This window comes from Bufo gargarizans, chromosome 2 (assembly GCF_014858855.1).
Source record: "Bufo gargarizans isolate SCDJY-AF-19 chromosome 2, ASM1485885v1, whole genome shotgun sequence".
Lineage (NCBI taxonomy): Eukaryota > Metazoa > Chordata > Amphibia > Anura > Bufonidae > Bufo > Bufo gargarizans.
In genome coordinates, this window is record NC_058081.1 from 408,383,877 (window position 1) to 408,528,055 (window position 144,179).

Genomic DNA, 144,179 nt, shown 5'->3' on the forward strand with positions numbered 1-144,179 from the left:
TGAATTCATGTATGGCGGCAATATTTATGGCACTAATAACAGGTAGTATAATAACATTCTATCTTATATATTTAAAGTGCAAAGTTGATGTGCATAAATACTATGATGATTAAGTGTTGACATCATAAAAAGGGAGGAGGAAGTGGGGGAAAAAAGGGGGGGGAGGGGGGGAGGGGGAGTGCCATTTTATGCATGATTAACATCATGGATAATCAATTATACATTAATAAATTACAATATAAAAGTCAATAAAGTGCTTTAGTGCTAATTAAATATAAATACAATTGCAGGCATTAACCAGCTGTTAACTGAAGTGACAGAACACAAGAACAATATTATTAGTGCAAAGATATAATATAAAAGAAAGGTATGAAAATCTTAATTATAAATACTATGTTATTTTTATCCTGTAGTCCACCTCCAATCATTAAGGGAGGTTTAATAGTGCAAATGATTCATTTCAGAAAGCCACCAACGTAACAGTCCATTATATCTGTCCGTTGTAGGACCAGACGTGATGTATCTCCTCCGGATGGATTCAGTCGCCAGAGTAATGCTTGTTACTTCTCCTAAGAGATCGCACATGTGTCTAGAAAAATGGAGCCTATACTAGTTTTGGACAGAAAAAAGCCAAGGCAAGTATATATGGTCATGATTGAATGAAACTATTAAAAAATGATAATATAATATAAGGATATTATATCCTAAAATAATTGAGAGACATTAAAATAACATTTATTTTCCCCATAAAATGAATTAAAAGACACAGTGCTTCAGAGGAAGGAGCTAAAGCCGAAATTTTCATTAAGTCCTACCGGTGTGAGGGAATTTAATCGAAAGATCGATTTGCTTTCTAGTTGTGCTAATTTTTTGCCCTTGTTTCCTCCTCTAGTCCCTAGATGGATTAGATCAATACCCCTAAACTTAAGTCCACTTGGATTGGCTTTGTGGAAGATCTTAAAGTGTTTGGGTATGGTTTTTAGGTTTGCTAGATCATCCTCTTCATTCGCCTTTTCTATGTCCCTGACATGTTCTCTGATCCTTTTACGCAATTCTCGTGTGGTCAGGCCTACATATATTTTATCACACGGGCAGGTAGCATAATATACTACTCCCGTGGAGGAGCAGGATATATACTCCCGAATCTCATAAGTTCTTTGTTTATTTCCGTCCGTGAAAACATTAGTCCTTTCCATATTTTTGCAGGCTTTGCATCTACCACAAGCATAGGAGCCACCTTTCATTTCCTCCTTCTTTCCCACTGCCTCAGGTATGTAATGGCTGTGAACCAGAATATCTTTTAAATTTTTGGACCTTCTTGCAGTGATTAGGGGTCTATTGATAACAATTTGTTTTAATTTAATATCAGTTAGAAGCACCTCCCAATGTTTATTTAGGACTTTATTGATTTGCCCCCACTGTCTATTGTAATTAGTTATAAATCTTGGTTCCTGGCTCTGATCTTTGTTTATTTTATCATTAGGGTACAGCAATTTTTCTCTTTGTTTTGCCACATTCATACTTTTTTTAATTTGCTGATTGCTGTAACCCCTATCTAGAAATCTGTCTTTCATTATTTTAGATTGTTTGTGGTATTGAGTTTTTTCTGAACAGATTCTTTTCAGCCTTAGAAACTGACCTGTGGGGATTCCGTTGATAGTTGTCCTGGGATGTGCTGACTCTGCATGTAGGATGGAATTCACTGCTGTCTTTTTTCTGTAGATATCTGTTTTAAGCATTCCATCCTCACCCACCGAAATATGAAGATCCAGAAAATCCAGCTCTCTTGCAGCCTGAAAGGTAAGTTTGATGTTAAGCTCATTTCTATTGAGCATACGCATGAAATCATTTAGATCCTCCAATGGTCCTTCCCAAATGAATAGGATATCGTCAATGTAGCGTATCCAATTGTGGACCTTATCTACATTGACGATTTGCCCATCCTGAAAGATGGACCGTTCCCATGCTCCAAGGAATAGGTTGGCATACGAGGGGGCACAAGTGGCCCCCATCGCAACCCCCTGCAGTTGCAAATAATATTTGTCCTTGAAGACGAAAAAGTTGTGTTCCAGTATAAATTGTAGAAGGTTCAAAATAAAACCATTGAAATGCTGGTCACAATTATTACCTTTCAGGAAATCCGCTGTTGCCTTCAGGCCATTATCATGTCTGATACTTGTGTATAATGATTCGACATCTGCCGTAACCAGCCACATGTCATCTTCCATTTGAATATTTTGTAGTCTTTTTAGCACTGCTGTAGTATCCTGTACGAATGATGGTAAATTGGCCACCTGCAATTGCAAATAGTGATCTACAAAGCGGAAGATATTCTCGCAAAGACCTTCATTGCCAGCCACAATTGGCCTTCCTGGCGGATCTTCTTTGTTTTTGTGGATTTTGGGGATGATATAAAAGGTTGGCGTCCTAGGATGAGTTACTTGTAGAGTTTCCAAAGTCTTTTTAGGGATGATATTATTTTCAAAAGCCTGCAGGAGCATTTCACATAAGTTCTCCTGAAAAATTAATATGGGATTATTAGGCATACATTTATAGCAGGTTTTGTCCTTTAATAACTTAAAGACTTGTTTTTCATACATTTCTGAGGGCCAGATTACAACATTGCCCCCTTTGTCTGCTTGTTTGATTACTATGCCTTTAAGTTTTTTTAAATCTTGTAAGGCATTGTTTTCAGCTCTTGTCAAATTGAATCTCCCTGTTTCTTTTTCTAGTTTTTTTAGGTCTTCGCAGACCAATTTGACAAAAATATCCAAAGCAGGGCAAATATTAAATGGCGGGAACGTTGTGGACTTTTTGCCCATTCCTCTAGGCAATAGGCTTACCTGTTCTTCACCCTCATTTTCTTTCTCTAAGTCTTCCAAAATTTGAAGAGCCTCCTTTTCTGCTGGTGTGTTAAACCATTGATGTTCTTCTCCATGGAAATGTAAACGTTTTAAAAGCAGTTTCCTGGCATACAAATGTACGTCTTTGGTCACTGTAAAAAGATCCATGTTAGCTGTGGGGCAAAAACTGAGTCCTTTAGATAACACTTTAAGTTGATTAGATGTCAATATGACCTTAGATAGGTTTATTACCTGTAATAGATCATCTTTTCCTTTTTTATTTTTGTTATCATTTTTAATATCCAGTTTTCTTTTACCTCCTTGATTACCACCCCTCCAGTTGGTTTTGGGTCTTCCTGATCTTAGGGTTACTTCATCATCTGTTCGTGAAGTCGTTTCAGATATAGATCCGGTAGATGAAAAGGAGGGTGCCCTTGCTCTTATATCCTGCCCTCCTCTCACCTGTTGCCATCTGTAAACTTTCTTATTCTTATAATCACTAAGATCCCTCTGAAATTTTTTTATTTTTTGCGCCGTGATGTCTTTCTCCCAGGTCTGAAAAGAATCATTAGTTTCCTCTTCCAATTTTATAAAGTTGTCTCTGCTCATATCTCTCTTTAGGACTGACTCTAAAGTTGTAATTTCCTCCTCTAAAATTTTTAATTTCCTATTATTTGCTTCTGTTAGGATATCCAGGAATTCCAAAGAGCATTTAGTAATTCCCTCTTCCCACCTATCTTTTAGAACTTGATCTTCTAGACCAAAGCTAGGGAAAATTTGTATCCTCAAACCCCTTGGGACAATTTGTTTAGTACTATAATTTTGTAGGGATGCCTTGTTCCACCACATCTTAATTTTTTTGTGGCACAGGGTCTTATACTTTTTTTGGAGCTCCCCCACCTGAAATGCTGTGTCATTTAAAATAGAATTAGAACCTCCACTAAAAAGGCTATCTGCCTGTAAGAGCCACGCCTGTTCTCTGGCTCCAATCTCCATGTCGTCGACCTTAATCTGCTGGAAAAACAGAAAATATATCGTAAATAATACCTAGTCGGTCAAAAGTAGTATCTGAGCTGTTACTGGGGTACTCAGAAATATCAATGAACACCTTAATTTAATGAGTACAAAGGATCCCATATGGTTTTAAAATATATATTGTCTTTATTAGAAAATCAAAATATGAACATGATTACATCACTTATAACAATTTGTTGTAAAAGTAGTATCAAGCCATTAAAGTGAAGCTAACTAATAGCTAAAGAGCCTTTTTATGTGGTATGACTATTCTCATGGAAAGGGATCATCTAGGTCTAAACACTGCACAATGGTGGACTCAGTAAAGATATGTATCTGGGGTGCACTAGGAACATTATACTAGGAGCAAACACCCATATTACTATATTAAAGATACTATCACCTAAGCAGTGAGCATTATGCTGATTTGTGGAGCTGAAGTCTAAAGCTACTAACCGTTTGATGAAATGTGGAACCAGTCTAGAGGGGTCAGGTAAAGGCTCTGGATCTCCCCGACGTACGTTTCGCCGTTCTGCGTCCTCAGGAGTAAATTAATGGGGCTAGATGACCAGTTTATATTAATGAATGTTGTCCAATGAATGGGGGCGTTTAGAGTCACGTGTGCGGACTATGACGAGATGGGCAGTGCTGGCGCATGACACGTCACTTCCGGCCGCTGCTGTAACTGCTTCCGCCCGTCTCCTGAGTCCGACGGCAGCAAGGGCAGCCACGTGTCGCGTGCGGCACGGGCTGACGTCACCGGCGCCGGATCTCCTTGGAGACGGAGGGAAGCCTGCTGGCCGCAGGACCGTCATGCGCACTGTGCCGCTCTCGTCAGATACAATGCGTGCCTGAATTGGCGATTGATACAATGGTATGAGACATATTAGGGAAGCACATTGGAAAAATTTTTTAACTATTATTTAATATCTAGTTTAAAATGAATTCATGTATGGCGGAAATATTTATGGCACTAATAACAGGTAGTATAATAACATTCTATCTTATATATTTAAAGTGCAAAGTTGATGTGCATAAATACTATGATGACTAAGTGTTGACATCATAAAAAGGGAGGAGGAAGTGGGGGGAAAAAAGGGGGGGGGAAAGGGGGGGAGGGGGAGTGCCATTTTATGCATGATTAACATCATGGATAATCAATTATACATTAATAAATTACAATATAAAAGTAAATAAAGTGCTTTAGTGCTAATTAAATATAAATACAATTGCAGGCATTAACCAGCTGTTAACTGAAGTGACAGAACACAAGAACAATATTATTAGTGCAAAGATATAATATAAAAGAAAGGTATGAAAATCTTAATTATAAATACTATGTTATTTTTATCCTGTAGTCCACCTCCAATCATTAAGGGAGGTTTAATAGTGCAAATGATTCATTTCAGAAAGCCACCAACGTAACAGTCCATTATATCTGTCCGTTGTAGGACCAGACGTGATGTATCTCCTCCGGATGGATTCAGTCGCCAGAGTAATGCTTGTTACTTCTCCTAAGAGATCGCACATGTGTCTAGAAAAATGGAGCCTATACTAGTTTTGGACAGAAAAAAGCCAAGGCAAGTATATATGGTCATGATTGAATGAAACTATTAAAAAATGATAATATAATATAAGGATATTATATCCTAAAATAATTGAGAGACATTAAAATAACATTTATTTTCCCCATAAAATGGATTAAAAGACACAGTGCTTCAGAGGAAGGAGCTAAAGCCGAAATTTTCATTAAGTCCTACCGGTGTGAGGGAATTTAATCGAAAGATCCATTTGCTTTCTAGTTGTGCTAATTTTTTGCCCTTGTTTCCTCCTCTAGTCCCTAGATGGATTAGATCAATACCCCTAAACTTAAGTCCACTTGGATTGGCTTTGTGGAAGATCTTAAAGTGTTTGGGTATGGTTTTTAGGTTTGCTAGATTATCCTCTTCATTCGCCTTTTCTATGTCCCTGACATGTTCTCTGATCCTTTTACGCAATTCTCGTGTGGTCAGGCCTACATATATTTTATCACACGGGCAGGTAGCATAATATACTACTCCCGTGGAGGAGCAGGATATATACTCCCGAATCTCATAAGTTCTTTGTTTATTTCCGTCCGTGAAAACATTAGTCCTTACACTAGTCCTTACATTAGTCCTTACACTAGTCTTAGTGATTATAAGAATAAGAAAGTTTACAGATGGCAACAGGTGAGAGGAGGGCAGGATATAAGAGCAAGGGCACCCTCCTTTTCATCTACCGGATCTATATCTGAAACGACTTCACGAACAGATGATGAAGTAACCCTAAGATCAGGAAGACCCAAAACCAACTGGAGGGGTGGTAATCAAGGAGGTAAAAGAAAACTGGATATTAAAAATGATAACAAAAATAAAAAAGGAAAAGATGATCTATTACAGGTAATAAACCTATCTAAGGTCATATTGACATCTAATCAACTTAAAGTGTTATCTAAAGGACTCCGTTTTTGCCCCACAGCTAACATGGATCTTTTTACAGTGACCAAAGACGTACATTTGTATGCCAGGAAACTGCTTTTAAAACGTTTAAATTTCCATGGAGAAGAACATCAATGGTTTAACACACCAGCAGAAAAGGAGGCTCTTCAAATTTTGGAAGACTTAGAGAAAGAAAATGAGGGTGAAGAACAGGTAAGCCTATTGCCTAGAGGAATGGGCAAAAAGTCCACAACGTTCCCGCCATTTAATATTTGCCCTGCTTTGGATATTTTTGTCAAATTGGTCTGCGAAGACCTAAAAAAACTAGAAAAAGAAACAGGGAGATTCAATTTGACTAGAGCTGAAAACAATGCCTTACAAGATTTAAAAAAACTTAAAGGCATAGTAATCAAACAAGCAGACAAAGGGGGCAATGTTGTAATCTGGCCCTCAGAAATGTATGAAAAACAAGTCTTTAAGTTATTAAAGGACAAAACCTGCTATAAATGTATGCCTAATAATCCCATATTAATTTTTCAGGAGAACTTATGTGAAATGCTCCTGCAGGCTTTTGAAAATAATATCATCCCTAAAAAGACTTTGGAAACTCTACAAGTAACTCATCCTAGGACGCCAACCTTTTATATCATCCCCAAAATCCACAAAAACAAAGAAGATCCGCCAGGAAGGCCAATTGTGGCTGGCAATGAAGGTCTTTGCGAGAATATCTTCCGCTTTGTAGATCACTATTTGCAATTGCAGGTGGCCAATTTACCATCATTCGTACAGGATACTACAGCAGTGCTAAAAAGACTACAAAATATTCAAATGGAAGATGACATGTGGCTGGTTACGGCAGATGTCGAATCATTATACACAAGTATCAGACATGATAATGGCCTGAAGGCAACAGCGGATTTCCTGAAAGGTAATAATTGTGACCAGCATTTCAATGGTTTTATTTTGAACCTTCTACAATTTATACTGGAACACAACTTTTTCGTCTTCAAGGACAAATATTATTTGCAACTGCAGGGGGTTGCGATGGGGGCCACTTGTGCCCCCTCGTATGCCAACCTATTCCTTGGAGCATGGGAACGGTCCATCTTTCAGGATGGGCAAATCGTCAATGTAGATAAGGTCCACAATTGGATACGCTACATTGACGATATCCTATTCATTTGGGAAGGACCATTGGAGGATCTAAATGATTTCATGCGTATGCTCAATAGAAATGAGCTTAACATCAAACTTACCTTTCAGGCTGCAAGAGAGCTGGATTTTCTGGATCTTCATATTTCGGTGGGTGAGGATGGAATGCTTAAAACAGATATCTACAGAAAAAAGACAGCAGTGAATTCCATCTTACATGCAGAGTCAGCACATCCCAGGACAACTATCAACGGAATCCCCACAGGTCAGTTTCTAAGGCTGAAAAGAATCTGTTCAGAAAAAACTCAATACCACAAACAATCTAAAATAATGAAAGACAGATTTCTAGATAGGGGTTACAGCAATCGGCAAATTAAAAAAAGTATGAATGTGGCAAAACAAAGAACAAGAGAAAAATTGCTGTACCCTAATGATAAAATAAACAAAGATCAGAGCCAGGAACCAAGATTTATAACTAATTACAATAGACAGTGGGGGCAAATCAATAAAGTCCTAAATAAACATTGGGAGGTGCTTCTAACTGATATTAAATTAAAACAAATTGTTATCAATAGACCCCTAATCACTGCAAGAAGGTCCAAAAATTTAAAAGATATTCTGGTTCACAGCCATTACATACCTGAGGCAGTGGGAAAGAAGGAGGAAATGAAAGGTGGCTCCTATGCTTGTGGTAGATGCAAAGCTTGCAAAAATATGGAAAGGACTAATGTTTTCACGGACGGAAATAAACAAAGAACTTATGAGATTCGGGAGTATATATCCTGCTCCTCCACGGGAGTAGTATATTATGCTACCTGCCCGTGTGATAAAATATATGTAGGCCTGACCACACGAGAATTGCGTAAAAGGATCAGAGAACATGTCAGGGACATAGAAAAGGCGAATGAAGAGGATGATCTAGCAAACCTAAAAACCATACCCAAACACTTTAAGATCTTCCACAAAGCCAATCCAAGTGGACTTAAGTTTAGGGGTATTGATCTAATCCATCTAGGGACTAGAGGAGGAAACAAGGGCAAAAAATTAGCACAACTAGAAAGCAAATCGATCTTTCGATTAAATTCCCTCGCATCGGTAGGACTTAATGAAAATTTCGGCTTTAGCTCCTTCCTCTGAAGCACTGTGTCTTTTAATTCATTTTATGGGGAAAATAAATGTTATTTTAATGTCTCTCAATTATTTTAGGATATAATATCCTTATATTATATTATCATTTTTTAATAGTTTCATTCAATCATGACCATATATACTTACCTTGGCTTTTTTCTGTCCAAAACTAGTATAGGCTCCATTTTTCTAGACACATGTGCGATCTCTTAGGAGAAGTAACAAGCATTACTCTGGCGACTGAATCCATCCGGAGGAGATACATCACGTCTGGTCCTACAACGGACAGATATAATGGACTGTTACGTTGGTGGCTTTCTGAAATGAATCATTTGCACTATTAAACCTCCCTTAATGATTGGAGGTGGACTACAGGATAAAAATAACATAGTATTTATAATTAAGATTTTCATACCTTTCTTTTATATTATATCTTTGCACTAATAATATTGTTCTTGTGTTCTGTCACTTCAGTTAACAGCTGGTTAATGCCTGCAATTGTATTTATATTTAATTAGCACTAAAGCACTTTATTGACTTTTATATTGTAATTTATTAATGTATAATTGATTATCCATGATGTTAATCATGCATAAAATGGCACTCCCCCTCCCCCCCCTCCCCCCCCTTTTTTCCCCCACTTCCTCCTCCCTTTTTATGATGTCAACACTTAATCATCATAGTATTTATGCACATCAACTTTGCACTTTAAATATATAAGATAGAATGTTATTATACTACCTGTTATTAGTGCCATAAATATTGCCGCCATACATGAATTCATTTTAAACTAGATATTAAATAATAGTTAAAATTAAATATTAATTTTAAAGAAATCTGCAATAGTAATAGTGGCTGCAGAATATTACTCATGATTATTCCAGCTTTTACCATTATGAATTGTCTATATCTCCAGGCCGTTATACTGTAGAGTCTCTAAATATGAATTGCGCCATTATAACAAAAATTTTTTTCCAATGTGCTTCCCTAATATGTCTCATACCATTGTATCAGTCGCCAATTCAGGCACGCATTGTATCTGACGAGAGCGGCACAGTGCGCATGACGGTCCTGCGGCCAGCAGGCTTCCCTCCGTCTCCAAGGAGATCCGGCGCCGGTGACGTCAGCCCGTGCCGCACGCGACACGTGGCTGCCCTTGCTGCCGTCGGACTCAGGAGACGGGCGGAAGCAGTTACAGCAGCGGCCGGAAGTGACGTGTCATGCGCCAGCGCTGCCCATCTCGTCATAGTCCGCACACGTGACTCTAAACGCCCCCATTCATTGGACAACATTCATTAATATAAACTGGTCATCTAGCCCCATTAATTTACTCCTCCTGAGGACGCAGAACGGCGAAACGTACGTCGGGGAGATCCAGAGCCTTTACCTGACCCCTCTAGACTGGTTCCACATTTCATCAAACGGTTAGTAGCTTCAGACTTCAGCTCCACAAATCAGCATAATGCTCACTGCTTAGGTGATAGTCTCTTTAATATAGTAATATGGGTGTTTGCTCCTAGTATAATGTTCCTAGTGCACCCCAGATACATATCTTTACTGAGTCCACCATTGTGCAGTGTTTAGACCTAGATGATCCCTTTCCATGAGAATAGTCATACCACATAAAAAGGCTCTTTAGCTATTAGTTAGCTTCACTTTAATGGCTTGATACTACTTTTACAACAAATTGTTATAAGTGATGTAATCATGTTCATATTTTGATTTTCTAATAAAGACAATATATATTTTAAAACCATATGGGATCCTTTGTACTCATTAAATTAAGGTGTTCATCGTGTTTATTCTTAGTTAATCTGTTATATTACTCATACAGTTACTGTAAATTATGGCCAAAAGACATTTGCCTAGGCCCTCCAAAGGAATGGGCAGTGGCAAAAATGTTGCTATAGCCAAGACAAGTAGCAGCAGAAGGATAGGTAGCAGTCTCAGCAACAAGCCAGAGCTGTCATCCATGTTGATTTGCTCTACAACATCATCTCAAGTGACAACAGATACACACAGCCAGGTATTGGTGGGTTCCTCTGAAACCACGCTTAGTTGGCATTGCCCAGGAACTGCCTCTGTGCCCTCAGCTGTCCTGAACCTGCCTCTTGCTTTAGCTGATCCTTCTGCTAGTGAAGTAATGATAGCCGCTGGCTCTGCTCCACTTTCCAGGATGAGCTTTGTGAGGACAGTCAGCAGTTACAGGCCAGCACAGTTTTGGAGAAGAGGTCTGCTGCAGACGCCTCTACGCATGCAACTACTGATGATTACAATAGATTGGGAGCACATGTTGTGAGAGGTCAGGGATGAGGGTGATGCAAGTGACAACCAAAAATATGTAGATGATGGTGTAGCCAATCGCATGTTGGAGCCAGGTGAAGAGGGGACATCGTCATCATCAGGGGGGCGAGGGTGGCAGCATGTCTGTGAGACAGCAGGGGGGAAGCAGTGGGATATCTGCAGCCAAACGTGGAAGGGGTACACCATCTGCTACTAAGGAAACTACCTGTGAGGAACTAGCAGCCCACAGGTTCATAAAACCAGCACCAAGCAGACATTCAGCAGTTTTGGAGGTGAAATGCCAAATTCGCCAGTGTGGGAATTTTTCACCAAGTTGCTGGGGGACATTAGCATGGAGGTATTCAGGATGTGTAGGCAGAAGTTGAGGCGTGACAAGGGTCCTAATGTTGGCACGACAGCCCTGCGTCAACACGTCTTCAATCTTATTGTCACCCATTTCCTCAAGTCTTTCACTGAACTGCAATCTGTTAAAAATGTCCAGGAAACTCTGCATACACTTCAGCCACTCTTACCATCTAAAACACGCCCTCTTTAGCTGCAAAGGCAAAAAGCTCTTCCCCCAACATTGCCTGATATACGACATTTCCAACTGTTGGAACTCCACGCTGTACGAGCAGAGGAAGGCGATCAACGATTTCTTAATGCTGCATATGGACAGGTTGACTCCCCGGTGTAACTTCCACGTTATCCAGTGGCATCTAATGTGTGACATGTGCCAATTGCTCCGGCCCTCTCAGGAGGCCATTTTATTTGTCAGTCGGCAGAACTACGGCATGATGTCATGGCTGAGGATGGGGGAAACCCCTCAGCCGTGCAATGTCAGAAGATGTCCGGTCGCTACTCGGCCAGGACGACAGAATTAGGGAGCAGGTCACCTCCTATTGCGTCCCTAACACTGACCCTGTCTCCTAGCCGTATGAGCCGTCCCCGATGGTAGGAGGGCTCATACTCTGGAACATAATAGTCCCTACAAGCCCTCAGGGTGGCCCTGAACTAGGAGCAGGGTAAGACAACCTATTCCTCCTAGGCACGGAGGAACAGGAGTATCACTGGCCAAGCAGCAAGGAGAAGGGGAACATGAACAGATCTATTAATATGACAGGTGAAATAAACAGTTCCACACTAACCTGCCACAGCCTTGCTGACTGGAACCCATGCTCAGATACACTGTCCACACAAGCATTAAGAAGACAACACACACATAAGAACACACAGGAACCAGGACATCCATAGTTAAAATTAAACCAAAAGCATAAGACATCAACTTAACATCAGGGATTTGATTTTATGACCGGAAGGGTGGCCCTTACTGGAAGGATGGTAACAGGATACCAGGAGAACCGCTCCAGCAACATGCCTGGAGTACCCCTCAAGCTTCTGCCATCCAGCAGGAAGCTAAATAGCCCAAGCGGCCACACCCACACACGCACTGGGAAAGGAGTTAACCCTTCCATCACCAAACCAGGTAAGTGTCACTAAAAGGGGAAGTGTACCATAAACAATTACACTGCAGCGGTTACCGCAGGCAATGACATGCATGGCAACCATGTCCTGGGAGTCAGCCAGAAGGCCGAGACACTGCCACCACATGTACACAAGACAACACGTTGCCACGGACAGCCACAAGTGAAGGGAAGTGTCACAGTGCTACATAAACCTTGTGCACACCTGACATACAAAGTGCATACATACAAGGAGAGATTGCCAGGAGTAACCGCATGCACTTGACAGCAAGCTGCGCAGCAACAGCTCAGGCTGCTATACTGCGAATTCCAAACATGTTGCCAGCGGCAACCACATGTGAGGCAACATTCCAGCTGCCCTCACCATGTGGTTGACAATAAACCAAACCGCAGGCAACTTCATGCGGATCCAGGAGTCACAACCATGACCATGGTCGTGACAGATGAAGGATGTCATTTCTCTCCTTCACATCTTGGAGAGGATGCTGACAAATCTGAATGGTGAGGTACATAAAACATGGCACCTCCATTTCACAGCCACTCAGCCCTGAGGAGGATGAACTGGCAGAGAAGGAGGAGGACATAATGCCCAGGAATTTTATACACAACTAGTTGGCTTATCTTCCCAAGCGACTGGAAAGGAGCAGGAGGAGCATGAGAAGCTGCAGGATGAAGACAATGCAGTTGAGCCTGACTGACCATGGCAGTATGCAGTGGCGATGGAGGTAGGGAGCCCCTCCAAGTCCCTTGTGCTGTCATGTTTGTTTAGTGACAGCTGTATTTATCAGGATTTGGCAGAGGGATGATTACTGGCTACCCACATTGTTAGGTAAAAAATGGGGGCATTTTTTAGACCGTTTGGAGAGGGATGCAAAAATGGACTACTATAGAGACATGCTGTGTAGTCAGTTATTCTCTGCCTACCAGCACCATCCCTCATCCTCAGGAAGGTCTGACCAGGGGTACCCTCTGCGCACACTCTATGATCCAAGATCCCCTGGCCGACTTAACTATGGGCATGCTTTCCTGCCCAGCCCGTAGTGTGGCATCAGAGCAGGTGTTCAGTGTGGCGGGGGACATAGTTACCCCTAATAGAACTCACCTTTCCTCCTTAAATGTTGTGAAACTAATCTTCATAAAGATGAATCGGGCGTGGATCAACCAGGATTTCCAGACACCGGTGCCTAATGCAACAGAATAGATCATTCTGCCACTAATGATCATACTGTAGTGTGCGTCCACACTGGAATATTCTGCAAAACAGGCCTTTACTTCTAACCATGTCCTGCTGCCACCATTCTAATGCTGCCAGCCGCCTGTTGCCACCCACCTGCTGCCTCTTTTGCTATTTCTACAATGGGGCTTCTTGGCCGACTCATATGCACGTTACATTTTTAAAAGAATATGCATGCCACTGGGCTTTCCTATAACACTGCTGATTTTGGGTTCTGCTACTACTGTGATCTGCCACGTTATTGTGCTGTATGCCACTGCTGCTGCCCCCTCTCCCCACTCCTATCTATTCCTGTCAACTACATATGCAGAAATCACCAACTTTATTATTTTGGACCCTGAGCCAATGCCATCACACATTCATTATCAGTACCTCAGTGGCATATAGTGAAATTGGATATTTGCTTTCAATCTGTCTGCCATAAAGTATTTTTATTCCTACACCATATTTGTTAACAAATTGGTCTCATTATGCTGAGATAACCTCATTTGGATGAGGTGGAAATGGATAGCACCTAAAGCAATGATGAAAGATCATATTATCTCTTATCTTTTACAGCAGCCATGCAGATTAGGGCCGGCAATGTCTCTCTTCTGCTGTTAGTGTCTGAGCAAGTATTCCCTCCAGCTCTTTAAGGGTCAGCACTCACACTCTCATCTTCACTAGCCTATGGTTCAGAATCCTAGGGTTCTTAAAGAAACTTCCCATATGAAAAGTTGTCTGAACAATAGGTTCCATGGCTTGCTAGTTGCTGCGAAGGTGTGTTATATTATTTTATCTTCCCATGTACTGACGTCTGCCTGTTTACTGGATTCTGAACATCCGCAGCCTCACTTGACCTCAGACCATTTATCTTTAAGCATATACTCTACCTGGCCTTACCTTGGCAGATTCATGACTATGTTTTTGTCTGATCCCCTCAGTGCCCAGCAACAGTGTTTCTGAGCCTAGTGGGTCAATGGTTAACCGCACAGAGCTTACACCAGAAAGTAACAGCTTAGTTATTCCCCAGCAGCAAAGTCTAGATCCCTGTACAGGGGTAAAAGGGTAAATACCAGAAAACTGCCAGAATAACACTGTTAGGATTAGCTCAATGTCAAATCTGTTGGCTCCACACCTATTGCCATAACATTATCTCAAATATAAGAATATGGAATATTTGAAATAATTACAGGACCTTAATGCTAACCTTAAGATAATACAGAACATTTTTGTGCAAAGGACAGGTGGCTAAAAAACAAATCTTTATTGGACACATACATATAGGGACAAGCTCAATGGGGGTAGATGCTGTAAGTGAATAGATGGGGTAAGTGAATATATTCCTTTATAATATTATTAAATTGCCCCACTGCACTACAGATGGTGATGTTTTTGATCCTCTGGAGGTCTGGGATATTTAATATTTTATTGATTTCTATCAAGCTTTTCCACGTGTCTCCATGAAAACTTGGTCTTTCCTGTGGGTTTAAGAACGCTCTTCTGCATACAAGGAATTGTTGGATAGGGACATTACGGACTTGGAGAACACTCAGGTCATTTCCCCTCTGCCCACTGGCAAGATACCAGGTCCTGATCATCTGTACTCAGAATATTATAAAATTCCTATGCAAACATGACAGATACGTTAACCCGAGTCTTGAATGGAATTTATCAGGGTAGGATTGATCCTCCTGCTTTCCATGACTCTAAAACAGTTATAATCGCAAACCCTGGCAGGGACCCCACCCTTATTCAGTCATAGCAGCCCACATCTCTATTCAACCAGGATTATGAAATACTCACAAAAATTCTTGCATATCACCTTCAGAATATATTAGATCATTTAATAACCTTTACACAATTGGTGATTATGAGACAGACATTCCACAAAAAGTACCCCCAAAGTCATAACAGTCACTATTCACGCAACCTTTCTGCCCTACTAACAATCATACTAGGTTTCAATGCAGAAAATAATTTCAACTGGGTGTCATGCCCATATCTGAATACAGATCTTCAGTATTGTGGGTTCAGTGACATTTTTGTTTTATTTCTTTAAAGTTCATAGTTCTAAACTACTATGTCTGTTGCAGTTAATGGGCTTAACATCTTTCATATTTTGGCATTACTAGCGGGAATCTGGAGCAGCAGATCCTTGATTCAGCACTGACCCTTTAACAAGCTTACTTTTCTTTTTCATTTATTTCATATGGGTGTCTTTCCGTATTAGGTAAATTAAGTGTCTTCCCTGTTCCATTGCCTCCCTTCCCCTCTTTTCTCTTTTTATTTCCTTTGTCACATGAAACCCTTTTGAGTTGAAAAGTGGTTGTCTGAGATTTTGATGGCCTTCAGGACAGGTCATCGAAATCAGATTTGGTGGGGTCTCCGGGCACCCCAGTCGATCAGCTATTTGAAGAGACTGCAGCCTCCTGAGGATGCCATCAATATTAAATACCCAGACAGCTTTAACTCTCAGAAACCAGCTGTTTTTGTCATGTATCTGGATGGACTCTGTGATACAGTAAGTCATGTATAACATCGCTTCACATCGGTTTCCATAGACTTTGTGATAAGTTATGTATACATACCATTGTATTCTACTTGTCTGGATGGACTCCTTGATCAGTTACATGCAAAATTGCCTAACAGTTTCTTTTTCTGGATTTTATATGTTTACCCTTTAAAACATTAATAAAAATGATTTTTGAAAAATAGAAAATGCATTATGTGTACATGTTGAATCATTTTATAAATTTTAATGCTACATGTTTCCTTAAAGAGGTTGTGCAAGAATGGGAGGAGAATGTTGGCAAATCTTCTCCCCCCCCCCCTCCCCACACACACACTTGGCCAAACATGGAAAGATTACTTGCTACAGTACCACAGTACCAGGCTCCTTTTCTTTCAGGCCAGATGGGCTCCCTTGATGTCCACATCTAATATGACTGTGCCGCAGCAGTGACTGGATCCCTGTATGTCATGACAAATGGTCACACGATACAAGCGCATCCACTGGGGCCAGTGATTGGCTGCGGCAATGTGAAACCGGATGTTGACATCGAGAGAGCCCAATGGAGTATTGCAGGCCTGGAGGAGCGGGCAGCTGGCACCCGTAAGCAGGTAAGTAATCTTTCCTTTACAGGTCCTGCCAAGTTCCTCTATTCTTTCAATGTATATAAAATTATTTTGAGACACCACTTAAAACTCTCATCTACTGTGTTTTAACAAATATGTCTGGCTGTGAAACTCAGCTAACTTAAATTATTTGTCCTGAACTGATAATGAGTCATGAAAAATATAATCGCTGCTGTTTTTATCATAATATGTAATTTTTTAAACAGTGTTCAGGCACCCAGAGTTGTCATTTTCAAGGTCATTGAATAATGCTTTATGGTGTTATTCTACAGAGAAAATGTCTTGCAGATGACGTGTTCGGTTATTTTTAGATTTACATTAAGAATGTTAGCATTGAGAATCCTTTACATTAACTCCAGAGTAACCTTGCAAGGGTACTTTCTTTATAAAGGAAGACTTTCCTATATGTCCCATTTTATCATAGAAATGTAAAGGCTTTGGATGTTTGACAGTGCTTCTCAAACTTTGAAGTGTCCCTCAGTTGGTGGTGAGGTGTAGCTGGGGAGGCAGTTTTACACCTATTTCTCGGGCTGCAGTAATCTCTGGTGTAGCAATATAGCTGATAGCCTTTCAGCCTATTTTATTGATTAGCTGGGTTCAAGACACATATTTAGTCACTTAGTCAAGTGTCAGGACATTATTATGCGATCCCAGTCATTTAACTACTCCATTAGAAGGATGGAGGCGACTTATACTCTGCTCTTATTGGACCCCTAAATGCATAATCATGGCATTATAGGAAGGCTACCAAGCCTGCCATAGTAAACTGTATAGTAAGCCCCTTCCTGTGGAGGGCTTAAAGGGGTCATCTCACTTCAGCAAATGGCACTTGTCATGTAGACAAACTTAATACAACCCGCTTTCTAATGTATTGTTATTGTCTATATTGCCTTCTTTGCTGGCTAGATTAATTTTTTTATGACATTATACACTGCTCGTTTCCATGATTATGCAGGTCTCTTTGGTGGTTGCGGCCACATAAGTGTGCATAGTCTAGCACTTTGTTCTAAAGTGTGCAAGCACAGCCACCACTGCTGGATAGCAGGGTGGTCGTAACCATGGAAACAATCAGTGGACAAACTAATCTAGCCAGAAAAGGAAGCAATATGGACAATCACAATACATTAGCAAGTGCCTGACTTTGGAAATTCACAGCTGCAGCCAGTGACTGGCCGAGTGGACAGTTCAGTCCATTTCAGGTAATAATTACTTGTTATTTGTAATCCATTTTTTTTTTTTTTTGAAAAGTATGCCTATGAAAAACACCATTAATTCCCTGGTAGCACCTGCACAGAAAAATGTAAGCATTACAGGCTGTCGGGTATTTATTTTATATATGATATGAAATCATAAAAATTATGATTTCATATTTTTATGAAAAATAAAAAAATAAAAATGGAAAATTTAATTGGCGGACATATAAACGCCAGTTCTTTTATTGATGAGATCTAAAGTTAATTTGTGCAGCTAATGAAACAGGGTGCAATTAATTATACAAAATAAAATTTATTATAAATACAAGCAGTACCAATTGCATACAAATGAATACAAAGATAATATCAAAATTGACCATAAGATGGTGCTCCACCGTTTACAGGCTGACTTAAGTACAATACAATACAACTTTTTTCCTTTTATCAAATTATTACCGATTAATATACTGGTAAGCAAAATATTATAATGCAACAACAACAAAAAAAACAATAAAAATGAATCTGTGGAAAATCCCTTATGCTCAATCAGAGAATATGGCAGTAAGAGACACCTTATAAATATGCCCGTTGACCTAACTACGGATAATAAAATCCGATCAGAGATTCCACTCTGATAGCAATATTACAGAAATTCTAATGATGTGCACGTTCATTAAAATTTCCCATAAAATTATTGTTTTAACACTATTGACCCACTAATAATGGGGTCTCAACTATATGCCAATTGGAGCGATTTATAATTACTGCAAGTAAAATAGATTATACATTACCCCTTTCTTTGGGATAAAGAGCTTTTAGAAGGGACCCAGCTTTCCAAGATTCAGATCTATCCCGTCCTGTGGTACGTTCCTGACGTGTGAAGTGATGCTGATGAATGAATTCCCAAGTGTTCTCCCTGAAGAAGTTCCAAGTGATGTTTGGCTCAAGTCCTCTTTGTCTCAAGTGACTTTTCTTTTTCCCCAAAACTGGATCAGATATCCTAATCCTTATCTATGCCCATCCCCTCTTGGATTAGGGATTTCCAATTAGATAAGGTGGGTGTTACGTATGGTAATCATGGGGATGATGTCATTTAATTGGCATTCCTCCTGCCCATCTACCACTTGATGGCACTGTTGTATCATATAGCAATTTTAAGATATTTTAGGAATTAACACATATATATGGTTTTATTACACCACTTAAACTTTCACCTCGTTCACCCTAAATCAATTAGGAGGGACTATTCTGTGACACTTTAGAATCACTTTCCCAGACATCATGGATCCATCTTGACAGTTAACAGACCATCTTATTTATGGTCAGATAAGAGAATAATGTTTTTTAGAAAGTTTTCTCCTGGCTTGTGTATCTTAGCCATCCAAACGACTGATTAATTGCCAACTAAGATAACAAAGTTCTTCTCTAAAACAATATCCTCTTAGTATAAAATCAGCTTATATGCTTATATAGAATATATTCTAATTGATATATATATACATTAATAATACTTGGTTATAATACATCAATATTGCATAGTATATATGAATCATTAACAAGTTCAAACACTAAATAAATGCACACAAGAATATATATATATATATATATATATATATATATATATATATATATATATATATGAATAGATATCTATTCCACACCAGATGTGTTTTATGGATGTCTCTTATCAGATCATGGTTTAGCCATGAAACATCCATTGTTCCTCAGACAGACATGTTTAGAGAAACCAGTGTTTTAAGCAATAACCTCTCTTGACACCAGTAGTTGAGACAATTTATGTGAGACCCATCACATTCTCTAAGATATCACATCTGTTGGCAATAACCTAAAAAACAACATACATTGTAGGTCAGCGGCCATCATGAATTCCTCTGGCTTATTCCAACAGAGAGTTTGGCCTCTTAAAGGTAATGTGAATCTCCATTTTGGTTCTAATATTGTCAGACCTTAATGTGCAGATATAAATATGCCCGACAAGGCTAACCCAAACAACCCTTTCTATATCATAGTGTATTATATTTTATGGTAAGTAATGCATGTTTACCTGTTAATGGTATGTAATGCACATCATTTTTACCCTACAATGACAGATTTAAAGGGGTTATCCCATGATTAATATAAAAAAATGAAAATCAGATATCATATAGTACATGACAACCTCTTTCTAACAAAGCTAGAACCAGTCCTGTACCTCACATTGATCCAGAGTTCTCCATATTCATTGCTCTGCTATATGAAGATGAAAGCTCAATGGGAGTGTCTGTTCTGCTAAGGGGGCGTGTATCAGCTCTCCCTATCACAACTCAGGAGGCAGTTAAAGGATGAAACTGATGAAAAAGAATTAAGAAAAAGCGCTTTACAGATACATTTTATTGAATAACTCAGCTATAATACATTTTTAGTTGCATGCAGTTACCAAAGTATTCAAATTCCGATGCTGGTTTGAAAACTGCATAATACTTTTTATGGTACAAACCCTTAAAGGGACTATAAAGGACTGCAATACAGTTTAAAATAATTTATTGTTAAATGTGTTTTTCATTTATTTCAAACACAACTAATAATATGAAAAGAACTACCACAACAAAATTTAAAACAGCAATTATCTAGATTTTATCATTTAGTTTTTTCAAAACTATAGGAATTGTCCTTGTGTAGAAATATTGATTGCCATCTTTGAATTAACTTTTTAGAAACTGAGAACAAGGGGGCGTGGCCAACAGCCGAACAGGGAGGAAGCATCTACCCAGAGCTCCTGCAAACTAAAGTCTATTGCATGTCATCCTGACATTTGCAAAGGTTATAGGACACCACAACCTGCCTTGCTAGACTACCACCGTCATCTGGATTATTTTAAGTCCTTTCTTGTACCTCTATGGTACAGACGACCGTTATTCCATCTGCGGCCTAAACAGAGTGTGGATCCTCGCGCTCAATTGCAGTCAACGGCCGCACGGCGCTCCGTGCTAAGCTTCCATCAAGGCCAACTGCAACGAGGTACACTCCGAAAAGAAGAGGAGAACGCTATACTGGTAAGGAAAACTTGCCCTCTCCTTGTCCCGCTAGCTCAGGCAATACGCTAACTCCTGGGTTGCACCGGACCCTAGAGATATTCATCCTACGTCAAGCCTGCAATCGGCTAGCCCCAATACCTCAGGGCTGAAACTGTTACTATCCCGCTGGAGACCGGGAAACACCCGATCGCCCAACCTCAACTAAACAGGCGAGGCAAGCACTTACTGCCAATCCCGTGCCCGGAGATAGGTGCGACACGGCAGTGGTCAGAGAAAACACGCCTCCTTATTTCTCACTAAGCGCTTCACCACAAAGAAATCTGAGTGAATCTGCACAAGTTCTAAGTTCATCATTCGGACTTTACAAGAATATTCTTCACCCTCCTTTGCCCCCCCCCCAACCTTCCTCTCCATACTACCCCCCTTCACACGCAATCCTTAACTTTAGACCTCCATTGTAGGTCATCTACAATTTTTAGGATTTTCAAACAAAGATCTATCTCATAACTGCTTTTAAAGGGCCAGCGACCCAATTTTTATATGTAGACAGCAACGCAATTACAACTCTTGTAAGTTAAAACAGCTACCTACTAAGCATAAACACTATTACACCCATAAGCGGATAATATCCTAGCTAGAGGGTACATGCCAGCTACCCACTGACTTTAAAATCCGCTAACCAGTGAAGATTCAACTATGCACTAAACCGTTACCCACCTCATGCTACAGGCACAGGTGACACAACTTTACAAACTGGTTTCAGACACAAAGCACTTATGGCAAAAGTAGGAAGATACAGAGGCACCAGCCAAGAATACCATAACCTCGCAAAACCTCCTCATCTGTCTCAATCAGGTCTGGATAAATTAATTATGAAGAAACCTCATGCTTCCACAGGTGCGCAGGTCTCTACTCCTAAAGGAGCTGTACCGAAAATAACAACACATCCACATGAGGGAGACAGCGACAATGAAGATGTCAGAGAACCTATGGTGGAACTCCCATTGTCCAGACCCTTCATTTCCAGTGCCTTGTCAGACGAACTGAACCCAGTACTGGAGGAACTGTCAGAGATTAAAAGAGAAATTAGACAGATCGGCAGCAGAGTTGACGCTCTTGAAACCACCCAAGCAGCCATTACTAATTATACTAAACAAGCATCTGATGTTTTCTCAAAATACCAACAACACATCAATCATCTTCATGACTACATAGAAGATCAAGATAACAGAGGCAGGAGGAACAATATTCTCTTCCGAGGAATTCCTGAGTCTGTTGCGAATGAAGCAGTACCAAAAGTGGTAGAGGAGATTTGCAAGTCTTTGTTAGAAGATAATACATCTGGCTCTATAACCATTGAAGGGGCTCACAGAGCACTATGTCCCAAACCAAAACCTGGTGAACCCCCAAGAGATGTAATATGTTAACTTCTCAACTTTGCACAGAAAGAAGCAATTTTGAAAAATGCTAGAGAAATGGAACGTATTGAATATGAAGACTCGACAATTCAACTGTTCCAGGACCTGGCGCCTGCTACATTAAATAAAAGACGCATGCCAAAGCCTCTAACAGATTACTTGACACACAAGAGAATTGCCTTCAGATGGCTGTTCCCCTTTGGTATGCTAATAACCTGGAGAGAGAAAATATGCATCTTAAAAACACCAAAAGACCTACCAGATGTCCTTGCGGCCCTGGAAATTGATGACATAGATATCCCAGACTGGTCCATTGCTACTGATGTTCTCATACCACCAGAGATTCCACCCCTTACCACCTGGGAAACCATCCTCTCCAGCAAAGCTCAGAAGAACAAGAGAAAGCAAGGGAAGATGACACCAAGACGTCTTATCGCAGATGATGACTGAAGATGTCTAGAATAGCAGTCTTGAACCTCTTTCGCCTCTCTTGAAGGGTATCATTATGAGAACTAGACCTCCCCTCCCTCCCCCACACTGGGGGAGGACCTTAGTTCTTCTTTGGGTCTTTTTTTGATCTTGATCTGCAGCACGAGATCTTGCTCATGGTAATAGACCCACCAAATTCATGCTGGCACTACTACGCCAACAAAAGCGCAAATCTAGGATCATGACCATTAGGACAAGTGGAGACCAACTCCATAAAGATGATACTTCCATCTCTCAGGCTTTCCACGACTTCTACTCAGAACTTTACAACATCAACGCAGTAGAGTCTGATGAGGCTAAACAGAAAAAGACTAAACTTAAGTCTGATTTACCAACTATTAGTGCAAATCAAGCCCTCCAATTATGTCCACCAATATCTGACCTGAAATCAGATATGGATAACCTGAAATCAATTGCCAAAGGGAAGTCTCCTGGCCCTGACGGCCTCCCAGCCACACAACTTTCAAAGATATACTTGTCCCTCATATGGTTAAGGTCTTTAATGCTGCATTGGAAGGAACCCCTTTTGCCCCCAAACACCGAGTGCTCATACCATCATACCATCCTGACCAATCAGGTTTTGTTCCAGGTAGAGAAGGGAAAGATGGAATGCACAAAATTATTAACGCTCACTCTAGCCAAATGTCGTTGTCACCACCAGACATCTGAGAAGCTCTGACAGACGTCCTTCAGAACCTCCTCCTTGAGGTTCCTTTTGTTTTGCTTTCATTTTCTCATCTCGCTAGCCTCTCTCAGCTGTCATGTAGTTGCACTGATTGACCGTATGCAGGGTCTTTCACTGGAGGTAGAAGATCTCCAGAAAACTGTCTCTCAGTTTGAGGTGACCGTTTCTGCTTGCGTTCATGGAATTTGTTCTGAGCCTAAAATCTCGCTTCCGGATAAGTTCTCCAAGGGTAGTGAGAATTTTGTTCGTTTTAGAGAGACTTGCAAACTCCATTTTTGCCTACTTCCCCATTCCTCTGGTGATGAGGAGCAGAGGGTGGGGATCATCATCTCGCTGCTCAGGGATAACGCTCAGTCTTGGGCCTTTTTGCTGCCGGTGGGGGCACGGCCCCTCCGTTCAGTGGATGAATTCTTTTTAGCCCTGGGTCAGAAATATGATGATCCAGATCGTATTGCTCTGGCTGAGTCTAGACTACGTCTTTTATGTCAGGGTAAACAATCCGCAGAGATTTACTGCTCAGAATTTCGGAGATGGGCAGCTGATACTGGTTGGAATGATGCTGCACTCCGAAGTCAATTTTGCCATGGTCTTTTAGAGGGATTGAAAGATGCATTTGCCTTTCATGAGAGACCTACCTCCTTGGACTCTGTCATGTCTCGGGACGTTCGTATTGACAGGCGTCTTAGAGAGAGAGGAGAGATCACTCCATACTCAGTCCAAGGACAGTGCGGCGGTGTCATTCAGTGCACAGGGGTCTCAGTCGCTCTCAATCCCTTCTGAGCAGCGGCCCATGCAGCTGGGTTTGCTTGCCTCTGACAATAGAGGATTCAGCTCTCATAGGAAGGTTTGTTTCTGTTGTGGAGGTATAAATCATTTTGCAAATGTTTGTCCCTCTAGGAGATTCAGGCAGTTTTTTGAGAGTAATAAAGAAACAAACAGAAGAAAATCCTCTAAAAGCATTCCATCTGTTACTATTGGCAAGGTTGATGCGGAAATTGAAAGTTTTCCATTTGCTTGTAGTTCCCTTTTTAGCGCTAGAGAGCAAGAACATTTTTTGTGAGATTTTTGTAGATAGTGGAGCAGCTGTCAATCTCATTGATAGTCAATTTGCTATAACTCATGGTTTCCAGGTATGCACTTTGGGAAAGAATATACCTGTTTTTGCTATTGATTCTGTTCCACTTTCTCAGAAATCGTTTAAAGGGCATAGTTCACAATATCCGTTTGACTGTGAGTGATATTCATGTTGAGGATATGTCATGTTTCGTCCTAAGCGGGTTGCCTACTCCTCTAGTGTTGGAGCTACCCTGGCTCACTAAACAAAACCCCACCATTGATTGGCAAGCGTGGCAAATAAATGGTTGGAGTGACTTTTGCTGAGAGAATTGCCTCACGACATCTGTTCCTGAGGTTTCTACTAAGACTGTAACATCTTTTCTCTCTGAATTTTCCGATGTGTTTTCTGAGAGTGGTGTTCAGGACTTGCCCACTCACAGGGAGTACGATTGCCCTATTAATCTCACCCCAGGCGCCAAGCTGCCTAAATCTCATTTATACAATCTCTCCCAACCTGAAAGGGTCGCTATGCATGCTTATATCTCTGAGAGTCTGAGAAAGGGACACATACGACCCTCGAAGTCACCTGTTGCCGCTGTTTTTTTCTTTGTTAAGAAAAAAGATGGTTCTTTAAGACCATGTCTGGATTTCAGGGAGCTGAACAGTATCACAATTCGTGAACCTTATCTGCTTCCTCTGATCCCGGGCCTGTTTAACCAGATTGTTGGGGCTAAAGTTTTTTCCAAGTTGGATCTAAGAGGGGCATACAACCTGGTTAGGGTCAGAGAAGGAGATGAATGGAAGACGGCTTTCAATACCCCTGAGGGCCATTTTGAGAATTTGGTTATGCCTTTTGGTTTGATGAATGCTCCAGCCGTCTTTCAGCATTTTGTGAACAGCATTTTTTATCATTTAATGGGGAAATTTGTATTAGTGTATCTAGATGACATTTAGATTTTTTCTCCTGATTTCAAAAGGAACACTTATGTCAGGTCTTGCTCATCCTGAGGGAGAAAAAATTGTACGCGAAACTGGAAAAATGTGTGTTTGCAGTTCCAGAAATTCAATTTCTGGGGTTTCTTCTCTCCGCTTCTGGTTTTCGCATGGACCCCAAGAAGGTCCGCACTGTGCTTGAGTGGGAGCTTTCTGAGAATCAGAAGGCGCTGATGCATTTTTTGGGTTTTGCCAATTATTACAGGAAGTTTATTTTGAATTATTCCTCTGTTGTTAAACCACTCACTGATATGACTAGAAAGGGGGTAGATTTTTCCTCCTGGTCGGTAGAGGCGTGTAAGACCTTTTCTAATATCAAGGAGAGTTTTGCTTCCGCTCCCATCTTGGTCCAACCTAATATTTCTCTAACCTTCATAGTTGAGGTTGATGCTTCTGAGGTGGGTGTGGGTGCGGTCTTGTCTCAGGGTCCCTCTCCTGGCAAATGGCGACCGTGTGCCTTTTTCTCAAAGAAACTCTCCTCCGCAGAGAGAAATTACGATGTGGGAGATAGGGAGTTGTTGGCCATCAAGTTAGCTTTTGAGGAATGGCGCCATTGGCTAGAGGGAGCCAGACACCCTATTACCGTGTTTACTGACCATAAGAATCTGGCCTACTTGGAGTCAGCCAAGCGTCTGAACCCGAGACAAGCCAGATGGTCTTTGTTCTTTTCAAGGTTTAATTTTGTTGTCACGTTCCGCCCTGGGGTTAAGAATGTGAAGGCGGATGCCCTGTCACGTTGTTTTCCGGGAGGAGGGAATTTTGAAGACCCGGGTCCCATTTTGGCTGAAGGTGTGGTGGTCTCTGCTCTTTATCCTGTATTGGAGGCAGAGGTTCAGGTAGCCCAGTCAGAGGCTCCTGATCTTTATCCTCCTGGGAGGTTGTTTGTGCCTCTCGCTTTAAGACTTAAGAAGATTTTTAAGGAGCACCACGATACTGTCCTTGCTGGGCACCCGGGGGCAAGAGCCACAGTGGATCTCATCGCTCGGAGATTCTGGTGGCCGGCGCTTCGTAAGTCGGTTGAGGGTTTTGTGGCAGCCTGCGAGACCTGCGCTCATGCCAAAGTCCCTCATTCACGGCCATCAGGTCCTCTCCTTCCGTTACCCATTCCTTCCCGTCCTTGGACACATCTGTCCATGGACTTCATTACGGACCTGCCTTGTTCCTCAGGGAAGACTGTGATTCTGGTGGTGGTGGACCGTTTTAGCAAAATGGTGCATTTCATTTCTTTTCCTGGCTTGCCCAATGCTAAGACGCTGGCGCGGGCATTTATTGATCACATTGTCAAATTGCATGGTATTCCTTCAGGCATAGTCTCTGATAAGGGCACACAGTTTGTTTCCAGATTCTGGAAGGCTTTCTGTTCTCGCTTGGGTGTTCGGTTGTCATTCTCTTCTGCTTTCCACCCGCATTCGAATAGTCAGACAGAGCGCGTCAATCAGAATCTTGAGACATATCTACGCGTTTTGTGGCGGAGAATCAGGAGGTTTGGTGTTCGCTTTTGTCCCTTGCTGAGTTTGCTTTACCCGCCTCCGGACCGCCTAACGCAGATCTGCGGTCCGGAGGCGGCAGCTCTGCGCAGAGTGACGCATATACGCGTCATCTCGCGAGAGCCAAGACTTCCTGTGAACGCGCGCACACAGGCGCGCACGTTCACAGGAACTGAAGGTAAGAGACAGGATCTCCAGCCTGCCAGCGGCGATCATTCGCTGGCAGGCTGGAGATGTGATTTTTTTTTAACCCCTAACAGGTATATTAGACGCTGTTTTGATAACAGCGTCTAATATACCTGCTACCTGGTTCTCTGGTGGTCCCTTTTGTTTGGATCGACCACCAGAGGACACAGGTAGCTGTGTAAAGTACCACAAAACACTACACTACACCCCCCCCCTGTCACTTATTAACTCCTTATGAACCCCTGATCACCCCATATAGACTCCCTGATCACCCCCCTGTCATTGATCACCCCCCTGTCAGGCTCCGTTCAGACGTCCGTATGATTTTTACGGATCCACGGATACATGGATCGGATCTGCAAAACACATACGGATGTCTGAATGGAGCCTTACAGGGGGGTGATCAATGACAGGCGGGTGATCACCCATATAGATTCCCTGATCACCCCCTGTCATTGATCACCCCCCGTAATTGATCACCCCCTGTAAGGCTCCATTCAGACGTCCGTATGATTTTTACGGATCCACGGATACATGGATTGGATCCGCAAAACGCATACGGACGTCTAAATGGAGCCTTACAGGGGGGTGATCAATGACAGGCGGGTGATCACCCATATAGATTCCCTGATCACCCCCCTGTCATTGATCACCCCCCTGTCATTGATCACCCCCCTGTAAGTCTCCATTCAGACGTCCGTATGCGTTTTGCGGATCCGATCCATGTATCCGTGGATCCGTAAAAATCATACAGACGTCTGAATGGAGCCTTACAGGGGGGTGATCAATGACAGGGGGGTGATCACCCCATATAGACTCCCTGATCACCCCCCTGTCATTGATCACCCCCCTGTAAGGCTCCATTTAGACATTTTTTTGGCACAAGTTAGCGGAAATTGATTTTTTATTTTTTTTAGTTTTTTCTTACAAAGTCTCATATTCCACTAACTTGTGTAAAAAAATAAAATCTCACATGAACTCACCATACCCCTCATGGAATCCAAATGTGTAAATTTTTTTTAGACATTTATATTCCAGACTTCTTCTCATGCTTTAGGGCCCCTAAAATGCCAGGTCAGTATAAATACCCCACATGTGACCCCATTTCGGAAAGAAGACACCCCAAGGTATTCCGTGAGGGGCATATTGAGTCCATGAAAGATTACAATTTTTGTCCCAAGTTAGCGGAAAGGGAGACTTTGTGAGAAAATACAAAAAAAAATTATATCCGCTAACTTGTGCCCAAAAAAAAAATTTCTATGAACTCGCCATGCCCCTCATTGAATACCTTGGGGTGTCTTCTTTCCAAAATGGGGTCACATGTGGGGTATTTATACTGCCCTGGCTTTTTAGGGGCCCGAAAGCGTGAGAAGAAGTCTGGGATCCAAATGTCTAAAAATGCCCTCCTAAAAGGAATTTGGGCCGCTTTGCGCATCTAGGCTGCAAAAAAGTGCCACACATCTGGTATCGCCGTACTCAGAAGAAGTTGAGCAATGTGTTTTGGGGTGTCATTTTACATATACCCATGCTGGGTGAGATAATATCTTGGTCAAATTCCAACTTTGTATAAAAAAATGGGAAAAGTTGTCTTTTGCCAAGATATTTCTCTCACCCAGCATGGGTATATGCAAAATGACACCCCAAAAACACATTCCCCAACTTCTCCTGAGTACGGCGATACCAGATGTGTGACACTTTTTTGTTGCCTAGGTGGGCAAAGGGGCACACATTCCAAAGAGCACCTTTAGGATTTCACAGGTCATTTTTTACACATTTTGATTTCAAACTACTTACCACACATTAGGGCCCCTAGAATGCCAGGGCAGTATAACAACCCCACAAGTGACCCCATTTTGGAAAGAAGACACCCCAAGGTATTCCGTGAGGGGCATGGCGAGTTCCTAGAATTTTTTATTTTCTGTCACAAGTTTCGGAAAATGATGATTTTTATTTTTTTCTTACAAAGTCTCATATTCCACTAACTTGTGACAAAAAATAAAAAATTCTAGGAACTCGCCATGCCCCTCATGGAATACCTTGGGGTGTCTTCTTATAGTTATACTGCCCTGGCAATTTAGGGGCCCATATGTGTGAGAAGTACTTTGCAATCAAAATGTGTAAAAAAATGGCCTGCGGAATCCAAATGGTGCACTTTGGAATATGGGCCCCTTTGCCCACCTTGGCTGGAAAAAAGTGTCACACATGTGGTATCGCTGTACTCAGGAGAAGTTAGGGAATGTGTTTTGGCGTGTCATTTTACATAAACCCATGCTGGGTGAGATAAATATCAAATGCCAACTTTGTATAAAAAAATTGGAAAAGTTGTCTTTTGCCAAGATATTTCTCTCACCCAGCATGGGTATATGTAAAATGACACCCCAAAACACATTCCCCAACTTCTCCTGAGTACGGCGATACCAGATGTGTCACACTTTTTTGCAGCCTAGGTGGGCAAAGGGACCCACATTCCAAAGTGCACCTTTCGGATTTCACCTCTCATTTTTTACAGATTTTGATTGCAAACTACTTCTCACACATATGGGCCCCTAAATTGCCAGGGCAGTAAAACTACGCCACAAGTGACCCCATTTTGGAAAGAAGACACCCCAAGGTATTTTGTGATGGGCATAGTGAGTTCATGGAAGTTTTTATTTTTTGTCACAAGTTAGTGGAATATGAGACTTTGTAAGAAAAAAAATATATAAAAAAAATCATCATTTTCCGCTAACTTGTGACAAAAAATAAAAAGTTCTATGAACTCACTATGCCCATCAGCAAATACCTTAGGGTGTCTACTTTCCGAAATGGGGTCATTTGTGGGGGTTTTCTACTGTCTGGGCATTATAGAACCTCAGGAAACATGACAGGTGCTCAGAATGTCAGAGCTGCTTCAAAAAGCGGAAATTCACATTTTTGTACCATAGTTTGTAAACGCTATAACTTTTACCCAAACCATTTTTTTTTTTTTGCCCAAACATTTTTTTTTATCAAAGACATGTAGAACAATAAATTTAGCAAAAAATGTATATATGGATGTCGTTTTTTTGCTAAATTTTACAGCTGAAAGTGAAAATGTCATTTTTTCGCAAAAAAATTAATTACATTTTGATTAATAACAAAAAATGTCAGCAGCAATGAAATACCACCAAATGAAAGCTCTATTAGTGAGAAGAAAAGGAGGTAAAATTCCTTTGGGTGGTAACTTGCATGACCGAGCAATAAACGGTGAAAGTAGTGTAGTGCAGAAGTGTAAAAAGTGGCCTGGTCATTAAGGGGGTTTCAGCTAGGGGGGTTGAAGTGGTTAAATAACCGTCGTCAGGAGTCCTCTGATAAGTCACCGTTTTTTGGTGCATATGGGTTTTATCCGCAGTTTGGGACATTCTCTGGAGAAGGGTCTTTTGGTTTACCTGATGAGGACAGATTCTCCTCGTCTTTGTCATCTATTTGGCAAAAGATTCAGGATAATCTAAAGAGCATGAGTGAGAGATATAAGCGTGTGGCGGATAAGAGACGTGTGCCTGGTCTGGAACTGAATGTTGGTGATCTGGTGTGGTTGTCTACTAAGAATATCAAATTGAAGGTTCCCTCCTGGAAGTTGGGTCCTAAGTTTATTGGGCCTTACAAAATCTTTTCCGTCATCAATCCTGTTGCCTACCGTCTTGATCTTCCTCAGACTTGGAAGATCCATAATGTTTTTCATAAGTCTTTATTAAAACCTTATGTCCAACCCATTGTACCCTCGTCTTTGCCTCCTCCTCCGATTGTGGTTGATGGTAATCTTGAATTTCAGGTCCCTAGGATTGTGGATTCTCGTGTAGTCCGCGGTTCTCTCCAGTACCTCGTTCATTGGGAGGGTTATGGTCCTGAGGAGAGGATGTGGGTCCCAGTGACGGACATTAAGGCCACTCGTCTCATCAGGGCTTTCCATAGGTCCCATCCTGAGAAGGTGGGCTCTGAGTGTCCGGAGCCCACTCATAGAAGGAGGGGTACTGTCACCACCAGAAGATCTGACAGACGTCCTTCAGAACCTCCTCCTTGAGGTTCCTTTTGTTTTGCTTTCATTTTCTCATCTTGTTAGCCTCTCTCAGCTGTCATGTAGTTGCACTGATTGCATCCCTTTAAATCCCTTCCCATACTGCATCCCTTTGCGGTTTATACAAGTGTGTGCATGTTGGATGCTACTACTGAGTTTTCTACAGATAAGTTTTGTTCATTCATTTGTATTTTCCTGTTTGCTGGATCCCAGGTGACCCTGACTCCCTCTGTATCAAGTGTAGGGAGCAGGTGGTCGTGTCCCCTCACTATTATAGGGTGTTCAGGTGTTATACAGTCGAGGAACGAGGATATGCGATTATCTACCATTGAGATTTTTGCATAGGCGGAGCAGTTAGGGAGAGAGCCAGGTCTGTTGCAGGGCCATCCCTTTGGTTCCTTAGTTTTAGATCCAGTCAGTCAGATCTTCATTTTGTGTCTTTTAGTTTTCTGTACACCTTCCGTGACAGTCGTAAGACACCTATTGTACTGCTCGGGACAGATGCTGACAAAACATTTGATAGAGTGGCTTTGCCCTTTATCACTAGTACCCTGCAAAAATTTGGATTCCCAGATCCATTCATTAAAGCAATCTTCTCAATGTACGCTTCTCCTTGCGCCTACATAAAGGTTAATGATACCCTGTCCCGAGCAGTACATATCAACAATGGAACTAGATAAGGCTGCCCACTATCCCCATTATTATTCATTCTGTCGCTGGAACCTCTGCTTCAATCTATTATTCAGAATTCTGAGATTAGTCGTCTAAGATGTTGTGACCTGGAGATAAAACAAGCCGCATATGCAGATGATCTTTTAGTGGTTGTCTCAAACTCTAAACAGGCTTTTCCCCTCATAATTGAAAGCTTTGACAAGTTCGGCAAAATGTCTAACTTTAAAATCAATATCTCCAAGTCAAAATTGATGGGCATACATTTCTCTCAGAAAGATCTCAAATGTCTAGAAAATGGCTCTTCCTTCCAGTGGACCAGAAGCTCACTGAAATTTCTGGGAGTTAATATACCTCCTGATCTCAACAAGTTATATAACTTAAACTTCACACTACTTCTAAATTCCCTTCCTGACATATTGAGTTCTTGGAAGTCCAACTTCATATCATGGTGGGGACGCAAAAACATGTTCAACACCCTAATCCTCCCTAAACTTACTTACCTCATACAGGTGCGCCCAATCAAACTTCCAAAACATTTCCAAAAAACTTTTGGGAAAATATGTTCCAATTATGTTTGGTGCAGTATAAAACCAAGGATCTCCCACAAAATCCTTCAACTACCTATTACTAAAGGAGGGATAGGTCTTCCTTCACTATCCATATATATCACAGCTGTCCACCTTAACAGGATTATTGATTGGGTGAGACACCCGAAACACAAACTTTGGATCCTATTAGAAGAAGAAATAACTAGATATACACTAAGAGGCCTAGTCTTTACAGACCCACAAACTGCTCCAGTTATAAATAAAGACATGTTAGTCCATGCCACACTGTCCTTCTGGAGGTTAAAATCCCTGAGAGACGCTAGTTCAAAATATCCCTCTCACTTACTAAATCTTAGTGACCGTCTTATCACAGCAGGCGAAGGCTATAGAACCTTACCAATACAAATACGTAATGCTCATTCAGCTCCCACAGACCTACTAGACCCAGATGGGAGCATATTAGACTTACAAACCATGAAAGAAAGGTTTGGGACCTTACAGCTTAACAGCCTTCACCACAACATAATATCAAAATCCCTAAAACAAGGTATGTCCCCAGATTACCAGACACGAGAACCCTCATGGTTTGAAAAACTAACGTCACAGTCACAGACTCCTAAAAAACTTATACACATCATATGTCAGAATTGACTCCAAAATGAAATTCCGAGCCCCTTATACTTTTTAAGAGAATGGGAGAGAGATTTAAACATCAAATTCACAAATGAGGACATCAAATCTATACTACTATCACCAAAACGGTCTTCAAGATGCTACAACATTCAGGAAAACACATATAAAGTAATCGCCAGGTGGTATCTTACACCTGTTAGATTAAGCCAGATGTACAGTACCACATCAGATATATGTTGAAGATGTCTCAAGGAGCGGGGCACCTTCCTGCATATCTGGTGGACATGTTCACTACTACAAACATTTTGGACCCAGATTTTTAACATTAACCTCATCCTAAAAAAAGAGTATATAAGGATCCCCAGTTGCCCTGAGGTTTCCTTTCTAAATATTATACCAAACTTTCTGAATATATCAGAAAAGAGTCTCTTAGGACCCCTTTTAGCAGCAGCTAGGCTCCTCATAGCCTCTAACTGGAAAACACTAGGTCCGCTATCTAGCATACAATGGCAAGACAAAGTTGCCTCTATTTCCAGATTAGAAGAATTATCCCATTGGGAAGTGAGGACACATTATAAATGTAACGGATCTCCTAGCACCCCGACCGGGTACCTCCGTTGATGGATGCTCCTAGTGCTTCCCGAGGGCTCCAAGCACTCAACTTGACACCATAACCACCACAGACCCCACAAACCGCCGCAGCTTGGTTGGGGTCTCACCGTCCTCCACCCACGCTGGACCCAAGACCGGGCTTCAGCTTCCAGTGGGTGAACCTCTCCTAAATCCAGAGAGCAGGAACCATGAACAAGCTCTTACAAGAGCTTATACTCAGGGGAGTATTGTGATATAGCAATCCCCAAGAGTATAGTTATCCCATTCCCCAAACATGAGCCAAAACTTCATGAAGGGGTAAAGCAGGAACTCTTTATTTGGACACACAAGCATTGATTTATACACATTTTCCAACAAGGTTACCACCCACAGGGTTTTGTAAAAACAGCCAATAACCACGTCCAATACACCCAGACACTCCCACACAAAATCCTCCCCTCTGCCTGTGATACAATTACCTCACACTGGGTTGATGCAATCATCACAGGCAGGAGAATACACAATAGTCTTCTGTCCTGGAGACAACCGAGACGTAATTCAATTATCTCTCAGGACAAAGGGACATCGCCAATACACACAGAGAGACAATGGAATAGACCTCACTACTCAACGTATACAATGTCCCACCCTTTACAATACACACAGACATTTAACATCCCAAAATAGCACAAATTAGACCAGGGGTTCAAGTTAGTACAAGTTTGTGAACAAAGGAGGGTTGGCTGATGAGAGGGTCCGTAATCCAGGGGCAGGAGGCGGGCAAACAGCCCACTCCAAAACACCAAGGCGAAGTGGCTTTCACCACAATAAATATAGCAAAATCTGGTCTCTATAGGTCAACTGAAGATCCTCAAAACTCAATATATAGGATGTCTTCCATAGATTACTCAAGAACCCTACACACCATCGCTTCCTATAGACTATAAGCAGGTTAATGTTCTGCTCTGGCACTCACATAATATATACATAGCACTTAACTCATCTCGATATCCGCACTATGGGTACTAACTACCTCTCCCCCCCTCCCCCCTCATCTTCTTTCCTGTTTTTCTTTAAGTTTTCTTTCTCTTTTATAAAGCATACATATAGGCATGGGCCTATAGATTTCTAGCGAGGGCAAGTGGAGGTCTCCCCCTCCCACCCCTCCTGACCCTCCTTCCGAGACCTTATGTCCATAGCTACCCTTATAGGGCTACACCGAGTTTAAAACTCAGGAGGAATTGGTCATCAGGGACTTCGGTTAGGGGGTAGACTGCCCACACGTACCAATATGATATATTACTTTAATTGTAACACCTGCACACCCCCACTTAGGATCCAGATAAGCTTGTGACATTATAGCCCCTTGATCCGATTTTTCCGTTTTCTTAGGTATCTATTTGGAGGGCGTAAAATTCCCACTTCATGGCTATGGTTAATGTTCACCTTATCAAATCTCTGTACCATTGTACATTCGCCTTTAAACTGTAACTTTGATCTGCTATTATGAGTTGTATCCCCCCCCCATTCTCTTGAAAATCAATAAAAAGAATTTGAAAAGAAAGAAACTGAGAACAAAATTGACATTCTGTCAGCATTCTATCAACAGAAAATTTAACTTTAATAAAAGGGAGGTATTGATCTTTCCCCTTATGCATTTTTTTGGCATATAAAACTTGTAGATAAACTGTATTTGTGTCTTTATTAATGCATTTGCAACTTTCCTAGAGGTCTCATAGTGTGAGGTTGTTGCAAGGGCAGGGACCTTGGCCCCTGCTGAGTCATTATTATTTATGTCAGAAACTATTTCATTCCAACGCACAAATAACCATAGGAGGCCGGTAATTTATCACAAGGCCTGCATCTCATCGTAAATTACATGCCTCCTTGGTAGTGATGAGCAGCAGGGGCATATTCAAATTTGCGATATTTCACAAATATTTTATTGAATATTCGTCATATATTTGTGAATTCGAGATTATTGTATTGAATGCAATAAATCAGCAATGTAAAAATTGCGTGATGCGAATTTGTAAAGTGAAATATAGGCGTGGGTCACTTTGGCTACATTTTTCAAGCTGGCATAAGTTTCCTGAGACTGAAGAAAATGGTTGGCATGGCAGAACATTAGAAAAGCTTTATATGCAGATAGAGTCAAGTGCTCCAATATATTCGCAATTGCGCTAATCGGCAGTGATTAGAATATTTTTCGGACTACGTGCAACTTCACATTTTAGCAGGTCTGACTACAGATTACTGATTGGTGACTAAGTATTGTTGTGAACTTGACATTGCTTCCTTCTTATTGGAACACAAGCAAGAAGCAGAGAGGAATCATGTGTTCAGATGGAAAACAAATGCTGAATATTCAATATAACGAATATATAGCACTATATTCTAAATATTTGCGAATCCTCAAAGTGGCGATATTCGCGATACAAATTTGCTATTTGGATATTCGTGCTCAACACTACTCCTTGGACAGTACGGAAGCTATCAAAGCCGGCATAGCACACATCGGCCTTGATAAGTAAAGTCCAAAGTGCCTTTTTCAACTGTGCTATTCATCTATGTAATAGCTTTACCATCGGCTTATTCAAAGGTGACAACCCATATGGGGGCATTTCCTGTTGTCTGTGAGACAAAAAATGACCACCAACAAAATAGAAGAAAATCTCTATAAATTGAGCAACCATAACATAAAACAAGGCTGTTGCTTATCAAGGCTACAGCTATATGATGGCCTAACGCAGCAACATCGCATAGAAAGCATGCAGTGGCAGTTGTGCATTTGGATGGTGCCACAAAGACCTATAGCAGTCAAAATATCAGTCGTTTCTGGATGCAACAGATTCTATTTCTTTTTGCACATATTCTATTTACTTTTGTAGAACTTACAACCAGCTTTTTCTGTCCTTTTATTAACATCACTTTTTTCACTGCTTTTACCTCAATACCCAACCAGAGTGGATTATAAGAGAGGCAGATGGAACATTTCCCCCATCTCCACTATGTGTAGCCAACCAAGCAGCCATTTATTATTTGGGGCGCAAGAGTCTAGGAGAAAAGCTGATTCATTAGATTTAGAGCAATTCCAGTATTGTTTCTGTACTGCACTAACATATGGAATTATTTGGTACTATAAAGTACTATTTGGGCACAGCATGGCAGGGCTATATGGACAGGGAAGGGCACTATTATGCTGATTTTTTTTTTTCTTCAAAGAAGAGGGAAGTGGCGCTTTTATATATTTTGCCCTGTGCCCTCTGCAGTTAGCATTTCCGCCATGTACACAAGAATCTGATCATTACTCCCATCCTCTCCTATACAACATTATCAGTGTTACTTGCTTTAGTATAAAATGTGAAATAAAGAATTATTGTAATATTTAGGCTTCATGCACACAACCGTTTCCGTACTTTGGCCTGCAAAGCACGGATCTGCAAAATACAGACCCTTTCCATGTACAATCCACCTTTTTCCTCACACCCATTACTAGAAATTGCTATTCTTATCCACAGTATGGACAAATTTAGGACATGTTCTATAATATACGGAAAGGACATATGGACGGGGACAGCACTAAGAAGACATTGATGTGCTGTCTGTTTTTTGTGGACCCATAGAAATGAATGGGTTACTGTGCAATTCACAAAAAATGTGGATTGTACACAGATACAAAATATGGTTGTGTGCATGAGGCCTAAATTTGTGGATATCCTTCTGTGGACTATTATGAGTTGTGGATCAATATTACAGTTAGAGATGAGCAAAGTATTCAAAAATGTGATTCAGCTGCTTTGCCAAATTGTACAAATCAATTGTACAAATCAATTCATCACAAAGTGCATTTCTTTGTAAATAGTAGGTGCAATAACAGGGAGAGGCGATTGTGCCGCTCCCCGTCATTGTACTCCTCAGATGCTCCGTTCATAGTTGATCGTGCCATCTGACAGTAATCAGACAGTATGATCACGGTTATCGGTGAATCAGGGTTCCACGCCGGAGAGGGAGCGTGAAAAAAAGAGACCAAATTTAAGGGAGGTAAATTTTCAAGAGGAAATATGGGAAAAGTTATTGAGGCGCAAATGTGGGACAAATTACAGAAGCCCAAATGTGGGCCAAAAGAGTAAAGCGGAAATATGGGAAAAGTTATTGAGGCGCAAATGTGGGACAAATTACAGAAGCCCAAATGTTGGCCAAAAGAGTAAAGCGGAAATGTGGGACAAAGTATTGAAGCGCAAATGCAGTACAATTTGTTAAAGTTTAAGCATTGAATCAAAGGAGGTGGCGCGCATTAATTAAAGAAGAATTTCAAAAATGTTATTCCCTGTCACCTATGCAGAGCAGGAGTTTATTCAGGTCTAAAATTGTATAATATCAACCCAAGAATGTAACAGAAAAATTACAGAAATTTATTAACCTGTCTACTTAGTAGAGCAGGGGTCTATGACAGAAAAAAAAAATGTTTATTGTCACCATAAAAATGTAAAAGAAAAATTATTGAAATTTATTAAGCTGTCAACTAGGTAGAGAAGGGGTATATTAGACCCAAAAATTTGTGAATTTCACCCGAGAATGTAACAGACAATTATTATTTTTTTGCCAGTCTACTCGGTATAGCAGTGGTACATCACACCCAAAAATTGGTGAATTTCACCAGAAAATGTAACTGACAAATTTTATATATTTTTTTTATCGGTCTAAAAGGTATAGCAGTGGTACATCACACCCAAAATATTGGTGAATTTCACCCGAAAATGTAACTGACAATTATTAATTTTTTTACGGTCTAATAGGTATAGCAGTGGTACATCACACCCAAAAATTTGTGAATTTCACCAGAAAATGTAACTGACATTCTATATTTTTTTTAACCTGTCTACTAGGTATAGCAGTGGTATATCACGCCCACAAATTGTTGAATTTCACCCGAAAAATGTAACAGACAATTATGTTTTTTTTTTGTTTTTTTTAACGGTATAATAGGTATAGCAGTGATACATTACACCCAAAAATTGCTGACTTTCACCAGAAAATTTAACTGACAAATTATTTATTTTTTAACCTGTCTACTAGGTATAGCAGTGGTACATCACATACAAAAATTGAATTTCACCAGAAAATGTAATTGAAAATTTTTTTAACCTATCTACTAGGTATAGCAGTTGTACATCACACCCAAAAATTGGTAAATTTCACCCGAAAACGTAACTGACAAATTAATATATTTTTTTAACCTGTCTACTAGGTATAGCAGTGGTACATCACACCCAAAAAATGGAGAATTTCACCAGAAAATGTAACTGACAATTTTTTTTACTGGTCTAATAGGTATAGCAGTGGTACATCACACCCAAAAATTGCAGAATTTCACCAGAAAATGTAACTGACAAAGTGTTGAAATGACATAAAATAAAATATGTACAAATAAAAAAATAAAAATTTGATTTATGAGGTTGAGTTTCATATGCAGTAAGAGTTTGAGGAGGCGGTGGACTTAGCGGTGTAGGTGGAAGTGGCGGTGGAGGAGGACGAGGTAACCAACACAGTTTTTTTGTTTAAATTATTTTTTTTCTTTTTTATTATGGTACACTCCAAAAGAGTGTAAAATATCCAAAATACAAGAATGAGCAATTGCGCTGCAGTATAACAATGTCTGACTTAAGTCCAGTATGCATGTCTATTCTGCACAAGATACGGACAAGTCCTGTAGGATCCATGCCTGGTTAATTTTAATCAGCGTGAGCTTGTGCACATTGGCTGTGGACAGGCGGCTGCGCTTGTCTGTGATGACGCCCCCTGCCGTGCTAAACACACATTGAGATAATACACTGGCCGCAGGCAGGCCAGCACCTCCAAGGCGTAAAGGGCAAGATCAGGCCATGAGACCAATTTGGAGACCCAGAAGTTGAAGGGGGCAGACCCCTCATTCAGTTTGTGTAGGCGTGTGCACGCATACTGCTCCACCATGTTGGTGAAATGCTGACTCCTGCTAAGATGTTCCATTATCAGCTGGTGGTGCTGGATGTTGGGGCGTGCTGACAGAGCTTTTCCACATTTCGGCCATGCTAACCCTGCCTTCTGAAGTTCTGGCAGTGCCCCAGCTGCGTTGGCGACCTCTTCCTCATCCTCTTACTTTGCCTTGTGCTTCCACTGTGCCCCCGCTGTCAGGTGGGAATGCTACAAGCAGATCGTCTACCAGCGTGAGCTTGTACTCGCGCATCTTACGATCACGCTCCACTGACGGAATTAAGGACGGTACGTTGTCCTTGTAACGGGGATCCAGCAGCGTGGCCACCTCGTAATCAGCACAAATTAGAATGTGGGCAACTCTGCGGTCATTGCGGAGATACTGCAGCATGTAACCGCTCATGTGTGCCAGGCTGCCTAGAGGCAATGAAAAACTGTCCTCTTTGGGAGGTATTGTCTGTGTCCTCTGTATCCCCCCAGCCACGCACCAGTGGTGGCCATGAGCTGGTCTGGGTGCCACCCTGCTGTGAACATGGTTCCTCCTCCTCTATCTCCTCATCCTCTACCTCGTCATCCTCCAGAACTGTACCCTGGCTGGACAATTGTGAACCTGGCGTTTGTGGGTGCAGGAACCCACCCTCGGAGCCACTTGTAAATGACTGGCTGGAAACCCTACAAAATCATCCCTCTTCCTCCTCCTACTCCTGTGCCACATCCTCTTCCATCATCGCCAGCAGCGTTTTTTCAAGGAGGCATAGAAGTGGAATAGTTACGCTGAGAACGGCGTTATCAGCACTGGCCATGTTGGTGGCGTACTCGAAACAGCACAACAAGGAACACAGGTCTCGCATGGAGGCCCAGTCATTGGTGGTGAAGTGGTGCTGTTCCGCCGAGCGACTCACCCGTGCGTGCTGAAGCTGAAACTCCACTATCGCCTGCTGCTGCTGCTCGCACAGTCTGGCCAGCATGTGCAAGGTGGAGTTCCACCTTGTGGGGGCACGTCACAAATGAGGTGGTGAGCGGTAAGGCCGAAGTTACGCTGCAGCGCTGACAGGCGAGCAGCAGCAGGGTGAGAACGCCAAAAGCGCGCACAGACGTCCAGCACTTTATGCAGCAGCTTTGACATATCGGGGTAATTTTTAAGGAATCTCTGCACCACCAAATTCAGCACATGTGCCAGGAAAGGGATGTACATCAAACCTGCTAGTCCCAGAGCTGCTACGAGGTTTCGCCCATTATCGCACACTACCAGGCAGGGCTTGAGGCTGACTGGCACAAACCACTCATCGGTCTGTTGTTTAAGGCCTGTCCACAGCTCCTGCGCAGTGCGGGCTTTAAAACTGCCTGCTGTCGTTTACCCCGGCTGTGCAGAAGTTGGTGGTGAAGGTGTTACGCTGACCGGATGAGGAGCTGGTAGACGACGAGGAAGCAAAGTAGGTGGAGGAAGCAACAGGAGGAAAACTGAAGCACCCTGCAATCCTCGGTGGTGGAAGGACATGCGCCAAACTGCTATCCGCTTTAGGCCCAGCCGCCACTGCATTTACCCAGTATGCTGTTATGGAGATATAACGTCCCTGACCGTGCTTACTGGTCCACGTATCCATAGTGAGGTTCACCTTGCCACAGATGGTGTTCTGCAGTGCACACCTGATTTTGTCCCCTACTTGGTTGTGCAGGGAAGGGATGGCTCGTCTGGAAAAGTAGTGGCGGCTGGGCACGACATACTGTGGGACAACCACCGCCATAAGGCCTTTAAAATGATTTGTCTCAATCAGATGGAATGATAGCATTTCAAAGGACAGTAATTTAGAAATGCTGTCATTCAGGGCTAGGGATCGCGGGTGGGTAGGGGGATGGAGAGCTGAACGCTTCCATGGGATATTATGGAGATGCTTGGTGACCCAGGTGGTGGTGTTGCTGGAAGATCCTCTGATTGCAGGGTGGCAGGTGGCACTGTCACTCCAGAGGTGGATGAAGAGGCCGAGACTGCAGCAGAAGAGGAAGCAGGAGGAGCCAGAGACCTTTCTTGGTTTGTGAGGTGTCTACTCCACTGCAGCTCGTGCTTAGCACTTAAATGCCAGGTCATGCAGGTTGTGCTCAGGTTGAGAACGTTCATGCCTCGCTTCAGGTTCTGATTGCACAGCGTGCAAACTACTCGTGTCTTGTCGTCAGTACTTTGTCTGAAGAACTGCCACGCCATGGAACTCCTTGGAGCTGGCTTTGGTGTGCTCGGTCCCTTACTGCGGTGGGCAGTAGCAGGTGTACTATCTAGAGGAGGGCCACTCCACTTTTGCACTCGCATGACCTTGATTCCATGTGGGGTCGAGGACCTCATCGTCCTCCTGTCACGGCCATGGCTATGACCGTGACTCCTTTTCCGCAGCGGTTGCCTGCGGTTTATTTTGGGTTTCAACCACAGGTGTGGGTCGCTGGTTGTGGCCTCACTTGTGGTTGCCGCGGGCAACTAGTTGTGTATGTGTGTGTGCAGCAGAGCAGCCTGAGAGTCGCTAGGCAGCTTGCTGCCCTGGCATGCGGTCTCACCTGACTTCCTTTATGTTAGGTGTGTGTGTGTTTGTATGTCTGGTGTGCACTTTGTGTTGTCTGGTGTGCACTTTGACACTTTCCCTTTAAGGTGTGTTTCCCTTCTGTGGTGCTATAAGGGTTAACTCCCTTCCCAGTGTGTGTGTGTCACTGGGTGTGTCTGACTGTGGGGTGTGGCTTCTTGGTCTATATAGCCTTGGTGTTTGGCATGGCTCAGTAGGTTGCTTCAGTCATGCTTGGCTGGAGCAGCCTCCTGTGCATATTACCTGCCAGTGTGAGCCACCCCTGTGGTCATAAAGATATTGTCCTTTTGAATGTCTCTTTATGTTTTATGTGATGTCTATGTTATGTTCTGTTGGGACCTTCCTATGTGTTTGGTGCTGCTTACGGTTCTAGATTCCTGTTTGCACAGAGATCCAGTCAGCAAGGCTGTGGCAGGTTAGTGGAACTTCTAGTAAAGCTGTTTGTGTTTTCCTGCGCATGGGTCCTCCTACCTTAAAGGTCGGCCCATGCAGGTTAGGAGTTAGGGTCAGGGTAGGGACGCTGTAGGAGGTGACCTGCTCCCTATCCTGTTCTCCTGGCCGAGTAGCCACAACATCATCGGGCATCGCACGGCTGAGGGTTGTCCCCATCCTCAGCCGTGACACCTCCACATCATATTCCACCCAGTCTTCACCCCTGACCTCCTTGTCAGTCTGCACACTTTGAAAGCCCCAGCAGTTGGCACCTGTGTTTTGTCATCATCCAAGACATGCTGCGATGGTCCTCCCATGTACTCATCTTGAAAGATAAGTGGTTGGGCATCGGTACACTCAATCTCTTCCACTTCTGAGGCAGGGCTAAATGGATGGCCCTGGGAAACCCTGCTAACAGAGTCATCAAAAAGCAGAACAGACTGCTGCATGACTTGGGGCTCAGACTGCTTGGCTGATTTGCAAGGGGGTGAGGTGTAAGACTAATAGACATGGGCTTCAGGTGCCAACTCTGATCTTTCAGAAGGAGACTGGGTGGGAGACAATGTGAAGGAACTGGAGGCACTGTCAGCAACCCAATCTACTATCGCCTGTACTTGTTCAGGCCTCACCATTTATAGAGCCGCATTAGGCCCAAACAAATAACGCTGCAGGTTCTGTCGTTTACTCGCACCTGAGGAAGGGGTTTCACTTGTGCGTGTAGCTGGCACAGATCGACCACGTCCTCTCCCTGCAACAGATGCTCCACCATCAGCACCATGACTTGGGCCACGTCCCTTATTTGATGCTCTCCTCATATTTCTCGAATTTAGGATCTTGCCCTAAATGGGTGTTTAATTAATAGTAGAATAGAACAACAGTATGTACAGGGTGTACTAGGCCTCAATTAAATTTGTTTTCCCAAAATGGCTGTATTTTAAATACCGGAATAGAACCCCTGTATATAAAGGGTGTATCTCACAATGACATCTGCAGCAAAGGCTGCCAATATTTTTTATTTTATTTTTTTGCCCAAACGGGTGTTTGTTTAACTGAATATGACAGCAGCATATAACCCTGGAATTTCAAACGTCTTGATGCTGCAAGGGAGCAACAATTGTGTATTTTGCCCAAAAAAGGGCGTTTTATTATTAGAAGAATATACAGTTGCAAGAAAAAGTATGTGAACCCTTTGGAATTATATGGATTTCTGCACAAATTGGTTATAAATTTTGATCTGATCTTCATCTAAGTCACCACAATAGACAATCACAGTCTGCTTAAACTAATAACACACAAAGAATTAAATGTTACCATGTTTTTATTGAACATACCGTGTAAACATTCACAGTGCCGGTGGAAAAAGTATGTGAACCCTTGGATTTAATAACTGGTTGAACCTCCTTTGGCAGCAATAACTTCAACCAAACGTTTCATTTAGTTGCAGATCAGACGTGCACAACGGTCAGGAGTAATTCTTGACCATTCCTCTTTACAGAACTGTTTCAGGTCAGCAATATTCTTGGGATGTCTGGTGTGAATCGCTTTCTTGAGGTCTTGCCACAGGACTCTGACTGGGCCACTCCAGAAGGCGTATTTTCTTCTGTTTAAGCCATTTTATTGTTGATTCACTTCTATGCTTTGGGTTGTTGTCCTGTTGCAATACTCATCTTCTGTTGAGCTTCAGCTGGTGGACGGATGGCCTTAAGTTCTCCTGCAAAATGTCTTGCTAAACTTGGGAATTGATTTTTCCTTCGATGATAGCAATCCGTCCAGGCCCTGACGCAACAAAGCAGCCCCAAATCATGATGCCCCCACCACCATACTTCACAGTTGGGATGAGGTTTTGATGTTGGTGTGCTTTGCCTCTTTTTCTCCACACATAGTGTTGTGTGTTTCTTCCAAACAACTCAACTTTGGTTTCATCTGTCCACAGAATATTTTGCCAGTACTGCTGTGGAACATCCAGGTGCTCTTGTGCAAACTGTAAATGAACAGCAATGTTTTTTTTTTTTGGACAGCACTGGCATCCTCTGTGGTATCCTCCCATGAAATCCATTCTTGTTTAGTGTTTTACGTATCGTAGATTCGCTAACAGGGATGTAAGCATATGCCAGAGACTTTTGTTAAGTCTTTAGCTGACACTCTAGGATTCTTCTTCACCTCATTGAGCAGTCTGCGCTGTGCTCTTGTAGTCATCTTTACAGGATGGCCACTCCTAGGGAGAGTAGCAGCAGTGCTGAACTTTCTCAATTTATAGACAATTTGTCTTACCGTGGACTGATAAACAGCAAGGATTTTGGAGATACTTTTATAACCCTTTCCAGCTTTATGCAAGTCAACAATTCTTAATCGTAGGTCTTCTGAGAGCTCTTTTGTGCGAAGCATCATTCACATCAGGCAATGCTTCTTGTGAAAAGCAAACCCATAACTGGTGTGTGTTTTTTATAGGGCAGGGCAGCTGTAACCAACACCTCCAATCTCATCTCATTGATTGGACTCCAGTTGACTGACACCTCACTCCAATTAGCTCTTGGAAATGTCATTAGTCTAGGGGTTCACATACTTTTTCCACGTGCACTGTGAATAATTACATGGTGTGTTCAATAAAAACATGGTAACATTTAATTATTTGTGTGTTATTAGTTTAAGCAGACTGTGATTGTCTATTGTCTTAGATGAAGATCAGATGACATTTTATGACCAATTTGTTCAGAAATCCATATCATTCCAAAGGGTTCACATACTTTTTCTTGCAACTGTAAGCCCTGTATATACAGGGTGTATCTCAAATGCCCTGACCCACACTAGGCCGCAATTAAAGATTTGTGCCCAAAATGGCTGTATTTCATATACCTGAATAGAACCCCTGTATTTAAATGGGGTGTATCTCACAGGCCCTGACCCACACTAGGCCACAATTAAAGATTTGTGCCCAAAATGGCTGTATTTCATATACCTGAATAGAACCCCTGTATATAAAGGGTGTATCTCACAATATCATCTGCAGCTAAGGCTGCCAAATATATATTATTTGTGTGTTATTAGTTTAAGCAGACTGTGATTGTCTATTGTCTTAGATGAAGATCAGATGACATTTTATGACCAATTTGTTCAGAAATCCATATCATTCCAAAGGGTTCACATACTTTTTCTTGCAACTGTAAGCCCTGTATATACAGGGTGTATCTCACAGGCCCTGACCCACACTAGGCCGCAATTAAAGATTTGTGCCCAAAATGGCTGTATTTCATATACCTGAATAGAACCCCTGTATTTAAATGGGGTGTATCTCACAGGCCCTGACCCACACTAGGCCGCAATTAAAGATTTGTGCACAAAATGGCTGTATTTCAAATACCGGAACAGAACCCCTGTATATAAAGGGTGTATCTCACAATATCATCTGCAGCTAAGGCTGCCAAATATATATTTTTTTGCCCAAACGGGTGTTTGTTTAATAACTGAATATTACAGCAATATATAACCCTGGAATTTCAAACGTCCTGATGCTGAAAGGGTGCAACAATTGTGTATTTTGCCCAAAAAAGGGTGTTTTATTAATAAAAGAATAAAACCCCTGTATATAAAGGGTATATCTCACACGCCCTGACCCACACTAAGCCACAATTAAAGATTTGTGCCCAAAATGGCTGTATTTTAAATGCCTGAATAAAACCCCTGTATTTAAAGATAGTATCTCACACACCCGGACCCTCACTAGTCCACAATTAAAGATTTGTGCACAAAATGGCTGTATTTCAAATATCTTAATATAACCCAAATATATAAAGGGTGCATCTTGAATTTTTTATTCATTTTTTTGCCCAAACGTGTGTTTGTTTAATAACTGAATATGACAGCAGTATATAACCCTGGAATTTCAAACTTCTTGATGCTGCAAGGGAGCAACAATTGTGGATTTTGCCCCAAAAAGGGTGTTTTATTAATAGCCATATTATATCAATATAACCCCTGTATTTAGAGAGTGTATCTCACACGCCCTGACCCACACTAGGCCGCAATTGAAGATTTGTGCACAAAATGGCTGTATTTCAAATATCTGAATATAAACGGGTGTTTGTTTAATAACTGAATATGACAGCAGTATATAACCCTTGAATTTCAAACGTCTTAATGCTGCAAGGGCGCGACAATTGTGTATTTTGCCCAAAAAAGGTGTTTTATTAATAGAACAATATAACCCCAGTATATAAAGGGTGTATCTCACACGCCCTGATCCACACTAGGCTGCAATTAAAGATTTGTATCAAAAATGGGTATTTGATTAATAAATACCAAAATTAAACCAGGCACTCAAATATGGAGTAATTGATCAAATTTAATAAAATATACCGATATAGTAAAATATACAATACCATAAAATATATAATAACATAAAATCATATAAATTCACATGAGAAGAAACATTAATCAGTAGCAGCAATATAGGTCATAAAGTTTGAGGCAACGGTCTAAGCAGCTTGAATTTAAAAGACCGCAGCCCTTGTTTCAATCTAGTAGAAATCGATCTAAGCAGAGATCTAGGCAGAGATCTAGGCGGCTATTTAAAAAGCCACAGCCCTTATTTCAGTTTAGAAGAAATCGCAACTTAAAAGAGTCTGGGCGGTTTAGATTTAGAAAACCGCAGCCCTTATTTCAGTCTTGAAGAAATCGCAATTCCAAGTAATCTTATAGACAATTGCCTTTCTTGAATCGGTAACCTACTTTAGCAACTATGTTGCTTTACCTGGCCGGTGTATCCTTGTCCTATGTCCGGACCTAGAAAAGATGCGCTGTGGGCACGAAGTCACCCGGATGTCTGCTCACAGAACGATGTTTGTGGCTATTTCTCCAGTGCTCGTCGCTCTCAGTCACAGCTGTTCGATTTCAAAGTCCAGGGGAGCTACTGTCCCAGCATGCCGGTACGAGGTATTAGACCATACGCGTTTCGGGGTTATCTGAATGACCCCTTCCTCAGTGGCCACCTTCCATATACAACTCAAGTCAGAAATAATAGAGATTTAATATAAATTACAAGTTTTACAATACTTTTTCCCACAAAACTATATTTCAATCTGCTCAGCTACTCCAGCTCTATGGCCTACTGCCTTAAATTTGCACTGTATTTCATGGTGACAGGTTCTCTTTAACTCTATTTATGCTCCTGATCATAAGGACATCAAATAAATAAGCTATTTGAATATTCAAAGCATAAGCTCTAAATAACCAAAAATATACTTCCATGTATTCTTGTTTCAATCATGATATACAAATGTAACATAAATGATTCTTCACACCATTTAAATATTTACATTGTGAAGAGATGCCTGGGGACAAAACTATAAGTTGTTATCAGATAAAAAAGCATTCCGTCACATGAACCAGATCTTATAGTAATACCACAAACGGCTTTGAAACCCAAGCCATTTACAGTAGTTAATATGTGATTATTAGTCATTTCACACTCTTTTCACACAGTAAATTGAATTGCCTGAAACTTGTAATGTCAACAGATCTGGTTTCAACAATGTAGGTGATTGTATCTAAGTGAAAAAGAAGAACTCAATTTAACCTCTTAAGGGACAACAATAGGTGTTTGTATTGAGCTTACTTTTCGCACCCAACATAGTGTTTAAAAAAATAGCGTTGGTGGGTTGTGGGATTTGAACCCCTTTAGATTTGTTTTCAACTAAGAGTTCACACTTCAGTTATTTGATCAGTTATTTCCATCAGTTATTGTGCACCAAAACCAGTAGTGAAGCCAACTCAGAGATCAGGTACAATGGAAAGATCTGCACCTGTTCTGTGTTTTTGACCCAAATCTGGTTTTGGTTCACAATAACTGATGTAAATAACTGATCAAATAACTGAAGTGTGAACTCAGCCTAATTACAATATGTAATATATATTGCCTGTATATTTTAAATTGAATTGTTAAAGAGCTCATCCTTTCCCTTTGCCAAGTGGACAGTGTGCTCTGGGTGGCATTATCACCACCACAATGACCCAGAAGGCAAGGAGACTGCATCTATCTCTAGATTCTTGCAAAGCACAGGATTAAAATGTGCATACAAAAAGACATAATTAGAAGTAAGCAGATTAATTCATTGGTCCCCAAGTGACACGTGACCCAGCAGCGAAGTAATGGTAAGGGGCACGTGATTGTATTCATACCTCATCCAGAAATTTATAAACTGGGGACATAAATATTTTCAAAATATAATGTAAACCAATTAATGTGTCAATCTGCCTTTCTCTTGTAGAAGAGGTATGCAAGGTATTATGACATTGGAGCAAAAGGCCCTTGGAGCCCCAGTCAGATGTGCTTGAAGCAGCACCTATAGAAATGGAGCTCTCTATCTACAGCAAGACTAAAATAGATTCCTTCCTAGCTTTTCTCATGATCTTTAATAAATATCAATTTCTCAGAAAATATTCTTAACTAATTCTTGTAGGGCACACAGCTCTATCCTTCACTGCTTTTGCTGTCATCCTGTCCCCATACTCACAAACAACCAGTCCTGATGATACTGTTAATTTGTAGTTACTTATTGTAGTTTCTGATAGGATATGCCCCTCACGCCCCTCACATGCAATTATCCTTGCTTTCCTATTAACAATACTTTCCTTTTAATTGCATACACATTATAGCCCAGATCTGACTTGTGTCTACTTTGTCTAGACTTATTGTTTCCTAGTAACCACAGAGCATTTTTATGACAAGAGCACTATATACTGTAGATACCCAACAAAGAAAAAGAGGAGCCCTCAACTTAAATTAGAGTTCATGCTGTATTCCATGGTAAGTGTGCACCTGAACAGGGTCAATAGCGGGGGTATAACCCCTTTGCTAGGGACAGTATATACAGTATATCAGAAGGGAGTACAATTTTGACTGTCATATTGAACCACTTTTATGTACAATGTTTCCTTAGGATATTCTTGGACTTGGGTACATGTGTGTAACTGGCTCAGTGACAGAGGAGAGTCTGTACATTCTTACTAGTAAATAGTTACTGTAACAGGTCACTGTTGCAAATGGGGTATTACAGGGTCAGTATTGTGCCCTAATATAATTATTAATGATCTTGTAGACAGAAGGCACAGTGAAATATCAGTTTTTGCAGATAATACTAAACTGTTAATCACCGATTGGACAATTGTGTAACAATAATTGTCACTGGGATGCTCAAAAATCAGATTTAAACCACACTAGAAAGAGTAAATACATATCCCATGAATTTTTAAAAACTATTTATATAATCTTTATTTGACATAATCACAATTTTAAACATGATTTAATTAATAATAATACAAATAATAACAAACAAACATATAGAGGATATATCCAATTAATAACCTCACCTATACTGAACATATAAATATATAACTCTATCGTAGGGATGGGCTGCACCTCAATGGGGAAGGGGCAGCTGTGCTGGGGAGAAAGATGGCTAGAAGGTTGGAGGAGTGTTTAAACTGGGGACTGGGGGGGAGGAAAATTACATTATAGGAGGGAAAGATAGGGCGGATAGAGACCGGGGGCATGGTAGTGGGACTGGGGGAGGAATGGAAGGAGGGACTAGAACAGTTCAGAAGGAAAGGTGTAGGGTAAAAAATATACATAAACCTCTCAAATGTATGTATACTAATGCCAGAAGTCTGACTAATAAAACTGGAGAGCTGGAATTACTGATGCGTGAGGAGAACTATGACATAGTGGGAATAACTGAGACATGGCTGGATGATAGCTATGACTGGGCAGTTAATGTACAAGGTTACAGTCTGTTTAAAAAGGATCGTCAAAACCGGAGAGGGGGAGGGGTCTGCTTTTATGTAAAGTCTTGTCTAAAGCCCACACTCCGTGAAGATATAAGTGAGGGACATGAACATGTGGAGTCACTGTGGGTAGAGATACATGGAGCTAAAAACAACAATAAATTACTAATAGGGGTTCACTATAAACCACCTAATATACCAGAGTCCACAGAAAATCTACTTCTAAACGAGATAGACGAGGCGGCAAATCATAATGAGGTGGTTATTATGGGGGACTTCAACTACCCAGATATAGACTGGGAAACTGAAACTTGCATATCTCATAAGGGAAACAGGTTCTTGGCAATAACCAAAGACAATTACCTCTCCCAACTGGTTTAGGACCCGACTAGAGGGACGGCCATACTGGACAGTCTTAACCAATAGGCCTGACAGAACAACAGACGTGCAGGTTGGGGGACACCTGGGAAATAGTGACCATAAAGTAATAACCTTCCAATTATCATTCAAAAGAGCATTTTTACAGGGAGGAACAAAAATACAAAACTTCAAAAAAGCTAAATTTAGCCAACTAAGAGAGGCCATAGGCCAAACTAACTGGGACAAAGTCTTCAAAAATAAAAATACAGCCACAAAATTGGATATCTTTAAAAACATCCTAAAATCTCATTGTACATACCGTATGGGAATAAAAGGTTAAGGAACAAAAAGAAACCAATGTGGATAAACAGAACTGTAAAGAAAGCAATAAATGACAAAAAGAAAGCATATAATTCACTGAAACAGGAGGGTAGCACGGAAGCACTGAAAAACTAAGGAAAAAAATAGAACATGTAAAAAACAAATAAAAGCGGCCAAACTAGAGACCGAGAGATTAATTGCCAAAGAGAACAAAACTAACCCTAAAATGTTCTTCAATTATATAAATGTTAAAAACTTATAAATCTGAAGGTGTCGGCCCTTTAAAGAGTAATGAGGGGGGAGTCGCAGAGAGCGATGAGGAGAAAGCAAAGCTGTTAAATATTTTTCTCTCCAATGTATTCACTGGGGAAAATAAACTGTCAGATGACATGCAGAATTAAAAATAAATTCCCCATTAAAAAGTGTCCTGTCTGACCCAGGAAGAAGTACATCAGCAACTTAAAAAGATTAAAATAGACAAATCGCCAGGATAGGATGACATACACCCCCGTTTCCTAAAGGAATTAGGTAATGTCATAGCCAGACCCTTATTTCTGATATTTGCAGACTGTATACTGACAGGGAATGTCCCACAGGATTGGCGCATAGCAAATGTGGTGCCAATATTCAAAAAGGGTCCAAAAACAGAGCCTGGAAACTATAGGCCGGTAAGTTTAACATCTGTTGTGGGTAAACTGTTTGAAGGTTTTCTGAGAGATGCTATCTTAGAGCATCTCAACGGAAATAAGCAAATAACGCCATATCAGCATGGCTTCGTGAGGGATCGGTCATGCCAAACTAATTTAATCAGTTTCTATGAGGAGGTAAGTTCTAGACTTGACAGCGGCGAATCAATGGATGTCGTATATCTGGACTTCTCCAAAGCATTTGACACTGTACCACATAAAAGGTTAGTATATAAAATGAGAATGCTCGGACTGGGAGAAAACGTCTGTATGTGGGTAAGTAACTGGCTCAATGATGGAAAACAGAGGGTGGTTATTAACGGTACACACTCCGATTGGGTCACTGTTACTAGTGGGGTACCTCAGGGGTCAGTATTGGGCCCTATTCTCTTCAATATATTTATTAATGATCTTGTAGAAGGCTTGCATAGTAAAGTATCAATTTACGCAGATGACACAAAACTGTGTAAAGTAATTTACACTGATGAGGACAGTATACTACTACAGAGGGATCTGGATAGATTGGAGGCTTGGGCAGATAAGTGGCAGAAGAGGTTTAACACTGACAAATGTAAAGTTATGCACATGGGAAGGAATAATGCAAGTCACCCGTACTTATTAAATGGTAAAACACTCTGTAACACTGACATGGAAAAGGATCTAGGAATTTTAATAAACAGAAAACTAATAACTGGAATGGGGCAACAGCAGTACCCTGAAAGATTATCAAAATTAGGGCTATTCACTTTAGAAAAAAGACGACTGAGGGGAGATCTAATTAATATGTATAAATATATCAGGGGTCAGTACAGAGATCTATCCCATCATCTATTTGTCCCCAGGACTGTGACTGTGACAAGGGGACATCCTCTGCGTCTGGAGGAAAGAAGGTTTGTACACAAACATAAAAAATGATTCATTACGGTAAGAGCAGTGAGACTATGGAACTCTCTGCCTGAGGAGGTGGTGATGGTGAGTACGATAAAGGAATTCAAGAGGGGCCTGGATGTATTTCTGGAGCGTAATAATATTACAGGCTATAGCTACTAGAGAGGGGTCTTCGTTAAAAATATTTTTTTTCTTTTCATCACGATATTCTGACCATCATAACTTATTTATAGTTATGTCCACAGAGATGAGTGGAACATTTTTGCAGGACGATCTGTCGTTTTTGACAGTACCATTTGGGTTGTGTATGACTTGAACACTTTGTATTCAAATTTCTTGGGAGATAAAGTGATGAAAAAAACTCAAAACTGCCTTTTTAAATTTTTTACGCCATTCACCATATGGGCTAACTTTTTAAAATATTTTTATAGTATGGGTGGTTTCGCATGTGGTGATGCCCATAATTCTTATTTTTTTTCTTTTTTGGGGGGGAAATGGGGGTGATTTAAATTTTTATGTTTTTTTTTATATTTTCTAAACTTTCTTTTTACATTTTTTTTTCTATTTATTAAGTCCCCCAAGTGGACCCCAACTTACAATTGTCAGATGTAAATTGCTCCATTATTCTGTATAGACATGACTTTATCACAAATCAGTGCTGTGATCTAGTGGCCTGAACTGGGATATACTAACAATGAGCCTGGAAGCCTAGTAAAGGCTGCGACTGCAATTTTTAGAACAGGGTGTATTCCCTGATGGGTAAGCTCACATGCAGGCCCTCACATAGAATTTTTTAAAGGTTCATCTCAGCTGCAGGCCATAACATTAAAATGTTTTACAGGGTCAGCTCACCCGCAAGCACTAGCATATAATTTTTTACAGGGTAACCACACAAGGTATTGAAGCGCAGATCACACAATTCACAGATTACACCGTTTACACCGTTCACAGCAAAAATGTGGCTAGATTATGGGAGAAAAATAGTTTTCTGTATTTTAAGTTTTTTCTGTATTTTGTATTTGGCATACTCCTCCCCAACAACCGTCCCTGTCACCATGGGAACGCCTGTGGGCTAGAATATACCATCGGATCTGAGTTTTCACGATCTCAGGGAAAACTCAGATCCAGTGGTATTTTCTAACCCACAGGCGTTCCCATGGTGACGGGAATGCTTGTCAGTGGAGGAGTATGAGAAAAAATGTACAGATTGGAAAAAAAAACACTAAAGGTATTGAAGCGCAGATCACACAATTCACGGATTACAGCGTTCACAGAAAAAATGTGGATTATGGGAAAAAAATTATTGTTTTCACTAATATTATTCCTATTTCTGCCCCTGACACACAGAAGGTATTGCTGCACAGATATCACAAGTCACTGCACCTTTTATATAGCAAAATAATCGCTATTTCGCCAATTGAGTACAAATTTGCACAATTAAATTGCTGTCATCACACACAATAGTCCTTTGTGTCTTTGAAACATTTTAAAATTGAATAAATTGCGATCAGAAACTCCCTACACTATCTGTCCCATCCTAACCTCAGCTCTCCCAGACTCGGGAGCACGCATTCCAGCCAATCACTGTAATGCCAGCAGCCAACATGGCATTACAGTGATGGCAGTACTTACCTGAACGTTTATTGGCTGCTTAGCAGCTGCGAAACATGCAGGAAGAAGACTTGAGCATTGCGCTCAGGTACATGCGGTACTCGGCTGAGTACCGCCATGTGCCGAGCATAGCGATCCTCGATCCGAACAGGTATTCAGCCGAGCATGCTCGCTCATCACTAATTATTAGGCAATTTTGCTTCAGGAATTATTTTGTATTTGCTGGCAGTTAATGCTAGTTTTTCATGACAATTTGGACATTGGAAGCATAAAGGATTATTATTGATGATTGAGCGCTCCGTCGAGTACCACATGTGCTCAAGCACCATGCTCCTCCCCGCACGTTTGGTGCCTTCTAAGCAGCCAATAAACATGCTGGTAAGTTTTGCCATCACTGTAATGCCATTAGACATGTTTTCTACTGGCATTACAGTAGACAGAACACGTCATCGGGTATATAGCACCCGGTCACGCGGGTTCGGCTCATTGCGAGTCAGGGAGAGCTGCTGTTAGGAAGGGACAGAGAGAGTGTAGAGCGAATTTGATCTCAAACCTTTCAGAGACCCAAAAGTCCTTTTAAGGACTGTTTGAGGTGGCAGCTAATTATTTTTTGGAGGAATTATATTTTTGTGTCAGGGCGACCGTTAGTAATATTCATTTTCTGCATTCTACAAACACTGCTTGCTGTGACCAGTGAGAAGCAAATCAGCACTGATATCTAGGCCGTGTGTGACGCCTATATTTAATCCAAATTGCAGTTACAGTCAGTTTCTGTATTATAAAACTCTGCTTGCTGTGACCAGTGAGAAGCAAATCAGCACTGATAGCTAGGCTTTGTGTGGCGCCTATATTAAATCCAAATTGCAGTAACAGTCAGTTTCTATATTATACAAACTCTGCTTGCTGTGACCAGTGAGAAGCAAATCAGCACTGATATCTAGGCCGTGTGTGACACCTATATTTAATCCAAATTGCAGTTACAGTGAGTTTCTGTATTATACAAACTCTGCTTGCTGTGACCAGTGAGAAGCAAATCAGCACTGATATCTAGGCCGTTTGTGACGCCTATATTTAATCCAAATTGCAGTTACAGTCAGTTTCTGTATTATACAAACTCTGCTTGCTGTGACCAGTGAGAAGCAAATCAGCACTGAAATCTAGGCCGTGTGTAACGCCTATATTTAATCCAAATAGCAGTTACAGTCAGTTTCTGTATTGTTCAAACTCTGCTTGCTATGACCAGTGAGAAGCAAATCTACACCTATTTCTAGACAGTGTGTGAGGCCTATATTTAATCCAAATAGCAGGTACGGTCAGTTTCTGTATTGTTAAAACTCTGCTTGCTGTGACCAGTGAGAAGCAAATCAGCACTGATATCTAGGCCGTGTGTGACGCCTATATTTAATCCAAATTGCAGTTACAGTCAGTTTCTGTATTATAAAACTCTGCTTGCTGTGACCAGTGAGAAGCAAATCAGCACTGATAGCTAGGCTTTGTGTGGCGCCTATATTAAATCCAAATTGCAGTAACAGTCAGTTTCTATATTATACAAACTCTGCTTGCTGTGACCAGTGAGAAGCAAATCAGCACTGATATCTAGGCCGTGTGTGACACCTATATTTAATCCAAATTGCAGTTACAGTGAGTTTCTGTATTATACAAACTCTGCTTGCTGTGACCAGTGAGAAGCAAATCAGCACTGATATCTAGGCCGTTTGTGACGCCTATATTTAATCCAAATTGCAGTTACAGTCAGTTTCTGTATTATACAAACTCTGCTTGCTGTGACCAGTGAGAAGCAAATCAGCACTGAAATCTAGGCCGTGTGTAACGCCTATATTTAATCCAAATAGCAGTTACAGTCAGTTTCTGTATTGTTCAAACTCTGCTTGCTATGACCAGTGAGAAGCAAATCTACACCTATTTCTAGACAGTGTGTGAGGCCTATATTTAATCCAAATAGCAGGTACGGTCAGTTTCTGTATTGTTAAAACTCTGCTTGCTGTGACCAGTGAGAAGCAAATATACACTTATTTCTAGACGGTGTGTGAGGCCTATATTTAATCCAAATTGCAGTGACATCCAGTGTCAATATAAAGAAGGCGAGTATTAAGGGACGGGGAAGTGGACGTGATTCTGATGTTTCACGCAGAGGCCGTGGCTCAAGGCGCGTTGCAACTGTGCCTGCTGCCATAGCACAAGGAAAACAGTCATCCACTAATATGTAGCTTCATGTCCCAGTTTGCAGACAACACTCTTAAAGTCAGACCAGTGCGACCAGGTGGTCGGTTGGATTTCAGCAGATAATGCTTCCACTGGGTTAAGCACCACCCTGTCTTCCACCAAGTCCAGTCTCAGTAGCCAACAGTCTGGTCAACAACACAATCCACCCTGATCATCCTTCCTCCCACCATGTAGAGTCTGGCCAAACAAGCGATCCTGTACTCGGATGTTCCAAGGAGCTATTTTCACCCCATCACTTAATTTGGCCCTCTCCCCAAGCACTCTTGAAGAGGGACATGAGATCTTGTGCCCTGATTCTCAACCTCTAGAACCTTCACACTCACAAGATGATGTGTTTAAGGAGGTGGATGATGACGAGACACAGTTGCCATCAAGTCAACCACAATTACTGTCTGCAGAGGTTGATGAAGAGGATGATATACCGTTGTCAATCACTGAAGTTGTGTTAGGGTCAGCAAATGAGGAGCATGATCAGAGTGGGGAAGTTGAAGAGGACTTGGTGGACGATGAGGTCACTCACCCAACATGGGAAGGCGGAAACACGAGCGAGGACAGCAGTCCCGAGGGGGAGCGATCTGCATCACCGCAACAGGCTGAAAGAGGCAGTGGGGTGGCAACAGGGAGATGGTGGGCCACGCCAAACAGGCCTGCAAGTGTTTCACGGAGCACCCCCTTGCGGAAATCTCCCTTGCCAAGGGGTATGTTTTCCACGGTATGGCGCTTTTTTACAGAAAGTGCGGACGACAAAAGAATAGTAGTTTGCAACCTGTGCCACACCAAAATGAGCCAAGGTGTGAACAGTAGCAACCTCACCACCACCAGCATGATCCGCCACATGGCAGCCAAGCACCGCAATAAGTGGGAGGAACGCCTGGGTCCACAATCTGTGTCCGCGTGTCATACCACTGCCTCCTCTTCCCCTATGTTGGGTGATGACCCGCATGCCTCCCGCGCTGCACCTGTACCGTTGCAAGCACCATCAGCGACCACATCCACTTCCCTGTCCCAGCGCAGTGTCCAAATGTCTTTGCCCCAGACATTTGAATGCAAGCGCAAATAAACAGCCACCCACCCACAGGCCATGGCACTAACCGCCCAACTTTCTAAGTTACTGGCGGTTGAAATGTTGCCATTTAGGCTTGTGGACACCGAGGCCTTTTGCGCCTGATGTCGGCGGCCGTCCCTCGGTACTCAGTCCCCAGCTGCCACTATTTTTCCCAGTGTACTGTCCCCGCCTTACATCAGCATGTGTCTGGTAATATAACCTGTGCCCTGACCAACGCAGTTTCTGCTAAGGTCCAGCTAACGACTGACACATGGACAAGTGCTTGTGGCCAGGGACGCTACATTTCCCCGACGGGACACTGGGTGAACGTAGTGGAGGCTGGGAGCAACTTGTACCCTGGGATGGCACAGGTGCTACCGACGCCCAGGATTGCAGGCCCTACTTCCATCAGGGTTACCGTCAGCACCTATATAAGTGGCTCCTCCTCCTCCACTTCCACCTCCGCGTGCAGCACCAGTCAGCCATCAGCTGGTAGCTGGAAGCAGTGTAGCACTGCTGTGGGAATGCGTCAACAGGCTGTGCTGAAGATTATATGCTTAGGGGATAAACAGAACACCGCCGCAGAGCTGTTGCAGGGGATAATGTAGTATCCCACTAGGTAAATGTGGGCACTACACAAGGGTCAATATGGCCACGTTATTCTCTACCTCTTGTGGAACATGGTCACTGTATGTTATATGATGTTTTTATGTGTTTTTCCTGTTATCTCCTGTATCAGGCCTGTTAGGGGTAGTTCCTCCTCCTAGACAGTAGAGGGAGCTAGGGAACCCCTAGTATATATAGTTAGGCCCATACAGGAAAGAGTTAGTGCAGTATAGTCCAGGAGGCTAGTGAGTGCAGTCTAGCCTGCCTGAGTTTCCTGAGCAAAAGAAGCTCAGAAGTTGTCATCCAGGGGAAGAGTTTGCCTCCTGAGAAACCAAGTTCCTTTGAAAAGTACAGTGCAGAAACAAGGTTTATTCCAGCCAAACAGAGAGCTGAAGGGCAGAAGGATATTCTATAGCAAGGAGACATATACCAGAGGAAGGTTTTCCCTACCCAAGGATAAAGCCAGCAACAGGGAATATGGGCCTTGGAGTAAGCCAGACAGGACCTGAGGAAAAGTGCGCCTGATCTGTAAGTGTTTATGCCCTCTGAGTATCTTGCTTTGTCTTTGCCTGCCGTTTTGTATAAAGCCTGCCTGCCTGCCTGTATTCAACCTTTTGACATATGGAACCAACTAAAGACTGTAAATAGTTGAACTGTTTCAGTAAAAGGAAGTTCTGGTTTACTGCAACTTGTGTTCCTCAATTATTACCACAGTAAATCGGTGTGCCACCGTTACCAGCACTGGCGTCACAAACTTAAAGGGATCTTGCCACCGGCACATTAAAGACCTGCAACACCCAGGGAACCTCACCTACCACCCGGCCTGGTCCCTATACACAGAGAGTGCCCCAGAGGACCAATGTGCCAGCCTCTCCATCACTGCTGTACGCCTGCCTAGGGTATATGAAAAACTGTGAGTACCAGAAACACCCTCGTTAGTAACTACCCCTATGACCTCACCATCGCTCACCCTTCAGGGCTGCGTACTGCAATAAGAGACTAGACTGAGCTGTGGCTCTCGCCACTCAACCTCAACCAGGCATGGTTGTGTGTGATAATGGGCGTAACTTCGTGGCGGCTTTGGAGCTCGGCAAGCTCACACACATCCCATGCCTAGCCCTTGTCTTTAACTTAGTGGATCAGCGGTTTCAGAAAACCTACCCTAATTCGCCCGAGCTACTGGTGAAGGTGTGCCGCGTTTGTGCACATTTGCTCTTCGTGGGGAAGAGTTGGAAATAGGGGAAGAAGACATGACCCTGGGTGATAGCCAGAACACCCTCAGTTTGTCTTCTCAGCGCATATTAGAGGAGGAGCAGGGGACGGTTGCCTCCGCTACACAGGGTAGTAGCCATGGAACTTTAATTCCATCTGTTCAGCGTGGGTGGACAGAAGAGGAGGAAGAGGATGAGGAGATGTACAGTCATCCTCCTGATGACGACAGCGAAGTCTTGCCCACTGGTACTCTGGCACACATGGCTGACTTCATGTTAGGCTGCCTTTCCCGTGACCCCCGTGTTATGCGCATTTTAGATAACCGGGATTATTGGGTGTTCATCCTTCTGGACCCCTGCTACAAAGAGAACTTCACATCTCTCATTCCTCCGGTGGAGAGGATGAGCAAAATGGTGCTATACCATTGACAGATTGCTGCAAAAATTTCCATCTGACAGCCATGGCAGCAGAGTCTGTACTTCCTTGGACAACCGAGGTGGGAAGACAAGGGGAAAACACAGCACTTCCAGCAAAGGCCGAGCAACACTCTCCAAGGCTTGGGACAGTTTTATGACACCCCGCCAGCACCCTCAACATGATGCACGTCCTGGTGTCACAAGGAGGGAAAAGTTTTGGAAGATGGTAAAGGAGTACGTAGCAGACCGTGTCAGCGTCCTCAGTGATCCCTCAGTGCCTTACAACTACTGGGTGTCCAAGCTGGACACGTGGAACGAACTGGTGCTCTACGCCTTGGAGGTGCTGGCCTGCCCTGCCGCCAGCATTTTGTCTGAGCGGGTATTTACTGCTGCTGGTGGCATTATAACAGATAAGCGTATCCGGCTGTCAACTGAAAATGCTGACAGGTTGACTCTTATAAAAATGAACAAGGCCTGGATTGCCCCTGACTTCTCCACTCCACCAGAGGAAAGCTACAACTGCACTTTAAATGTGTTGTTTAGAATGTACTGAATACTCTGTATTCCCATGCACCCCTTCCGCCACAAAAAAGGGTATATGGTTGAATCTTCCTTTTCTCATCATCCTCCTCCTCGTCCATCACGTATATGCCTAATTAGCACGGAGGAGTGTCTTTGGTTATCGGAATAAACTACACAAATCGACTCGATCCACACGCTCAAAACGGTCATGCACCACCACCGACAGAATCGCGAAATAGGTATCAATCTGTCAATCCTTTCTGTGTCCGGGCCGGGTGAGGCTTCCCGTGCGAAGTCAAATTAAGCCACACACTCCACTCCTGGGGGTGCCCTTCCATCAATTAGTTTAAGTTTCAGCTTTGCAACCATACTCCCCCCGGAACCCAAAGACTTTAGTTTCCCAGAAAATGCTTGGTGGGAAATGGGAATAACGCTGCCGGGGATCGTCTTCGAACCTCTAACTTAAGTTGTTGATTAATGAAAACGTTCATGGCAACAAAGGTTTCGGCTGTGGTTCGGCTTGCGCCGGTACAAGAATTTCACCTCTACAGGTACAATACGGATGCCACCAGACGTTCCTCTTCAAATGAGTTCAGTTTGATCGTCCAAGAGTCCGGTCAACACAATCAAAACCACCGGCCGTCCCTCTTAGTCATGGCCCCAGTTCCGAAAATCACGAAAATTTTTGTCTGAACTTGCTCTTTATATAAAAGTTTATATACAGGAAAGAATGTTTCCTAACAATTTTTCATCTAAAATCGCTTTTATATTCGGTTTTGTGAGTTTTATGGTAAGTCTGTAAAAGTACCGTACAACTCGGGCAAGATCATTACCAGCAGCGACATTGTAGTCCAAGATGCATCCAGACATCCTCCCCATGCTGTCTCCGACCCATTTCGGTGGTGTTTCCATCAATTTTTGACCTTTTCCTATGAACCAGGCACCCGCCCCTCTTCAGAGCAGGGGGTGCCTGGTTTAATGCTCGGGTCCTCCCACTGACTTCTATAGGGCTCGAGTGCTCGGGAAAGCACCCGAGAATCTGGGTGCTCGATCATCACTAAGGATTATGGAAAATGACTTTGCTTGATCACTTTTCCACTTCACTCATTGTCCTTGGGGCTATTCTTGGCTGTCGAACGGAGTGGCAGTATGGACCACTGTTTGATTCAAAATTCTCCTAACTCCTAATTTACGTGTCAGTGGATTAGTCAATGATTTCTAGCAAAAATCAGAGGTATAGCATACAAAGATACAATGTAGAAAGGAGAGAATTGCCCCTGTTCTGTGTTTGTAGACCACACTTGGTTTTGGCCAGGAAAAACTGATGGAAATCACTGAAGTTCACTGTGATCGTACAGTAAGAAGGAATGGGGGCTTGGGGACTTCCATCATAGTACACAGAATTATTCATACAAGACTATATATCAATCTATTCAGCTCCTGTTCTACAATATGCTGCCTGCATATCTGACTGTATATGGGTGGATTACAGGACTCAGAGATTATGAAATTATTAAATGATGTCTGAGGGATGACCTAATAATTATGTATAAATATATAAAATGTCAAGACCTCCCTCTGTTTTTGTTATAGCCATAAATGTAACTATAACAAGGGGACATCATCTATCTCTACCAGAAAGTTTTTACATATAATGGAAGGAGGTTCAGTAATGCAAGAGCATTGAGACCTTGGAACTCTCTGACTGAGGAAGTTGTGATGGCAACCTCAAGAAAAAAAAACATGAAATGGTCTTCCAAAAGTCTTGAAGGAGTTCCCAGAGATGCTTAGCACTTGTTGGCCATTTTGCCTTCACTCTGCGGTCCAGCTCATCCCAAACCATCTCGATTGGGTTCAGGTCCGGTGACTGTGGAGGCCAGGTGTAACGGAGTGCTGAAGGCGCACTCGGTCTCCCATCAGCCGCAGACCTGCTGCTTAGCTTCGGGAGCGAGGATCTGTGTTTAACTTCGTTCCCAGGGCGGCTTTGCTAGCTGGGAGTCTCCCTGCTCCTAGGTCTGCCTTGAGCGCCGACCTGATCACTCGGTGCTCTACTGGTCGGTCTGTCGGTCATGTGACACTGGCCATGTCACATGACCCTCACTCCCCACTATAAATACAGGCAGCCTGCTGGCCACAGGTTGCCTGTTAATTTCTAGGTTCCTGGCTATTTGTTGGACTACTGAATACTCACCTGATCCTGTTCCCTGACGATCCTTTGCCTGCTCCTCCTGTACTGCGCATCCGTCCTGGTATTGTGACCTTGGCTCCCACCTGACTACTCTTTGTGGACTCCTCTGGTACTTCTCTACTCTCCTGGTATTTGACCCCAGCTTCTCCTGACCATTCTTTGTTTAACCCTTTGTACTGCATAGCTCTCTTGGTTCTGACCCAGTCCGTTCACGTTCCGCATTTTTTCTTGTCTGTCTTCCCTGCACAGATCCTAAGTAAGGGACTGTCGTCCAGTTGTACCCTGTCATTAGGACTCATGAGGCACGTAGGCAGGGCCAGGGGTGAGGGTGGAGCGCAGTGGTCACTATCCTTCCCCCTGTGTGTGTGTGTGGACATGACCATTACACCAGGTCATCTGGCGCAGCACCCCTTAACTCTCCTTCATGGTCAAATAGCCCTTATACAGCCTTGAGGTGTGTTTGGGGTCATTGTCCTGTTGAAAAATAAATGATGGTTCAACTAAACTCAAACCGGATGTAATAGCATGCCGCTGCAAGATGCTGTGGTAGCCATGCTGGTTCAGTATGCCTTCAATTTTGAATAAATCCACAACAGTGTCACCAGCAAAGCACCCCCACACCATCACACCTCCTCCTCCATGCTTCATGGTGGGAACCAGGCATGTAGAGTCCATCCGTTCACCTTTTCTGCATCACACAAAGACACGGTGGTTGGAACCAAAGATCTCAAATTTGGACTCATTAGACCAAAGCACAGATTTCCACTGGTCTAATGCCCATTCCTTGTGTTCTTTAGCCCAAACAAGTCTTTTCTGCTTGTTGCCTGTCCTTAGCAGTGGTTTTCTAGCAGATATTCTACCATGAAGGCCTGATTCACACAGTCTCCTCTTAACAGTTGTTCTAGAGATGTGTCTGCTGCTAGAACTCTGTGTGGCATTGACCTGGTCTCTAATCTGGGCTGCTGTTAACCTGCGATTTCTGAGGCTGGTGACTCAGATGAACTTATCCTCCGCAGCAGAGGTGACTTTTGGTCTTCCTTTCCTGGGGCGCTCCGCATGTGAGCCAGTTTCTTTGTAGCGCTTGATGGTTTTTGTGACTGCACTTGGGGGCCCTTTCAAAATTTTCCCAATTTTTCAGACTGACTGACCTTCATTTCTTAAAGTAATTGTCGGAATATTTATGCTGTCTCCGATTGACAGTCTATATTATTTATGTGAATAAATTAAAATCTGCAATGAAGGAGATTCTAATTTATTATCATAAATATGAAGCTAAAACAAGCTCGTGATCTGCGTTGAATTGAAGACAAAACCCAGTTACAGACAAAATATATATGTAATTTATTAATAAAATTTATAGTGCAAAATAATATATAATAAAATTGGTGATAATAAAATTCAATCAATGATATGCAAAATAGTGAGAAAGACAAAAATAATTGAGAATATATATATATATATATATATATATATATATATATATACACAATTATGCCTTCTTATAATGATACCCCTCAATTATATTTAAAATCAATTTAATACTTGATTTTTCTCAGCCGACAAATGTCTAATTAAACCCAAATCTGGTTGATCTTTTATCTATATATATATATATATATATATATATATAATCAACTATATCGGTCTAGAACTGAATTCAATTCCTTGGAGATAATACCGTGTTTTCACCAGTATATTATCAATCTCCCTGTATTGGATTAATTTTCAGGATGATGCTGCAGGTACACCCCAATCTTATTCCAAAACAGATACTATACACAAGGTATGGTTAATTGAATATATATATAGATATGCATTATATTAATTAATTATCCTATAAAATATAGGTAAGGTTATACTATACCAAAATGTCAGCTAGCAGAAATCAGTTTCAATGGTACTAAGATGGCTGCCTCAAATGACTGAAAAGGTGGTCAGGGCTGGATCTGGTCTTTTCCCTTGATGATCGTCCCTTGAGGATGGTCTTTCTGAAGATGGTCTTTTGCTCAAGATGGTTTTAGAGAGAGAGCTAGAGAGAGCTAGAGATCCTATCTGTCAGCCCATACCATCTTTTTATCCTATCTTAGAAAGGGCTTGGCCAAGTTTTATCATTAACTAGTGACCTCACTTTATAATTAATAGAACCTCCCTCTAGTATTTTCCCTCTAGGGAAAATACACCCTAGATCTTTATGTTACCCTAACACTAGATGGCACTAGTACTCCCTACAAAAGTCGAAGCACTCACTTATTTCTCTTATTTATTCACTAGTAATAATTTTTAACTAAGGTTTCAGACAAAACCTTGAGAGGATCTTGAATAGACAATGACTTTTATATTTAGTCAAACACCTTGTTTATCCTTAAATCTTTTGACCAGACCTAATTAAATCAAGATACACATGACCATACTTAAGTCATTGTTCTGGGGAAAAGATAGGGTTTGTTTATGATCACCTGTGTCCACATTTCTCCATTCAAGAAAACCTCAAGGAAAGAAATAATTAACTTGTGTGTTACACTGAGAGAGATTCTAAAAATGACAGAGGAATTTGTACCTCATTTCTAACCTTAAAACTGAATATACAAAACGGATTCCCAAAAAGTTGGGACACTAAACAAATTGTGAATAAAAACTGAATGCAATGATGTGGAGATGGCAAATGTCAATATTTTATTTGTAATAGAACTTAGATGACAGATCAAATGTTTAATCCGAGTAAATGTATCATTTTAAAGGAAATATACGTTGATTCAAATTTTCACGGTGTCAACAAATCCCCAAAAAGTTGGGACAAGTAGCAATAAGAGGCTGGAAAAAGTAAATTTGAGCATAACGAAGAGCTGGAAGACCAATTAACGCTAATTAGGACAATTGGCAACATGATTGGGTATAAAAAGAGCTTCTCAGAGTGGCAGTGTCTCTCAGAAGCCAAGATGGGTAGAGGATCACCAATTCCCACAATGTTGCTCAGAAAGATAGTGGAGCAATATCAGAAAGGTGTTACCCAGCGAAAAATTGCAAAGACTGTTCATCTATTATCATCAACTGTGCATAACATCATCCGAAGATTCAGAGAATCTGGAACAATCTCTGTGCATAAGGGTCAAGGCCGTAAAACCATACTGGATGCCCGTGATCTCCGGGCCCTTAAACTACACTGCACCACAAACAGGAATGCTACTGTAAAGGAAATCACAGAATGGTCTCAGGAATACCTCCAGAAACCATTGTCAGTGAACACAATCCACCGTGCCATCAGCCGTTGCCAGCTGAAACTCTACAGTGCAAAGAAGAAGCCATTTCTAAGCAAGATCCACAAGCTCAGGCGTTTTCACTGGGCCAGGGATCATTTAAAATGGAGTGTGGCTAAATGGAAGACTGTTCTGTGGTCAGACGAGTCACGATTCAAAGTTCTTTTTGGAAATCTGGGACGCCATGTCATCCGGACCAAAGAGGACAAGGACAACCCAAGTTGTTATCAACGCTCAGTTCAGAAGCCTGCATCTCTGATGGTATGGGGTTGCATGAGTGTGTGTGGCTTGGGCAGCTTGCATGTCTGGAAAGGCACCATCAATGCAGAAAAATATATTCAGGTTCTAGAACAACATATGCTCCCATCCAGACGTCATCTCTTTCAGGGAAGACCCTGCATTTTTCAACAAGATAATGTCAGACCACATTCTGCATCAATCACAACATCATGGCTGCGTAGGAGAAGGATCCGGGTACTGAAATGGCCAGTCTGCAGTCCAGATCTTTCACCTATAGAGAACATTTGGCGCATCATAAAGAGGAAGGTGCAACAAAGAAGGCCCAAGACGATTGAACAGTTAGAGGCCTGTATTAGACAAGAATGGGAAAGCATTCCTATTTCTAAACTTGAGAAACTGGTCTCCTCAGTCCCCAGACGTCTGTTGAGTGTTGTAAAAAGAAGGGGAGATGCCACACAGTGGTGAAGATGGCCTTGTCCCAACTTTTTGGGGATTTGTTGACACCATGAAATTCTGATTCAACATATTTTTCCCTTAAAATGGTACATTTTCTCAGTTTAAACTTTTGTTCCGTGATTTATGTTCTATTCTGAACAAAATATTAGAAGTTGGCACCTCCACATCATTGCATTCAGATTTTATTCACGATTTGTATAGTGTCCCAACTTTTTGGGAATCCGGTTTGTAGCTATAAGGACCATACTCTTATATATACAGCACACGTATTTAAATTGATGATATAAAAATCAATCTACTCATACATTGATTAATATAAAAACCCCAAAGAAAGATTAGAGTCTTTCTATTCACTGAAAATCATCAAAACTCAGCACATTTCTAATACATTGTCTTATCCAAGCAATCAGGCAATTACTTTTTATTAGACCTTGGGAGATCTCCTTCTCACAAAAACAGACTTGGGTAAACACTTTGGTACATATCGTAAATCTTAGGTTAGTAATTCAGAGTTAAAATCCTGAACTCACCCTGCACTTTTAAAATAAGACAAAATGGTTGTCCTTTAGGCTCATGTCCATACATCTTATATAGGCCTTATACTTATGGACTTTATTTATGCCCAATAGTTCTGACATAATGATGGCCACTCGTTTTTATTTACTTAGCTGCTTTTTTTCTTGCCATAATACAAATTCTAACAGTCTATTCAGTAGGCCTATCAGCTGTGTATCCACCTGACTTCTCCACAACGCAACTGATGGTCCCAACCCCATTTATAAGGCAAGAAATCCCACTTATTAAACCTGACAGGGCACACCTGTGAAGTGAAAACCATTTCAGGTGACTACCTCTTGAAGCTCCTCAAGAGAATGGCAAGAGTGTGCAAAGCAGTAAACAAAGCAAAAGGTGGCTACTTTGAAGAACCTAGAATATGACATATTTTCAGTTGTTTCACACTTTTATGTTATGTATATAATCCCACATGTGTTAATTCATGGTTTTGATGCCTTCAGTGTGAATCTACAATTTTCATAGTCATGAAAATAAAGAAAACTCTTTGAATGAGGTGGTGTGTCCAAACTTTTGGTCTGTACTGTATATTGTAAGAAGGTACAAGGAATCATCGTGGATGATAGATACATGTCAAATAAGGTTCCTGGCCTCAGTGGAATAAGAGACAGTTTTTATGTGGAGTAGTCAAAGTGCTTGGCGTGTGACTACTCCCCATGATCCAGGCCGGGTTTGATGAGGCCTATAAAACAGAAAGTACTGCCAGGTGAAGGGGATTACCCCAGTCTGACAGTGGAGTTCAGGAGGTGCGTGCGCTGGGATCTGAGGCTTGTGCCGTGTTGGAGGGCTGAGACCCATCTGTAAGGGAAACCGGACCCACATAGATTTCTTTGCTATGTGGACTTTCCTTTGTGTGTGAACTAACACCAAGACTGCAAAGTGACATTTTGTTTTTGCTTTATGTGTGAATAAACATGGAGGTTTGATTTAAGAACTGGTAATTTGCCTCTGTACTGCGTCTGCACACCCTGTCTACCAGAGCAAATCCCCACAATATACAAACCGGATTCCAAAAAAGTTGGGACACTATACAAATCGTAAATAAAAGCTAATTGCAATGATGTGAATGTGCCAACTTCTAATATTTTATTCAGAATAGAACATAAATCACAGAACAAAAGTTTAAACTGAGAAAATGTACCAATTTAAGGGAAAAATATGTTGAATCAGAATTTCATGGTGTCAACAAATCCCCAAAAAGTTGGGACAAGGCCATTTTCACCACTGTGTGGCATCTCCCCTTCTTCTTACAACACTCAACAGACGTCTGGGGACTGAGGAGACCAGTTTCTCAAGTTTAGAAATAGGAATGCTCTCCCATTCTTGTCTAATACAGGCCTCTAAATGTTCAATTGTCTTGGGCCTTCTTTGTTGCACCTTCCTCTTTATGATGCGCCAAATGTTCTCTATAGGTGAAAGATCCGGACTGCAGACTGGCCATTTCAGTACCCGGATCCTTCTCCTACGCAGCCATGATGTTGTGATTGATGCAGAATGTGGTCTGGCATTATCTTGTTGAAAAATGCAGGGTCTTCCCTGAAAGAGATGACGTCTGGATGAGAGCATATGTTGTTCTAGAACCTGAATATATTTTTCTGCATTGATGGTGCCTTTCCAGACATGCAAGCTGCCCATGCCACACACACTCATGCAACCCCATACCATCAGAGATGCAGGCTTCTGAACTGAGCGTTGATAACAACTTGGGTTGTCCTTGTCCTCTTTGGTCCGGATGACATGGCGTCCCAGATTTCCAAAAAGAACTTCGAATCGTGACTCGTCTGACCACAGAACAGTCTTCCATTTAGCCACACTCCATTTCAAATGATCCCTGGCCCAGTGAAAACGCCTGAGCTTGTGGATCTTGCTTAGAAATGGCTTCTTCTTTGCACTGAGTTTCAGCTGGCAACAGCGGATGGCACGGTGGATTGTGTTCACTGACAATGGTTTCTGGAAGTATTCCTGAGCCCATTCTGTGATTTCCTTTACAGTAGCATTCCTGTTTGTGGTGCAGTGTTGTTTAAGGGCCCGGAGATCACGGGCATCCAGTATGGTTTTACGGCCTTGACCCTTACGCACAGAGATTGTTCCAGATACTCGGAATCTTCGGATAATGTTATGCACAGTTGATGATGATAGATGCAAAGTCTTTGCAATTTTTCGCTGGGTAACACCTTTCTGATATTGCTCCACTATCTTTCTGAGCAACATTGTGGGAATTGGTGATCCTCTACCCATCTTGGCTTCTGAGAGACACTGCCACTCTGAGAAGCTCTTTTTATACCCAATCATGTTGCCAATTGACCAAATTAGTGTTAATTGGTCTTCCAGCTTTTCGTTATGCTCAAATTTACTTTTTCCAGCCTCTTATTGCTACTTGTCCCAACTTTTTGGGGATTTGTTGACACCGTGAAAATTTGAATCAACGTATTTTTCCTTTAAAATGATATGTTTACTTGGATTAAATGTTTCATCTGTCATCTACCTTCTATTACAAATAAAATATTGACATTTGCCATCTCCACATCATTGCATTCAGTTTTTATTCACAATTTGTTCAGTGTCCCAACTTTTTTGGAATCCGGTTTGTGTGTATATATATATATATATATATATATATATATAAACACATGCCACAGCTCAGCCTCCAGAAAATGTGTGTTTATGCAAACAAAAGCGATGTTTAGGTCTACACAATGGGACTTTTCTCAAGCAGTGACAAAAGTGAATGGTGCCAAGTACAAATACAAACTCAGGTGATTATTCAATGAAAACTATTAATAAGTGAATTACAATTACTGTATTTTTTGCCCCATAAGACGCACTTCTTCCCCCACCAAAAGTGTGTCGTCCACAGATCCCCCATACTAGTGTCATGCACAGACCACCATTAGTTCAAACCCCACCAAAAGCACACCTTTTGGTTAAAAATATATATTTTTAAATTTTCCTCTTAGGTGCGTCTTATGGGCCGGTGGGTCTTATAGGGCGAACAATACGGTAATGTGTTTGATTAGTATTGTGTCTAAAAATAAAAAAATACTGTTTAAAAAAATAACAATATAAAAGTATCCATACTGTGAAGAGATTAATAACTTCAATTAAACTACGTGAATTCATAATATGTGCTTAATTCATCATAATTACATATTTAAAAAAATATGTCCAAAACCTATTGTGTCATTAAAATATCAGGTGTACCGATTAAAAACATAATGGAGGGGGCCAAGAATTAATCAGCATGTTGGTGCATAGCTTCCGCATTACATAAAGAAACATGTGATGCAATCACGTGATCGCATCGAAGGACGAACACACACAGACCGCAAACGTCTTTAGACAGGGTGGTCACATGATAGCAGATCACTAGTGTTGATCACAAATATTTGATTTGCAAATTTTTATCGCGAATATCTGCAATTCGAGATTTGAGAATATTTAGAATATAGTGATATATACTGTATTAGTAATTTTGAATATTCAAGATTTTTTTTAAATCAGTACACATGATCCCTCCCTGCTTCTAGCTTGTGGGCCAATGATAAAGCTGCAATATCTTTAATTTCAGGAGTAGTGTTGGTTGCAAACTTTCGCAATGCGAATTTTCGTAATGCAAATTTTTATTGTGAATTTTTCAATTGCCAATTTCCGCAATCAAGAAATTGTAGATAACAAATTCTCAAATTCGCGAATATATGGTGTATATTCGCCCAAATATTCGCAAAATATCACAAATTCGAATATTGCCCCTGCAGCTCATGACTACAGATCACGCGTTCGCACCTGAAATGGAATGTACGCTGAGCCGCAAGCGCCTCACGTCTATGCGGTCATATGATCGAAACCACGGAAATGAATAGACCAACTTGCAAACTAGTAACCTTGCTTCAAGAACATTCAAAAGTTTATATTGCAAAGGGAAAAGATCTGATTATATATAAAAAATAGCATGTGCAACTTATCATTACATAGTTGTCAAGAAGTAACATAAAATATAAATGTATATATAGAGATATACATGTGGTAATTATGCTACATTCCCAAAAACGGATTGCCAAATGGATCACTATAATGTCATTCACATCCAACCATGTAGAGAGGTCAACATGGAAGTCAGGCATCCTGTTCAGGACGACAGACAACACCATGTTCAAACCTTAATACTGAAAAAAAAACTTAAAAAAATAATAAAATGTAATTAGGTTCCTCAATCAGACCTGTACAATGCTAACTGCACAAGACCTTTTAACAAGGGAAGCCCACAAGCGGCCCCCACCTAACTTTAGTAAGTGTAACATTGCATGATTTGACAATATATGATGAACAGAGCACATGCGCAAAAAAAAGCATGCGCACCAGTTTAAGAGAATTCTAATACTTAATAGTTGGCAAGGTCCTAGGGCAAATAAGTGGTCCATGCTGATTGTCCTCAGCAGAATTGGGACATACAGCAGCAGGTAAATGGTTACACTGGAGTATAAGGCCTACACATAGCTTGACCAAACTCAGCAGGATCAGGATATACAGCAGCAGGTAAATGGCAATGCTGGAGTATAAGGCCTACACATAGCTCGACCAAACTCAGCAGGCAGGACATACAGCAGCAGGTAAATGGTAACAGTGGAGTATGAGGCCTACACATAGCTCGACCTAACTCAGCAGGATCAGGACATACAGCAGCAGGTAAATGGTAACGCTGTATTATAAGGCCGATACATAACTGAGCAGTATCAGGAAAGAAAGCATCAGCAGGTAAAGGTAACGGTGGAGTATAAGGTCTACACATAACTCAACATGATCAGTAGTGTTGAGCCACGAATATTTGAATAGCAAATTTTTATTGCGAATATCGCCACTTTGAGAATTTGCTAATATTTAGAATATAGTGCTATATCTTTCGTTATATTGAATATTCAGAATTTTTTTCGATCTGAACACATAAGTCCTCTCTGCTTCTTGCTTGTGGGCCAATAAGAAGGAAGCAATGTCAAGTTCACAACAATACTTAGTGCACCAATCAGTAATCTGTAGTAAGACCTGCTAAAATGTGAAGTTGCATGTAGTGCGAAAAAATATTCTAATCACTGCCTATTAGCACAATCGCGAATATATTGGCGCACTTGACTCTATCTGCATAAAAAGCTATTCTAATGTTCTGCCATGCCAATTATTTTCTCTAGTCTCAGGAAACCTATACCAGCTTGAAAAATGTAGCCAAAGTGACCCACGCCTGTATTTTGCGTTACAAATTTGCATTCCGCGATTTTTACATTGCCGTATTTTCCCATTCAATAAAATTATCTTGAATTCTCGAAATTCGCAAATATATGATGAATATTCTACCAAATATTCATGAAATATCGTAAATTCGAATATAGCCCCTGCTGCTTATCACTACTGATCAGGACAGACAGCAGTAGCAGCAGCAGGTACATGGCAAGGGTCGAGTATAAGGCCTATACATAGCTTGGCCTAACTTAGCAGGAGCAAACAGCAGCAGGTTCTTTGTTTGCAGCAGGAATGTGTTCCCAGGAATGGGCCCCCGCCAGATAAGGGGCAACACCAAAAATAAACTTAGACACCTGACAGCAGCAGGTTCTTTGTTTGCAGCAAGAATGCATTCCCAAGAATGGGCCCACACCAGATCGGTCAAAAATAAAAATAAACTTAGACACCTCTGACAGCAGCAGGTTCTTTGTTTGCAGCAGGAATGCGTTCCCAGGAAGGGGCCCCCACCAGAGCGGTGCAACACCAAAAATAAACTGACATCAGCAGGCTCTTCGTCTAGAGCAGGAATGTGCTCCCATGCATACACAATGCAAAATTTAACTTTTACAAGGCATTTTAAGTTTGTAAAGCCCACAATAAATTAGTACAAAATTTCTTCCACATGATGCCTGCACGGGTCTGCTCTCAGTTTCCATATCTGGCACATTGAGTCTGGAGAAGAATACTGCGGTAACGCAGCCTGCCGCTCCGTGTGCTGATTCCTCCAAGCTAGAGGGCAGCAGGACTGGCAGGGTTTAGCAGCGGCTCTCTCATCCTCCTTTGGTCTGTGAGTAGGCATGGGTACCGCTGCTCGCCCCACCCAAACATGATCAGTGCCGCACGCATGCTGGGCAGCACCCAGCCATCCTCTGCCCATCTGAGCACAGAAGCCAGTGAGGAGCCAGCTTGCCTCGGCCCGCGTCTAGAAGTGTCCCCAACTCTGCCGCTGGGATCAGTTTCCCTCCCCTCAGTGATGACTCAGTCATGAGTTCTCGAGTTACATAGAACTGCAGGTAAGCTTACCCCACAAAACGAATGTAGCTCTGCTTCATCTTTGTGGACTTGACATAGAAAAACATATCCTTTAGGTTCATGAAAAAAGTAATCCGGTCCTATACAATGCAGATGTCTGGAGGGGGAGAATAATGCAGGGCATTCAGGGACAGATGGGGTAGATAGATATACTGTATACATGTGGTCCATCCTACTAGAATCTATCTACCCCATCTCTCCCAGGAAGCCCTGAAATCTTCTCACCCTCCAGACATCTGCATTGTATAGGACCGGATTACTGTACTTTTTTCATGAACCTACAGGATCTGATTTTCTATGTCAAGTCCACATAGATGAAGCAGAGCTACATTCGTTTTGTGGAGTAAGTTTAACTGCAGTTCTATGTAACTCGAGAACACATGGTGGCTTCAGAACAGACTACAAACTCTGCTCTGCTGGATGACAGTGTCGGTGCTCCCCGATGCCTGTCAGCCCCTTCCTGGTGATATCTGGCCCGGGCTGTGTGACACTACCCCCCGTGTGTAGCCAAGCATCGCAGGTAAAGGCTTATTCGGCAGCCTGACCTGCAATCGATGATCCAGGCTGCGGACTGGAGGCAGCCTCCGAGCACCCCGCCAGCAGCCAAGGACCGTGACTGAGTCATCACCTACCCTCTGGTAGGCGTCTTAGAGCCCTACATGCCCACACCACTAGGCTGAAGAACAGTTTTTACCCCAAAGCAATCAGTCTCCCAAATGCTCGGAGATTATTGCCCCTTCCTAGGATAGAAACTACCACAGACTGAAAGTGACTTCTGCATTCATGACCCCATGATGACCTCTTGTCTGCAGTGGTGTTTGAATCAGTGTATATATACTCACAAGCACTTCCTACTTTGCTCTTGCTATATATATGCTGTGAACTGTGAATAGTAATGCCTTCTAGTGCAATGTTTTTTTTTTTTTTCTAGTGTAAAGCTTTAGTTTAAATGTCAGTTCTTGTTTCTCTGTCCATGGCATCTAGGATTGCTCCAAACAACATTTCATTGTATTGTACATTGTATTACATTGCATTGTACAGTGACAATAAAGGCCAACAGAGCCAGGGACACTTCCAGACGCGGGCAGAGGCAAGCTGGCTCCTCACTGGCTTCTGTGCTCAGACGGGCAGAGGCCCCAAATCTAGTATAAGACACTAGATTTGGGGCCTTTGCTGCATTTGTGACAGTCAAATAAAAGCGTTAAATACTGCAGTTATATTTTGGGTTTTAAAAAAACACCTATTTTGTGCAAGATACTACATTTTGGGCATTTTCTGCATTTGTGACAGTCAAATACAAGCGTTAAATACTGCTGTTATAGTCTGGTTAAAAAAAAACACCCATTTTGTGCAAGATAATACATTTTGGGCATTTGCTACATTTGTGACAGTCAAATACAAGCGTTAAATACTGCAGTTATATTCTGGGTTTAAAAAAAAAAACACCCATTTTGTACAAGATAATACATTTTCAGCATTTGCTGCTTTTGTGACAGTCAAATACAAGTTTTAAATACTGCAGTTATATTCTGGGTTTAAAAAAACACCCATTTTGTGCAAGGTAATACATTTTGGGCCTTTGCTGCATTTGTGACTAATGATGGACGAACATCTGCCGGGACAGTTCGCGAAAGCAATCAAATGTTCGCGGTGGGTCCCATTCATTTTAATGGCAGGCGAACCTGAAAAACCTTCAGCTCATATTTGCAGCCATGAAATAATTACTAGAAGTGCACAAATAGTCCCACAACATGGACAGTGACATACCAGATGTATTATTCGAATTTGCAATCTCCATTCATTATTTTTTTCAATCCGAAATATAGGCAATATAATTTTTGCGTACGCACAGGCACACACCAGTTAATTTTTTTTTCCAATACCATATGTCACTGTGTGTAGTAGAGGGAATGCAGCAAAACAGCAAACAAATGCTGCAGTACCCAAATGCACTATATAGAAAGTATATTATTGGTATATAACACCCCTGCTTCAATCAGTTTTTTGGGAGGGCGACTGGCATATCACACCAGTAGAAATTATTTTTTCCAATACCGTTTATCACTGTGTGTAGCAGAGGGAACGCAGCAAAACCGCAAACAAATGTTGCTGTACACAAATGCACTATATAGAAAGTATATTATTGGTATATAACACCCCGCTTCTATCAATTTTTTTGGGGGGAGACTGGTATATCACACCAGCTATAATTATTTTTTTCTAATTGAGTTTGTCACTCTGCGTAGATGCAGTATCGCTGCAGAACCGCTCACCACTGCTGCACAATACAAATCCACTATAATATGCTTTCTATGTTAAAAAGTATATTATAAGTGTATTACACCCCTCTGTACTGCACACCTATCAATAGTACACCTATTCTAGTCCTTAAAAGGACTTTTGTGGACCTATTTGATGGTGTTTTTGTCCCTAACAGTCTGTCCCTGCTCCACAAAGCAACCTTTCCCGACACTGACAAAAGACTGAATGTAAAATGGCGGCCAGATCGGGTCTATACATAAGGTAGGGGGTATGTCCATGTGCTGAAACTTTTCAATTGGCTGTCCTGTACCACCTGATAGAAATGTCATGGGTCAAAGTTCTTCACAATATAAAAGAATATGGCGGGCGCGAATATCGCCATATGTTTGCATGTTCGTCGAATACCGAACGAGCAAAGTTCGTCGCTAATCGACCGCCGGGCGAACCGCAAGGATATCACTATTTGCGCGCTTTCAGCGTTCTCACCCTGCTGATGCTCGCCTGATTTGCCGCTACCCGTGATCAACATGGTAGGCACATAAAAGAACATAGAAAGTTGATAGAAAAGATATCTAATTGGATCGTGGAAGTCACGGGAACGTGTGATCAGGCAGAAGTTATCTAGAGTCAACAAAGTGGCAGCAGGGCCTCTCCTGTCTAACGTTTCCAAATCCAAAATAACCCAGTGACATTCCCAGTAATTTTTTATTAATCATTCCAATAACAGGGCATCTTAAGAGTACTGTATTGTTATTTATCGTCACTACCTCTCCAAATCAGGAGTGGGCAATTGCTGCGTTCCTCCTCCTTTACTTGGAAGGTTCTGCTTCAATAATTTGTCCCACATTTCCGCTTGATCAAATTTAATTTCAGCCATTGACCTCCCTTGGATGTGGTATCCACTTCTCACGCTCCCTCTCCGTTATTCCCCATTAACCGTGATCACCACGGTAGGCGCATAAAAGAACATCGAAGGTTGATAGAGAAGATATTCAATTGGATCGTGGACATCATGTGCAACATGGTGGAGCAGTATGTATGCACATGCCTACACGTACTGACTGATGGTTCTGCCCCATTCAACTTCTGAGTCTCCAAACTGGGCACATGGCCTGAGCTTGCTCTTTACGCCTTGGAGGTCCTGGCCTGCCCTGCAGCCAGTGGATTGTCTGAATGTTTTTTTAGCACGGCAGGAGGGGGGGTTATCACAGACAAGCACAGACGCCTGTCCACAGCCAATTAAATGAACCAGGAAGGGATCTCACAGGACTTGTCTGTACCTTGTGCAGAATAGACAAGTGGGAGGACTTGAAACGGTGCATGAAAAAGATGCTATCACAATACACATTGTTAAAACAGACAAAATGGAGTCACATACACTCACCTAAAGAATTATTAGGAACACCATACTAATACAGTGTTGGACCCCCTTTTGCCTTCAGAACTGCCTTAATTGATAGGATAGCATCTTGCAGTTGATGGAGATTTGAGGGATGCACATCCAGGGCACGAAGCTCCCGTTACACCACATCCCAAAGATGCTCTATTGGGTTGAGATCTGGTGACTGCGGGGGCCATTTTAGTACAGTGAACTCATTGTCATGTTCAAGAAACCAATTTGAAATGATTCGAGCTTTGTGATATGGTGCATTTTCCTGCTGGAACTAGCCGACAGAGGATGGGTACATGGTGGTCATGAAGGGATGGACATGGTCAGAAACAATGCTCAGGTAGCCTGTGGCATTTAAACGATGGCCAATTGGCACTAAGGGGCCTAAAGTGTGCCCAGAAAGCATCCTCCACACCATTACACCACCACCACCAGCCTGCACAGTGGTAACAAGGCATGATGGATACATGTTCTCATTCTATTTACGCCAAATTCGGACTCTACCATTTGAATGTCTCAACAGAAATCGAGACTCATCAGACCAGGCAACATTTTTCTAGTCTTCAACAGTCCAATTTTGGTGAGCTTGTGCAAATTGTAGCCTCTTTTTCCTATTTGTAGTGGAGATGAGTGGTACCCTGTGGGGTCTTCTGCTGTTGTAGCCCATCCCCCTCAAGGTTGTGCGTGTTGTGGCTTCACAAATGCTTTGCTGCATACCTCGTTTGCAATGAGTGGTTATTTCAGTCAACGTTGCTCTTCTATCAGCTTGAAACAGTCGGCCCATTCTCCTCTGACCTCTAGCACCAACAAGGCATTTTCGCCCACAGGACTGCCGCATACTGGATGTTTTTACCTTTTCACACCATTCTTTGTAAACCCTATGTAACGGATTTCCTAGCACCCCGACCGGGTACCTCCGTCGATAGATGCTCCTAGTGCTTTCCGAGGACTCCAAGCACTCCACTTGACACCATACGCCCTGCAGACCCCAAGAACCGCCGCAGCTTGGTTGGGGTCTCACCGTCCTCCACCCACGCTGGACCTACTACAAGGCTCCAGGCTCCAGTGGGTGAACCTCTCCTACAGCCAGAGAGCAGGAACAGCTCTTACAAGAGCTCGTAGTTATGCCAGGGGAGTATAGCAAATCTTCAGCGTATAGCAATCCCCCAGTTTGATCAGTTATCCAAACACCAGTCTCAGCATGATGAAGGATAAAACAGGAACACTTTATTGAGGGCTACCCGCCCGTATTTATGCAGGTCCCCATCTGGTGGCCACGCCCTTAGGGGACCAGAATGGAGACTGCGACACAGTACAGATATGCAGAAATTCAGGATACACAGACACAACACATCCCCACAATGCATCATGGTTTCCTCTTCTCTGCCTGGCGACACCCGAGGAGCAATCCAATTATGTCTCAGGACAAAGGGGAGATCGCCAATACACATGTGGGAACAACAGGACAGGAATCACCACCCAAATACACAATGGCACACCCCCACAGCAACCACAGACATTTAACATATCCCCAGATAGCTCAAGTCTGAGTGCATATCATTAGGTGAATGGCACTCAGAATACACGAATACAATAATATTAGCTATCTGGGTGCCCTCACATAACATACAATTTAACTGAACGCATAATAAAATAAAAACACAATTCCAAAGACAGATTTAGGCTGTGCGGCCGGCCTGTTTTCTTTAAAGTTAGTATGGGCCATAATCCTGAGGCAAGAGGCTAGCAACCAGCCCCCTCCAAAACACCGTGGCGAGGTTGGTTTCGTCACACATCTCCCCCTTCCAGGGAAGACTAACCAGATACCTGACCTCACGGTCAGTACCTGAGTTAGTCTGGCAGTCCAACCACAACCCCATACTGGACCTGTTGAATTTTGGGGCCTGGCTCTGTTCCGTATGTCCCCAGCTGTTGAGCGGGCATCTGCGACTCCTTGCTGCCTTGTGGTTCTCCAGCTTGGAGCTGTAGGTACTTGGTGGGCAGAGGCCGACTAAGCTCTGCCCAGATGCCAGCTCTTCCGCTGGGGTCGCTTGTGGGGAGTCCGGCTCTGAAGAAGAGGATAGGGGAGGGCAGAGGCCGACTGCGCTCTGCCCAGAGGCCAGCTCTTCCGCTGGGGTAGCCTGTGGGAAGTCCGGCTCTGGAGAAGAGGATAGAGGAGGGCAGAGGCCGACGGCGCTCTGCCCTGATGCCAGCTCTTCCGCTGGGAAGAAATCGGTGGGTAGCACAGGCTCATCCCCTGCCCCCAGAACTCTGTTGGGAAGTAGCTGGGAAGGGGAGGGCTCGCTTACCTCCTCCTCCTGGTATCCCTGCGGAGATGGATGGGGATCTGGACCGACTGTCCAGCATCCCTGTAGGACTGGCACCGAGCCCGCGGTCTCATCTGCGCCCATGCAGAGGGGCTTGTGTTCCCCTTTTCCCGGTATCTCCGGCTGCTGGTGGAAGGTGAGGCCGGTTGCCTCTCCTCCCCAGGACTCTGGTTGCTGTAAGGCAGAGGGACCCCGCATCTCCTCCCCCTGGAACTCAGGTTGCCGCTGGGGAGAGAGACCGGTTGTCTCCTCTCCCTGTGATATGTACTGCCGCTGGAGATCTGGGCAGGCGGCCCAGCATCCCTGTAGGGCCAGTAGAGAGACCTCGGTCCCATCTCCACCTGCCATCTGTGGGTCCTCCCAGGACCAGTCTGTGAGGTCCCTCAACATTTGCGAGTCAGGATCACCTGCGTCCACACCTGGCAACTCCGGCTGCCGCTGAGGGTCTGGGCCAGCATCCCGGTGGAGAGCCCTCGGTCCCTTCTCCACCTGCCTGTTGTGGTTCCTCACAGGACCAGTCTATGAGGACCCCTACCTCTGTAGCTGGTACTGAAGCAGGGGATACTTCAGTCGGGTCTTCCCAGCTGTAGGGTTGTAGGTCTGGGACTGCCACCCAGCTCTCTGGCAGTGTATATTGGGACCGAATTGAGCTGAAGAAGTATTGGTAGTCCTGCTCCAGCTCCCACTCCTTTGTGACTAGAGATGCCAGGTCTTGTCTCACCTCTCTCGCTGTAGCCCAATCATGCATAGCCTCTCTGTAGTCATAGATATCCCAGAACCGGGACCCTCCAGCATCTCCGAACTCCGGTTCTGCGAAGGCCTCAAACAACAGGCCAGGGCCATCATAATCCTCACCCTCGGGTCTGTCGTGCTCAGCCATCCAGGGAGAGTGCCGAATCACATACCACCAGAGTGCCTGGTAGGCGTCATCTAGCCAAAGCTCCTTCCATACCAGGCTCTCCAGTTCTGTCACCCACTCATCCAGGGGCTGCTCTCCTAGAAGGGGCATTCGCAGGGCCACTCTCATCCGCAACTGCTGCTCCTCACTGGGGAGACACTCGCCCCGCCGACGCTGTACATCTTCCAGGGCCTCGTGCCAGACGCCTTTCCGGACTGCATCCCTCCAGTCCGGGTCATCATCCTCCTCGTAGTGTAACGCTGTTCGAAGACTAGCCGATTCCATCCTGCTGTAGCCAGGGGCGCTGTACGGATACTAGCGTTGCCCTCAATATACTCCACGAACGGTGTCTCCGAGCTGCTTCTCCTCACACTAGGACGCCATCCCACTGCTTGCCACCAATGTAACGGATTTCCTAGCACCCCGACCGGGTACCTCCGTCGATAGATGCTTCTAGTGCTTTCCGAGGACTCCAAGCACTCCACTTGACACCGTACGCCCTGCAGACCCCACGAACCGCCGCAGCTTGGTTGGGGTCTCACCGTCCTCCACCCACGCTGGACCTACGACAAGGCTCCAGGCTCCAGTGGGTGAACCTCTCCTACAGCCAGAGAGCAGGAACAGCTCTTACAAGAGCTCGTAGTTATGCCAGGGGAGTATAGCAAATCTTCAGCGTATAGCAATACCCCAGTTTGATCAGTTATCCAAACACCAGTCTCAGCATGATGAAGGATAAAACAGGAACACTTTATTGAGGGCTACCCGCCCGTATTTATGCAGGTCCCCATCTGGTGGCCACGCCCTTAGGGGACCAGAATGGAGACTGCGACACAGTACAGATATGCAGAAATTCAGGATACACAGACGCAACACATCCCCACAATGCATCATGGTTTCCTCTTCTCTGCCTGGCGACACCCGAGGAGCAATCCAATTATGTCTCAGGACAAAGGGGAGATCGCCAATACACATGTGGGAACAACAGGACAGGAATCACCACCCAAATACACAATGGCACACCCCCACAGCAACCACAGACATTTAACATATCCCCAGATAGCTCAAGTCTGAGTGCATATCATTAGGTGAATGGCACTCAGAATACACGAATACAATAATATTAGCTATCTGGGTGCCCTCACATAACATACAATTTAACTGAACGCATAATAACATAAAACACAATTCCAAAGACAGATTTAGGCTGTGCGACCGGCCTGTTTTCTTTAAAGTTAGTATGGGCCATAATCCTGAGGCAAGAGGCTAGCAACCAGCCCCCTCCAAAACACCGTGGCGAGGTTGGTTTCGTCACACCCTAGAAATGGTTGTGCATGAAAATCCCAGTAACTGAGCAGATTGTGAAATACTCAGACCGGCCCGTCTGGCACAAACAACCATGCCACACTCAAAATTGCTTAAATCATCTTTCTTTCCCATTCTGACATTCAGTTTGGAGTTCAGGAAATTGTCTTGACCAGGACCACAACCCTACATGCATTGAAGCAACTGCCATGTGATTGGTTGACTAGATAATCACATTAATGAGAAATAGAACAGGTGTTCCTAATAATTCTTTAGGTGAGTGTATATCCCTTCAATCCCCTCTTAGAACCTTATATATTTTATACTATATGGTTCTTTTTTCTTTCTTTCTTCTTTCTATATATCTTCAGATGTTTCATGTATCCACTGGGTGTGTTATCCCTATTATTGGAAAACACCTATATCTGCTAATATCATATCTAAAACCATTCTGTTCTGGAATGTCATTATGGAGTCAGCTTGAAGCTGCTCTGCAATCCCTTGCGTAATTTACAAACCTTTGTTGGTTGTAGTAGATGTAATTGATCCAGTCTACATTTTTGTTACGGTGATTATAGGAATGATAGATTCAAAACCTGCAGCTACTTGATCTCTGGCCTTGAACTAATCAGGGACTCCTCTTGGGACCCCTAGTGCATCTATGTACACATGTGGATCGAAACTACCTTTAGGTATTGATCTCTTTAACCTATTTGTAGCAAAGTTTACGTGTTCCTCCACTTCAGTTAATATATGTGAATGTTCATAATAACTTTAGCTAGGGCACATTCTCCTTTCCATTTTCCCTCCAACCTGGACCTTATTTTACCATTGCCACAGATCCAGTAGATGTCTCCTATTGAAAATACCTGGTTTTGAACGAGACCCATATTTATAAAACTATAATTAGCACAATACCCCTCTGTAAAAAAAAAAATCGATTCACACCTTCATTTCCTCCCTTATAACAGGTGTAGTTGCCTTATGGGAGTATTTCCCACTACTTAGACCATAGATCCTACATGGCATAAAATCACACAGACAAAAGGTATATATGGCAACGTGGATGTTTGATGAGTTATACCAGAGTGTAGTAACGTCAGTCTTAATTATGTCCACCTCTGCTTGGCTATCTGTCAAAAAAGTCAATTAGATTATTGTCAGCGTGATCAGAGGTGTCATCCTTGTCAATCAACTGCCAAAACTCAGGGAGAACTTCGCCCAGTTGGAGGTCGGGGCTGTCCGCCCCCGTTTGTAGCCCTTCTGTGTCCTCTTCGAGGTCAAGGCTTTCTGCCTCCATTAGTACCTCTCTTTTGCTTAATCCTTGTGGCGTGGATCCACGTGGGTGACTGTTCAGTGAGGACTGCTGTTCTGGTGATCGCGACTACCTCACTGGATTGGTCCATAGGTGAAGCTTCCTGGTTCCTTTCCCTTCTTTAAGATCTTGACCGTCACCTGGTCGCCTACCCGGAATGGATGGGTTGGTTCCTGTGAAAGAGAAGGAGACTTACAAGCAACTTTTCCTTCAGTGTTACTGAGGACCTTGATCAGATTAGTAACATACTCATCTCTGATCAGGTCCAAGTCCCCTTCCTGCACTACCAGGGGGTGTTTTGCCACGGTGTGGGGAAAGGCCTACCCATTAGTATCTCAATGCTGTTATGTCCTACTCTGTGGAAATGTGCTATTAAGATGGAAGCACTGTGTTGGGGGATGCATGGCTACCCCTCTTTGCAGACTAATCCTGTCTTAGGATTTTTCTGTAATACCGGATAACACCAGTCTTGCTGTTCCTGTTCAGTGGCATACCTTTGAAGATCAGTAAGCATTTGCGACATCTCAGAGGTTGGAGGTGTCAGACATGGCATCTCCTAATGGTTACACGGACCTGTGGGGTTGCATTTGGCCACTCGTTTTGCCACCTTATCTGCCAGCGCATTTCCCTGTGAGACATGATCCTTACCATCTGCTGCCGTGAATCCTCTCCTCTGCCAAATCATACCATGGTCCCACATTACCCCATGTGCGTACCTACTCTCAGTATAGATGGTGACAGGTCTGAATACATGCTCTAGTGAGTGTAATGAGCTCAGCTGCCTGTTGTGTTGAGTGTGAATGCCCTTGAGTAGGCCTACAACATCATGAGTGGTCACATTGTGACTTGTGTCACATTGTGAAAGAAGTTGCCAATTCTACCATCATAGCACAGGCTGCAAGAGAACACAGACATGCCGGCATCCCTTGAACAGGGGTGGGTGTGACGAACTGCGACCGCCGCGTCCACAATACGTCACGAAACCGTCACAGCGCCCCTAGTGGTCAATCCGCAAACAGGCCTCCCGGCCACTTTCAGCACACCGACAGTCTAACTTGAGTCCGTACAGTCGATTGGCTGAAAGCCCAGGGAGTGGATCGCCAACCAACCGCAAGTAAGCGTGTGACGAACTGCGACTGGAACCACACACAGGGTAGTTTAACTGCCACCACCTTGCAATTTATGGGGGCAAGGAACCCACTATCTAGATAACAGAACCGAGTAGCTTTCTCTTCGGAGAGGCTAGGGTAAGTTGTTGCAGTGTTTAAAAACAGGCATATGGCTAGAGAAATGACTTGGAGGTCATTTATTATATATCTATATACAATACAAATTATCACGATGCACAGTAATTATTAACACAATAATAAAGGATAGTATAGTCCAATAAGCAAAAAGAGAGAAAAGAAAGAAATTACTTAGTTTCCGCAGAAAAGATGTCCGTTGGTGAAATAGTCCGTTGCAGGGATAAAGTCCAAGAAGCCTTTGTCCAGTGTAATATGCCTACAGCCCACGGGTTCTCTGGCTGAGGCCCTCTTCAGGTGTTGTTAAAAGTGGAGAACTCCTTTAGCAGATTCTAGGTCTTTGTTATAAAGGGTCCCAGAATCAAGGCGGGGAATTGAGAGTCCGCCTGCTGGGCAGGCTGTATTCCTGAGGTGAATGTCAGTTCTGAAATATGGCATGTGCCATATCGCGGGATGTCTCCGCTGTACACAAGTAACAAGCACATATTCACATTCCCCACAAAATATGGAGTTCAGGGATACCAAATATTACTATTATAACTGGTTCTATGATGGGGTAACACCATAACTTTACCTGGGCACATCTTAGAGTTATGTTTGTCCTATGAAAACGTCCAGTGAATTCTGAGTGACAGGATGATGTAATTTTTACGTCCGTAAGATGCATGGTCTCTCTTAAAAAGGTAAAAATCATATCTCAGATTCATGTTGCAATCTGGGAAACCTTGGTGCCGGCCTGTCTGCAGCAAGCTATCTTACAAACCCCTTATGGCAGCAACACCAAATGGCTCCCCCCAGGTGCAGTCTTCACACCTAGCTGTGATATCTCTGCAGAAAGGGAAGTTCTTTTGTCAACCTGAGGAAGCCAGCTGTAATTGTGTTATCTGCTGGGCATCTATTGACTGACTTGAACAAAAGGGCTATTTTGTTCTCTGGGTACACAGAAGGAGACGCTCTGAGTAATAAAATTGTAGGTTCTGGGGCCTAGGGAAATAATTACTGTTTAATAGACCTACTGCTCAATAAGGGAGAGTAATATTGATAATATTGGGAGGACAGTTCAATATTCTCGCGGATTATCCGTGACAGTGGGCATTACCTTTGAGAAAAATACACAAGGACGCAACTTGCCTCGTGTTCTTGTGTCAGTACACCCGCCATGGTTTTACAATTTTGGCGTGCAAACATGTGGAAGGGCATATTATAGTCAGGGAGTAGGGATGAGCGAACTCGAACTGTATAGTTCGGGTTCGTACCGAATTTTGGGGTGTCCGTGACACGGACCCGAACCCGGACATTTTCGTAAAAGTCCGGGTTCGGGTTCGGTGTTCGTCGCTTTCTTGGCGCTTTTGTGACGCTTTCTTGGCGCTTTTTGAAAGGCTGCAAAGCAGCCAATCAACAAGCGTCATACTACTTGCCCCAAGAGGCCGTCACAGCCATGCCTACTATTGGCATGGCTGTGATTGGCCAGAGCACCATGTGACCCAGCCTCTATTTAAGCTGGAGTCACATAGCGCCGCCCGTCACTCTGCTCTGATTAGCGTAGGGAGAGGTTGCGGATGCGACAGTAGGGCGAGATTAGGCAGATTAACTCCTCCAAAGGACTTCACTTGATTAATCGATCGATCTGCAGCTGTGCATCATTGAGCTGCTGATACTCAAATGCTCACTCACTGTTTTTAGGCTGCCCAGACCGTTTGTCAGTCACTTTTTTATGGGGTGATCGGCGGCCATTTTGTGTCTTGTGCGGTGCTGCGACCAAGTGCATCCAAGCTGCGACCAAGTGCATTTAACCCTCAATGGTGTGGTTGTTTTTTGGCTAAAGCCTACATCAGGGTGAAGCTGTCACACCAAGTGCATTTAACCAGCAATAGTCTGTTCATTTTTTGGCCATATACTAAATCAGGGGCAAGCTGCGCCTGTCACCAAGTGCATTTAACCCTCAATGGTGTGGTTGTTTTTTGGCTAAAGCCTACATCAGGGTGAAGCTGTCACACCAAGTGCATTTAACCAGCAATAGTCTGTTCATTTTTTGGCCATATACTAAATCAGGGGCAAGCTGCGCCTGTCACCAAGTGCATTTAACCCTCAATGGTGTGGTTGTTTTTTGGCTAAAGCCTACATCAGGGTGAAGCTGTCACACCAAGTGCATTTAACCAGCAATAGTCTGTTTATTTTTTGGCCATATACTACATCAGGGGCAAGCTGCGCCCGTCACCAAGTGCATTTAACCCTCAGTAGTGTGGTTGGTCAAGCTGTCACACCAAGTGCATTTAACCAGCAATAGTCTGTTCATTTTTTGGCCATATACTACATCAGGGGCAAGCTGCGCCCGTCACCAAGTGCATTTAACCCTCAGTAGTGTGGTTGGTCAAGCTGTGACACCAAGTGCATTTAACCAGCAATAGTCTGTTCATTTTTTGGCCATATACTACATCAGGGGCAAGCTGCGCCCGTCACCAAGTGCATTTAACCAGCAATAGTGTGGTTATTTTTTGGCCATATCCCAGTCTAATTCTGTCACTAAATCCATACCGGTCACCCAGCGCCTAAATACTAGGCCTCAAATTTATATCCCGCTAAATCTCTCGTTACCGCTGTCCTGTTGTGGCTGGGAAAGTTATTTAGTGTCCGTCAAAGCACATTTTTTGTTCTGGGTTGAAGTACAATTCCCAATTTAGCAATTTCATAATTTAGTGGTTCCTGCTATATCAGAGCTATTTGAAATCTATCCCAAAAAGGGTATATAATATTCAAGGTGCACATAGGGTCATTCAGAATAACTTCACACACACGCTTCTGTGCATTTCCAAGTCTAATTCTGTCACTAAATCCATACCGGTCACCCAGCGCCTAAATACTAGGCCTCAAATTTATATCCCGCTAAATCTCTCGTTACCGCTGTCCTGTTGTAGCTGGGAAAGTTATTTAGTGTCCGTCAAAGCACATTTTTTGTTCTGGGTTGAAGTACAATTCCCAATTTAGCAATTTCATAATTTAGTGGTTCCTGCTATATCAGAGCTATTTGAAATCTATCCCTAAAAGGGTATATAATATTCAAGGTGCACATAGGGTCATTCAGAATAACTTCACACACACGCTACTGTGCATTTCCAAGTCTAATTCTGTCACTAAATCCATACCGGTCACCCAGCGCCTAAATACTAGGCCTCAAATTTATATCCCGCTAAATCTCTCGTTACCGCTGTCCTGTTGTAGCTGGGAAAGTTATTTAGTGTCCGTCAAAGCACATTTTTTGTTCTGGGTTGAAGTACAATTCCCAATTTAGCAATTTCATAATTTAGTGGTTCCTGCTATATCAGAGCTATTTGAAATCTATCCCTAAAAGGGTATATAATATTCAAGGTGCACATAGGGTCATTCAGAATAACTTCACACACACGCTACTGTGCATTTCCAAGTCTAATTCTGTCACTAAATCCATACCGGTCACCCAGCGCCTAAATACTAGGCCTCAAATTTATATCCCGCTAAATCTCTCGTTACCGCTGTCCTGTTGTAGCTGGGAAAGTTATTTAGTGTCCGTCAAAGCACATTTTTTGTTCTGGGTTGAAGTACAATTCCCAATTTAGCAATTTCATAATTTAGTGGTTCCTGCTATATCAGAGCTATTTGAAATCTATCCCTAAAAGGGTATATAATATTCAAGGTGCACATAGGGTCATTCAGAATAACTTCACACACACGCTACTGTGCATTTCCAAGTCTAATTCTGTCACTAAATCCATACCGGTCACCCAGCGCCTAAATACTAGGCCTCAAATTTATATCCCGCTAAATCTCTCGTTACCGCTGTCCTGTTGTAGCTGGGAAAGTTATTTAGTGTCCGTCAAAGCACATTTTTTGTTCTGGGTTGAAGTACAATTCCCAATTTAGCAATTTCATAATTTAGTGGTTCCTGCTATATCAGAGCTATTTGAAATCTATCCCAAAAAGGGTATATAATATTCAAGGTGCACATAGGGTCATTCAGAATAACTTCACACACACGCTTCTGTGCATTTCCAAGTCTAATTCTGTCACTAAATCCATACCGGTCACCCAGCGCCTAAATACTAGGCCTCAAATTTATATCCCGCTGAATTTGAATACAATACATTGGGCCAAATAATATATTTGTTGTTGTGGTGAACCATAACAATGAGAAAAACATCTAGTAAGGGACGCGGACGTGGACATGGTCGTGGTGGTGTTAGTGGACCCTCTGGTGCTGGGAGAGGACGTGGCCGTTCTGCCACATCCACACGTCCTAGTGTACCAACTACCTCAGGTCCCAGTAGCCGCCAGAATTTACAGCGATATATGGTGGGGCCCAATGCCGTTCTAAGGATGGTAAGGCCTGAGCAGGTACAGGCATTAGTCAATTGGGTGGCCGACAGTGGATCCAGCACGTTCACATTATCTCCCACCCAGTCTTCTGCAGAAAGCGCACAGATGGCGCCTGAAAACCAACCCCATCAGTCTGTCACATCACCCCCATGCATACCAGGGAAACTGTCTCAGCCTCAAGTTATGCAGCAGTCTCTTATGCTGTTTGAAGACTCCGCTGGCAGGGTTTCCCAAGGGCATCCACCTAGCCCTTCCCCAGCGGTGAAAGACATAGAATGCACTGACGCACAACCACTTATGTTTCCTGATGATGAGGACATGGGAATACCACCTCAGCATGTCTCTGATGATGACGAAACACAGGTGCCAACTGCTGCGTCTTTCTGCAGTGTGCAGACTGAACAGGAGGTCAGGGATCAAGACTGGGTGGAAGACGATGCAGGGGACGATGAGGTCCTAGACCCCACATGGAATGAAGGTCGTGCCACTGACTTTCACAGTTCGGAGGAAGAGGCAGTGGTGAGACCGAGCCAACAGCGTAGCAAAAGAGGGAGCAGTGGGCAAAAGCAGAACACCCGCCGCCAAGAGACTCCGCCTGCTACTGACCGCCGCCATCTGGGACCGAGCACCCCAAAGGCAGCTTCAAGGAGTTCCCTGGCATGGCACTTCTTCAAACAATGTGCTGACGACAAGACCCGAGTGGTTTGCACGCTGTGCCATCAGAGCCTGAAGCGAGGCATTAACGTTCTGAACCTGAGCACAACCTGCATGACCAGGCACCTGCATGCAAAGCATGAACTGCAGTGGAGTAAACACCTTAAAACCAAGGAAGTCACTCAGGCTCCCCCTGCTACCTCTTCTGCTGCTGCCGCCTCGGCCTATTCTGCTGCTGCCGCCTCGGCCTCTTCCTCCGCCTCTGGAGGAACGTTGGCACCTGCCGCCCAGCAAACAGGGGATGTACCACCAACACCACCACCACCACCTCCGTCACCAAGCGTCTCAACCATGTCACACGCCAGCGTTCAGCTCTCCATCTCACAAACATTTGATAGAAAGCGTAAATTCCCACCTAGCCACCCTCGATCCCTGGCCCTGAATGCCAGCATTTCTAAACTACTGGCCTATGAAATGCTGTCATTTAGGCTGGTGGACACAGACAGCTTCAAACAGCTCATGTCGCTTGCTGTCCCACAGTATGTTGTTCCCAGCCGGCACTACTTCTCCAAGAGAGCCGTGCCTTCCCTGCACAACCAAGTATCCGATAAAATCAAGTGTGCACTGCGCAACGCCATCTGTAGCAAGGTCCACCTAACCACAGATACGTGGACCAGTAAGCACGGCCAGGGACGCTATATCTCCCTAACTGCACACTGGGTAAATGTAGTGGCAGCTGGGCCCCAGGCGGAGAGCTGTTTGGCGCACGTCCTTCCGCCGCCAAGGATCGCAGGGCAACATTCTTTGCCTCCTGTTGCCACCTCCTCCTTCTCGGCTTCCTCCTCCTCTTCTTCCACCTGCTCATCCAGTCAGCCACACACCTTCACCACCAACTTCAGCACAGCCCGGGGTAAACATCAGCAGGCCATTCTGAAACTCATATGTTTGGGGGACAGGCCCCACACCGCACAGGAGTTGTGGCGGGGTATTGAACAACAGACCGACGAGTGGTTGCTGCCGGTGAGCCTCAAGCCCGGCCTGGTGGTGTGTGATAATGGGCGAAATCTCGTTGCAGCTCTGGGACTAGCCAATTTGACGCACATCCCTTGCTTGGCGCATGTGCTGAATTTGGTGGTGCAGAAGTTCATTCACAACTACCCCGACATGTCAGAGCTGCTGCATAAAGTGCGGGCCGTCTGTTCGCGCTTCCGGCGTTCACATCCTGCTGCTGCTCGCCTGTCTGCGCTACAGCGTAACTTCGGCCTTCCCGCTCACCGCCTCATATGCGACGTGCCCACCAGGTGGAACTCCACCTTGCACATGCTGGACAGACTGTGCGAGCAGCAGCAGGCCATAGAGGAGTTTCAGCTGCAGCACGCACGGGTCAGTCGCACTACAGAACAGCACCACTTCACCACCAATGACTGGGCCTCCATGCGAGACCTGTGTGCCCTGTTGCGCTGTTTCGAGTACTCCACCAACATGGCCAGTGGCGATGACACCGTTATCAGCGTTACAATACCACTTCTATGTCTCCTTGAGAAAACACTTAGGGCGATGATGGAAGAGGAGGTGGCCCAGGAGGAGGAGGAGGAGGAAGAGGGGTCATTTTTAGCACTTTCAGGCCAGTCTCTTCGAAGTGACTCAGAGGGAGGTTTTTGGCAACAGCAGAGGCCAGGTACAAATGTGGCCAGCCAGGGCCCACTACTGGAGGACGAGGAGGACGAGGATGAGGAGGAGGTGGAGGAGGATGAGGATGAAGCATGGTCACAGCGGGGTGGCACCCAACGCAGCTCGGGTCCATCACTGGTGCGTGGCTGGGGGGAAAGGCAGGACGATGACGATACGCCTCCCACAGAGGACAGCTTGTCCTTACCCCTGGGCAGCCTGGCACACATGAGCGACTACATGCTGCAGTGCCTGCGCAACGACAGCAGAGTTGCCCACATTTTAACCTGTGCGGACTACTGGGTTGCCACCCTGCTGGATCCACGCTACAAAGACAATGTGCCCACCTTACTTCCTGCACTGGAGCGTGATAGGAAGATGCGCGAGTACAAGCGCACGTTGGTAGACGCGCTACTGAGAGCATTCCCAAATGTCACAGGGGAACAAGTGGAAGCCCAAGGCCAAGGCAGAGGAGGAGCAAGAGGTCGCCAAGGCAGCTGTGTCACGGCCAGCTCCTCTGAGGGCAGGGTTAGCATGGCAGAGATGTGGAAAACTTTTGTCAACACGCCACAGCTAACTGCACCACCACCTGATACGCAACGTGTTAGCAGGAGGCAACATTTCACTAACATGGTGGAACAGTACGTGTGCACACCCCTCCACGTACTGACTGATGGTTCGGCCCCATTCAACTTCTGGGTCTCTAAATTGTCCACGTGGCCAGAGCTAGCCTTTTATGCCTTGGAGGTGCTGGCCTGCCCGGCAGCCAGCGTTTTGTCTGAACGTGTATTCAGCACGGCAGGGGGCGTCATTACAGACAAACGCAGCCGCCTGTCTACAGCCAATGTGGACAAGCTGACGTTCATAAAAATGAACCAGGCATGGATCCCACAGGACCTGTCCGTCCCTTGTCCAGATTAGACATTAACTACCTCCCCATAACCATATATTATTGGACTCCAGGGCACTTCCTCATTCAATCCTATTTTTATTTTCATTTTACCATTATATTGCGAGGCTACCCAAAGTTGAATGAACCTCTCCTCTGCCTGTGTGCTAGGCCTAAATATATGCCAATGGACTGTTGCAGTGGTGGCTGACGTGAAGCCTCATTCTCTGCTATGACATGCAGACTGATTCTCTGCTGACATGAAGACAGATTCTCTGTTACGGGACCTCCCTCCTCTGCCTGGGTGCTGGGCCTAAATATATGCCAATGGACTGTTGCAGTGGTGGCTGACATGAAGCCTGATTCTCTGCTATGACATGCAGACTAATTCTCTGCTGACATGAAGCCAGATTGTCTGTTACGGGACCTCTCTCCTCTGCCTGGGTGCTGGGCCTAAATTTATGACAATGGACTGTTGCAGTGGTGGCTGACGTGAAGCCTGATTCTCTGCTATGACATGCAGACTGATTCTCTGCTGACATGAAGCCAGATTGTCTGTTACGGGACCTCTCTGCTCTGCCTGTGTGCTAGGCCTAAATATATGCCAATGGACTGTTGCAGTGGTGGGTGACGTGAAGCCTCATTCTCTGCTATGACATGCAGACTGATTCTCTGCTGACATGAAGACAGATTCTCTGTTACGGGACCTCCCTCCTCTGCCTGGGTGCTGGGCCTAAATATATGCCAATGGACTGTTGCAGTGGTGGGTGACGTGAAGCCTGATTCTCTGCTATGACATGCAGACTGATTCTCTGCTGACATGAAGCCAGATTGTCTGTTACGGGACCTCTCTGCTCTGCCTGTGTGCTAGGCCTAAATATATGCCAATGGACTGTTGCAGTGGTGGGTGACGTGAAGCCTCATTCTCTGCTATGACATGCAGACTGATTCTCTGCTGACATGAAGCCAGATTCTCTGTTACTGGACCTCTCTCCTCTGCCTGTGTGTGTGCTGGGCCTAAATATATGCCAATGGACTGTTGCAGTGGTGGCTGACGTGAAGCCTCATTCTCTGCTATGACATGCAGACTGATTCTCTGCTGACATGAAGCCAGATTGTCTGTTACGGGACCTCTCTCCTCTGCCTGGGTGCTGGGTAGTGTTGAGAGCGAATATTCGAAAAGCAAATTTTTTTCGCGAATATCGCAACTTCGCGATTTCGCGAATATTTCGAATATAGTGCTATATATTCGTAAAAACGAATATTCGTTTTTTGTTTCCCCCCCCCCCCCCACAAAATTACAGTACACATATAATTGATTGTTTCCCAAAGGTCCAACAGCTCAGATCTTACTCACATTGCCTAGAAAGTGATTGAGGCGCGAATCTTCGTAAGGCGATTTTATTAGCGCACATGCGAATATCGGCACGTCCCAGAACAGAGGCAAAGGGCTTTGCATTCATACATTAGTGAATTGAGTTGCGAATCTTCGTAAGGCGATTTTATTAGCGCACATGCGAATATCTACACTTGTCCCAGAACAGAGGCAAAGGGCTTTGCATTCATACATTAGTGATTGAATTGAGCTGCGAATCTTCGTAAGGCGATTTTATTAACGCAAATGCAAATATCTACACTTGTCCCCAGAACAGAGAGGCAAAGGCCTGTGCATTCATATAGTATAGCACCATATTCGCGAATACGTAGAACTTCGTAAAATTCGATTTACGAATATTCGTATTTTTTATTTTACTTTCCACCTTACAGATTACATTGATCTGTACTCTGTCAACTACTGTCATCACCCCCCACTGTATCTCGATTGATTCCCAAAAGTCTCACATTCCCTAGAAAGTGATTGAGGTGCGAATCTTCGTAAGGCGATTTTATTAGCGCACATGCGAATATCTACACTTGTCCCAGAACAGAGGCAAAGGGCATTGCATTCATACATTAGTGATTGAATTGAGTTGCGAATCTTCGTAAGGCGATTTCATTAGCGCACATGTGAATTTTGCATAGCATATGTATTATGCGATGCGAAAATTCAAATTATCGCATATGCGAAATAATAACGAATTTGAATAATCGCGAATATTTTACGAATATTCTTTCGAATATTCACAAAATTTCGCGAATTCGAATATGGGACATGCCGCTCAACACTAGTGCTGGGCCTAAATTTATGACAATGGACTGTTGCAGTGGTGGCTGACGAGAAGCCTCATTCTCTGCTATGACATGCAGACTGATTCTCTGCTGACATGAAGCCAGATTCTCTGTTACGGGACCTCTCTCCTCTGCCTGTGTGTGTGCTGGGCCTAAATATATGCCAATGGACTGTTGCAGTGGTGGCTGACGTGAAGCCTCATTCTCTGCTATGACATGCAGACTGATTCTCTGCTGACATGAAGCCAGATTCTCTGTTACGGGACCTCTCTCCTCTGCCTGTGTGTGTGCTGGGCCTAAATATATGCCAATGGACTGTTGCAGTGGTGGCTGACGTGAAGCCTCATTCTCTGCTATGACATGCAGACTAATTCTCTGCTGACATGAAGACAGATTCTCTGTTACGGGACCTCTCTCCTCTGCCTGGGTGCCGGGGCCTAAATATCTGAGAATGGACTGTTCCAGTGGTGGGTGACGGGAAGCCAGATTCTCTGCTATGGAACCTCTCTCCAATTGATTTTGGTTAATTTTTATTTATTTAATTTTTATTTTAATTCATTTCCCTATCCACATTTGTTTGCAGGGGATTTACCTACATGTTGCTGCCTTTTGCAGCCCTCTAGCTCTTTCCTGGGCTGTTTTACAGCCTTTTTAGTGCCGAAAAGTTCGGGTCCCCATTGACTTCAATGGGGTTCGGGTTCGGGACGAAGTTCGGATCGGGTTCGGATCCCGAACCCGAACATTTCCGGGATGTTCGGCCGAACTTCTCGAACCCGAACATCCAGGTGTTCGCTCAACTCTAATCACTACCTCCTGTAGGCAGGGTGCGTACTTCAGAGTTGTCTGGTTTCAGTAATGATCATCTCCTGTCCTCTAGGAGCTTAGGAGGCAGCTTGGTTAAGAATGGCTCCGGCCTTTCCGGAGATGGGAGTCAGGAGCTTAGAATAATTTTCTGTGACATAATCTCTCTGTTCTAATTTAAAGGGTTGTTGCAGTGAGACCCTTTCTTTCCTATCAAGAAGAGCGTACACTAAGGAGCATCCTTCATCCGGGGCTCCATATAAATGAATGTTGGTAGGCATCTCATGGTCTCCCAAGTCCGTATGACAATATATTAACATGTAAGTTTGGCCTTCAGAATCCTGCAGGATATCCCTGACGGTCGCCATTTCTATTCCCAGTCGAATTTCTATACACAAGATGACGTGATTCATCTCACAGCAGGATGGGACTTTGCATAACATCACAACTTGCTGTAATAGCACCTTTCTTTGCTGGGCCCACTCTTTTGCAAAGGAGGGAGTGGCCTGAGGACTTAACTTATTCTCACTGGTTGTACCCCAATACATCTCAGCAGTGCCTCCATATGTAACGGGGGTTTGAGGGCACCCCCTAGTGTCTTTGGGGTCCCTAAACCTAGTTAACTCACTATGCCTGACAGGCGGATCCTGAGCCTCCGCTATCTGGGAGCTGGGGTACATGTTTGCGGCAGTGCCTCCACCCAGTGGAGCATCCGGGGTAGGGATCTGGGGTCCCACTGGGAACATACTTGGTGCAATGAGCCTGACACAGCCTAACTGAAATTAACTTTATATAGTAAGTACAAATGAACCAACATACATAGGAAAATACAATAGAGTAACACAGATAACAATGCAATGTGGATTTTCCTCACCCACCCACCAGCACACCTGCATCCCACCCCCTTATCTTCGCCCTAGTGGCCGTTGGTGCACATAGGAGAGTTGGGGCCCTTATAAGTCCTGCTCCGCAGGGTCACTGAAGCAGCCTGAGCTGTGTAATGTCCGTAACTGGACCTCAGAGTCTTTACTGTGAGTGAGGAGACAGGTGCCCTGTGGTGATACAGGGAGAGGTTTGGCTTACCCTCCCAACACGATTAACCAGGTCAGTCAGCAGCAGTCTCCTCTCACTGGATTCACCAGACGTCTGGACCCAGTGCTTGTCTTTGCCAGCAGGTCCCTCTCTCAGCAGGTGTGATCTTGGGTGAAGCAAGTTCTCTCAGCAAGGTTCTATCTCTGTGCTGCAGTCTCTCACAACTCAACACATGTCCTTTCTCTGTCTGAGCATGTGGTAACTTCTAGAAATCTTCCAGGACCTGCGATGATGTCACAATCATGTGACCAATGCTCAATGTTTTATTAACAGCATACTGAGTCCATCTGCCATCTACTGGGCATTTCAGATAATGCAGCCTGTGTAACTTCACAGGGTTACATATATATAAGAGATATGAGCTAACTAATGTAATTTATGATTTTGATGACACAGCAAAGCACAACACTCCTCTCTCGCAAAAAATAGCACAAAATGGCTGCTGGGGAGGTTCTTATATAGCAAGGGGTAGGCGTCTTTCCTATTGGTTGCTAGGGATGTTGCTAAGCTCTGTCAAAGATATTGCAGCCTTTTCATTGGAGCACAAGCTAGAACCATTTGCGATTAAGAATATATAGTGCTATTTTCTAAATATTAGCGAATTCTCAAAAAGCCAATATTTGCAATAAAAATTTGCAATACAAATATTTCCACTCAACACTAGACAACAATGCTTTACAATATAAATACTGCAAAATAAAGGAGTATGATGGTCCCATATACTGTAGCTCATCTTCAACAACCTTAAAGTATAACTGTCGTATATATATTTTTTTTTGGGGGGGGGGAGTATTGGATTGTGGCGATTAATATCACAAAATCACAGAAATATAGTGGCAAATATGGGGGAACTGCTCAAACCCCAAACACTGTAGCGTGTTTCTCATTGGGGGAGCAGTCCCACCGCATGTGGACCGCAGCAAACGACCATCCCCAGCAAAAAACACGTACAATGGAGGATGCATCATTGACATGCACCACAAAGGCATCCTACACAAAATGGAGCATTGTGCGGAATGAAAATGTAATTATATAAATCACAGAAAAAAATGCACCACACGGATATGCCACTGACTATACTAGCTAGTCATACAAGCAGATATAAAAAGCTGAGACTTTTGCCAATATATTCCTGTCAGGAACACATCGGAGCCCATCATGCACCACGTCACGGTCTCTCAGCGTGGCAAGGGTCCTACCACTATGATATCACCTTGGTGGCCCTATTTAAACTTTTTACTGTTTATTCAATTACCCCTTAATTCCACAGTTTTGTTCCCTGTACTGCCTACTTTTACCTGTGCTTAAAATAGGGTTGCTAGGAATGGTCCGTCCTCTGTGTTGAAGGACGGAGGACGCAGAAGCACGCAGCGTGCAAGGTCAGATTACAGACAGCCAGGGACTGTAAGTAAATTATTAAATTCAGGTCCTCCCCAGCAGCTGATAACAGTGCCTAGGCTGTGAGCACTTCTCCCTGTCCCTGCGCTTGGCAGACGCTCCCTCACTCAGCAGAGCTGGGACAATGCAGAGTGGAAGCAGCACAGACCAGGGAAGGGGGATCTGCCATCTGCTCAGTGTATAAATGAAAGCAACATGTGTTAAGAGGACCCCTTTGTGCTGCAGGAGATTAACCCTTTAGGGGGAGGGCTCTGGTTACTGACACTTTTGGGGGGCTATTGTTACTGGCTAGTGAGGGCAGGCGGGATTAGCCTCAGGGTGAGGGCAGTGGCGGCCATCTTAACTGAATAGAGAAATTGCAGTTTTATGCAGACTGGTTGCTAAGGGCTGAATCTTATTAAATATGGGGTAAGTCAGTCTAATAGTAACTGAATCTGGAATATTATGTTATTAGTAACTACATATATGAAAATTGAAATTAGGGTCTAAGTGTGACAGTTATCCTTTAAACATCTGCATAGCTTCACTAAACAGCTATATTTTTATAAATGCAATATGATGTTTTATCTTGTCATGTAGAAATGAAATAACTTAATTCACAGAACTGGCAGATGTGCCTGTAATCCACAGGGATTTCTATTTCAACAACACTATCTATGATTCATAAATTACTTGCATAGCCTTAAAATTAATCATGCAGCATTGAAATAGAGATGAAATAAGAGATTGCAACCTTCAGCATGTGATTTGAGTCTTCTCATTAGCTTTATACTTATTTTATAAACAGCAGAAGATGGTAAACTAGAATATATTTCAATATTTGAGACATCCACATTATATTTTCTGCCAACAGAAGCCATCTATAACCAACTCATTTACATGCCTGTGATCAGGCGCCAAATAAATTTCAATGACTAATCTACCCATGAATTTTCTCATATCTGATATGTACATAGGGTGCATATGTACACTATTAGCACTTTGGTGATTTGGGGGTGGTACTATGTCTACTTGGGGAGAGATGCTTAATCGGCATGAGGAGACTTATAGGCCATACATGTTCCTCTGAAATTCTGGAAATAAAGGGATGCAAATTAACCCGTAACAAGCTCTGCCTCTAATGCCTCCAGATGTAAGGCAGCAATCCTATAAGTCAATGTTCCACCCTTTAACCCCTTTCCGACATATGATGTAATAATACGTCATGGCGGCAAGTGACTTGCCGCATTTTAAATACTATTACGTCATGGTGATCGTGCGGGCACCGGAGCGGTGCGCGCACGATCACTGCAGGGGCCCGGTAGTCCCTGATAGCCGGATCCCTGCTGTATCCACCTACATTGCTGTAAACACAGGCGGATTAACCCCTTCTATGCCGCTGTGAGCACTGACTGCGGAATAGAAGGTGCATGCGGCGGAAGAGGGAGACCATCGGGTTCCCGCTCTGCTGTGGTGGGGACCTGATGGGTGACAAGGCAGCCCGATGCCATGCACAGGCTGCCCAATACCTTGCATGGCATTGGGACCTGCCTTCTACGGGGGCCAAGGAGATCCAGCCCCAAGCTAGGTGTCCTAGGCAACCTGTTAGTGTATTACTCAGTATAATACACTAACAGGCAATGCATTACAATACAGATGTATTGTAACGCATTGCAGAGGGGATCAGATCCTCAAAAGTTAGTCCCAGAGTGGGACAGAAAGATTTGTTTTTAAAAGCAAAAAAAAGTGTTTTTAATAAAAAGAAATACGTTTCAAGTAAAAAAAGAAAAAAAAAACACCCCTTTCCCATGATTTTATAATAAAAATTAGGGGGGAAAAAGGAAAAAACACACATATTAGGCATCACCGCGTCTGTAACGACCTTGCCCCATAAAGTGTAATAATGAATGTTTCCTCCCCCCAGAACCGGATGTTTTCATCAGTGCACAGGGAGAAGCAGCAGTGGCGGTGCGGGGACGAGGAGTGTCTCAGGAAGCCTAGGAGTATATTCCCTGTGAGGGGCCCGGCATATGGGGGCCAGTTTATAGTATTGGATAACTCCTTTAAAGGGATGGGCTGAGAATTTGGACACCTCAGTAAGGCCTCTTTCACACTTGCGTTGTCCGGATCCGGCGTGTACTCCACTTGCCGGAATTACACGCCGGATCCGGAAAAACGCAAGTGTACTGAAAGCATTTGAAGACGGATCCGTCTTCAAAATGCTTTCAGTGTTACTATGGCACCCAGGACGCTATTAAAGTCCTGGTTGCCATAGTAGTAGTGGGGAGCGGGGGAGCAGCATACTTACCATCCGTGCGGCTCCCGGGGCGCTCCAGAATGACGTCAGAGCGCCCCATGCGCATGGATGACGTGTCCATGCGATCACGTGATCCATGCGCTTGGGGCGCCCTGACGTCACTCTGGAGCGCCCCGGGAGCCGCACGGACGGTAAGTATGCTGCTCCCCGCTCCCCACTGCACTTTACCATGGCTGCCAGGACTTTTGCGTCCCGGCAGCCATGGTAACCATTGAGAAAAAGCTAAACGTTGCATCCGGCAATGCGCGGAAACGACGTTTAGCTTAAGGCCGGATCCGGATCAATGCCTTTCAACGGGCATTCATTCCGGATCCGGCCTTGCGGCAAGTGTTCCGGATTTTTGGCCGGAGCAAAAAGCGCAGCATGCTGCGCTATTTGCTGCGGCCAAAAAACGTTCCGTTCCGGAACGGAAGACATCCTGATGCATCCTGAAGGACGGACTGTCCATTCAGAATGCATTAGGAAAATCCTGATCAGTATTCTTCCGGCATAGAGCCCCGACGACGGAACTCTATGCCGGAAGACTATAACGCAGATGTGAAAGAGCCCTTAGTTTGCAGAAATTAATACACAGTGGACCTTGCAAAATGAAAATTACAATTTTTACACAAATATAGCTTTTCAATCCCTAATATACTGAGTGCAACTAGTGCCATCTGAGTAGTACCACACTTCTTAAATTGTTAGGCAGGTTCTATCTATAGGCTATGGAAATGCCATACGCGTGGATGTAAGCTATTGTACGGGCACATGGCAGGGCTTAGAAGGGAAGGAGCACTCTTTAGCTTTTGGAGAGAAGATTTTTCTGGAATGGTTTTCAGTTGCTACATCACATTTATAGTGCCCTTATAGTGGAAACCCCCTATAAGTGATCTAATTTTGGAAACTACATCCATTTATGAAGGGTTGGAGTTCTATTGGGTAAGGAAGAGTTGGAGTTCTTTTGGGTAAGGAAATGCCATCAATGTGGACGTAAACTGCAGGTTGGCTACATTGCAGTATTGAGAAGGGAAAATAATAATTTTCTGAGAAATATAAGTTTCTTATATTTATCTCACCTGGCTGTGAGAGGGCTTATTTGTTTAGGTAGGCTTACTTTTTTGGCTAGATTATGTGATATTTTTATAGAGCCAGTCGCTACAGATGTGGCAACACCAAATATGTCTATTTGTTCTGTTTTTTACAATGATATATGGCTTGATGAGAGGAAGGGGGCTTTTTTACACTTGATTTTAATTTTAATTTTTTATAAAACATTTTAATATCCAGCGGCTCGTGTTGACTCCCAGCCCCTGGAGGTCACATGACCACAGGAACTGTAGAAAGACAAGGAATACCAGTTTCTGATCTTATCCACAGCGCTAATTCATGGAAGGCAGATACTAAAACATTATCCCTGCCTTCTCTACAGGGAGCACTGCTGTCACTTAGAGTGGCCCCCCACTGAGCAGCTGCACAATTAGTTTGCAGATGCTATTAGCTGAACAGCGATTTTAAACCCCACGTTCAGAGATAATTCCCAACTACCTGGACATTTATGGTCTGGAACTGGTTAGCATAAAACGTGCCAAAATCCTGAACTGATAAATTTCATAATACAGTACATCTTTATATAATTCTCTGATTCCATACAGGCATAGATTTAACCCCTTAGTGACCACCTATACACCTTTTTACGGAGGTCACTAAGGGGCCTTAGGCTGGGCTGCCGTAAAAATGTTTTTATGGCGGCCCAGTCTAACAGCTGCACAGCTCCCCCATGCAGCGGGTAGCACGGACCCGAGAGTCAGGGCCCTGCTCTAACAGTCCAGACCAGCAGGAGTGCCGATCTGGGCTGTTTAACCCTTTACATGCCGGGAGCAATGGCGCCCGCTGCATGTAAAGTGGTGACAGAGGGAGCGGACTCCCTCTGTCTCCCATCAGCACCCCGAAAATGTGATTGCGGGGTGCTGATGTGTTGGGAAGCTTACCTTGCTTCCGATCAGGGTCCCGAGCCTGTCTTCAGTTATCTCCAGCAGGCTGTGCCTCTCTGGCACAGCCTGCTGGTCAATGTTTGAATAGCATTGCTATTGAAATGTAATGCATTATAGAGATAATGCATTACATTTTAAAAGCAATCAAAATACTGTATATTATAGTCCCCTTGTGGGACTATTAAGTAGTAAAAAAAATAGAAAAAATAAAATATAAATTTTCCCATATGTTTGGTATTGCCGCATCCGTAACGACCTGGACTACATAAATATTACATAAATTATCCCCTATGGTGAACACCGTAAAAAATAAAAGACAGCATTTTAAATTTATTCTTAGTTTCCACTGAAAAAAACGTAATAACAAGCAATCAAAAAGTGGCATTTACTTCAAAATGGTACCAATGAAAAATACAAGTCGTCCCTCAAAAATCAAGCCCTCACACAACTCCATAGAAAAAAAAATAAAAAAGTTATGGGTCTTGTGAAGTGGCAATGCAAAATAATTTTTGGGGTTAATAAAAGAGGTTTTATTGCAAAAAAAGTTGTAAAACGTTATTTTGTATCACTGTAATCGTACTGACCCAGAGAATAAAGATATTATGTTTTTGTACTGAAAAATTAACGCCGTAAAATTTATAATGTAAAAACGCAGTGGCAGTATTGCTATTTTTCCCCATCTCCCTCCCAGAAAGAGTTACTAAAAGAAATAATAATCAGAAAGTTATGTGTACCCCAAAATGGCGCCATTAAAAACTACAACTTGTCCCGTAAAACACAAGCCCTCATAAAGCTATATAGACAAAAAAATAAAAAAGTTATAACTCTTGGAACGAGACCATGAAAAAAGGAAGAAAAACGCTTGGTCATAAAGGCCCAAACAGGCTTGGTCACTAAGGGGTTAAAGGGCTTGTCTGACTCTGCACTGATGGCTGCTGAGGTATATAGGACTACTGCAGTCAAAGCAACACATCACAGCAGCAGCTCTTCAGAAAGAATAGAGCAGTGATGCTGCATCGGAGGGGGCTCATGAATGTAGAGTAAGTCTTTAAGTCTTTATTTAAGATTTCAAAGAGGAAAACTTTACATATGCTATTTAGTTCACAAGTTGCTTAAGGTAGTCCCAGGCCCAGCTAGTGTGTTGGGTCTTAGGTTGGGTTTACATCACATTTATGTCTACACATTTCCATCATGCACAGTCCAGTAAAATAAAATGTATACGTTAAAGGGTATATATATATATTTTTTACAATAGAACTCTATGGTGACGGATGCTACTGTATGGCACCCATCAAAGACGTCCGTTTAACATGTATATTAAAAAATATATATATGTGAACCCAGCTTTACTAGTAAACCCTCTCGGACACCTCCCCCTTAGCAATGATTTATGGCTCCACCATTTGGTCTCATCTGTATTGGACAGGAATGAATGGCTCATGGCTTTTCATTGGTGCCTAGATCTCACAGCCACATGAGCCCTTTGGGGGCTAAACTGGAGGAGGAGTAAGGCATTTTTCTACACAGGTGACAGGAGAGGAGGAGCAGTAGCATCCAGCGGAGCTGCAGGGAGATGAGGAAAATGAGGCAGAGGACCTAGACACACTGTGGCAGTATGCAGTGGAGGGGGGGAGTCCCTCCGAGTCACTTGCACAAATGGCCTGATGTATGCTCAGTTCCTCACTTGCTTGCGTAATGACAGCCGAATTGTCACCATTCGGCAGAGGGATGACTTCTGGCTCTTTACCTTGTTGGACCCTTGCTACCGGTCCAAAATGGGGGCCTTTTTTAAACCCGCTGAGAGGGAGGACAAATTGAACTACTAGAGAGACATCCTATGTAGTCAGTTGGCCGCTGCCTACTTAAGCCATCGTCCATCCTCTCGCAGGTCTGACCGGGGGGGGGGGGGGCGTCTGCACTCGCAATCCTCTGCCATGACTGCTGTGGCAGGATGGGGGGTAGGCCTAGTTCCAGCTCCTTCAGCAACAACTTGAGTTTAGAATCGCTGATGAGCAGCTTTCTTCAAACGCCTAGTGAAGAAACTACGCACCAGCATCAGCATCCTGCCACCCAAGATACGCTGGACTACTGGGCAGCCAAACTGGATTTGTGGCGGCAACTGGCAGACTTTGCCCTTGAAAAACTTTCCTGCCCGGCCAGTAGTTTGACCTCAGAGTGCATGTTTTGTTACGGCAGGGGCCATAGTTACCCCAAGAAGAATTCGCCTGTTCACCCAAAATGTGGAGAGACTGACCTTTGTCACGATGAATCAGTCAGGATCTGCCAGGATTTCCACCCACCAATGTCTGATGCATCAGACTAGATCATCCATGGTGCAAAACTAACATGTTGATAAAAGAGACCGTTTCGTCTGGCAACCTGCCTCAGTTACTATTCTGATGCTGCCACGCGCCTGATGGCACACATCTGATGCCAAGTTGCAATGGCCAGGATACGGGTATTTAAAGTTCTGTATTTGTTGTGATGCCAATTGTGCAACACCAAGTGCTCAAAAAGGCATATGCCCCCAAAAATAGCATGAATCTAACCATCACCTCATCCCGCAAAAAATGAGCTCCTACATAGGACAATCGCCCCAAAACTGAAAAAACGATGGCTCTCAGAATATGGAGACACTAAAACATGATATATATTTTTTTGTTTCAAAAATGATATTATTGTGCAAAACTTACAGAAATAAAAAAAGTATATATATTAGGTATCGCCACGTCCGTATTAACCTGCTCTATAAAAATATTACATGACCTAACCCCTCAGGTGAATACTGTAAAAAAAATATAAAGTGTAATAGTAAGCAATCAAAAGGTCATACGCACCCCAAAATAGTGCCAATCAAACCGTCATCTCATCCCGCAAAAACATGTTTTTTTTTTTAAATCATTGTGTAAAACTTACATAAATAAACAAAAAGTATATACATTAGGTATCGCCGCGTCCGTATTAACCTGCTCTATAAAAACATCACATGACCTAACCCCTCAGGTGAATACCTTAAAAAAAACGGTGTAAAAAAAGCTATTTTTTTGTCACCTTACATCATAAAAAGTGTATCAAGAAGTCATACGCATCCCAAAATAGCGCCAATAAACCCGTCATCTCATCACGAAAAAAATGAGCCCCTACACAAGGCAGTTGCCCAAAAAATCAATAACACTATGGCTTTCAGAATGTAGAGACACTAAAGAATCTTATATATTTTTTGGGGGGGTATTGTCATATTTGGTATTGTCGCATCTGTGACAACCTGCTCTATAAAAATACCACTTGATCTAACCTGTCAGAAAAATGTTGTAAATAACAAAAAATAAAAACGGTGCCAAAACAGCTATTTTTTGTGACCTTGCCTCACAAAAAGTGTAATATAGAGCAACCAAAAATGATATGCACCCTAAAATAGTACCAACAAAACTGCCACCCTATCCCGTAGTTTCTAAAATGTGGTCACTTTTTTGGAGTTTCTACTCTAGGGGTGCATCAGGGGGGCTTCAAAAGGGACATGGTGTCAAAAAAACTGTCCAGCAAAATCTGCCTTCCAAAAACCATATTGCATTCCTTTCCTTCTGCGCCTTGCCGTGTGCCCATACAGCAGTTTATAACCACATATGGGGTGTTTCTGTAAACTACAGAATCATGGCCATAAATATTGAGTTTTGTTTGGCTGTTACCCCTTGCTTTGTAACTGGAAAAAAATATTTAAATGGAAAATCTGCCAAAAAAGTTAAATTTTGAAATTGTAGCTCTATTTTTCATTAATTCTTCTGGAACACCTAAGGGTTAACAACATTTGTAAAATCAGTTTTGAATACCTTGAGGGGTGTAGTTTCTAGAATAGGGTCATTTTGGGGTGGTTTCTATTATGTAAGCCTCACAAAGTGACTTCAAATCTGAACTGGTCCTTCAAAAGAAAAAAAAATTCTTAGAAATTTCAAGATTTACCTCTAAACTTCTAAGCCTTGTAACGTCCCCCAAAAATAAAATGTCATTCCCAAAATGATCCAAACATGAAGTAGACATATGGGGAATGTAAAGTAATAACTATTTTTGTAGGTATTAATATGTATTATAGAATTAGAGAATTTTTCAAAATTTTTTGCAAACTTGGTAGTTTATAATAAAAATTACATTTTTTTACTCCATTTTTACCAGAGTCATGAAGTACAATATGTGAAGAAAAAACTGTCTCAGAATTGCCTGGATAAGTAAAAGCGTTTTAAAGTTATCACCACTGAAAGTGACACTGGTCAGATTTTCAAAAAATTGCCTGGTCCTCAAGGTGAAATAAGGCTGTATCCTTAATCCCTTAGATGGGTACATGCATGGCAGGATGATCGGGCGGGCACCGGAGTGGTGCACGCCCGATCACTGCAGGGGTCCGGCTGTCCCTGGTAGCCCGGCCCCTGCTGTATCCGCCAGCATCGCTGTTTAAAGCGATGCTGGCGGATTAACCCCTTCTATGCCGCGGTCCGCTCTGACCGCGGCATAGAAGTGGTTTGCGGCAGGTGAGTAATCGCATTGAGTCCCCGCGCTGCTGTGGCGGGGATCCGATGCGTGACAAGGCAGCCAGATGCCGTGCAGAGGATGCCCAATGCACTGCATGGCATCGGGAACTGCCTTCTACGGGAGCCGAGGAGATCTAGCCTCAGGCTGGTTCTCCTAGGCAACCTGTTAGTGTATGACTCCGTGTCATACACTAACAGGCAATACATTACAATACAGATGTATTGTAATGCATTGCAGAGGGGATCAGACCCCAAAAACAGTGGGACAGAAATAAAAAAGAAAAAAATAAGAAAAACCACACATATTAGGCATCGCCGCGTCCGTAACGAACGGCTCTATAAATATATCACATGATCCACCCCATCCGATAGACACCATAAAAAATAAAAACTGTGTAAAAAAATTCAATTTTTGTCAACTTACATCATTAAAAGTGCGACTTCAAGTGATCAAAAAGGCATATGCCCTTCAAAATAGTACCAATCTAACCGTCACCTCATCCCACAATAAATGAGCCCCTACATAGGACAATCGCAAAAAAACTGTAAAAACGATGGCTCTCAGAATATGGAGACACTAAAACATGATATTTTTTTTGTTTCAAAAATGAAATCATTGTGTAAAACTTACATAAATAAATAAAAAGTATATACATTAGGTATCGCTGCGTCCGTATTAACCTGCTCTATAAAAACATCACATGACCTAACCCCTCAGGTGAATACCTTAAAAAAAAAACGGCAAAAAAAGCAATTTTTTGTCACCTTAGATCACAAAAAGTGTAATAGCACGCGATCTACGCACCCCAAAATAGTGCCAATCAAACCGTCATCTCATCCCATAAAAAATGAGCCCCTACACAAGACATTCGCCTAAAAAATAAATAAAACTATGACTTTCAGAATGTGGAGACACTAAAGAATCTTATATTTTTTTTTTTAATGTTTTTTTTTATGTAAAACTGAAACAAACAACCATATTTGGTATTGTCGCATCTGTGACAACCTGCTCTATAAAAATACCACATGATCTAACCTGTCAGATGAATGTTGTAAATAACAAAATATAAAAACGGTGTCAAAACAGCTATTTCTTGTTACCTTGACTCACAAAAAGTGTAATAGAGAGCAACAAAAAATCATATGTACCCTAAAATAGTACCAACAAAACTGACACCCTATCCCGTAGTTTCTATGAGCTGTGCGCTACGATTGGTCAGCGCTGCAGCAAGGGACAACCCTAATACAAAAACTCTGCCCAGTACAACAGAGGGAGCTGCAGACACCGGAGCCTATACTGGGCGAACGGAGCGGCGCCCAGACATACTAGTAAGTGCAGGGGGACCCCTGGGCGCCGCTCTGCCCACTGATATAGTTATTTTTTCGTTTTTAAACTAGTGAAAGGTCCTATCACATTTAGGCCAGAAATACAGTTTTTTGGTTACTGGGGTGAAAAAACCCTCTAATATACTGCACATCTAGTATTAGACAAGCATAAGTGACTGTCACATTTAAGCCAGAAATATGGCTTTTTGGTTACTGGGGTGAAAAACCCCTCTAATATACTGCACATCTGGGATTAGATATGCATAAGTGACTGTCACATTTAGGCCAGAAATACATCTTTTTGGTTACTGGGGTGAAAAAACCCTCTAATATACTGCACATCTGGGATAAGACATGCATAAGTGAGTGTCACTTTTAGGCCAGAAATACGGCTTTTTGATTACTGGGGTGAAAAAACCCTCTAATATACTGCACATCTAGGATTAGACGAGCATAAGTGACTGTCACATTTATGCCAGAAATGTGGCTTTTTGGTTAATGGGGTGAAAAAACCCTCTAATATACTGCACTTCTGGGATAAGACGTGCATAAGTGACTGTCACATTTAGGCCAGAAATACATCTTTTTGCTTACTGGGGTGAAAAAAACCTCTAATATACTGCATATCTGGGATAAGACGTGCATTAGTGAGTGTCACATTTAGGCCAAAAATACGGCTTTTTGGTAACTGGGGTGAAAAAACCCTCTAATATACTGCACATCTGGGATTACACATGCATAAGTGATTGTCACATTTAGGCCAGAAATACGGCTTTGGCATACTGTGGTGAAAAAGCCTCTAATATATTGCACATCTGGGATTACACAAGCATAAGTGACTGTCACATTTAGGCCAGAAATATGTTTTTTTGGTTACTGGGGTGAAAAAACCCTCTAATATACTGGACATCTGGGATAAGACGTGCATAAGTGACTGTCACATTTAGGCCAGAAATACATCTTTTTGCTTACTGGGGTGAAAAAACCCTCTAATATACTGCACATCTGGGATAAGACAAGCATAAGTGTTTGTCACATTTAGGCCAGAAATACCAGTGTCATGAAGTACAATATGTGACGAAAAAACTATCTCAGAATGGCAGAGCAAGCGTTTAACTGTCTGACCTTAGAAGCCATCACAGCCATACCTACTAATGGCATGGCTGTGATTGGCCAGTGCAGCATGGGACCCAGCCTCTATATAAGCTGGAGTCACGTAGCGCTGCACGTCACTCTGCTGTTACTAGTGTACTCAGCGATCTACGTACATTTAGTTGTGTGGGTGCAGTGCACAATCTTTTTACCCTGTAAGTGACAGAAAAAAATAACTTTTATTTATCTGTTAGTTAGGTGGGCGGCGGCGGCCATTTTATGCAAGCTCAGTGCACCAGCACTGCATCTGTGTTTTTGGGACATTCAAATCCAAGCTTGAAATACTGCACTAATAAACTGGTTTTTTTTAAAAACATCCTTTTTTGGCAATATACAACATCTGGTGCATTTGCAGGATTAGCCAGTGTGCAATTTAAGCTAGAAAAACAACCATCATTTTCTGGGTTTTTAAAACACCCTTTTTGTGCAAAATACACTATTTTACAGCCCTAGCTGCATCTGCACATGTAAAATTCAATCTTTTTATTCAGCTTTCATATTCTGTACCCTTTAGATACTGTGGTTATATTATTCTATTAATAAAACACCCTTTTTTGGGGTAAAATACACAATTTTTCTGCCCTTGCAGCATCAGCACGTGTGAAATTCAAGGCTTATGTACTGTTGTCATATTCAGTTATTAGTATAAACAACCAAAAAGTGTTAAAGCTAGCAAATAGAGTAATATGTGTGTTGATTAACAGAAAACCTATATAGTCTCACACATATATAGTAAATCAATCTTTATTCATTAAAAGAGAAACGTAAATAGTACAATGATGCGAGTACAATGATTACATATAGTAGTAAAAAATGCAGGAGGATAATGTGACAAGTATAACAGAGACACCATCAATCCTCAGACTGGAAATACAGATGGTACATAGGGGCTGAGTAAAAAAGTTGCATGTCTATACTGATGTGATAATTAGTAACAATACATATGAGTAATCACACAGGAGATAAGCAACAATGTTGAACACCACATGTCACAAAGCACAGATGTCGCAATAATGTTGCAAGGAGGTCAGCACAGTGTGCGGAGCACAAGACTGTGAGAAATAACTGACCCACATGCAACAAGCAATACAAAAAAGACAGTTGAGCAGCCCATACTAACCAAGAGAGGAATAAGAGATGATGGCTCCTAGCCTGACGGGCGTTTCGCCTCGCTTCTTCAAGGGGCATATAATTGCAATTGCTCACCAACCAAGTATAAATAGCCCCTCTCCCTACAATTCTCCCCCCTCCTGGAACCAATAGAAAACCTGTGTACAAAGGTGCCACCCAGCTGGATGTCAGCGCTGCGCCCCACTCCAAACGCACCAATTGTTACATGCCAGGTGTCAAGCTAATCAGACCGCATAGGGGAGGAGTGACTGCCTGTTCAAATCTCCCAAGAGTTCGACATAGACTCACTGAAAGAGTCCAAGCAATGCTGTTGTAAGTGTGGCGCATGCGCACACTATATTCAACAGCTCGTTATAAATCTGGTGAACGGAAGAAGAATCACATGACCCCTAAAGCGCAGCTGTAATGGTAGGCCATAACAGACCTAGTCCCGGCCCGCCCATACCAGCCGACGAGTCATGTGATCCACCAGGTGAAGTCACCAACGCCATCTTGGATCATGGCAAGACCTCTCCCGAACGCATCCACACTGGGGTCAGAGGTAACGGACAACCTTTATGAAGGTCAGAACAAAAAAACAACCTCTAATTCAGGTCGTTAACTACCTCAAAGGGTTGAAAAACTGAGTTGAGTGACAGTAATGTACAACGAGTGAGCAATTACAATTGCATACATGATAAAAATCCATAAATACATGGTTTATATGACAGCAAATATTTATATATGACACAAATCCATACATAAGGAATCACAATATCAAAATATATATACTAATGCCTACAAAGTTTAAAAACAGTTCATAAAAGGTCCATGGGGTGATAATCCTCAATCTCAACGAATCCTGGGCACATCCAGACATATTTTTATGTATGCGTATTAAGGTGAGCACCAATGAGCCTACATAAAGGTCCAACGGTGCGCACAGATAAAATATATAAATCAAGTGAGCAATTAATCAAGAGAATGATGTTAAGAAGGGGACAAAACATCCCTGTAAATGACAACATATTAAATATGCATGAAAAATAATAATGATCAAACGTGCAGAAAAAAAAAGTAAATAAAACCATAAAGTGACAGCGCAAGTGGGGTGAAAGTGGTGCACAAAGTGACATGCAGTGAGTGAACATATAAATATATAGAAAAGTCTGGACCCAGCCATTGCGGGACCATGGATGCCCTAATTGGGACCCTGGATAATGTACATAAATATGGCAGAAACCCAAAGTAGATGTATATATAAACAGAAATGTCCAGAGCACTATACCACTCAAATTTGTCCATTATCTTCCAACTCAAGAGTCCTCCTACAAAAAGGAAGGACAAGGTAATATGGGGGAACAGGAAAAATGAGGAAGGGGGGGAGGGGAAATAGGGGAAGTAAGGAATCAGCTCCCGTCCAGGCAATGTGTGCAGATCCCAAGATACATGACATCAACTGTATAGTGAGGAACATCCAATGGTCCGGAAATTCTAGGGGAACATAATTCATGCTGATTAATTAGAAATAGTGAAAACATATGACAGTTAAAAACACAGACTATAAAGATTAAGAACCGATGGTACTGTTAAAAAAAGTCGGTACTGCGGGACACCAGATCAGAAGGAGCACTGTAAGAGGCCTGCAACAGATCCAGAATAATGCCAGCTACAAATCCTGGGGTATAGTGAATATTCCCTGGGAGGAACTATTCACAAAAAGGGGACAAAACTGTTCCCCTCATTAAGTCCCAGGGGAGCGTTGGTATTCAAGGTGTAGATCCACCTTGTTTCTTTCTGCCCTAGTATCTTTTTCTAATCGCCTCCCCTAGGAGGCACAATAACTCGATTGATCCCCCTAAACCTTAGGAGGGATCCATCGCAGTTATGTCTCTCCTTAAAATGCCTTGCCAGTGTCTTGAGTTGTGATATATCATCTTCATCCTTAGTGGCCTCAATGGAGAGGATATGCTCCCTGACTCTCCTCCTGAGCTCCCTGGAGGTTAGACCAACATATATTAAATCGCAAGGGCACAATGCCCAATAGACAACGCCTATTGTGGTACACGTGATAGAATGTGTGATCTTGTATTCTCTCGTGTGGTCCGAATCCCAAAAATGAGTGACCCTGTCCATGTTGACACACCCCACACATCTGCCACATTCTCTACTACCACACTGTGTGGCTTTTGTGCCAAAAAGGCCTGGAGCCTTCTGCATCTAGTGGTTCCGGACTAGATGGTCACGGATATTCTTAGTTCTGCGATATGTGATGCTCGGGTATTGTGGAACCAGCGTGGTTAACACATTAGTGGCCAGTGCGGCTGGCCCCCCCTCCCTCCCCTGTAGTACTGTAGATTAATTTGTGGCCAGTGGGCCCCCCTCCTAATTAAAATCCCCCCCCCCCTATCATTGGTGGCAGAGGAGAGTACTGATCGGAGTCCCAGTTTAATCGCTGGGGCTCCGATCGGTAACCATGACAACCAGGATGCTACTGCAGTCTTGGTTGCCATGGTTACTTAGCAATTTTTAGAAGCACTATACTTAGCTGCAATGTCTGTGACCGGTCGGGCGCTCCTCCTACTGGTGACAGGTCTGTGCTATAAGCAATGTCACAGACATCGCAGCTCGCAGGTAAGTATAATGCTTCTAAAAATTGCTGAGTAACCATGGCAACCAGGACTGCAGTAGCGTCCAGGTTGCCATGGCTACCGATCGGAGCCCCAGCGATTAAACTGGCTCTCCGATCGGTACTTTCCGCTGCCACCAATGATAGGGGGGTCCACTGGCCACCAATGCAACTACAGTACTACAGGGGAGGGGGAGGCAGGCTGCACTGGCCACCAATGTGTTAACTACAGGGGAAGGAGGGGGGAGCCACACTGGCCACCAATGTGTTAACTACAGGGGAAGGAGGGGGGGCCACACTGGCCACCAATGTGTTAACTACAGGGGAGGGAGGGGGGCCGGCCGCACTGGCCACCAATGTGTTAACTACAGGGGAGGGAGAGGGGGCTGGCTGCACTGGCCACCAATGTGTTAAATACAAGGGCGGGAGGGGGTCCCACTGGCCACCAATGAGTTAAATACGGGGGAAAATCTGCCCCCTGCTGCCTGGCAGCACCTGCCAGGCAGCAGGGGGCAGTCATGTACACAGTTCTTTTAGTATATTCTAACTTGAAGCGTCCCCATCACCATGGGAACGCCTCTGTGTTAGAATATACTGTCAGATCTGAGTTTCACGATCTAACTCAAATCCGATGGTATATTCTAACATAGAGGCATTCCCATGGTGATGGGGACGCTTCAAGTTAAAATATACCATCGGATTGGAGAAAACTCAGATCCGATGGTATAAAAGGGATTCCTGACTTTACATTGAAAGTCAATGGGGGACGAATCCGTTTGCAATTGCACCATATTGTGTCAACGTCAAATGGATCCGTCCCCATTGACTTGCATTGTAATTCAGGACGGATCCGTTTGGCTTTTTTTCATGTCCGTGGATCCTCCAAAAATCAAAGAAGACCCACGGACGAAAAAAAGGTCACGGATCACAGACCTACGGACCCTGTTTTTGCGGACCTAAAAAAAAAAAACGGTTGTGTGCATGAGGCCTAAGGCCGATTTTGATGGCCTTTTTTATTGACACCATGTCCCTTTTGAAGCCCCCCTGATGCCCCCCTAGAGTAGAAACTCCCTAAAAGTGACCCCATCTAAGAAACTACACCCCTCAAGGTATTCAAAACTGATTTTACAAACTGTATTTACCCTTTAGGTGTTCCTCAACAGTTAATGGCAAATGGAGATGAAATTTCAGAATTTGAATTTTTGGTAACATTGCCTCACAAAAATGTAATATAGAGCAGCCAAAAATCATATGTACCCTAAAAATAGTCCCCCAAAAAATGCCACCTTATCCTGTAGTTTCCAAAATGGGGTAACTTTTAGGGAGTTTCTACTCCAGAGGTGCATCAGGGGGGGTTGAAACAGGACACGGTGTAAATAAACCGGTCCATAAAAATCAGCCCTCCTAAAAACACACGGCCCTCCGTTCCCTCTACACCCCGCCGTGTGGCCATACAGTAGTGTTTGACCACATATGGGGTGTTTCTGTAAACGGCAGAGTCAGGGAAATAAAGATACAGTCTTGTTTGGCTGTTAACCCTTGCTTTGTTAGTGGAAAAAATGGGTTAAAATGGAAAGTTTGGCAAAAAAATGAAATTCTCAAATTTCATCCCCATTTGCCATTAACTCTTGTGCAACACCTAAAGGGTTAACAATGTTTGTAAAATCAGTTTTGAATACCTTGAGGGGTGTAGTTTCTTAGATGGGGTCACTTTTAGGGAGTTTCTACTCTAGGGGTGCATCAGGGGGGCTTCAAATGGGACATGGTGTAAATAATCCCGTCCAGCAAAATCTGCCTTCCAAAAACCATATGGCGCACCTTTCCCTCTACGCCCTACTGTGTGGTCGTACAGTAGTGTATGACCACATATGGGGTGTTTCTGTAAATGGTAGAGTCAGGGCAATAAAGATACTGTCTTGTTTGGCTGTTAACCCTTCCTTTGTTAGTGGAAAATATGGGTTAAAATGGAAAATTTGGCAAAAAAATGAAATTCTCAAATTTCATCCCCATTTGCCAATAACTCTTGCGCAACACCTAAAGGGTTAACGAAGTTTGTAAAATCTGTTTAGAATACCTTGAGGGGTGTAGTTTCTAGAATTGGGTCATTTTTGGGTGGTTTCTATTATGTAAGCCTCGCAAAGTGACTTCAGACCTGTACTGGTCCCTAAAAATTGGGTTTTTAAAAATTTCAGAAAAATTTCAATATTTTCTCCTAAACTTCTAAGCCTTGTAACATCCCCAAAAAATAAAATATCATTCCTAAAATGATCCAAACATGAAGTAGACATATGGGGAATGTAAAATAATAACTATTTGTGGTGGTATTACTATGTATTATAGAAGTAGAAAAATTGAAACTAGGAAATTAGTTTTTTTGCTTAATTTTACCAGTGTCATGAAGTACAATATGTGATGAAAACAATCTCAGAATGGCCTGGATAAGTGAAAGCGTTTTAAAGTTATCACCACTTAAAGTGACACTGGTCAGATTTGCAAAAAATGGCCTGGTCCTTAAGGTGAAATAAGACTGTCCCTAAGAGGTGAATTGCGGCCTAGTCTGGATCACGGAATGTGAGATACACCCTTTAGACCTGTGGTTATATTCAGTTATTTGAAAAACACCCATTTTGGGCACAAATCTTTAATTGCGGCCTAGTCTGGATCAGGGCGTGTGAGATACACCCTTTAGATCCTGTGGTTATATTCATTTATTTGAAAAACAGCCATTTTGTGCAAACAAATTTAATTGCAGCCTAGTCTGGATCAGTCGATGTGAGATACATCCTTTAGATACTGTGGTTATATTCGTCTATTAATAAAACACCCTTTTTGGGAAAAATACACAATTTTTCTGCTCTTGCAGCATCAGCACATGTGAAATTCAAGGGTTATATACTGCTGTCATATTCAGTTATTAACAAACAATAAAAGTTTATTTTGCAGTCTTTGCTGCATATGTCAGTGTGAGATACACACTTTAGATACTGTGGTTATATATATTTATTTGAAAAACAGACATTTTGTGCACAAAACTTTAATTGCGGCCTAGTCTGTATCAGTACGTGTGAGATACACCCTTTAGATACTGTGGTTCTATTCAGTTATTTAAAAAAACCACCCATTTTTGGCAAACAAATTAAATTGTGGCCTACTCTGGATCAGTCGGTGTGAGATACACCATTTAGATACTGTGGTTCTTTTCAATAATTTGAAAAACAGCCATTTTTGGCCAAAAACTTTAATTGTGGCCTTGTCTGGATCAGGGAATGTGAGATACACCCTTTAGATCCTGTGGTTATATTTATTTATTTGAAAAACAGCCACTTTGTGCACAAAACTTTAATTGCGGCCTTGTCTGGATCAGGGAATGTGAGATATGCCCTTTAGATCCTGTGGTTATATTCATTTATTTGAAAAACAGCCACTTTGTGAACAAAACTTTAATTGCGGCCTAGTCTGTATCAGTACGTGTAAGATACACTCTTTAGATACTGTGGTTCTATTCAGTTATTTGAACAAATAGCCATTTTGGGCAAACAAATTTAATTGCGGCCTAGTCTGGATCAGTCGGTTTGAGATACACCCTTTAGATACTGTGGTTATATTCTTCTATTAATAAAACACCCTTTTTGGGAAAAATACACAATTTTTCTGCCCTTGCAGCATCAGCACGTATGAAATTCAAGGCTTATATACTGCTGTCATATTCAGTTATTAAATAAACACCCATTTTGGGAAAAAAAAAGTTTATTTTGCAGCCTTTGCTGCATATGTCAGTGTGAGATACACACTTTAGATACTGTGGTTATATTCATTTATTTGAAAAACAGCCATTTTGGTAAACAAACTTTAATTCCGGCCTGGTCTGTATCAGTACGTGTGAGATACACCCTTTACATACTGTGGTTCTATCCAGTTATTAAACATACACCCTTTTGGGGCAAAAAACTTTAATTCCGGACTAGTCAGCATCTGTACGTGTGAGATACAACCTTTATATACTGTTGTTCTAATCTGCAATTAATTAAACACCGATTTAGGGCAAGATCCTAAATTTGAGAAATATGAGGAGAGCGTCAAATAAGGACGTGGCCCAGGTCGTGGTGCTGCTGGTGGAGCTCCTGTTGCAGGGAGAGAATGTGTTTGATCTGTGCCAGCTACACGCACAAGTGAAACCCCTTCCTCATGTGTGAGTAAGCGACAGAACCTGCAGCGGTATTTGGTCGGGCCTAATGCGGCTCTACGAATGGTGAGGCCTGAAAAAGTACAGGCGATATTAGATTGGGTTGCTGACAGTGCCTCCAGTTCTTTCACATTGTCTCCCACCCAGTCTCCCGCTGAAAGATCAGAGTTGGCACCTGCAGCTGATGTCCATCAGTCTTTCACCTCACCTCCTTGCAAATCAGCCAAGCAGTCTGATCCCCAAGTCATGCAGCAGTCTGTTCTGCTTTTTGATGACTCAATTAGCAGGTTTTCCCAGGGCCATCCACCTATCCCTGCCCCAGAAGTGGAAGAGATTGAGTGCACCGACGCCAAACCACTTATGTTTCAAGATGAGTACATAAGAGGACCATCGTAGCATGACTCAGATGCTGATGAAACACAGGTGCCAACTGCTGGGGCTTTCGAAAGTGTGCAGACTGACAAGGAAGGCAGGGGTTAGAGACTGGGTCGAAGATGATGTGGAGAACAATGAAGTCCTCGACCCCACAGGGAATCAAAGTCATGTGAGTGAAAAATGTAGTTTGGAGGAAGAGGCGGTGGTCGCACAGAGCCACCAGAACAGCAGAAGAGGAGCAGGGTACAAAAGCGGAGCGGCCGTCCTCTAGACAGTACGCTTGCTACTGCACATTGCAGCACGGGACCAAGCACACCAAAGCCAGCTCCAAGGAGTTCCCTGGCATGGCAGTTCTTCAGACAATGTGCTGACGACAGGACACGAGTGGTTTGCACGCTGTGCAATCGGAGCCTGAAGTGAGGCATAAACGTTCTCAACCTGAGCACAACCTGCATGACCAGGCATTTAAGTACTAAGTATGAGCTGCAGTGCAGTAGACACCTCAAAAACCAAGAAAGGTCTCTGGCTCCTCCTGCTTCCTCTTCTGCTGCAGTCTCGGCCTCTTCATCCACCTCTGGAGTGACAGTGCCACCTGCCACCCCGCAAACAGAGGATCTGCCAGCAACACCACCACCTGGGTCATTAAGCATCTCCACAATGTCACACGGAAGCGTTCAGCGCTCCATATCCCAAATCCACAATCCCTAGCCCTGAATGCCAGCATTTCTAAACTACTGGCCTTTGAAATGCTGTCATTCCGTCTGGTGGAGACGGATAGTTTTAAAGGCCTTATGGCGGTGGCTGTCCTACAGTACGTCGTGCCCAGCCGCCACAACTTTTCCAGGTGAGCCTTCCCTTCAGTTTGCCTCCTGTTGCTTCCTCCTTCGACTCCGCTTCCTCGTTCTCTACCAGCTCCTCATCGGATTAGCGTAACACCTTCACCACCAACTTCAGCACAGCCAGGGGTAAACGACAGCAGGCAGTTTTAAAACGTATCTGTTTGGGGGACAAACCCCACACCGCGCAGGAGCAGTGGATGGGCCTTGAACAACAGACCAATGAGTGGTTGGTGCCATTGAGCCTAAAGCCTGGCCTAGTGGTGTGCGATAATGGGTGAAATCTCATAGCAGCTATGGAACTTGCCGGTTTGATGCACATCCCTTGCCTGGCACATGTGCTGAATTTTCTGGTGCAGAGATTCCTTAAAAATTACCCCGATATGTCAGAGCTCCTGTATAAAGTGCTGGATGTCTGTGCGCGCTTTTTGCGTTCTCACCCTGCTGCTGCTTGTCTGTCAGCGCTGTAGCATAACTTTGGCGTTTCCGCTCACCGTCTCATATGCGACGTGCCCACAAGGTGGAATTCCACCTTGCACATGCTGGTCAGACTGTGCGAGCAGCAGCAGGCGATAGTGGAGTTTTAGCTGAAGCACGCACGGGTGAGTCGCTCTGCGGAACATCACCACTTCACCACCAATGACTGGGCCTCCATGCTAGACCTGTGTTCCTTGTTTTTCGAGTACTCCACCAACATGGCCAGTGCCGATAACGCCGTTCTCAGCGTAACTATCCCACTTCTATTCCTCCTTGAAAAAACGCTGCTGGCGATGATGGAAGAGGATGTGGCATAGGAGGTGGAGGAGGAAGAGGGATCATTTCGTAGGGTTTCCTGCCAGTCATTCACAGGTGGCTCTGACTTGTGCTGATTTACTAGGTGTCCACGCTGCTGGATCCCCTTTACAAGGACAATGTACCGTGCTTAATTCCCTCACTGGAGCGTGAACATAAGATGCTTGATACAACTGGTAGGGTGCTTCTAGTGGCATTCCCACCTGACAGCGGGGGCACAGTAGATGCACAAGGCGAAGGCAGAGGATGAGGAAGAGGTCACCAACGCAGCTGGGGCACCGCCAGCACCTCAGAATCCAGGATTAGCATGGCCGAAATGTGGGAAAGCTTTGTCAGCACGCCACAACAACCAGAACCACCAGCTGATATGAAACGTCTTAGCAGGAGGCAGCATTTCACCAACATGGTGGAGCAGTATGTGTGCACACACCTACATGTGCTGAATGACGGGTCTGACCCTTCAACTTCTGGGTCTCCAAAATTGGGCACATGGCCTGAGCTTGCCCATTACGCCTTGGAGGTGCTGGCCTGCCCTGCAGCCAGTGTATTATCTGAATGGCCCACATTTGCGCTTCAATAATTTTTCCCAAATTTGCGCTTCAGTAATTTGTCCCATATTTCTGCTCGATCCCCAAAAAATTTAATACTTGTATCTCCCTTGGATGTGGTCTCTCTTTCTCACGCTCCCTCTCCAGCATGGAACCCTGATTCGCTGATAACCGTGATCAACATGGTAGGCTCCGAAAAGAACATCTAAAGTTGATAGAGAAGATATCCAAATGGATGGTGGATGTCACTGGGGCACCTCTGCATAGGTGACAGGAACATAAATAAATAAAAATCGTCTGTTACATTATCAAGGGGCCATTTTTGAAATTTTGATGGATATAAACCCCTGCTCTGCATAGTTGACAGGGAATACAAATTATGAAATTCCTCATTAATTGATGCGCATTAATTGATGCGCATTAATTGCGCTTTACTAATTTGTCCCACATTTGCGCTTCAATAATTTGTCCCACATTTGCGCTTCAATAATTTGTCCCACATTTGCGCTTCAATAATTTGTCCCACATTTGTGCTTCAATAATTTTTCCCACATTGGCGCTTTAATAATTTGTCCCACATTTGTCTTTGTGGTGGGAGTGGGGTCTGTACTGTCTCAGGGTCCGTCTCCTGGCAAATGGCGTCCTTGCGCTTTCTTTTCTAAAAAACTATCTGCAGCGGAGAAGAACTATGATATTGGCAATAGGGAACTATTAGCTATTTGCCATTGGCAATAGGGAACTATTAGCCATTGAAGAATGGCGTCACTTTTTAGAGGGGGCAATCCACCCCGTCACGGTGATTACGGACTGCAAAAACCTTCTGTACCTCAAATCAGCTAAGCGTCTCACCCCTAGACAAGCTAGGTGGTCTCTATTTTTTTACCAGGTTAAACTTTTTCATCACCTATCGTCCTGTGGCAAAAAATACCAAGGCAGACACATTATCTCGTAGTTTCCCTGGAGGGTGTAATGTGGGTGATCGGGTACCCATTATACAAAGAGGGGTGGTTGTCTCTGCTGTACACTCTGTTCTGGAGGGGAAGGTGTTAGAGGCCCAGGGGGACGCACTGGTCTCTTGTCCCTCAGAGAAATTGTTTGCACCATTAAACCTGCGTCTCGAATTATTAAAGGAACATCATAATTCGTCACTTGCTGGACACCGGGTAGTAAAGCAACCTTGGAGCTATTGTCTCGTCGTTTTTTGGTGGCCAAGGTTGCATCAAGATGTTATGGATTTTGTGTCTACTTGTCCTACTTGTGCACACGTTAAAGCCTCTCATAGGCTACTTTAACACTAGCGTTCAGAGCGGATCCGTCTGAGACGGATCCGCTCAAATAATGCAGACGGTGGCTCCGTTCAGAACGGATCCGTCTCCATTATATTGTTAAAATATTTCTAAGTGTGAAAATAGCCTCAGACGGATCCGTCCAGACTTTCAATGTAAAGTCAATGGGGGACGGATCCGTTTGAAGATTGAGCCATAGTGTGTCATCTTCAAACGGATCCGTCCCCATTGACTTACATTGTAAGTCTGGACGGATCCGCACGCCTCCGCACGGCCAGGCGGACACCCGAACGCTGCAAGCAGCGTTCGGGTGTCCGCCTGCTGAGCGGAGCGGAGGCTGAACGCTGCCAGACTGATGCATTCTGAGCGGATCCGTGTCCACTCAGAATGCATTAGTGCTGGACGGAAGTGTTCGGGTCCGCTTGTGAGCCCCTTCAAACGGAGCTCACAAGCGGACAGCCGAACGCTAGTGTGAAAGTAGCCATACACGTACTGCAGGGTCTTTATTGCCACTTGTCATTCCCAATAGGCCATGGACACATCTGTCAATGGATTTCATCACTGACTTACCTTTGTCTGCGGGTAAATCAGTTATCTTGGTAGTAGTGGACAAGTTTAGCAAAATGGTATACTTTATTGCGTTACCCGCACTACCTAATGCTAAGACTCTTGCTCAGGTATTCATCAGTGAAATCGTGAAGCTTCACGGGGTCCCTTCCGATGTTGTTTCGGATCAGGGAACCAAGTTTATTTCTAAGTTTTGGAAAGCTTTTTGTTCCCGTTTGGGGGTACACTTGTCCTTTTCCTCAGCTTTCCATCCTCAGTCGAATGGACAGACTGGGCATACCAACCAAAACCTTGAGAAATACCTAAGGTGTTTTGTGTATGAAAACCAAGAGGTGTGGTTATCATATTTACCGTTAGCTGAGTTTGCTATAAATAATTACCGTCAGGAATCTACTGGAAAGTCACCATTTCTTGGTGCATATGGTTTTCATCCCCAATTCTGTACTTTCAAAGAGGGGGGTCTTCTGAGGTTCCTGAAGAGAAACGGTTTTTGTCATCTCTTTTATCTGTATGACAGAAAGTGCAAGCTAACTTGTAAAATATCGAAGGTAAATATAAATGCATCGCTGATAAGAAACGGTCGCCAGGTCCGGACCTAGGAGTGAATGACTGTGTGGTTATCTACTAGGAATATTTAGTTAAAGGTTCCCTCTTGGAAACTGGGTCCTAGGTTCATTGGTCCTTACAAAATAGTAGCCATCATTAACCCCATGGCTCTTAGCCTGGAGCTACCTCAAACTCTTAAAATCCATAACGTCTTACTCAAAAAGTATGTTCCACCTCTAGAACTGTCACTGCTGCCACCCCCTCCTGTTATTGATGATGGTAATCTAGAGTTTCAAAGATCCAAAATTGTTGATTCTTGTCAGGTTCGCTGCTCTCTTCAATATCTGGTTCATTGGAGGGGTTACGGTCCAGAGGAAAGAATGTGGGTTCCAGCGTCAGAGGTAAACGCCAACAGGTTATTTCAGACCTTTTATTCCTCTCATCCTGAGAGACCTGGTCCTGAGTGTCCGGAGGCCCCTCGTGGAAAGAGGGGTACTGTCACAAGGGTGTCAAGAGCCACATGTGACTCCGTTATACCCGGGGTCAGGAAGTCGCAGCGGGTGGCTGTGTGCTCTATGTCTGAAGATTGCGCTGTTACTTAATGGTAGCTTTCTGTGTTTGCCTTGCAATCCTTTTTGCCTCACTCAGGGATCCGTAGCTTTTTCTCCTCAGCTGTTTCTTGTCCGGCACTCCCAACCTCTTTATATTCCCCTCTCCCACTTCTCTGGTTGCCAGATATAGAGCTTCCTGCCTGGACTTCTATACTGACCCACTGGATATGTGTAGCTGTTATTCCTGGTTGTCGTACCAGAGCATTACCCTCAGGATCCCTGTTGGTCTTTGGTCCAGGATTTAGGCACGTCATTGGCATACGGGTGAAAAACCCATCTAGGGACGTCAGGGCAGTCAGGTGCCAGCCTCAAGGTGAGTTAGGAGTCACCATCTTTCCCTCTCTCTTGGACAGGGCCTCCCTTTTTCCCTCCCTTTGCGTCATGTATGTGATCGGCACGCCGGTCATGATAGCCCCACTCTCATGACATTATATTTGAGTCTACATCCCTTCGGCGATTTTGCGACCCATTCATTTTAACGGGGCTGCAAAAGATGCAAACAGAACACTGTGTGCTCTTTCGTACTTCTATTCCGTGGCCCCACAAAATGATATAACTTGTCCTATTGCAGACAAGAATAGACATTTCTATCATAGAGCAGACCATTCTGTTCCGAAAAATGTGGAATGCACATGGCCATGCACATGGCCATACCCATGTTTTGTGGACCAACAATTTGCGGACCACAAAACATATACAGTCGTCTGAATGAGCACTTACAAGTGCAAATTCAAATGGTAAGAAAGGACAGTAGTATTTAGTCCCCACTGGAGAGTAGATCCATAGGGTGATTTGGTCCTGTGGAAACAAGGTCATAAATGTAGGATGCTGGAGATATGGTATCTGCCAACAGTATTTTTTTTTTAAAAGAGGACCTGTCACCTTCCTAGTTGATCTACAGCCTGCCAGCGGCGATCATTCGCTGGCAGGCTGTAGATGCGATTTTTTTTTTAACCCTTTAAAGGTATATCAGACGCTGTTTTGTTAACAGCGTCTGATATACCTGCTACCTGGTCCTCTGGTGGTCCCTTTTGCTTGGATCGACCACCAGAGGACACAGGTAGCTCTGTAATAAGTAGCACCAAGCACCACACTACACTACACCCCCCCTGTCAATTATTAACCCCTGATCACCCCCCTGTCATTGATCACCCCCCTGTAAGGCTCCATTCAGACGTCCGTATGTGTTTTGTGGATCCATGGATCCGCAAAACACGGACACCGCGGATCTGCAAAACACGGACACCGGCAATGTGCTTTCTGCATTTTGCGGATCTGCACATTGCCAGAACTATATAGAAAATGCCTTTTCTTGTCTGCAATTGTGGACAAGAATAGGACATGTTCTATAGGCTCTACAAAAAACGCAGTGTTCGCCCAATCAGGCCTGATCTTGTACGCACACTTGCGTTCAGTCCGCCCCACCGCAGTGACAGAATTTATTTTTTCTGATCACTGCAAAAACACTGTAAAATCGCTGCGGCGCTATAAAGATCACTTTTGAGGGGCATGGCGAGTTCCTAGAATTTACACACAAGTTAGCGGAAAATGTTTTTTTGTTTTTTTTTTACAAAATCATTTTCCGCTAATTTGTGCCAAAAAAAAAATATTCTAGGAACTTGCCATGCCCCTCATGGAATACTTTGGAGTGTCTTCTTTCCAAAATGGGTTCACATGTGGGGTATTTATACTGCCCTGGCATTTTAGGGGCCCTAAAGCGTGAGAAGAAGTCTGGAATCCAAATGCCTAAAAATGCCCTTCTAAAAGGTACTCATTGGAATTTGGGCCCCTTTGCGCACCTAGGCTGCAAAAAAGTGTCACACATGTGGTATCGCCGTACTCAGGAGAAGTAGGGCAATGTGTTTCGGGGTGTATTTTTACATATACCCATGCTGGGTAAGAGAAATATCTCTGTAAAATGACAACTTTGTATAAAAAAATGGGAAAAGTTGTCTTTACAGAGATATTTCTCTCACTCAGCATGGGTATATGTAAAAATAGATCCCAAAACACATTGCCCTACTTCTTCTGAGTACAGCGATACCACATGTGTGACACTTTTTTGCAGCCTAGGTGCGCAAAGGAGCCCAAATTCTAAAGAGCACCTTTAGGATTTCACAGGGCATTTTTTACGCATTTGGATTCCAAACTACTTCTCACGCTTTAGGTCCCCTAAAATGCCAGGGCAGTATAAATACCCCACAAGTGACCCCATTTTGGAAAGAAGACACCCCAAGGGATTTTGTGAGGGGCATTGTGAGTTCATGTCAAATTTTATTTTTTGTTGCAAGTTAGTGGAATATGAGACTTTGTAAGAAAAGAAAAAAAATTATAATCATTTTCCGCTAACTTGTGACAAAAAATAAAAACTTCCATGAACTCACTATGCCCATCAGCGAATACCTTAGGGTGTCTACTTTCCGAAATGGGGTCATTTGTGGGGTGTTTCTACTATCTGGGCATTGAAAAACCTCAGAAAACATGACAGGTGCTCAGAAAGTCAGAGCTGCTTCAAAATGCGGAAATTCACATTTTTGTACCATAGTTTGTAAACACTAACTTTTGCGCAAACCAATAAATATACACTTATTGCATTTTTTTATCAAAGACATGTAGAGCAATATATTTAGAGAAAAATGTATATAGAAATGTAGTTTTATTTGAAAAATTTTACAACAGAATGTGAAAAATGTCATTTTCGATTAACAAAAAAGTAAAAATGTCAGCAGCAATGAAATACCACCAAATGAAAGCTCTATTAGTGAGAAGAAAAGGAGGTCCAATTTATTTTGGTCGTAAGTTGTATGACCGAGCAATAAACCGTCAAAGTAGTGCAGTGCAGAATTGTAAAAAGTGGTCTGGTCATTAAGGGGGTTTAAGCTAGGGGAGTTGAGGTGGTTAAAGGAGTTGTCTAGTTTATAAAATGTATTTTCAAATACCTTATTAAATAATTCTGATTGAAGAAATGAAAGACCCTCACGTACAATTTCCGTCAGCTGTACAAAGCGGACAATAGGGCATATTTTGAAAACTGCCTGAAAGGAAAGCTTGGTTTTCCATAGCAACTACATGCAGCACACCTTTAATACCATAAGCCGCATAAGAAGTGAAAAGCTGCACTATGATTGGTTGCTATGGTTAACAAAGGCAAGCTTTTCAAAAATTTCCCTAGGTCTCTCTTACTCTGGAAGACTAATATTTCCTGACTTTGCATTACATAGTGAGGCCATAGAGTTCAATGCTGTAGGGCTGTGAATGCAGGGCACATCTGTCAGATTCCTTCTCCTTCTTGAGATTTGTTCAGCTTATTTTCAGGGATGCCATCTAACAAAATGAGAATTCCCAAAGTCAATAAACCTTTTAAGAAATGTACATACTAATGACATACTAATTTTACAAATGTATAATTTGTTAGTTACTGCCACTCATTAAGTACTACACATTGTATACACATTTTTTAACTTCGTATAGTAGACAGCTGAACTGTACCTTATGCCGTTTGATTTTTTCATTTAGTGTGAAGCCCCTTTTTATATATTACAGATGGAGGGTATTTATAAAATGCTGTCTAATGATTAACAGCCATTCTTCCCAACCGACTTTATGAGCTTCATTTTTTTCAAACATCAGAGCTTTTCAATATATTTTCCCATTTGCTGGGTGACTGTTTTACAGCTAACAGATGTTTTATGTTATGGCTTCTCATTGTCTTTAAATCAAAGGTTTCCTCCCCACTAGTCAGTTTATTTGTTCTGTATGACATTCATACCTCAGTCTTAAAAGCCTTTCCAGTACTTTTGTTCAGAAAAGTTAAATATGTTTAGCCATAATGGGCTAATGTTTGAACATAATTTTAGCTTCTGCTTTGCAGTATTAATTGAGGTTCAGTGCTTTCATTGCATGTTTGTTATAAGTACCGGTAATTGTTTTACAAAAATTAATATAACAAAAGGACAACCTGAGTTTCAAATACACTAAACTTAAGATAATAGAATACTTAGGGTACTTTCACACTTGCAGCAGAGTGGTCCGGCAAACAGTTCCGTCGCCGGAACTGCCTGCCGGATCAGGCAATCTGTATGCAACCGGACAGCATTTGTAGACCGATCCGGTTGAGGATCCGTCTCACAAATGCATTGCAAGAACTGATCCGTCTGTCCATTTGTCGCGGATGCGCAGACAAGAAGAACAGATCCGGCATTGCAGTATTTTGAATGCCGGATCAGGCACTAATACATTCCTATGGAAAAAATGCTGGATCTGGCATTTAGGCAAGTGTTCAGTTTTTTGGGCTGGCGATAAAACCGTAGCATGCTGCGATGTTATCTCCATCCTGAACAGTCATAAAGACTGAACTGAAGACCAGTGATGGCCAGGTCGCAGTGTTCGCCAGCGAACATATGCAGGCTGCCATCTTGCTTTACAGGTCCGGCGATGCACAGGTAAGCCCTGTGCCTGTGCCACGAGCCGGTCTGAAATCAAATGCAGTCACCGCGAGCAGGCAGTTCCAAGAACAGCAGCCGGGGGCCTTCATCGGGCTGTTCTCGAAACTGCCTGCTCCCAGTGACCACATTTGTTTCAGACCCGGCTTACCTGTGCATTGCCGGACTTGTGAGTCAAGATGGCAGCCCGCATGTGTTCCCTGGCGAACACTGCGAACTGGCCATCACTGCTGAAGACATCCTGATGCATCCTGAATGGAATGCTCTCCATTTAGAATGCATGCGGATAAAACTGATCAGAAAAAGAAAAATGCTAGTGTAAAAGCACCCTTAAAGGAGTTTCAACAGCATTAATATTTTATTTAGCAGAATTGTGCACTACTGCATTAAACATTTTTACAATGCATGGCAATCCTCCCTCAAACAGTACTGCCATATAGTGCTCAAATAACCATATTCTTGGTGTGTAAATGTCACCATTGCTGGAGTTTTGGGAGAGGAATGTTGTCCCTTTCTTTGATGTAGGATTCTAACTCCATAACCGCCCTCACATCCTGGGTCTCCAGATTCTTTGTTTTATGATATGTTTAATGTGTTCTATTGGTAAAAGGTCTGGACTGCAGGCAGGCCAGTTCAGCACCAGGACTGTTCTTCTGTGAAGCTATGCTGATATGGTGGATGCATTATGTTGTTTGGCATTGTCTTGCAGAAATATGCAAGGCCTTCCCTGGAAGATGGGAGCATATGTTGTCCTAAAACCTCTATATACTATTCAGCATAGTATATTCAGTGCCTTTTCAGATGTGTAAGCTGCCCCCACCATAGTCACTAATGCAACCCCATACCATCAGAGATGCAGGCTTTTGAACATGGCTACTCTCTTCTGGAGTCTCCAGGACACGGCATCCGTGATATCGAAAAATAATTTCAGATTTTGATTAATCTGACTACAGAACAGTTTTCCATTTTGCCTCAATCTATTAAATTAGCTTTGGCCCAGAGAAGACGTTATTGTTTCAGGATCGTGTTGACACATGTCTTCTTCATTGCAGAATACAGCTTTAACTTGCATTGGTGGATTGTACAGTGAACTGTGTTCATAGACAATGATTTCTGGATGTGTTCCTGAGCTCATACCGTGATTTCTAGCACTAAAGCATGTCTGTTTTTAATGCAGGGCCGACTGAGGGCCCATAAATCATGTGCACCGATATTGACAATTTGCCCTGTTCTTGGTTTCTAAGAGACTGTATCTCTAACATGCTCTTTTGATACCCAGTCATGTGACTTAGAAGCACATTGCTCCCAAGCAGTTTTTTTTAGTACCACTAACTTTTCCAGCCTTTTGTTGCCCCATCCCAACTTTTTGAGATGCATTGCTACCATCAAGTTCTGAATGAATTAATATTTTTCCTAAAATTGTAAAATGTTTCACTTTTAATATTTGATATGTATTCTGCATTCTATTGTGAATAAAATATGGGTTAATTTATTGAAATTTTCACACAGCGTCCTACCTTTTTTGGAATTGGGGTTGTTAAATGGACAAAAATACTTTTTTTTGTCTGTGCTTTACTGATTTTTGGAGTTAAATCAAAGAATTTATTTTAATTGTATCACTGAGATAACACTGAAACAATAGCAGAAGTTCAATTACTATACAGATATACTTCACAATTCTACTTACCACATTAAACACTGAAACGATCCAAACATTGTAGTATTTGAAGACTTGCTAAGAGCAAATCAATTGGTTAATTGGCTTATTTGCTTCAGAATGATATTGACAAGTGTTTCCGAATAAAGACAATCTTAAATCCATTAGTGGTTATTTCAAGGTAACACAAATCTGCAGTTATAATTATAACAAATCTATAGTACATAAGCATTTAATTATTGGCTACAAATTGTGTGTTGACTAAAAGGTTAAAGCTGATACTGACAATTTTTTGTAATGATCATATTGAAGTTTTCATTACTTGTTAATATTAATTGATGAAAAATTGATTCAGCACTCCACTGGTTAATAATAAAAAAATAACTTTTATTCCAACATGGTTAAAAAAAAAACTTGTGATCTATGATTAAGTACCATATTGGGTTGGAAACCCATTTGGCTGGTGCTGTTTTGTCTGTACATGGGCACACTGTATCAACTTTTTAACCATATTGGAGTAAACTATATATTTGATTTTTAACCATTAGCGCGCTGGATCAATTTTTTATCAAGTACTTTTCTACAGCTGAAGCGGTCAGGATTCTGTGCACCGACCTGGAGGTGAGCTGACTAATTGTTTACCTATCTTGTTTATATTAATGTGTCTATTAACTTTATGAGTACCCACCACCTCTATAATAAGAATTTATCTGTTCTTCTACCTAGTGTTGGAGGTAGAAGAACTCACAGGCTTTTCTGTAAGAGCCCTGATAATAATTAAAAAGTATGAAATTACTTAATGTGGTTTTCCATGGTTTTTATATACACTCCTCTAAAGAATTATTAGGAACACCATACTAATATGGTGTTGGACCCCCTTTTGCCTTCAGAACTGCTTTAATTCTACGTGGCATTGATTCAACAAGGTGCTGATAGCATTCTTTAGAAATGTTGGCCCATATTGATAGGATAGCATCTTGCAGTTGATGGAGATTTGAGGGATGCACATCCAGGGCATGAAGTTCCCATTCCACCACATCCTAAAGATGCTCTATTGAGTTGAGATCTGGTGACTGTGGGGGCCATTTTAGTACAGTGAACTCATTGTCATGTTCAAGAAACCAATGTGAAATGATTTGAGCTTTGTGACATGGTGCATTATCCTGCTGGAACTAGCCAACAGAGGATGGGTACATGGTGGTCATGAAGGGATGGACATGGTCAGAAACAATGCTCAGGTAGCCCGTGGCATTTAAACGATGGCCAATTGGCACTAAGGGGCCTAAAGTGTGCCCAGAAAATATCCCCCACACCATTACACCACCACCACCAGCCTGCACAGTGGTAACAAGGCATGATGGATACATGTTCTCATTCTGTTTATACCAAATTCGGACTCTACCATTTGAATGTCTCAACAGAAATCGAGACTCATCAGACCAGGCAACATTTTTCCAGTCTTTAACAGTCCAATTTTGGTGAGCTTGTGCAAATTGTAGCCTCTTTTTCCTATTTGTAGTGGAGATGAGTGGTACCCGGTTGGGTCTTCTGCTGTTGTAGCCCATCCGCCTCAAGGTTGTGTGTGTTGTGGCTTCACAAATGCTTTGCTGCGTACCTCGGTTGTAACGAGTGGTTATTTCAGTCAACGTTGCTCTTCTATCAGCTTGAATCAGTTGGCCCATTCTCCTCTGACCTCTAGCATCAACAAGGCATTTTCGCCCACAGGACTGCTGCATACTGGATGTTTTTCCCTTCTCACACCATTCTTTGTAAACCCTAGAAATGGTTGTGCGTGAAAATCCCAGTAACTGAGCAGACTGTGAAATACTCAGACCGGCTCATCTGGCACCAACAACCATGCCACGCTCAAAATTGCCTAAATCACCTTTCTTTCCCATTCTGACATTCAGTTTGGAGTTCGGAAGATTGTCTTGACCAGGACCACAACCCTACATGCATTGAAGCAACTGCCATGTGATTGGTTGACTAGATAATCACATTTATGAGAAATAGAACAGGTGTTCCTAATAATTCTTTAGGTGAGTGTAGATTTCCTATTCTGAGGATAAGCCATCAATATCTGATCAGCGGGATTCCAACATCACACATCACCTAAGATCTGTGCTTTAATCGCACAGCTCCATTCTGTGTCAGACATTTGCCAATCAGATATTGATGGCCTATCATGAGGATAAGCCATCATCCTGGACAATTGGTTGTAACAAAACTGACAGGATAGGTGAAAAGCATATGATGGCTCAGGGACCCCCACCAAACACTGGAATGAGAACCCATATTCACTGTTTGAGTCTATCAAACTGGGAAAAGAAGCTGTTATCTCCATCAGCATCATAAAGCTTTAATGTATTGACAGCAGGCATGTGTGATTGCTGCTCAATTCAAACAGAAGACAGAAAATCTCCCTTCCTAGGCTCCATTCACACGTCTGCAATTTGCGGAACGGAATAGCTGACCCATTTATCTCTATGTGCACTTCCGGGTCCGCAATTCCGAGCCCGAAAAAAATAGAACATGTCCTATTCTTGTCCGCAATCGCATTTTCTATTAAGTGCCAGCGATGTGCGGTCCGAATCTGCAAAACACTTTACGGGGGCCCCACTGTCTACTTATCCTGTGGATAGGTGACAGGGGCGGACAGACCAGTTGGGCACTTCGGACACGGTCCAAGGGCCTGGCCGGGATGGGGGCCCACTTCAGAATAACATATTGTGCAGTGACGGGGAAGCGACTGCTTCGGGCCCAGGCTGACAGGCACACACTCTGAGCTACGAGGTGTATTTAAATCTCATTTAGCATGTCTTTCAGAAAAGTTTCTCCTGGGATTTGAACTTGCAACCTTCACAAATCAGAGGCAAGTCATTTACTGACACAGCTATGACAGCTGTATTACCAGTTCTTTAAAAAATAAAATAAAGATATAAGACTTCTACTATAGGTAACTTTTATACCTAGTGTACATACACATGACAGCTGCCCCAGCACACTGTGTATGGATGTAGCAGAGCTGGGTGTGTTGGGGCAACTGTCATGTGTATGGTTGTACACTATCAGAGTTATCTACAGTAGAAGTCTTATATATATTGTTTTTTTAAATAGCTTGCTGTATAGCTCTTATGGCCGTGTGGTTAGGTGCTTTGCCTCTGATACAGAAGGTCGTGGGTTTGAATCCCATCTTAAACTTTTCTGAAAGACAGGCTAAACAGGAACACTAGAGGCTGCATCGTATCGCCGACATGGAGGTAAGTAGAAAAGTTTTTTTTATACTGAACTGTTACTTTACTGGCACATTGAGGGGGGAGAGACACTTCATACTGGCACATTAGGGAGCAGGGGAGAGGATGGCACAATGATATTGGCACATGGGGGGGAGAGGAGAGAGTTTAATCCCTGTTACGTCCCCTATCAGGGGACGTGTATATGGAATCAATTTTAGGAACCGGGAGATGGAAAAAGATGCTTGGTCGGTCCTCCTATTTCTAATTTGGGCACTGCACGTGCAATCTAATATGCCACCAGATATGAGTGGTGTGTTAAGTAGTACTATTCCTATCAGTTTAATCCCTGTTACGTCCCCTATCAGGGGACGTGTATATGGAATTGATTTTAGGAACCGGGAGATGGAAAAAGATGCTTGGTCGGTCCTCCTACTTCCAATTTGGGGCACTGTGCGTGCAATCTACTGTGCCACCAGATAGGAGTGGTGTGTTAAGTAGTAGTATTCCTATTAGTTTAATCCCTGTTACGTACCCTATCAGGGGACGTGTATATGGAATCGATTTTAGGAACTAGGAGATGGAAAAAGATGCTTGGTCGGTCCTCTTTATTCCAATTTGGGGCACTGCGCGTGCACTGTGTATTGTACTGTGCAATCCCAATATGTGTGGTGTGTTAAGTAGTACTATTCCTATCAGTTTAATCCCTGTTACATTCCCTATCAGGGGACATATATGGAATCGATTTTAAGAACTGGGAGATGGAAAAAGATGCTTGGTTGGTTCTGTTACTTCCAATTTGGGGCACTACGCGTGCAATGTACTGTGTGTGCCACTAGATATGAGTGGTGTGTTAAGTAGTACTATTCCTATCAGTTTAATACCTGTTGCGTTCACTAGTATTATTATTATTATTATAATAATAATAATAATAATAAGGTGTGTTAAGTAGTACTATTCCTATCAGGGGACGTGTATGGAATAGATTTTAGACAACCGCAAAGAGTTGTCAATAGTTGACACACTCATGACATAAATTTTATTCCTCTATGCGTCAATCTTGGTGCAGTGATGACTGTGCTCGTGCGCACGTTTGGGAGATTGCAGGCAATGGGGGGTTTTCAAAGCCTATGGCCGTGCTGAGGTAGTTCAGTGACAGTTAAGTGACCCAGAAAACAATGATTCTGCAGTGTGGGCCCATTGTTGGCCTAGTAGGCTTTAATGATCACCTTAGATGATCACAAAGAAAATTAATGTTTTTCTATGCAAAATTATCCAGCTGATCGCTTTTGGTCTGTTCACAATGAAGCAACGACCTTATCATCTGGGGTGTGCCAACATTGCCATTGCCAACACACTCATAGAGGTGGTTGCATAATTGTGATACACAAGCCCCTTCACCACAACAAGGTAATCACGAAGGGGAATTGACACATGTATGTGCTTTTTTTTTGTTTGGTTATTGAAGCCACAGTGCAGCACCAGAGGCCAGAAAAATTAGGCATGTACACATTAGGTATTGTTGCAGAAAAATTGATGTTTCACAGGCAGAAAGTGCCCTAAAACATTATGGCTTGAACCCTAGTTGGGGGAGGATAAGTCACACAAGGCATCCGGCATTCAGAGATAAAATACAGCAGTGTGTGGACCATTTTTAGCCCAAGGCAGCTCATCTCATCAGGGTTTTTTTAGTCGAATGTATCGCCCACTGTCAGTCCCTTCAGGATCATCCCTCATTCATCTTAATAAAGGTGAGGTAATCTAGACTTCTTTGACCTAGGCGACTTCTCTTCTCAGTGACAATACCTCCTGCTGCACTGAAGGTCCTTTCTGACAGGACACTTGAAGCGGGGCAGGCCAGAAGTTCTATCCCAGATTGGGATAGCTCAGGCCACAGGTCAAGCCTACACACCCAGTAGTCAAGGGGTTCATCGCTCCTCAGAGTGTCGATATCTGCAGTTAGGGCGAGGTAGTCTGCTACCTGTCGGTCGCGTCGTTCTCTGAGGGTGGACCCCAAAGGGCTGTAGTGATGTGTAGGACTGTCCTGTTACTTTCACCTCTTCCCCTGTTAGATTCCCGTTGTGCTGTGATATTACCCTTATACGCTGTGTAAAGCATACTTTTTAATTTATTTTGGAACTGCTGCATCCTTTCCGACTTCCGGTAATTCGGTAACATATTAGGCACTTTCTGCTTATACTGGGGGTCTAGTAGCGTGGACACCCAGTACAGGTCATTCTTCTTCAGCCTTTTTATACGAGGGTCCTTCAACAGGCCCGACAGCATGAAAGACCCCATTTGCACAAGGTTGGATGCCGAGCTACTCATGTCCCATTCCTCATCCTCAGTGATCTCACTGAAGCTATGTTCTTCCCCCCAGCCACGTACAACACCACGGGTACCAGATAGGTTACAAAGAGCACCCTGGGATGCCTGTTGTGGTTGGTCTTTCTCCTCCTCCTCCTCAAAGCCATGTTCCTCCTCTGACTCCTCTTCCTCACACTCCTCTTCCAGCGTTGCCACAGGTCCAGCAAGCGATGCTGATAAGAGTGTTTCTGGTGGTGATGGTGACCATAACTCTTCCTCTTCACGCTCATCTACTGCCTGATCCAGCACTCTTTGCAGGGCACGCTCCAGGAAGAAAACAAATGGGATGATATCGCTGATGGTGCCTTCGGTGCAACTGACTAGGTTTGCAACCTCCTCAAAAGGACGTATGAGCCTACAGGCATTGCGCATGAGCGTCCAGTAACGTGGCAAAAAAATACCCAGCTCTGCAGAGGCTGTCCTAGCACCCCGGCCATACAAATACTCATTGACGGCTTTTTCTTGTTGGAGCAGGCGGTTGAACATTAGGAGTGTTGAATTCCAACGTGTCGGGCTGTCGCAAATCAAGCTCCTCACTGGCATGTTGTTTCGGAGCTGAATGCCTGAAAAGTGCGCCATTTGCCGGGTACCTTCCACTGCGGTGTCCCAATAGCTACAAATTTTTTGAAGGCCTCAGACTCCACCAGCTTGTATGGTAAAAGCTGGCAGGCTAATAGTTCAGACAAGCCAGCTGTCAGACACCGGGCAAGGGGGTGACTTTGTGACATTGGCTTCCTATGCTCAAACATGTCCTTGACTGTGGGCAGATGAGCAGGAACTGCTCAAGGCGAGAGACGGAGTGGCGGATGGTTGAGAGGGGGCAAGGAGGACAGCAGTGGTTGACGTGGCTGAAGATGCTGGACCAGGAGGAGGATGGCGGCTTTGAGTTTGTGTGCTGCTTGTACTCATGTGTTGATCCCATAGGCATTTATGATGTGCGATCATGTGCCTTCGCAAAGCAGTTGTACTTAGGTGGGTGTTGGGCTTCCCACAACTCAGTTTCTTTTGCCAAAGGTTGCAAATGTCATCGCTGTTGTCAGAGGCAGACACACAAAAAAAATGCCACACTGCTGAGCTCTGCAATGACGGCATTCTGTTGGTGGCAACAGCATGAGTTGATTGGCATGCTGTCTGGCTGAGCCCGGGTGCCGATGCATGGAGTCTGACTGTGCCCCTAGCTCCTTGCAATGACCTCCACCTGCTTCCAACTCATCTCCTCCTCTCTGTCTCCCCATCAGAACTTTCCACCTGTTCTTCTTCTCTTCGAGCGGGCACCCACGTGACATCCACAGATACATCGTCATCATCAACCGCTTCACTTGTATTTGACAACTCAGCAAAGGAAGCAGCAGCGGGTACAACATCATCATCATGACACTGTACGTCCATGTGTGTAATGCTGCCTGACTGAGACCTATCCCTGTTATCTACATCCTCTGGCAATAATGGTTGCGCATTACTAATTTCTTCTAACTGATGTGTAAATAACTCCTCTGACAGATCAAGTGAAGCAGCTGTGGTGCTAGTGTTGGTGGTGGCGGCAGGCGGGCGAGTGGTAACTTGAGAGGTGCCCTGAGATGAAGGAGGATGGTGCGTCAAGGTTCCGAGCAGAAGCTGTAGAAGATTGGATGTCCTGTGTTAGCCAGTCCACTATGTCCTCAGAACTTTTCGAGTTCAGGGTACGTGGCCTCTGAACACTGGGCATTATTCTAGGGCCAAAGGGAATCACAGCACCATTACCACGATGGCCCCTGCGGGGTGGCCTGCCTCTGCCTGTAATTTTTTTTAGATTAGTTAAGTTGTACTATGCATGCAAGCTACTGTGACACCACATAGGCGTTGCGCTGGTGACACTATGCACTTGCAGCTGGGCCTTAAACACACAAACACGCGCAGGCAACTGACTGCTATTTATTCACAGTCAAAATTGTTGTTTTTCTTTAAATATAATCAAATGTGACACCAGATATGAGTGGCGCTGAAGTGGCACTATGGACTTGCAGGGCATGAAACACACGCGCATGCCAGCAACTGACTGCTATTATATTACATTGAGTGGTGGCACTATGGACTTGTAGCTGGGCCTTAAACACATAAACAAGTGTGTGCAACTGACTGCTAGTTATTCACCAGATATGCACTGGCACTGGGCCTTAAACACACAAACACGTGTGCAACTGACTGCTAGTTATTCACAGTCAAAATTGTTCTTTTTCTTTAAATATAATCAAATGTGACACCAGATATGAGTTGAGCTGAAGTGACACTATGCACTTGCACTGGGCCTTAAAGACACAAACACGTGTGTGCAACTGACTGCTATTTATTCACAGTCAAAATGGTTGTTTTTTAAATGTAATCGAATGTGACACCAGATATGAGTTGCGCTGGTGACACTATGCACTTGTAGGACATGAAACACACACGCGTGCCAGCAACTGACTGCTATTATATTACAGTCAAAATTAATTTTTTTAAATGCAAGGTACTGTAACACCAGATGTGAGTGGTGGCACTGGGCAAGTGGGCACAGTATACGCTGTGAGCCTGACACACACGCTGGCAGGCAGGCAACTGCAATTAAATCAGCAGCAGCTACACTGTCCCTCCTCTCACTAAGAATGCAGCTTCCGAATTAATCTAAAATGGATGCTGTCCAGGAGGTGGGAGGGTCTGGGAGGGAGGGTCTGCTGCTGATTGGCTGGAATGTGTCTGCTGACTGTGAGGTACAGGGTCGAAGTTTACACAATGATGACGAATAGGGGATGGACCGAACATTTCATATGTTCGCCCACTGCGGCGAACAAGCTATGCTTGCCAGGAACTATTCGCCGGCGAATAGTTCGGAACATCTCTAGTCTGGATGTGGAGGCTCTCTACAGCTCCATCTCGTATGATAAGAGATGTGAAGTGGTAGGGGCCTTTCTTGCAGAAAGGGGTGCACATCTGAGATCACATAATGATTTTGTTATTAGTTTGCTGACCTTTATCCTACAAAACAGCATCTTCCTATTTGAAAGACAGGTCTTCCGCCAGCTCAGGGGAGTCGCGATGGGCAGTGCCTGTGCCCCCCACATTCGCAAATCTCTACCTGGACTGGTGGGAGAGAGATTTTTTTTTTATGAAGACATGAGTCGATAGACCTCGTCCATTACATTATGGCTGAGGTTCATCGACGACGTGTTCATCCTTCGGGATGACACGGTCTCTGCCTTCAAGGATTTTGTGTCTGCTCTTAATCACAACCATCTGGGCTTGTTTTTTACAAGTGAAATCCATGACACCAAGCTTACGTTCCTGGACCTTTCGATTAGCATCGGTCCGGATATAAAGATAAGCACAAACATTTTTAGAAAACCCACAGCCACAAATACGTTACTCAAATGGCATTCCGTCACATGCTGGGCAATGGGCGTATCATGTGACGGAATGCCACCCAGGAGTGAAACAATGCATTTTGTTTCAGGGCATAGAACACATCAGAGGATCCCCAAGAGGTGGAGATATAGACAATCTGCTACTGAAGAAAGAGGCTCAATGGACTTTCACACTGAGAACAGTGAAACCATTTGGTTTAAATGACCATATATCATATACCTGCTTCATTTGATGGAATTTTTTTCCCCCATTCAAAGAATTCCCACTCATACAACAATGTGTGATGGGAACAACATGAGAGTGACAAGCCAGTCACCATACCATATAGATATGGATATATGAGATACCCTAAATATCATCTCAGTAATATGCTCTACTATCGCATGCAGCTCTAGTAGCTATGGGAGTATAGGGATTTTGAACCCATATACAGATGTGGTATTCCCTATATCCTCTGATGGTTACAATATTATCCTATATGTCATTAGTTCGAAGGAACGATATATGGGACTGAAAACTTGAATATATAATAGTTCACTTGTGTGCTGGTTTATAATTGTCCAACTATCACCTTTGGAACTGGTACCAATCTTCAGTGTTTCCCTTATGATGGCAGGCAATTCTTGCCCATGTAAACATACCCACGACTGCGGCTAGCACAGGAGATCAGACAGAGCGGATCAACAGGACGCTTCACCTCCCTTCTTGGGGACGTCACCGCCTGCCGATGAAGCTCCGCCCAGTGGGAGTGGCGACTTTGATATGAGAAGGCCGCAAACAAGTGCCGGAGGCTGTATCTCTCTGAGCTGCACGCGCGCAAAACAGAAGCATGCAGCAGTCTTTCTATCAGTGAGTTTCTGAGACTAAATAAACTGCACTAATGCTACTGTTACTCTGCTCCTGAGGACAAGTCACTGGCTGTACAGTGACATAGAAACGCGTCGAGCAGACGCATGAGTAGGCAGGGACGGTCTTTTGTAAGTTAGTGATGGGATACTAGAGATAAAGAATAGCAGGGTTGTAAGTAGAGCTTAAACAAAAAAGCTCTCACCCGCAACTTATCTATCCCATTCACTATCATCCAATACTCACTATTTGACATACACTGTTGCGGCTTATTGTTATAAGTTGCTACTAGTGTTACAGCTGGTGCTCTTGATAAATTTTAAGCAGATCCAGCGCACCTAGTGAGTATCATCAGTGCATCTGGGAACTCATCAGGAGATATATATAGACAAGATAACCCTGATATATCCAGACCTGCACGTTTTGAAAGCGTGGAAAGAGTGGCTGTACCCATACAATTGTGGAGTGAGCCACCTCTCCAGGCTTAGCCCGACAAATTCATTATGTGGTAGATTTGCCACGATTTTTTATGTATATTTAATAAAGTTTCCTTTAAGCGTGTATTCAGGCAGTTAAACAAATTTTTCGCTTATATACGCAAAATTTAGATCATAGTTACATCTTGGCAAGTCATTGGTCACAACTTGCGATTTTAATTACTTTAGTGGTGTAGTTTTATTTAGCATTTTTTTGCTCTAGGGTATCCCTTTACTATCTCCTGGGTTAGGTTACCTTCTTTCATTATTCTTGGGCGATGATATGCTCTGGTTTTGTAATACAACCGCCTTTGTTCACTCCTATAGGGATAGTTGCCTCCTGCGCTTGTGGGAGCTATGTTAGGAGGCGGGGCATGGGTGGGTCGGCTCCCGACAGCGCACCTGTTTCATTGGCTCCCGCGCTGCCTTGTCCGGCCCACGGGGTGTGGCATTTTCTTCTTGAAAAGCAGCACTAGCGCGGCCACACTATGGCCGTCCCAGTGCCGCAGGCTACGAGTCTGCATGCTATGCATGAGAGCGTGCAGTAACTTTGTTTGTTTGTTAGTATCGTTTCCAGTGTCGCTCATAATGACTAAGATGCATGATATTAGCAGCTAAAGAAACGCGTCGAGCAGACAGGGCTATGTGCCTCCAGTGTAAAAGAGGTTAACACCTCATTTAGGAAGCTGAACGATACAGTAGCCAGAGTTCATTTAGTAAATGTACCAGGGGCAAATGTGTAGGGTAGAGTGACAGTGTCCTGGTTTTTTCAGGCACTCACACCTGTTTAACCCACGTGCTGGTGTATTGTGCATGGGGGTATTTATTATGACCCTGCTCATCTCCAGACACATGACTTTTTCCCTGAATGGTACATTGTCCGAGGATCAGGTGTGAGTGTATGACGTCACACTCTCACCACAGACTAGTGGGATCCAGGACGTAACCGTATCTTTACATTGTAGTTGAATATCCACAATTTAAGGACAATTAATAAAAGTTATATTTTAGCAACAGCCATTCCTAGTTAATTGAATAGGCATTAGAACTACAGTATAAAACAGTTTACTGTCCACAGCTTTAATGCAGACCTCTGTGTGTCCATAGTCACAGAGAGCAAACAGACCTTGCAGTCTACTTATCGTATATTACTCCCCTCCATGTAAATCGTTCATTTGTAAGTTGGAAATATTGTAACATGACTTTAGGATCTGAAAACAGAATTAGTTTGCAATCTTTAACCCAACTGCAAAGGATAGGATTTGCTATAAAACTGTGAGGTTTTGAACAATATTGGGTCAATAGATTTCTTTAAATTGTATTTGCTTATTTATTTTAGTTTTCCACTGTGGCACAAGCCAAAGCACCCAAAATTATACTTTAGTGAGTCAAATTATCTGTACAATGTGAATTCCACACAAGTGTTCATATATTGTGTTTGCTGTAAAATTTCAGTTTCAGAAATTCTGCAACAAAGTACAGTAAAGTGCAAGTGTAACTAATCCCTTTTACAAACAGCATATACAAATCTGCAGTAAATTTCACACATCCTGTGGATTTTCAAATTTATACCAAGTAAAAAGCCCCAGATAGTCACAACAAGTGTCACTCATTGCAATGTAATCCAGAATCCATGTTTTATGCCACTCCTGTAAGTGAGGTAGTATTCGGTCTGGTTGTATGATCAGCAGAAAAGTAGACTAAAGGCTCTTTTCCATGAGCAAAGGATCATGACAATTATAGGGAATGACACTTCATAAGGCCGCTTATTCCCAATCATTGTCTCACGTAAAGGTCCCAACACCCAATATATTAACGTCCATCCCGACGCCAATCAGACAATAAGAATAACTCCCTAGATCAACTACCCATCTCTAGTAGCTATAACCTGTAATATTACACTCCAGAAATACATCCAGACCCCTCTTGAATTCCTTTATTGTACTCACCATCACCACCTCCTCAGGCAGAGAGTTCCATAGTCTCACTGCTCTTACCGTAAAGAATCCTCTTCTATGTTTGTGTACAAACCTTCTTTCCTCCAGATGCAGAGGATGTCCCCTCGTCACAGTCACAGTCACAGTCCTGGGGATAAACAGATGATGGGGTAGATCTCTGTACTGACTCCTTATATATTTATACATTGTTATTAAATCTAGCCTCAGTCTTTTTTCTAAGGTGAAAACCCCTAATTTTGATATTCTTTCAGGGTACTGTAGTCCAGCCATTCCAGTTATTACTTTAGTTGACCAAAAAAGCAAACACTGGTTTATCAGGAGATCACATGTTTTATGCATCACCCAAATAATTGTTTGCTACCTACAAACAATGAATCATTATGACTTAGCAGTGACGGGTCATCGGTGGTGCACACTGAGATACCACTAGTGGATAATGTGTTTTACTGTGTTTATAGTGTTTTATTCTGTTTTGCGCTGTTTTACTTTTGTTTGCAGAGAAATTCAATGCTTATACTTTAAATGTGAATTTTAGAGGCTAAAGCAGGTGTCTGATAAACCTCTGACATGAGATAGATGGGCTGAGCTACAGCTGATAGTCTTGCCTCTGCTTCCCCACTAAGTTAGTCTAGTCTGTCAGTGGAGTGAGCTGACTCCAGTCAGTCCTTTTAGTTACGTGTATCCAAAAGCTCGCCACTGCTCCTTAAGCGATATGGCAGTGCACGTGTAAGTTGAAGGACCGGCACTAGCACTGTTGACATATCATGCAAATTTATTCTGTCACATATTATAGCATAGTGACGCGTTCCAGCACACAAGTGCTTTCATCAGACTATATACATACAGGGGAGCACCCAGGAATTTTGTCTAGGGGGTTCCGAAAGGCAAAAAGATGTGGCATGTGTAGTGTGCTCTGCTAATTCAATTTTTCAAAGCCCCCTTTATATTTAAAACTGCAGGGACGGGGTGAAGTGTGTTGTGCTGATTCTTTTACTCGGCGATTCTAAAAGCTCTGTAGGAAAATAGCAATGCGGCGTGCAAATTTTTGGGCCCCGCCCATTATTAAAAGCCCCTCCTACATATATTAGGCCACTCCCAACAAACACTGTACAGCTGACATTCTATAGTTGCGGCCTGTCTCTACACATCATACGGAGAGAGGGGGAGGTCTGTCCTGGCTGCACTGCCTGCTTCACATCATACAATAAACAGCAGGCTACAGCCAGGAAGCTCCTCCGCTCTCCTCCCTCCCCAGATCCTGCTCAAGGCCTGTGGTTTCCCCCACCATCTGCCACCCACCCGTGGCCTGCTGCCCCCTTTGGCTGTCCTTACCAAGCTCTGCAAATGGCAGGGGGAGGAGCCGGAGCATCTCCTCTCCTACATAGCGCCCCATACCTCTTACATCCAGTGATGTCACCTTTGTTGTAGACGTTCTCTTTCCTCATCTTCTCCATTCAGACCAGACCGCCATGATGATTTTTCAGCCATCTCCCGTCTCTGCAGAGATTAACAAACAGACATTAGTTTCCCACATTTCCATCATCTTCACATCTTCTGAACACCCTTTCCTGCCACCCCCAATACTGTGCCCCCAATACTGTACTGCAGAAACAGTCCCCCTGGAAATACTGCTACCACACAGATAGTGCCCCAATACTGTGCATGCTGTGCCCCCAATAATATACTGCAGAAACAGTCCCCCTGGAAATACTACTACCACACAGATAGTGCCCCCATCAACAATTATTGGCACACAGTGCTCTAAAAAAATAACTGCGCCCAGACACTAATAGTATAAAGATAATGTCCCCCAAAAATTATTGTGCTAAGCTGATAACGTGGCAGGGTGCCCCCCAAAGTAACAGGGCTCCCCAAAATAGAAATAATTCTCTGCCAGAGCACACTTAGTAGTAATAATGCCCCTATAGTGCCCATACTAGTAATCATGTTCCTCATAGCCCCCCAGTATTAGCAAAGCTCCGCATAAAACCTCTTAGTACTAATAATTCTCCCTACAATATGACAGTACATGAAATACCCCCGCTTAGTGCCCACTGTTGAGCTAAAGTCCCCATAATGTATGCCAGTATAAAATACCCCTATATAGTGCCCCAGTAAATGCCCTCATAGTGCTCCTCTCCCCCTTCCCCATAGTGTCCCCCATAATATGGCAGTAAAAAATGCCCCTTCTAAGTGCCACCATATGCCCCAATAGTGCTCCTCTCCCCCATAGTGCCTACCATAATGTGCCAGTAAAAAAATGCCCCCTTAGTGCCACCAGATGCCATAATGTGCCAATAGGAATAAAGGCCCCTTTAGAGCCCCCACTTCCCCTTAGTACCCCCAAATAATGCCCCTATAGTGCCACCAGATGCCCCATAGTGCCATTCTCCCCTATAGTGCCCTGATACTGTGTCAAAAAAAAAAGCCCCTTTTGACCCCCCAGATGCCCCCATAGTGCTCCTCTCCCCCATGGTGCCACCCCATAATGTGCCAGTAAAAAATGCCGCTTCAAAGTGCCACCATATGCCCCAATAGTGCTCCACTCCTCCATAGTGCCGCCCTCCCCTATAGTGCCTCCCATAATGTGCCAGTAAAAAATGCCCCCTTAGTGCCACCAGATGCCATAATGCCCCCATGTGCCAATAAGAAAAAAAAGGCCCCTTTAGAACCCCCACTTCCTCATAGTGCCCCCAAAAAATGCCACTATAGTGCCACCAGATGCCCCATAGTGCCATTCTCCCCTATAGTGCCCCCATAATGTGTCAATAAAAATAAAAACCCCTTTAGACCCCCCAGATGCCCCCATAGTGCTCCTCTCCCCCATGGTGCCCCCCCATAATGTGCCAGTAAGAAGCGCCACCCAAAAAAAAAAGTACCACCAGATGCCCCATAGTGCCGTTCTCCCCTTTAGTGCCCCCATAGTGCCGTTCTCCCCTTTAGTGCCACCATAGTGCCGTTCTCCCCTTTAGTGCCCCCATAGTGCCGTTCTCCCCTTTAGTGCCCCATAGTGCCGTTCTCCCCTTTAGTGCCCCCATAGTGCCGTTCTCCCCTTTAGTTCCCCCATAGTGCCGTTCTCCCCTTTAGTTCCCCCATAGTGCCGTTCTCCCCTTTAGTGCCCCCATAGTGCCAGCTCCCCCCCTCAAAAAAAAACAAAAAAAATAAAAAAATACACTGATACTTACCTCAATCAGCAGCGATGCAATGCAGGCCTCTTCTGGCCCGTGTCCCTGCTGTGTGCTGCCCGGCTCAGGCGGCGCGATGATGACGTCATCGTGCCGCCAGAGCCGGCCTCTGATAGGCTGCAGGCATTAGTGCCTGCGGCCTATCAGAAGAACAGGGGAGGGACACACCTCTCCCTCCCCTGCCGCAGCACAGGCATCTGTATCGCTGTCCTAAGGACAGTGATACAGATGCATTAGATATGGAGATGAGCGCTTCCACAATGGAAGCGCTCATCTCCTACGGCCCCCCACCACCACCACCGCCGCCGCGAATGCCTGCAATTATATCCAGGGCCGCGCCGCCTCTGGTGATCAGCGGTGCGGCCCTGAATGATAAAAATAAAAAATTTGGGCTGGTTGTTCTGGGGGGGTCCAGACCCGCTGGACCCCCCCTGTAGGTGCGCCACTGATACATACATCCTACCCTTGTATCTTTTATAGACACAAATGGATACAAAGGAACTGACATCACATCATTAGACTCCTCCCACAGCTGAAATTCTATGGAGTATAGAATATTCGAAAATGATCTCCCGAATGTAATACATGTTCCGAAAAACTAGTTTCGCTATGAAGAAAAAGAGAACAAAATTTCAGACAATCGCATCATATGAAGCCACATACATTGTAATCTCTATTTAGGCCTTTTGGATCCATGGTTTGCAACTGATGGATCCAATATGCCT